The sequence below is a fragment of the Gavia stellata genome, chromosome 14 (assembly GCF_030936135.1).
Source record: "Gavia stellata isolate bGavSte3 chromosome 14, bGavSte3.hap2, whole genome shotgun sequence".
In the NCBI taxonomy this organism is placed as follows: Eukaryota; Metazoa; Chordata; class Aves; order Gaviiformes; family Gaviidae; genus Gavia; species Gavia stellata.
In genome coordinates, this window is record NC_082607.1 from 8475284 (window position 1) to 8617296 (window position 142013).

At 45.7% G+C, this 142013-nt stretch overlaps 4 protein-coding genes and 1 non-coding gene across 9 annotated transcripts; 3 read left to right on the forward strand and 2 right to left on the reverse strand.

Moving 5' to 3' along the window:
- Nucleotides 1-8984: 8984 nt before the first annotated feature.
- On the reverse strand, nucleotides 8985-43801 carry LOC104253926 (transmembrane 9 superfamily member 2). Its single transcript, XM_059824307.1, has 17 exons — nucleotides 43616-43801; nucleotides 43034-43101; nucleotides 41616-41709; nucleotides 39747-39874; nucleotides 39367-39496; nucleotides 36984-37111; nucleotides 34416-34527; nucleotides 31830-31909; nucleotides 30773-30881; nucleotides 26126-26258; nucleotides 24099-24218; nucleotides 23865-23922; nucleotides 21159-21318; nucleotides 20440-20591; nucleotides 17885-17996; nucleotides 17290-17461; nucleotides 8985-9599 (listed from the first exon to the last, which is right to left on the reverse strand). The coding sequence occupies exons 1-17, from the start codon at nucleotides 43730-43732 to the stop codon at nucleotides 9532-9534; spliced, it is 1941 nt and encodes a 646-aa protein (XP_059680290.1). The 5' UTR covers nucleotides 43733-43801; the 3' UTR covers nucleotides 8985-9531.
- Nucleotides 43802-48826: 5025 nt separating this feature from the next.
- Nucleotides 48827-59602, forward strand: RBMX (RNA binding motif protein X-linked). 2 transcript variants are annotated; one of them, XM_059824320.1, is made up of 9 exons: nucleotides 48827-48847; nucleotides 50283-50409; nucleotides 50610-50716; nucleotides 56218-56389; nucleotides 57497-57613; nucleotides 57976-58090; nucleotides 58202-58327; nucleotides 58404-58507; nucleotides 58993-59602. In XM_059824320.1, the coding sequence occupies exons 2-9, from the start codon at nucleotides 50301-50303 to the stop codon at nucleotides 59298-59300; spliced, it is 1158 nt and encodes a 385-aa protein (XP_059680303.1). In that variant the 5' UTR covers nucleotides 48827-48847; nucleotides 50283-50300; the 3' UTR covers nucleotides 59301-59602. The 2 variants fall into 2 exon arrangements, with proteins under 2 accessions (XP_059680303.1, XP_059680304.1); XM_059824321.1 differs by having other exon boundaries at nucleotides 58419-58507.
- Nucleotides 50467-50539, forward strand: LOC132318203 (small nucleolar RNA SNORD61). Its single transcript, XR_009484304.1, has one exon. It is a non-coding gene; the product is annotated as a small nucleolar RNA SNORD61 (small nucleolar RNA).
- Nucleotides 59603-67738: 8136 nt separating the features above from the next.
- On the forward strand, nucleotides 67739-110045 carry ARHGEF6 (Rac/Cdc42 guanine nucleotide exchange factor 6). Of its 4 annotated transcripts, none has more exons than XM_059824308.1 (22): nucleotides 67739-67903; nucleotides 68950-69033; nucleotides 78290-78374; nucleotides 83608-83735; nucleotides 84152-84353; nucleotides 87006-87076; nucleotides 88484-88578; nucleotides 90142-90237; nucleotides 91106-91228; nucleotides 92548-92686; nucleotides 94603-94662; nucleotides 96851-96997; nucleotides 97894-97980; nucleotides 98962-99040; nucleotides 99768-99901; nucleotides 100198-100323; nucleotides 103181-103201; nucleotides 104005-104098; nucleotides 105086-105175; nucleotides 105978-106077; nucleotides 106981-107035; nucleotides 107695-110045. In XM_059824308.1, exons 1-22 carry the CDS (start codon nucleotides 67739-67741, stop codon nucleotides 107833-107835), a joined length of 2322 nt encoding a protein of 773 aa, XP_059680291.1. In that variant the 3' UTR covers nucleotides 107836-110045. The 4 variants fall into 4 exon arrangements, with proteins under 4 accessions (XP_059680291.1, XP_059680292.1, XP_059680293.1 ...); XM_059824309.1 differs by having other exon boundaries at nucleotides 83608-83708; XM_059824310.1 differs by lacking the exon at nucleotides 67739-67903 and having other exon boundaries at nucleotides 68990-69033; nucleotides 78287-78374.
- A 4850-nt stretch (nucleotides 110046-114895) lies between these two features.
- CD40LG (CD40 ligand) lies at nucleotides 114896-121413 on the reverse strand. Its single transcript, XM_059824530.1, has 6 exons — nucleotides 121258-121413; nucleotides 119302-119439; nucleotides 118003-118048; nucleotides 117641-117697; nucleotides 117279-117341; nucleotides 114896-115266 (listed from the first exon to the last, which is right to left on the reverse strand). Exons 1-6 carry the CDS (start codon nucleotides 121411-121413, stop codon nucleotides 114896-114898), a joined length of 831 nt encoding a protein of 276 aa, XP_059680513.1.
- Nucleotides 121414-142013: the final 20600 nt, after the last annotated feature.

Sequence of the window (142013 nt, forward strand, 5' to 3'; positions counted from 1 at the left end):
AGAAATCCAAATTTCCTCCCAGCCATCCTGGGCACGCACTGGGCTCTGCTCCCACAGCACTGCCCCACTCACAGCCCTTTCCAGGTCTTGTCCCAATCCATTCGCACCTTCCCACCTTTCTCCCGGGCACCCACCCCTCCACACGCCTGGAGCCCACCCCCTCCTCCGGGTTTAGGCAGGCAAGCCTGGGTGGTTTGAGAAGCGACTGCTCCCGTGGCAGAGGAGATCAAAGCTACCATGTGCCAGCTCCTCATTGCATCAGCTATTAACTCAAACTGCCATCAATTCTCATTTGCGCTAACACAAACTATGGCAGCTGGAAAATTACCCGGCCATAAATCACTGCCGCTTGGTTGTCAACCATCAGTCCTCCAGTCGGATGTGCAGATTTCTCCTCTTCTCCCCACCAGCTTTCCGCCTTTTCTAAACTAAAAATGAGCAAAGTAGAGAGCAGATATGTCCTGTATTGAGTTACAAGAAATCTTTTTGTAATGCTGTTAAGAGTCTGGCAGGTTAATTAGTTCTTTGATATTTCCTAGAGTGCAATGTTTGACTGGTAAGGCAGACGCTGTCCATTTTAAACCAACTAAAAACATTCAGGATGAGCAAGAAAACACAAGACTTTGCCAAAAAGAGAGGTGTGACACAGACACGGGGCTCAGCCCTCCCCATGTCCCCAGAAGACTGGCGCTACAAGCAGCAAGTAACCATCAGCCTTCAGGTCCCCGCAGCTGTAAAGAGGAGTTATTTAGCACTGGTAAGCCTGTTACATTGCAATTGTACCCTTCCACTTCTGAGCAGCGACAAGCAATAATTAATTAGTAGCAAACACTCTAATGGCTATTTCATCCTTACTCCAGCAATTAGACTCTTTCAGCCGAGAGGTCTGTCCCAGCGCGGCACAACTCATTAAGGGAAAGAGCAGGAGGAAACTTGGAAGTCATTCAGAGCTGGAAGAAGGGGGAAATAAAGAGGCCCGGTCCCGTGCGCCCTGTGGCAAGATCCCAAGGAGACGGCTAATTAGATCACCACCGGCGTGATTTCGTATGCAGGGAGCATGTTTCTGAAGCCTGGACGCCTCTAGTAAGTACGTAAAGAGAATGACGTATAGTATGCAGGAACGGTGGTTTAAAGTTGTTAATGATGCGGTGCATGGGAAGGCATCCTGCGCTTCCCGAGGGATACCTGCATTGGGCCAGGAAAGCCTGGCTGCTCCCACAGAGTGCATGGCACAGCGTCTGCCACACAAAGACGGAGCTGGAGATAACAGCCGCCCGCTGGATTTGATCTGTGGGCCATGGACCTCTTCAGGGGCCTCAAAGGGATCTTCCTTCGGGCTGGTTTGGGGTTGAGTCAGAAGTTTGAGAGGTAGAAGGCATCCTCCTCCCTATATCCCCCAACACAACATTGTCCTACTAGGTTTGCAGGGGTTCTGCACACCCACAGCCACTCCCGTCGGCCCTTCACAAAGCACAAGCCCTAGATGCGTTACAGACGTATCTCCGCCAGCCACACCGTAGACTGCAGCGTGACAGGACAGGAGCTAAGCATGACACGTGCCCTGAGGGCCTCTCCTGTGCAACCAAAAGCTGGTGCCACATGCAACATCTGGCCACCCATGGCAGGGACATCTCTGTCCTGCCATCTCTGAGGGCTAAGCACCTTCTCCCACTGCCACCGCGAGACAAGCACCATCCTGGTTTTATACCCAAGGCACAGAAACACCCCAGTTGACAGAGGAAGCCTGCAGGGTTTCGTTCCCTGCTTTAAAATCCCCTCTTTGGATGCTTTACCACAAAGCCATTTGGCCCCAGGTAAGCCCAGGACAATCCTTTCCCCCACCCTGAGGTCCTGCAGCACCAGGGCCCTGCGGTTTTCCGGAAAGCACATGTTTGCCAGCTCCTGGGGCGGTACCCACTCGGGGGGTCCCCAAGCTTGCTGTGACAGTGGCATTGCAGCCTGGGGACAGCCTGCCGGGACACACCACAGCACAACCACCCTCCTGCCCAGGGACACTCCCTGCTCCAAGGGAGCCTCAGGAACCAGCTCCCACCTCCCAGATGACCACGCAGACCACTTCTGCCCAGGAAACCCCCACCCTGAGGCAATGTCACCACAGTCACTGCCACAAACACCCCCCTTTCCCCCCAACTCCCTTCAGAGAGGGGAAGTTCAACAACCGTGGCGCGCTTAACTCACATCTTGTCCTGCCACTTGGGATAGAGGACCAGCAGACGCTCCAGCCAGCAGCCCAAAACACACACCCCCACCCCACCTGAAAGCCCTAACAACTTCAGAAAGTCACAGGGCCTTATGGGCTTTGCTGCTTAACCACCCTCAGCTGCACAATTAATACCAGTTCACCCAGTTCACTGCTTTCCCTTTCTGATGCTGGAGCTAGCTCAGCTCCCCCAGCCTGCCCTGCACGAAGCTGTTCACGCAGCCCCCCGAGACACGCTCTAGAGCATTTTACCTGCTTTTCCTCTACCTCCGCTTTGGGTTCCCTAATTCCCATGGGACTGCTTCCTGCAGCACAAGCTGAAGGATGATGGGCAGTTGTTTCAGCTAAAGTATCTGCCTTTTTTTTTTCCCCTCCCTCTTAACCAAAGCTTCCCTGCTGATGCAACCTCCGAAGGAGGTGTTTGGAGAGGAGAGGCAGGAGAAAGCTGGAAGCCAGCTGAGACTGTGTGGAGCCCGAGGACTTGCAGCCACCTGCATGACCCCACTTCCCCCAGCCTGGCTGGGAGCTCCCCACCACCGCCCCCCATCCGCACCCCTCCCAGAGGGATGGATGCCCGGCCACGTGCAGCCATTTCACCCTGCTTCAATGCCACAGGGCCCCCCTGACACGAACGACGCTTCTCTTTCTGAGAGACCCAAAGGGTCTCTCCTGCTGCTGCCTGGGAGCATCAGAGAACATCTACTTGATGCACCCCACATGTCCACGGCAAACGGAAGACCGGCCAAGAAAGACCAAGGGCTGAGTAGCTATAGCAGGCAGGATGGGGATCATCCTGAGATGTCCAGTGCCGGCATCAGTAGGAAATTTGTTGGAAAAAGTACCCTATGCTAACCTGCAGGGCAAACTACACATTGGCCCCTGCCAATCTGATGGATTGTCTCTTAATCTGGATTAAGTTTAACCCCGAGCGCGTAACCAGGCAAACATAAAGGCATGAGCAGCATCTGCCAGATGAGCTGAGCCAAATGCAGCCACAGCTTCTGCAGAGTTTGGGGAAACCGGTTTCTCTCTGCTGGTCACAGCACCTCCAAGGTGACAGTGCTTCCCTGCAAACCCTCCCAAAACACCCAGATGTTACTCACATTGGTACTGCAGAAAACCCGTACGGAAGAGGCAGGGCTGTTGCAGCCACGGTGGTCTCAGCATAGCGGTGGGAAAAGCTCTCCAGTGCTTTTTAAGTGAGGGAGTGTCTTATTAAGCCAACTAAGACAGCCAGGACACCCGGCTGCAGGGTGCCCTCCCCAGCCCTGCTCCGCGGGACGCTGCATGGCCGCAGCCCTGCCTGTCGGCACCGGGCAGCGCAGCGTCTGGCCACGGTGCCCAAAACAAATCTCATTTAGTTTATCTCATCCTTTGGGATGAGCGTTTTTGAGGTGCTGACATCACACCGGTAGCTCCGGTGCAGTCCGGGAGCATTGGCTCTCGAACCACCCACCAACCGTGCTACTGGGATTTCCTATATTGCCCTTCTCCGGGAGAAGTTACAGCCTCATTGAGAGCTCAGTTGCACATGTCTCTTGTCTATTAATGGTAGCTCAAGAGAGATAGAAACGTCCTCCGGATGTACAAATATAATCCTCACCCTGTAGAGTCCAAAGGACTTTTGCCAGTGCTCCCACGCCTTTTCATCCACTGCAGAGCCTGTCAAGGAGCAGCACAGGAGGGAAACGAAACCAGAAAATATGGGAGGCACATGTGCACATCTGATTAACCCGACTTTTTATGACAAACAAAGCAGCTCAAGGGCCCTGTTCTCTCTGCCCCTGTAATAAATCTCCCGGTTTTACTGGTTTATGATGCCGAACATCTAAGAGTTTTCCCTGAGTTGCAAATAGAACATAAATTACCTTGCGTAAACTCCGCAGACGCTAATGTTATCTATAAAAATCCTAGTGCTAATAACTTCGCAGAAAGTCTAAAGGCTTCCCGGTTTGTATGAGCAAAGCTAATTAGCATGTGTAGCCTGTAACTAAGAGGCATCTAGATTAGGAAGATAAAGTACCATACCGTGAACTCCCTACTGTAGTTACTTGGGATAGCAAAATAGATGATGACCCTGACCTGAAGTTTTGGGTACAAGCTTGCAGCATCTCAACAGAACATGAAAGGCATACATCCTGCTTTTATCCCAGCAAAGTCAAAGACATCCCATCCAGGTGTAAAGAAACAGTACTAAGAAGGATCCACCATGTCTCCAGGAGAGTTGCATCACTGGTTATTATCCTAGAGGAAAGCCTAGGCTGTTGTTAAGCCCTTTCCCACCTGCTCTTTGCCATAGAAAGCCCATTCTCCACAAGCGAATCACACTGCGGTCAAGTCATGACTTTGGCCTTAATGAAGAGGCTACAACAGTTCGATCTCTTCTCATGTGCATGGGCCCTCAGGTGCTTGCTGCAGGGGCTGCGAACTCCACGACACCCTCCTGGGCTCAGTCGCTGCAGGAGTGCACTGGAAAGCTCTGGGAAATGGGGTCAGTCCCTCTTTTTCACACTGCTCTGGCAGGAGGAGCTGCACTCAGGGCAGAACAGCGTCCCTGGACATGAAAGAGAAAGAGAGAACGAAGGCCACGTAACCCAAAGCCACCCGCACTGCCCTAAGTATGTTTGTGCCTTTTCTAATGTGCCTTTTCTAAAAAATAATGGTTAGTGCATGCAGTTCATATTTAATAAAAATAGGAATACTGAAGTAACTCAGCTCCATGACAGAAGTTTAGCAGACACTTTTTTTAAGACTTAGATTTAAGTTTAGTTGAATTAAACAAGTCATAGGGGAAGAGCACAGCAACTTCATCTTTCTATCCTTAAGCCTGGAAGCACCAGCAGCTGTTCTGTAGAAATGCAGTGATTTCATTCCTGCTTGCAAGTGAAAATGCAAAGTAATGTAAGAGTGGTCAGAGAAACAGTGACACCTGTGCTGAATTTTTACTACTTTATTTCCATTAGCTTCAGTGATACAGCTCATGGGAATGGAACTAGACATCTGGTATAAGACTATGGAGGACTGTTCTCCGTCAGGAAATCACAGGTCTAAGAACCATCCTTTCCTTACAGTTTGTGACCAGCATGACCTAACTTTTCTCCATCCACTTCAGCAGCCATTTGCCTTGTCCCCAATTCTTACTATGCGAAACGCCTAATATTCCTTTTCTTATGTATGATTTTCACAGCTGGATCTTCATGTGGTGATTGCTGTTAAAGATCTCACCCACAGGTTCCAGAAGAGATCCCATGTCTACACTAGCATTTAACTGCAGGCAAAGTTTGGCTTAAATTTCCTCTGCCCCAGTCCTTTTCAACAGATCTCTCTGAACATTGAAGCCACTGGCATAGCAGACTTAATTCTGAGACAAGTTTTAAATATGAACTTGGAATGTATTATCAAATACAAAAGCACAACTGATAAAAGGAACATTAAGCAAGCCACTGAAGAGAAGTTTATTGCTGTTCACCAAACATCCGTCACAGAATCACAGAATCACTGAGGTTGGAAAAGACCTGTAAGATCATCAAGTCCAACCATCAACCCAACACCACCATGCCCACTAAACCATATGCCGCAATGCCTCGTCCACACGTTCCTTGAACACCTCCATCACAACTAATCATGAATGTGCCACGTGTTCCCAGCTCCCCCACAGCAGCACCGTTTCTAGTCCTCAAGGAGGTTTACATAGATACAGGCATGAATCCCATATGCATACTGCACTTGACTCCCACCCTCGCTGTACACCAGCATGGCCTTGTTCTGGCATTTACATTCAGGAATGAAGATGAGGCTGCGTCTGCTCAACACTGTTCAAGCAAGCAGAATGAAATGTAAGACATCAGCACTGAAATCCCTCTTTCCTTTGAGGTTCTGTTGTAACTTGTCAAGTGTTAGTCAAAAAATGACATTCTACAAAGTCTGCTGGATTTGGGTGGTTATTACAAGAAGAATCTTACAGGGGAGATGCTTTACTTCGTCTGCTGTGAGTCCATTACTGGGAGCACTGCAAAAATGCAACGTAGATGCCTATACAGGCACTTCAGAAAAGCTAAACAGCCTTTTTTTTTTTTTTTTTCCTTTTTTTAAAGAGGGCAGGAAGGCTCGAGTATCTGCAACAGAATAGGGAATGTTCTACTAAGCCCATTGTTCTAATGAGAGGAGGTGAATAACTGTTATTTCCACATGACAGCTACTATTCATAAGTTAAATATAAAATGTGTTAGAGAACAGACACCAGTTACTGGTAGTCTAGGTACTTAAAACATCCATGTCCCCATATTGACCACTTCTTCAAAACCCATGGCTGATTCAACAGAGAGTGGACAAGATCTTCACCTGGTTTAAAAAATACCAAAGAGCGCTGAGAGTCACTGGAAAACCACATTACTACAGCCCATTCTGTGTGCAATAAAACTAAAACCAAGAAATTTGGCTACTACTTTCTAGCTAGGGCTTACATCACCTTTAAATTGACACATGCTCATAACAATTTGTATTTAACTTACAGCCTGGTGGTTTTCTCTAGAAGTACGAAGCCAAAAGACACCTTACAGCTTTTCCTTGATCAAAAAAATATGGCAGAAAATTCTGAGGGCTTACGTCCAGATTCTCTGCAAACAGCACAGATCTTGGATCTGGGGCCAGCAAAAATACTTAGATGTAGAGGACTTCAAGAGATGAGATGGGTAGCTGTCTCTCAGGCAGGGGGACTGCAGCAGCAGCAGCAAAGCTCACAGGTGTCCACAGATGGGAAAACAACAACAGACAAGCTATTTTAAAACCCACCACCACTCAGATATTAGTCAGTCAGGATGCTGCCTGCCCCAGCTCATCCCTGGAACATGTAAGTAAAGACCATCCTTAAAATTCACTTTAATTATACTCAAAACGTACAGCCCATGACAGACCATTACAGCAGAATAATTGCCTTTGCCATGACAGCATCCCTCTTTTTTGAATAAATGAGACCAAAACTCAAGCCTTTTTCTGATTTAGATACACTCTATTGCTCCACAACATTTTTTTTCCACAGACTGTTGAATTATGAATTATGCCAGATTTGTGTGATTAGGACCTATTACAAAAAACAAACTAAGTTCTCTTGGTGATAACTGCATGAGAGTGACTGATTTTACTTTTATGGCTTTGGCTCTAGACTACAGGCAAGCTTCAGAAACTTACTTAACCCAGTTTCTACTTTTTAGCTCACCAGTAGTCACAGTAAAAGCAGAGAAAGCGCCGTAAATACAATTTTACAACTCATTTTACTTTGCCTCTTGTGAAATGCATATTTATTGATCTGGCAAATTTTCCTGCTGGGATTTTTATGCCAATTGTAGCTCCAAATTCTCTCATGAATTAATTTCTCTTTGAACATGTAAAATTCAAAAGCAGCTTCAGCCAACAATTTTTTTTTTTTTTTTTTTTTTTTAAGGTGGCCAATAAACACCCCCCCCTTTAAATACAAGATTTAATAGGAAGGACCTTTTTAAACAGAGCAGCACCAATTTCAATATGAGCATGAAATCTTTAATAGAGTGAATGGTGCTCTTGAACCAGCAGATAACTGCAAGCTGATTTCTCTAATGGCAACTCTGTAGTTTCCCACCTCTGGAAGGGAACAGAAAGGAAATGGAGATTGTGGTGGTAGGAGGGGAAAACATTTGGGAGGCCGAGTTGCCAGCGAGAGCATACCTGAACCTCACTTGAAACAATCTTTATTGTAGCCAGCTCCTCCTGGTACACTAATGCTTGGCTCTTTTTACTAAGTTGTCTGAAAACTCATTTTTATGCCACAGGCACTGTTCAAAAGACATAGCCTGGTACTCATCCCAGCTTAGCCAGGTGATCTGCCCCACGCTTAAGTACCCTGGAAAGAACAACTACATGCAGAGGTGAGACTTGAAATCCTCATACCAAAGATTACATTTTGGAAAAGGTATTAAACATTAACTACAATTAACTGGTATTTGTATGACTACGAAAAGATACGGAGTCATTTTGGGTCTTGTTAAATTGCGGGCTTAGACATTGAAAAGCAGCTTCCAGCAATGAATGTTTCCATATGGCAGTTAATAAGCTTTGAGTATTTCACCCATTAATCTGAGTGAACATCCCCTTATTCATCTCCAACGGTGTCAGTAACGTGGCCATTTGAATTATGTGTCTGCAGTGACTCTCTGCTCAACTTCAAGTGCAATTCAAGATTTTGGGAAGCCTCTTTAAAACTTTGACATTCCTGAGAGCAGAACGCTTGCAATCTCATAACAGAAGAGGCTATTAAGATACTCATCTCACGTAATCCAGCATTTAAGCACAAACTCTGCAGAGCAGGAAAACAGACTTCACGTTTAAGAATCACCCATTCCCAAGCCCACTAGATTCACAGCTAACTTCCCAACAAGCTGCACACAGTCTTCACAGGGTGAAGAACAATGAGATTTGTGTTTTGGAGGGCTAAAAGAAGGAAAAGGTTTTTGCTCTTTGATAGAAAGCAATGGTTTGCCCAGCAAAAAATATTTTGGGGAAAGTTAAGAGTAAGCACACAGATGAGGCACAGGTAATGGGAGCAGCAGCTTCAGAGCCATGGACTCAAGTGACCTACCAGTCCTTCTGCTTGCATAGACAATTTGCAGCCAAAGTCACAGCCAACCTGCTTATAAACAATATAAAACTCGAGAGCTATCAACTGGTAAAACTCATGTGATCTGTGTCCAAGTAGTGAAGGCCTAATTAACAAGAAAGGAAACAAGTCAGCTAGAGTTGCGCAGTTTTATTTGAACAAAAACCAGTGTCGATATTTTTAATAAAGTCTACATTACACTAAAATGCATGTACATTTGTAAGAAGATACCTAGTTGCAAAGAAGGTGCAGGATAATATGTACAATCAGAGTTAAGTTAAAAAAATTCACATTTTACATAGATTTACTTGACAGTCCTATGCTTTCATGGTATATAAATGGTAATCAAAAGAGGTAACAAAAAAAAAACACAAGGAATTTCAGCTGGAGGACTGTATAATGCACTCGTTTTCCAAATAAACTAGTTCACAGAATTTTTATTTATCCTAAATCAAATTTTGGACATAATTTTTAGAATTATTAGAATGAACATATTCAATGAGTATGCTGATGTAAACATTTTTCCAATGGTGCCATTTCCTTCCATAAAAATCTGTATTTTATGCTGTAGTCTGCTCTTCAGCTTTTACAAATTAGAAAAATTACACAGGATGTTTTTCAATATGTGGTAAAAATTATCAAACAGCAAGGGAGATATGTTCAAAAGACACTTTGAAGCTTTTCAGTCCACTTTCACAACACTGTAAATCTTACTTACAAACCAGAAGCAGGCAAAAAATCCAATAGTCCCTAAAATGAGAAAAGTGAAAATGGTTAGTTTCTCTTCCAGTTTGCTCCCAGAGAAAAATGTAACAAGTGCTTCCCAGCAGGACAGAATATAACATTGTAATCCAGCTAACTATCCAGAATAACAGCACTTGTTAAATTTAACAACACACATTCATCCCTAGGCTAAGTTATTGATTTAGATCAAAGATGACTTTTAGGACCAGGCTGCTTGACGTACATTTAAACCACTGAAGGTGATGCTACTATCACTAGCAAGCACACGGTGCCATTTAAGAAACTGAATTTTATACGCATACGAAGTCAACACCTACCTGGGTTTTTCAGGTCTACGATCGTTCACAGCCACCTATGAATTACGACACAAAACACAGCCTTGGGAAAAATCACCTGGCCTGGTTTTCTGTTCATCATGCTCTATTTATACCCAAGAACAGGGAACTTCTTAGCCTGTATATCCTGGTACTTCCTTTTGCTAAAGCAATGGTCCGAGTGCTATAGCAGTTGGGAGCAAGCATCAAATTAAACTAGCAGTGACACAAACCAAAACACATAATTTTGTGTAATGTGTACTCAGGCTGCGGATTTTCTTGTCACAGGTTACTATCGATAATAAAAACATACACTAGTTTGGGCAACTGAACAAATTAATGAACAAAGAAATCCAAAGGCTATTAATTACAGAGACACCATTTCAAGAGCTAAAAAGCCCTTGAGCCACAGCTGATGGGAGGCTGGGAAAAAGTAGCAGTACATGCTTGCCCTGTTCTCATACCCCTTCCTGGGAGAACTGCTCTTAGGGTGCTTGGGTAGCAGACCTATGGTCTGGTTTGGTACAGCTTTCCTTGATTTCCTACCAACCCAGTTCTTTAGTCAACCAACCCAACAGTAGGAGGAGAAAACCCCACAACTACCTTCTGGAGGGACTCTGGGCCACATGTCAAGTCCTGTGCCTCGAGTCAGCACAGCGCAGAGTAAGATGATGGAGAGAGGTGATGACACTGAATGAGATTAGTCTATACCAATTTTCTATTTTTAAGCTGAAGAACAAGTCTGTAATTTGCACCCCACAGTCACTATTATGGGGAAACTGCAAAGACATTGGCTATCACATTTATTTTTAAATTACTTTAAGAACTTAGTATGCAAGGAGACATTGAGCATCATACAATTCATTAAGCCTTAAGCCTCTAAGGGAAGCAATGCATTGTTCCTCATGCCTTTACCTAGGGGTAAATTGTCAAAGATGTTAAGCCTTACCAGCTATAAAAAAGGGAAGGTCTCAGTTTCAGCCGAATTCACTCTCAAAGACCCAGCTAGATGCCAGCCTTGTGACAGCCCTTACCACCTACGCTATAGGCACTTGCAAGATCACGCACTCAGCTCCTCCAGTTTTACATCCATCCTTTTCTGTTTGTACAGCCCATGTTAAACATCAGCTCCAACTTTTTTCATTATTTCATTGTGACTGGTTTACTAACTAGGAGGTTCTTTATTAAGTGCTTGTCTTTCCTACATTCATTACATTACTGTCTTTCAGACGACATCTACGCATTTGATAAGTGAGGAACCTGTCTTTGGATGCTTATTATCTATATGCCAATTCTTGTATTCTTTGTGCTACCATGTATATTTGCAGTTAAAGGCTTTTTGACAGCCTACTATTATATGCCACAGATTACCCTTTTCCTCCAAGTTTGCAGTTATCATCCTCTGAAACAGTAGGAGACGGCAGATTTACTGCTGTTGATAGGAGATCATACACCAACCACAGAAGGAATTTAATTCCTTTGTAGGCTTGACATCACTAAGTCTTTGCAGTTTATGGTCAATTCTCACTCCTTCCTACTGTGTCCAATACTCCAATATCAGCATTGTTACTCTAAGCCTTACTCCTGTGTTTTTTCCTAATAATGGTTCTCAGCATCTGCTTTCTAGTTGTTTTTATAATACAGTCCACTTTGAGCCTTTTGTGGCTTTGAAAGCAATGTTTCTTCCAAATGCTTAACAGATGAGATATCTTAAAAATCTATCCGCTGTTCTAGAACAAAATTGTAATATCGTAGCAAAAATGTTTAAAGTTAACACAAGAATGAGATTTCCCACACAGTTTTCTGAGCATGCCATAACTTAATATGGAAACACACTCTTAAATGCACAGTATTTTCCTCCAATCCTTGTCACTCTGAATCTTTCTGATACACCAGCTTTCTATAAAAGATGGCCTCATTCATAGCAGAAACTGAAGACTTCATACTGTGAACAAGCATTTAATCTATAAACAGATTTTCACAGGCTTCAGTAACATTGATTTTCAACTCCCCTCCTAAAAAAAGTCTGTTTAGCAAATCAAAGACCAAGTACCCCTGCTCCTTCTTTATCAGAAATTTTGCCAGTGGAGTGGAACTAGAGTAAGACTATGTTTCCTACCACAAGCAGTAAGTGGTCACATTTATCAGACAACAGATTTGAACCATGAACTTAGAAACTCAGGAGAGAAAGGCTAGACTCACCCCCAAGATACAGACTTATGTAGTCAGTACCTTCCCTGGTCAGAAGAGCTTCCTTCTGTTGTTACCTGCACATCAATAACTAGAGCTTACCAGTATTGTGATTTCTTATTCCCTCCCATGAACAAGTGTATCCTACAAATTCCAGACGCGGATAGCATCTAAAAATAGCATCAAACTAAGGACCCCAAAAGTACCTCTCCTAAACAGTATACTTGACGCTCAAAGATCAGAAGGGTTTAAAGACAGTAGTAGAATCACAACTAGGTTGAAAATCTACCTCAAGAATCCAACTGCAGATTTAGAAGTGAGAATTAATCAAAGCAAATCAACGAGGCCTTTTCAGTGTGCTGCCTTTTTTTTTTTTATTTAAGTAACATGGGCCAAACACTCAGACTACAAACTTCCAAAAGCTCAGGTCAGGACAGAGTTGTGTTGATATTACAAAATCAGTATTAACAGACAAGAATGAATGTAAGTTAAAGCAGCTTATAAATAATGTTTCCTTAAGTTGTACAGCTGCTTTACCTACAGGATTGCTTATGGTACTGCAGCAAAAAGCTTTTTTTTAGAACGTAAGCAGTACAGTGCCTGGTTCCACTGAAATTCAGTGTTTTTTCCACCTCAGACCTGAGGTGCTTGTGATTCCATGAACTGCTAAGAGGCCCACAAAAGCTTCCAATTTTCTGTACCGGAGTAAATATCCCAATCAGAAAGGGGGCTGCAAATGAGTAATGATGATTGGTGAAGAAGAATAACTCTGAACTAGTTTGGCTTGTTTGAAAATTCTAGCCAGACTATGTTTTCTACATTTTAGCCCATTTCACAAATTTGCCACTTGTTCCAAATTTTAGCAGTTTATATAGAAAAGCATCAACACACTGGATCTTTAGGCCAGTGCTGACTAGTGTAACAAGTTCTCAGATTCCCCTTCTAACTACTTTGACTAAGGCCAATCTTAAAATGCAGGTAAGTGCATGATCAGTTTCCTGCAACTGCAGCTCTACCCAGTAAAACTGCCATTATTAGTTGCACTAGTTAAAATACCACCTTGCCATCTCAAGTAGCATGGCTTGAAACGTATTTTCTTGAAAAGCATACTCAGCTCTTCAATCTTGAGAATTTTTCTAAGCCCATCTTGCACCCAAATTAGAATCATCCCTTACTTGAAATGTGCCTCATTAGAATAGTAGGACTATTTAGGTAAGCTTTAGATAAGACCACCCTAGGATCTTGCTTGTATTTGTTTCTTTCAAAACACACTGAAACTGAAACCAAAGTTTTAAAGCAGTATCAACAAGGAGCATACCTTTTCAGCTTACTGCTTCACTGACAGATAGCAATGAACACACCACGACAGAAAACAGATACCCAAAGGTGGGGGTTTTTAAAAGCTGTTAAAAAATTCTAACAGTAAGTACTTAAAAAACCCACAACCAAACAAAAAAACAACCCCAAACCTCCAAATAAATAAACAAAAAAAACCCACTAGTTGAAAGAGTTGAGACCTCTAAAATCACTCTGATTGGTCTAAACTCCTTTCCATTTCAAGGTTTTTACAGCTTTCACATGCACACCTCTATCAACCAACACAGCACAAAGATACCAAGCGTGACACCAATTCCTCTAATGAGCCTGTAAAATCTGTTTGTCTGTTTTAATCTAATATTACAAATTAGTTTCGAGGCTTATGTTTACTTTAACCAATCCTAACCACTCAGCAGCTTAAATTAAATGAAAAAGCATCTGAACAACATACATTTAAGAACTTACTTTTGCAGGGTAGACCTTTATTTTTCCCCAAGTGGGTGACCTTCGTATTTTAAGATTAAAATACCCTACTAGTCTAGGAAATACCTAAATACCCTACTAGTCTAGGAAACTGATGCCATCCTAGTGCACAGCGGTCCACTGTACATCATTGATCATCCTCGGGAGGTACGGCTAAAAGATCATTTTGTGGGAGCTATTTAAAATTCAAGACCCTGGTTGCGAAGATGGCTAGAGGAGTGACTTGAGACAAGAGGCAAAATACGTCCAATACAACCGTTTATATTTACTAGGGAGACACTGACACCTCTGTTTTTTTATCTTTTTGTCCTCCAATTTCTATATTGTTGAAGAGTCTCATCTGCAATATATACTACCACTCAGCAACAGTTTTCTTATGCACAGAAAGATGATCACAAGTTAACATCTAACTGGGTAAGGGGAAGTTTTTAGTAAACTAGTTTAAATTCAAAATTAAAAACAAGGATTATTGCACAGAATAATGCCAAAATACATTAGGCAGACTGTTCTGCTCTAGTCGTTTCTTCTAGCTTTATTGTTTAATGAAGAAAAAAGAATTCAAAGCACGAACAGATTGTAAGAAAGCAAATAGAAAAGCACTCTGCACTTGGCTGATACTTCTTATGTACCTTAAAAGCTCTCTGTATCATACTGGTTTCAATCACCGCACAGTGGTGGGTGCTTCAGAATCTCAGATTCTAAACACAATCTACCCAGAAGATCAAAACTCAATTTTGAAAATGGCATTAACTCACAAGTGAAAATGATGTTCAAAAATAGAGGTCACTGTAAAGCAACATGCTTTGACTATGTTCAGCATTTTTTCGTCTCCTAGCATAAAATGCATGTAATCATGTAGCTATCCCCATTCAACCACACTTGCTATTTCTTGAAAAATTAGCTGCACTTTGTACATTAAAATAAAATTGTCTTCTTTGGGTGTGCACATTAATTGTTAGATTTCACCAGTCAAATTATATTATTGTCGTTGTTGCTATACAACCATTCAGCTCCTCTCTACTTATTCATTATGATCTCTTTTGTAACGTCCACTGTGCCACAACACACCACCACACAGGAGGTATTAACACTGCCCTTTATATTTCTGTCACAGCTGCTGAGACCTAATATGCAATAATAGAGAAAACCAAAATACCTAGTGCTAACTTAAGTGGAACAGATCAAGGTCCCATTTTGGGAACATACATACAGGGAGAACACTATTATTGTGCACAACGTGTAAAGGTACATTAGTAAACTCCCTCACCTCCATAAATTTGTGAGGGGCTGAACCCTTATTTTCCGAAGCAAATGCCATTAAGGAATATTTTACACCTAGCTTTGCTTGAGTCATCTATAGTATATAATAGCTAACATTTCAGCCCCCCAAAAAAAAATCAATTATCAAACTAAATATGGGAAAGAAATTTATCACAGCATTTTATATCAGCAAGGATTTATTACACACTCCATATACCTTCTAGTGACTAGCTATTCTATTCAGCTTTAAAAAAAAGTGACCATGTAGCTAGCAGCTTTCTTCATGAACTACAAATACAGCATAGCCACCGCTATAGTGTTTCTATTAAAAAAAAAAAAGAAACAGACACTGCAAAAGTAACAGCAGCACAGTTTATTATTGTACTTTTGGGGCCTCACTGGCCTCCACATCAAGAACTCCAGGATCAGCAGATCTGAAGCTTTTAATACCATTTCAGCAGCTGCCATGACAATTTCAATTATCATTTTATTAAAGGGATATTTTTAATTCCACCAATTTGCATCTTGTAAGTGAAATTGAAATTGGCAGAATAGTAACTAACCTATGCTAAAACCCAGACACACATTAACATATTGCTTTACTTTAAAAGTAATTAAAACATTTTACACTATAGTTTGTTTGTTTGTTTTTTAATATATGTATATATTATAGAGGACATCTGGAGCTTGTCTGTTTTGCCAGGATTTAAGCAGGGGTTTAACTGGCAATATGCCAACTTCTATGTTTGCCTTCTAATAACTAAAAATTAAAAGAATTAAATCCTCCCTTTTTTCCCCCACTTCTTTTTAAAACTTATTTTTTTATACTTTCTTTTGAAGAGTCACAGGTCTAAATAACAAACAACAAAAAATCTAGCAATAAGTGCCAGTTAACATTATTAAATATAATTTCTGCAGAGTTCTTGCTTTGTTCAAACCCATAGAGTAATTTTCTTCAGTGTTTTATTATGAACAGTGCTTTTTTTGCCTCATACTCAACCAGTATTAAAGACAAAGATGAAAGAGGTCCTTCTCACTGCTGAACTGACAAACTTGAAGTCCAATGCTAAGACTTACTTTCATTACTTATTTTAGACACTCTTTTTTAACTGCGTCAAAGGAGTTAAATGATGCATTTCATGAAGCCAACACAAACTAATTACAGCAGGTTTCAATAAATAGGTAAAAGATGTTAAAAAGTAACACTCCAAACCATCATGCCATCCACCAAGAGATCCTCTTACAAATCTTAGGAATGAATGTAAAGGTTGGTTTACGGAACAACCCATTATATATGAACTAGCATTTTCTCTAGTTCTGCCACTGCAGTACTTCATGATGCTAAGTACAGTGATACATAAAAGATTTGACTTTATGTGTTAAAATCATATATACAGCAGCAGCAGCATGATGAACACCAATACAAAATGCTCCTGGCTATTTTTTAGGGCCAGTACCCTTCAAAGAGTTTCTAATTTCATCTAACACATGGTAAATCTGGCACAGATTTCACATCAAATCAACCTCGAAATTATAGTTCGAGCCAAGTGATTATCAACATTAGAGTAATTCTGTAGAAGACACTTAGTCTGCATGAGTAACATCAGAAAAAGTTGGACTACTCAAAATGGAGAGCCGTATTTCAAATAGGTTCCTCCAGTTAAGGTACATTCCTGCCATCAAGAAGTGGAGCTGAATGAGCACGTAAGACCATCTCTAACAGTACTAGAACACTATTGTCAACATTCAGGTTTTTTCCCCCAGCACCAACCTGCTTCGCTTGCTAACAGCGAAAGCTCAAAACATCTTTTATTCTTCATATGCAGAGCGCAGTATCTCTAAATATAGAGCTTCTAGAACCAATTATGAAATCCAGAATCAAGTCAAACACCCCGGATATCAAAGTGAACAAGAACAGCACTTTGAAAATATAATGGTTTGAACTCACTGCTAATATAACATGCAATATTAAATAATATCTTACTGTGATGTGTGGTGTCACAAACCATAAAAGTAACACCACCTAAAGAGTCGTAAGTTGTATTTAATGTTTCAGTCTAAATTTCACCTGATGTTTCTCACTTCAAAAATGGAAATGGCTGCATTCATTTTCATTTGAACACTGTACTTACCTGTGAAAAGGAAAAAAATCAAGACCATGATCATTGTGTAACCGAAGTATAAAATGGTGCTAGCGGTTCCTGTTATCTGGAGTTTAGAGAAGAAGTAATGAACTGCATAGATAAAGAGATAAACTGCTGTAAAGCTGCTCGTCAAAAATGATCGCCACCACCAATGATAATCCTGAAAGAAACAATAAACCACTCAGTAAGACACATTGCGTAGAAATCAGAATATAAGCAAGCCGGTTAAAAAATAACATTGTCTTATGAGATACATTTAATTCTTCAAAATTTATCTCAAAAAGAGAAAAAATCCAACATAGCACGTAGCTACTATTTTCTTTCTCAAAGTTAGCTGTATTGCTTCCACTATGAACATGAAATTATTCTAAGATCAAGGCTGTTTATTTTTGCTTATCTGCTGTAAATGGTGGATTTTGAAGCAAAAGGCACATTTCAGAAGAGTGGCTAAGATCAGCACGTCAAGGGCTGGCAATTCAATCCATTCAGTGTCCAGCATATCACAGTACACGTGAATACCTCAACTGTATTTCTAACATCTTCCAGTTATAAGTGGTACCTACATCAAAACTGCACTTTTTACCTCTGCGCACAGATGGAAGTAGCACAGCAAAACTGTAGCCTCAGAACACGTAATTAGAAGAATTATAAAAACTAGGAACAGGAAACCAAACATGTAGTACATCTGATGAGACCTAAAATAAAAAATAAATAAAAACAAGAGTCTAATTTTGGTTGAAGTTCTCTGAATTAATTTACAGTGTTACCTGGCCAGATGCTAAGCTAATTAAAAAAAAAGAAAAAAAAAATCCACACCACTGGGGGTAACTTTGTCTATACCACTATGGGCCAATTCATAAAAAGGTTTTTTCCTCTATCTGAATGTACCCTGTAAATAAAACCAGTGCTTTACAGAGCAATGCTTAAAGACCTCAATTATACTTCCCTTGAAATGAGCTTCAATCAGCTTTCACAGAGAAGTTACAGGCAGTTTCCAGAAATGTTTATCACTTCATGTCTCCTTTAGCTTCCCTAACACTTGCATCACCTGTACTCTTCCCCAGTTACAATACCGACTCCCTTCCCACTAGTGCAGCTAAGTTTTCGAAGTGCCTCTGATCTCCTCACTGCCTCCATCCAGATGCTCCTCCATTTCCAGTCTATCCCCAGATCAAGTCTGACTCCAATACAAGGGCTAACCAAACACCAAAACACTAAAAAAAAACCCAAGGGAAATATGCTTGTTTACTTTTAATCTGGTGTCTTTCAGATAAGGGAAGTAACCAAATCAACTCTATTGAGTGATGGTGACAATTAGCCCAGCATAAGATTTGACAGAGGGAGTGGAAGTTGCACGTTCCCTTCATGCTTCCCTTCTGTAGGATAAATCACAGAATCATAGAATGGTTTGGGTTGGAAGGGACCTTAAAGATCATCTAGTTGCAAACTCTGCCATGGGCAGGGACACCTTCTGCTAGACCAGGCTGCTCAAAGCCCTGTCCAGTCTGGCCTTGAACACTTCAGGGTTGGGGCATCCACAACTTCTCTGGGCAACCTGTTCCTGTGCCTCACTACCCTCATGGTGAAGAATTTCTCTCTTGTACCTAATCTAAATCTACCCTCTTTCAGCTTAAAGCCATTACCCCTTGTCCTATCAGTACATGGTCTTGTAAGAAGTCCCTCTCCAGCTTTCTTGTAGGCCTCCTTCAGGTACTGGAAGGCTGCTCTAAGGTCTCCCCGGAGCCTTCTCTTCTCCAGGCTGAACAACCCCAACTCTCTCAGCCTGTCTTCATAGGAGAGGTGCTCCAGCCCTCTGATCGTCTTCCTGGCCCTCCCCTGGACTCCCTCCAACAGGTCCATGGCCTTCTTATGTTGGGGGCCCCAGAGCTGGATGCAGTACTCCAGGTGGGGTCTCACGACAGCAGAGTAGAGGGGGAGAATTACCTCCCTTGACCTGCTGGCCACGCTTCTTTTGATGCGGCCCAGGATACTGTTGGCTTTCTGGGCTGCAAGCAAGCACTGCCAGCTCATGTTGAGCTTCTTGTGAATCAACACCTCCAAGTCCTTCTCCTCAGGGCTGCTTCTCAGTCCATTCTCTGCCCAGCCTGTATTTGTGCTTGGGATTGCCCCGACCCACGTGCAGGACCTTGCACTTGGCCTTGTTGAACTTCACGAGGTTTGCATAGGCCCACCTCTCGAGCCTGTCAGGGTCCCTCTGGATGGCATCACTTCCCACCAGTGTGTTGACCACACCACACAGCTTGGTGTCGTCAGCAAACTTGCTGAGGGTGCATTCAATCCCACTGTCCATGTTGCCAAATAATGAGAAACAATTTGGGAATTCAGTAATTTCAACTACAAAAGCCCAGAGCATACCTGTTTGTCAGCTGATTACATTTTCCAGCATAGCTATATTACACGGTTTCTACTTTTGTTGAGGACTAATGTGAAAGGCTAACATATCTAATATATTTGCATTTAAGAATTCATTTAGAAAACTGTTCCGTAAGAAATCTCAACATAAACAGGAGGACACTTTAAAAACTTGGCACCTTCAGGTTAATATTTTCCATTAAACAACAATATGTTGAACATTTCATATTTACATTGTGAAAGTTATGAAAGATTGCACTGGTTTAATTTTCCATGCACCTGCTTGACTAGGTTTTGACAAGATTCAGGAGTGATGTGGCTGTTTCACAGGGGTGGAGTCTTTGTTTTGCAGAACATGGAATCCCAAATTCTTGACCCGATTCTGATTTAACGGCTGAAACTGCTAGATCATATTAGTTTCATAAATCATAATATATTTACACAACAGATTAGGCTCCACCCTAACCACAACAGCATGAAACCATGTTTGTGCTATTCAGAGCCAGAAAAATAAAACAAGGAAACAGGACTCAAATTTCATACTTTGCAGTTGTCAATAAGAACAACTAGTTATAAAATTTATAAGCATGGGAATAAATATGCACAAATAAATAACTCCACAAAAGTCTGCAAGAAGATAAAAAAATTGAAGAATTGGTTTATTCCTCATATTCATTGGTTTGGGATGTTCAAACTCAACTGTGTGTTTATTATCAAACCAGCATAACTAGAACAAAAACAAACAAACAAAAAAGTGATACTCACCAAATGCTATTCAGAATGAAAAAAAGTTGAATAAAAATACAGCCAAAGGGCAAGATACCACCCATTATGATACCAGGCAACGGCTTTGTGAAGAAGGATTGTTCTGGAATTTGGCGAGGAATCTGGTTTGTACGAACTGGATGTTCAATAGGCTTCGAAAGAAATTAAGATAAATTGTAACAGCATAAATAAGATTGCCTTTCCCTAATATTAACATGTTAAGACTTGATAAACATAACTATTTTCATCCATAAACCATCATAAGTTACCAAACCAAGAAAACTACAAACTTGATATCCATCATTAGGAAAACACACATATGCTTTAGATATTTCAACTATTGGTCAGCAAGCAAGTCAGAACAAAAGGAAAGAAATCTGTTCAGTCCTTAATAAAAATCCATTTTCTTACTTGTCTGGCATTATCTCAAACTAGTCAAGTATGAACTGAAGTACTGCTTCAGAAGTGAAACTGCTGAGGTATTACTGAAGTACAAAGGCAAGCAAGACCTCCAAGAGCACTATTAAAATCTGATTCTCATGAATGGACAGAAGAAAAAGTTTAGTGTGACATTACAAGCATATACTCAGTGTGAAACATCATTTTACAATCATAGGGCCACAGATGTTCCAATCCAACCAGTTCTTGTATGCTTAGGGATTCAATGGCTCAACTGCAGAAGACAAGTATATTTCAAAACTGTATTCAAAGAGTCCTACCTTCTCTTTGAAGCCAAAATATGCACCAACAAAGGTTAGTGGGACTGAAATTCCAAACCACATAGCTAGGATAGCAACCAAAGTGCCAAAAGGGATGGCAGCTGAGGATCCTTTCACCCACAGAATGAGATTCATAATGAAGAAATCAGCAAAGACAATCCTGAAAAAAGACGGAAAATATATTAAAATATTCAATAAAGAATAAGTATCAGTTAATATTAAAAAACAGAAACCAGTTAAGTCTGCATCAGAAAAATGTAGCTTCCTGCAATATTTCATTCCCTAACAGTCCTAGTTACTTTCATCAATAGTGCAGTTAATCTAAAAGTACTTGCAACACCCAATGCCTATAATGCAAGTATCTATGGTAAAGTCACTATTTAAATAAAGACTGTGCACATAAAACCAAAAAGTAACAGAAAGATTCCAGTGTAAAAAAAAAAAAATCTATACAAAGAAAGCAAAAAGATAAAACAAATAAAAACCCCTCCTATCTGAATCACCTTTCCTATTATTGTGAGTCATTTAATTCCTTTATTTAGGTCCTAACCAGTAAATTCTCTCTGAAAACTCACAGTGATAGCAAAACCTCATATTTAGGAAGCCACACATCACTCTCTCAACAAACATATAACCTGCAGCAGCACGTGTCACAGCAACATGCTAGCAGAAGGGTGGATTAAAGGGGGTTCTTCCCTACAACAAAAATTTTTGCATTAACACCTCATGCAGTTACACAGTCAAGTAGCCCACACCCTTTGAGAATTCAAATAAAGACTGCATCAGTCATGACATCTCTCCAGACCTGTTCTTCCCTCCCCAGTTAAGTGCACATCTGCCTCATTTTCTAAACATCCTGGGAAAACACTAGAAAACCACTCCAAGACATATGATGAAGATTTCAAAACCCATTCCATTCTGAAAGCAAAGCAAAACATACTGCAAGGGAACCCCTTGCTGAATTTCCATTATTAATGGATTCAGAGATGTATCACAGAAAATTCAGCCTCAGGAAGGGCCGTTGCTAAGTGCGCCATTGTCTGGGGTTTGTTAAAAAAGTGTTCCTGAGGCAGAATTTAAACTGCCCTGAAGTGAACATGCATCCTCCACTGTATTTAATTTAAAAAGGAAGGAGGGAGGATTAGAGCAATAGGCAGGCTCCTCTCTTCCTAGGAGAGACCTTACAATTGCCAGAACTGTTTGGGGGAATTGACTTGTTAAATAAGCACACCCAAGCAACACCTGGTGTACGCATTTGTTGAACAGGAAATAAAAATAAAATCCATTTTAGAAGCCCTGCTAATCTTTATCATCTGCCCAAGCTCGTAACACTTACCCCCTCCAAAGTTAGAAGAAAAAATACTGCAAATATGAACTCCCATCAGTCTACTGAGACTATAATGGCCTTAGGCTGTTTATGATATTATGCAAATTCACTGAACTAGCATAGCATAATCAAGACATCTGTTCCTATTCTACCATCCCCAATCATTTTACTTCCTCTGTGAAACTTAATTTATTTGGGAGTTAAATGATGAGCACAATATTTCTTCAACTGATAAGTATTTTGTTCTCCCTCAAGATAGTACCTAAATGACAGCAGGGAAACTGAAGCACATTTTGTTTAGAAATAAGATTTCCTCTTAGAAATACTACACTCAGTTGTTATCAAATGCATTACATTTCATTTGACGAAATTCTACCTATACTCAAAACCAAGTCATGTTTTATTCTTTCTGGGCTTTTTTGGGGGGAGAGATACCTTAAGAAATTATTTATAACCTTTTCCTCAACTTTTGCCAAGAATGTTTGTTGAAGGGTAGCTTCACGTACCCAAAGTTGCCACCAAGAAAAACAGGTGACTTGCAGAAGAAATTAATTTCTGTTCCCTTTCTTCACTGACCTAATTCTCACAGAAGGTCTTGACAGGTATGAGAAACGAAAGGTAGGAGAGCTATTGCCCTTCCCAAGCATGACAGTACTGGCCATAGTACGATATAGGCTACGGCCATACCCGAAACTGGACACCACCTACATCTGTAGAAAAGATGATAACCCATTTAAGAAAATCTCTGCATCATTCTTACCCAGAAGCATGGTAAATACCTACTGTTTAGTATAGCAGTATATAGCTATTTACTTAAAAAAAAAAAAATCTAAATTATATTTCCTGTGTCCTTTTCAACAATATGGTTACAAGAAAACACTGATACTATAACTAAAGTAATAGATGTTCTGCCTAAAAGGCTGTCTTTCCCTATTTACAGAAAGGCAGTACAGACACTCCAAAATTACAACAAAACCACGTACTTCCTAACAAAGTGACCATAGGTATTAACTGTTAAGACAGGATTACCTGGAATACAGCAAGTGCTGCGGTGCCAAACTGGAATTACCCCATCACTACGTCTAACGTCCTGCTGCAGTAATTCTCAAAGCTGTGATGCTACCTTGCAAAAGAGTCCTCATACCCCCACAGCTGATTACAAAACAAGATGCTAAGAGGCTGTGTTCTAGAGTACCAGGTTCCTCATTCACTTTTCTTTATATTCACAGGTAGGCAATATAGAAAAGGAACAGCAACTTGGAGAACAATAAAGAAAATAATCACACAAACAAGCATCACAATTTACTTTTTCCCTCCTGCTCCCTCCCACCTCAGATTCATTTATACTTAAGGAAAGAATGAGGGGAAACAATACTAACCCAGGGCAAAGCAGAGCTGTAAGCAAAACATTTGTCTTCCACTTCTCGCCTCTGAACGCTGAGGGAAAAAGTAAAAACCATTTCAAGTTCAGAAATTTTTCCAACTGTTTTGCAGTACGGCAGCAAGAAGCAGATTTGTTGTCTGAGACACCAGCTTCAGTCTGAGATTTATATTAAGCAAAGAGATTCTGAATTTAACCTGACGTGTCACATTAAACAAACGCGTGTACTTACTCTTGTACATTCTAGCAGACACGTAACCAGCTGGAGTTCCCAGTAAGACCCACAATACAACTGCACAGGTCATCAAAGCACCACGGTTGGCAGGAGAAAGAAAACCAAGGCAAGCTAGGACTAAAGAGACAAAAAGATTTAGTCATTTGTGGACACATGTCAAAATTCCCCTGTAACACATATCACTGTACAGGTTTACCCCTTTCACTACCACATATTTAAATGAAGACTCTCATATATCCCCACCATATCACCATACCCCTAATGACTGTTTCATTCATAATAAAGCATTATTTTCACCTCATCTTTTAAATAGAAAGTTTCCTGTAACCAAAAGACTGAAAAATAAAATGCCACATAGATGAACAACAAACCTGAACCAAATTTCAGCTTGAAAACTTCTTCTTCCAAAATCCTACAGTCCTCCTGTAAACATACATGGTCAATACTTACGCATGCTAAGTAACAAGAGAAGTTTAATATGTGGCATAAAGGACATTTGAGAACACTATGTCTGGAAAAGCCAAAAACTTTGACAGAGCTAAGGGGTTCCCCCCCCCCTTTTTTTTTTTTTGGGGGGGGGGGGGGAGTTGTTGGGGGGTTTTTAGGTTTTTGGGTTTTTTTAAGGTAGAAATAAGTGTGAAGAAAGAAGTTCTTAGGGGTATGGAGTCACTTGCTTGAAATTCCACAAAAGGCTCTCAGCTGCCATGATGGACAACACTTTACTCAAGAATGTGCTCTCTTGAAAATAAGCCTCTTTATTAAAAGAAGCCTGCCTGTGTCTCAGCTAATTGTAGAGGCCAACCCAGAGATATTCTCAGAAAAGGAGTTTGTCAGGGATCTCTAGTGGGAATTCTGGTTTTTAATCTGAAAAAGTATTCTGCCCCCCCCCCCCCCCGCCATTTCTTCCTATACTACACTAGTTGCACAGGAAACTATTGCAGTTAAGTAAGTTACAAAGAGCTGTGATCAACACTAAAAAACAAGTCCATCAGGAAAATTCTATTAATCTTACAGCATTACATGATGAATAGAAAAAACCAACTTCTCTATGAAAGACCAAAAAAATCAGAATAAAACCTAGAGGGCAGAATTTGAAAAATTCTTTTTTTGTAATAAATATCAGTATACTTCCCAATGCTACTGTACAGTAAGAAAAGGAATGGTCATGTATTTTTTAGGTAAGATATGATAAAACATCAACTTGCGACAGGTTACATCATCACATATATATATAGCTATTTATGGTAGACTCTCATATTATCTCAGTGTTGTGTCAGTATTATTACATTGGCAGGCATTCTTGCTCTTATTTCTGCATGGCTGCAGGCTGTTGTGTCAAACATATTAGATAGAAAGTGTTCTGAGAACATTAAAGCTTTGATTACACGTCTTTGAACTAGCATTACTGGATCCTTGGATAATTTACACCCTAACAAACTGGTTTTGTTTTTTAAAAAGAAACTTGTAAGAAGGAAGCTTCATTGCTGCAATCATGAAGAATCTGTAGTAGCCCAGATACCACAACATTTTGAATGACAGCATTACTGAAACTATCTAGATTGTTATGAAACAATTTAGTGAAACATTTAGTGAAACATTGGAATAGGCTGCCCAGGGAGGTGGTAGAGTCACCCTCCCTGGAGGTATTCAAGGAGCGTGTGGATGTGGCGTTGTGGGATGTAGCTTGATGGACATGGTGCTGTGTGGTGTTGGGTGGGTTGGTTTTTGGTGTGTTGTGCCTTGTTGTTGTTGTGTGGTGGTTGGCTTGCGTGGGTTGTTTGTGGGTTTGGTGGTGGGTTTTTTTTGGTTTTTTTTTTTTTTTTCCTCTCTCCCCAGGTTGGACTTGATGATCTTACAGGTCTTTTCCAACCGTAGTGATTCTGTGATTCTGTGAAACAGTATATTTTATTTTACTGAATGACAGACATCATTTCCAAAAGCAGGCTTCTATCATTTGTTTAATAATATTGCATCTTTCTTACACTATTACACTACAAACACATCACCTTAATAAAATTACTTACATAAAGTAATAAAAGTCATAATGAAAATTTGCGTTCCTTGGCCCAAGAAGACAGACAGTAACATCCCCTTCCTTGGAGGTCTAAACACATCTCCATGAACCAGCTTCCAGCCAAATTCCTCTTGGGCATCTTCCTGTATAAAAGCAACAACATCTTTAGCAAAGATACATAATGCAGTAGTGAATTAGCACAAACAAGATGCAAAATACATATTTAAAGTTTCATTAACTTCCAGTTTAGATCCAAAGACAGACTAATTGCATGTGATTCATCACTCATTGATTTTATAACCCCCTAATGGTTCAGTGAAAGAAAAAGACAGGATTTATCAAGAAAATCCTCATCTCAAAGCAAGAAAAAACAAAATGTAATTAGCCAAACCATATAACATCATTCTAAATTTAAAACTAAAACAAAGCATTCCATTTAATTTAACTTGGATTATAGCATTTCAGTGTAGTTCAAGCATTTATCTTTTTTTGCTTTCATTACAAAGCACACAGGTCTCAATGACAATATTGGGAAAAAAACGAAATGGTCCCTGTACTCCAGGAAAAAAGTCTGCTCCCTAGAATCACTAAGAGCAAGTACCAACACTCTTTGTCCCACTGCCAGAGATAAACGGATGGATGGCATGGGGGGTGGATCCTCAGTCCAGCAGCTCTAAGGAACCACTACTGAAGAATAAAACTTCTCAATAAAGCCACTCAAAACAAAGACCTCCCGTCACAAAAAAGCCCAAACACACATGACCACAAATAACCAGCCCCTCAACAAGACCACTTTCTTCCTCAAAGTTAAAAGCTACAGGTTTCGTTCAACCTGGGACCATTGAGTTTAGTTCAATGGACTGCTTGCCACTAGAATTACAACACGCACAAAAATAGGGTGAGAAAGAATACAGACCAAACTAGTGAACGACATAGAGCATCTTAACTTGTGACAGATTATGTAATTATTTTTTTTTTTTGCTGGAAGGTTATCTTTGCCTTTCCCATACTGATACCTCTGCTTGCATTTCTTGGCTAGAAATTACTCTCAGAAGTCTGATATACTAACACAAAAATTGAAAACTATTAAACACAAGATAACACTTCGATAAAAACAACACCAAAAACTATGCCTGCAAAGAAAATGATAGCAGGTATCTAGGTATAATTCCAACACATCAGTGCTCTTCCAGTAAAGAAAGGTCTGTTTGGTTAAAGAAACATAAAGACCACACTTCCCTGTAAGTCTGAACCTGAACTTGTGAGCGTGATGAGAAAGTTGTTGAGGTAAGACAGAAGAAAGACTTTTCCCAGGTAGTTTTAAGTAAGGAATGAAAGAATTTAAAAGGCTACCATCTGAAGCAAATCTTTTATCTGTTTTCAAAATGGTGAACACTAAGCAGAAATAAATGCTTAGTACTTTAGCTCCTGACAGAACAAGAAAAATGTTGTACAAATTTGGAATGGCTGGTATTAGATTTCTTATCAACACCTAATCTCGCAAATGCACTCAAAGACACCCTCTCGTTTTAATACAAACTTTAAAACATATAGCTACATGGTAAATACCTTGGTTAAGAAAAATAAAGAGAAACCAAGCTTGGCAGATTGAGACCACTGATTTATCTTGTATAGGACTATGGGCCAGAGTGTTCATCTCAAAGCTAGATTTGTTAATAGAACTCTTCCATTACAGGCCAATTAGCTATGAGCCAGTATTTTCCAGGCTTTTGTTTAAAGAATTCAGCAGTATTTTATATTGCTAACCTTTACCATTCAACGATGAGGATAAGAATTGCGCAACTAATCCAAGCAGGAAGCTACACTTTACAGTTACAAAAAAAATTTTTGAGGAAAATCTAAAAAGAGACTTTTGAATCTTGGCCAGTATGCTAAAAATTACTGTAGATTTTAAGAAGTGCAGTGATCCTCACCTTGTCCATTAATTTAGCCTAGTTCTAAAAAATATTAAAACAAAGATTTAAGTCGCCTGCACTCAAGTGGTCACGATCAAAGAGATTTAGAAAAACAGGACAAGAGTTTTACCTTTCACTGTTGAAAAGATATTGACCTGAACCCTCTCAAGTTCAGTTCAGGAATCTTTTCTTATTCATAAGACCCTACAAGTAATCTAATGATTTCTAAACACTTAATTAATGTCCATCTCAATAAATCTACATCACACTAAAAGCCAGTTGGTATTAGCTGAAACCTCAATGCGTGTACTAAGACCACAATATCACTGGCTTGTGCATCTATCTCTTTTCAAGTAGAATCACCAGCATTCCCTAAGTGTGAGATACTGATTTGCTTCATTGCAGCTTCCTCAGCCCAGGTTCTCTTTTGCACAATTATTTCACACCTTTTTAATCAGCTCCTTGAACTGCAACAGATCTTTAAGTCTCTTACAACTGGCAAGAAAATAAAAAAAGTGTGGTTTTTTGAAAGTCACACCTATCCCTGCTGTCATCCATAAAAACTAATCAAGCTTCTACAAGTCTTGCTCTTTATCACATTAAGAATGACCAACTAATAAAGACAACACAGTATAAGATATTGAACATAATTTAATTGAGAGATCAAACAGGAGCTTCACAAAAACCATCAGTTAAAGGATGTGGAAAAATTCTTCCACTTTAATTACTGTCTGGATTTGCATTAACAAAAAGATATTTAATATCAAAACCACAAAGAAGAATGAAAGTACTTTCAGATGTTTTAGTTTCAATATGAAACATTTTTGTGCATTTTTAAGTATTTCTTTATTCAGATAGACAGCAACAGTGAAAATTCAAACCTTTGTAGTATCTGACATTATTTCTCATCTTTGGCTTGCAGATACCACTTTTACAAATGAGAATGAGTGAAAGCCTGAGTAAAAATTACTCTGAGTAATTTACTTGACCAGTTGGTCAAGTCTCTCTAACTCACAATCAGTTATATTCTCTTCCACCAAGGCAGCAAACCACTATAGGGACGTGCCCCTTTCCCGTTTTAAGGAGTACATATTTCAAAAGAACTCACAACAGGTTGAGTCGGATGGCAACAAGCTTCAGTCACTACATTAAGTCAGACAAACCAGGCTCGGTTTGACACAGTGATCACCAGAATTGTATTTTTAAGAAAATAAATAAAAATAATTTACACACACACCAAGTAGTTCTAACACAGCTAGAAACCAGAAGTTGTGTTGTACATGAACTGCAGTATTACAATCTCCTAACTGAAGACAAAAGTGCATGATTCCACCGCACTTTAGCCACAGACAAATGGCAACACCAATTTGTATTAGCCTATGTTAATCAGAATCTCTCCCATACCATTTAGCAAGACAACTACTGATCCTCACACTACTTTCACTTTAGCATTAGCTGTTGGTTTAATTTTTGATCCTTTTTGCAATGATCACCTGATACAGTTTTTTTTCTTAAATACTTTGCTTTATGAAATTGCATAGCATCATACTTCTCATGAAATTTAGACCAAACTTTCCAAACTTCACAAGTCACATGCTAGCACACTTGCTTTCTAGACAAGCTATACTACAAACTACTATAAAGAAGTACTACCTTGGAGTTGGAAAAATTACAGCAACTGAGCTTCCTAATGCAGCTTCATTACAATGGGGACAATACCTGGCTGCAGTAGTTTTAAGCCTGATCTCTTGAAGAGGGGAGAAGACAGTTATCAACAAAAGTTTACAGGTTTGGTTGTTCAGACTATAAAATACATTTTTGGATAGAAAACATGCCAAAGTGGGTAGCAAAATCTTTGCTTCTGTGCTACAGATGTCTCTGCAACAGATACAGTGCAGGTCCTGTGCTAAGACCAGATAACATGACTTAAAAGACTTAAAACAGGGCTGAATTGACAATGTATCTTATGTATAATCTCAGGTTGGCAGTCACAGAATCACTCAGTGGTTGATGCTGGAAGGGACCTCTGGAGGTCCTCTTGTCCAACCCCCCTACTCAAGCACAGCCACCTAAAGCAGGTTACCCAGAACCATACCCAGATGGCTTTTGAATATCTCCCAAAGATGGAGATTCCATAAATAACACACTGGCTGCTTAGGTCAGCGTCATACGACCAGCTACATATCCAGACTGACTCCATAATGCAACCACAGGACTCAGAGTGCCTTACCACCAGCTACATATCCATACTGACTCCATAATGCAACCATAGGACTCAGGAGCAACAGCCACAGCTTGATGGTGACCCAATGCCAGAACACTTTTCAATGTCTGCACGGTATCTTGTGGCTGTTGGTATACTGAGAATGTATTTATTAAAAAAAAAAAAAAAAAAGAGGCTTTCCTTAGTTGAGACATTGGAACAAAAGGGACTTACATTTCAAATGCGAGTTTGTTCACTACCAAAAAGTTTCTGTGAATCACTCCACATACTTCTAAAACCTGAAGTCTGTCCCTGCATATTACAAGTTCATGAAAAGTAAGACTGTCACATCTACCCATGTATTCCTGCTGTTAGAAAAGATGAAATAGCAATAAAGCTATTTTTAAACCCCAGATAAATTAGCATGTATCAAATTCTTGGTAGTTATACATCTCTTTAGATTGTATTCAAAACCAATTGATAGACATCACTATTGCCAGAAAAACATGCTCATGTAAAAGCTGTAAATCTTACTCACAGAAGAGTCAATCTGGTTGTATCTTGCAATATCTTTATGAAGAGTCCTCAGGATGATCATAGCCACCATGCCAGATAAGAAGAGAACAATTACGAGGGAATTCATTATACTGTAGGTAAAGAAAAAGTTAAAATTTCAATCCACTTATTAAGGTTTCAGGACATGCACTTCAATTCATACCACATGTACAGCTCAAGTCTGAGGAATAGGTTTAGATATTCAGACTAAGTCATTCAGACCTTTTAGTATTTTCCCATCCAGAGAAGATAAACTGTTCTAAGTTGTGTACCTTTACGGTTTCTTAGGAGACAGAAGTCAGGAGAATAGTATTTCATGATATATTGTTAATTCTCAAGACAGTTACATATTGCTTCTCTTTATTTTCCTCCTTATATAGTTCAGAAGTAATTTCCCTAGTGAAAACAGCTACAGCTCTTAAAGCAGTCTTTTCTCAAGTAGATTTTGTATCTATCAACCAATGAAATCTACATCATGCTATTTAATATTGTAGAGACATATTTAATCTCTTCAAACACTTTATACTGCAAAACATTAACATTTCAACATAAATTACATACTTACTTGATATCATCTGCATGGTACAGAGGGAAAGAAGTAAGAGCTTTTCATATACATCTTTTACTCATAAAAAGCCCTTCTTTTTACTGTAAGCAGCTGCTAAGTACAAAACACGCAGTACACATATGTACCTCTCACTTGGCAGTTAGAGAAAGCCAGACAGTAACAATAAGAACACCGCAAAGCAGCAACGTCTCAAAATTTCTACAGAATGGAGATGATAAAGTAAAACGATGGAAGCTGCTTTCCTTTTGGACACTAATGGTGCATTCCTTTGGCGAAATGCAATACTACAGTTGCTTCCAAGAGGTGGAAGACTGGTAGAAGTTACTTCACATATGAAAACAAGAAAGTTTCCTTGCCTGAAAACTAACAGATTTTGTTCTACCACAGCAGAAGTTATATATCCCTAGAAGCACAAATAAGAAAACTTTGTGCTCTCCTGCAAGGTTATTCACTGAATAAATGCAGATCTTACCTAAACCACTGGATGTTTGTATGTGGCATGGACTCCAAAATGTAGTCCCATCTGGAAGCCCACTTAATATTATTCTTTTCCTATAAAGAAATGAAATAGCAATTAATAGAAACAAGTATAAGTTTGTTGCAGCCTCTGAGAAGGAATAAGCACATCAAGTATCTTCCACAAACCTTCCATTCAGCATTAAAATCTAAGCTTGGTATCAACCCTGGATGTTAGACCTCCCTCTTGCATTAATTCATCTCTTGAGCCTCTCAGAGTATCTTGTTTATTGAAATCTCCCATCCATGTCTTCTACCTTCAACCGAGGCTTCACTAAGCCTCATCTTTCCATGATTCAATACGTAGCTGCCTGCAGCTCCCAAATGTATGCTGAAAAACAATCATGCCATCACAAGATACTCCCAGCACAGCACACTGATCTTGAAGTTTCAACTTTGTTAAACATACTCTATGAATATGTTTCTAGTTTCCCCTGGAATTTTTCTCTCTCATCATCTTTAATGTATTTAGCACAGGCTTCCTTGCTCCCTGCCATAACGCTGTCTGATACAGACTATTTTCCACTCTGATTCCTGGCAGACAACTTTCATTTCCAGATATCCCTGTGAAGGATTTAAGAAGAAGAAATCATTCAGCAACTTTCACCTTCGAAAGACGCTTCCATTCTCTCCTATCTCCTCCTCTAAACATTTCATGTGAGAGCTGTACAAGTGATGATTCTTTCTGACCCCCAAGCCTTGCCCTCTACAGCTTGTCTCATGGGATGTGTGTCTGCTATCCTGCTACCAAATTCCATCTCCTGACTGGCAAGAAGTTCAGGAGAACTTCCTCATTTATTCACCAGGCAGTAAGTTTGTACAGCTAGTTCTCAAAATTTAGACGATGTCTCCAGCGCCTACAAGTTCCGACTCATGTTCTGGATCAAGAACATTTAACAATGAAGAACTGCACCAATACAACAAGGTGGCTGAAATTGCCATAAGTTGCTCTTTATCAGCCCAATCAGTAGTTGATCAGTAGTTCACAGCTGGTTGGGATGGTTTCAGAACTGTGGTTCTAAAGTTTGTTACTCAAATACCAAACTGCTCACATGCTTACATTTCTGTGCGCTTGTGCATTAAACGTTAGCGGCACGATCACATATATGTTTCATATACACAAAGCTAAATACCTTGCCCATTTCAATGAATTAAAGCAGACACCATAGCTTTCTCATCAGAAGTCAGCTGTCATATTAGAAAGGACCATGAAACAGTTACGCATTTTACTGGTTTATGTATTCAGGCTTACTGAAACTAATGTTCTCCCATTTAAAAATACTTTTCACTGATAAATACTCCCCTTTTAAGATATTTTGAGACTACTACTACTAAAAAGTAAAACATATCAGCTTTTATTTCAAATCAACGCTGACGGATAACAGAAAATAACCAGTTTTGGGATGCCTGACGATTGAGACGTGCCGAGCACCACCTGCCGGAAGCGCCTGAACCCACAGCAGCCGAGCCTCGCCCGCTCCGCGCCAGGGAGAAAGGCAGCGGGCGGCCTGGGGAGAAAGGCAGCAGGCGGCCAGGCTGCCTGGGGCATTGCGTGAACAACCGGACAAAGTTCACGCGGCAATTCTAAACTGCAATGTATTATCAAATCTAAACACAAATGTTAATAGACAGGAGGCTCATTCATGTAGTAATAGTAGAGACTCTAAGGAGGTCTGGGTGTCTCAAGGGAAAAGGAACAGGATATAGAGCCTTGCGCCTCAAGGTCACTGGTTCAAATCAAACTCAATTTGGCAGAGTGAAAGCTGTTACCGTATGACGGCTGCTTGACGGCCTATACGAAATAAGCTGGTGGTCCAAGCCAAATCCCACAAGATTGGCATCTTACATCAGAAAAAACAACCGTGCTTCCAGGACAGACTGGAACCAAGGTAGCAAGGTTTGAAGTAGCTTGAATCAAATTATTCTCACCCCCGCAGGAGGCTCACTTTCCACGCTGGGGTAAAGACCCAGTTGCAAGAAAGCCTAATTTCCTCCTGTCTAAGTCGTAACAGGCTGAATAAAGCATTGGAGTATTTGTAAACGTTGGAGTATTAACTCTAGAAGATGAATGGCCACCTACTCAAAAAAAAGCTAGTGAATAAAATAAAAGCAATACAAGATGAGACAAAATCTGCAACCTCACTAGACAAAACAGCTTTACAATATGCTACAATCAACATTTAACACAAAAGCGTCTCCAAATATAATATAAACATTTCTTCAGCATGAGACTCTCAGTACCCTGACTGAACTCTGAAAACATAGAGCACACCTCAAGGAAGACAACTCTTGCAGTTATTCAATCTACTACCTTTCCATTAGGAATAAAACAGGGCAAAAAAAGTCTTTATTTATACATCTTAAGTGTCACTTAAACTACAGTAATGCAAAAGTAACAGGTTTTGGGAAAACTGCTTCACAAGACCATCCTTACTGAATTAACACTGCTTTAATCCAATTATGGCTATTAGCAAATTATCCAGTTGTTTTGATTTCATTCTTTTGGGGAATTACATATTCATGTAACAGATTCGATACTTACTTCAAACGTCACAGAGTAAGTGTAGATCAAATTCAGTTTATTGGTGAATTCTCCAGGAATCTCCATAGGTGGACCTTCACAACTTAAGTTGTTCTCATCTGTATGTTTGTAGCTGAGGGGCGGGGGGGAAAAGTGAAATAAAATTGTATATGCTCTACAGGGTGAATTTTCACAAATTTTTTTCTAAGGTAATTAAAACAAGTTTTTATTAAAAAAACAAACAAGGAGAGCTGTGTATACCATTTCGTAGCAGCTATTCAACTTCTTTGAGAACCTGCTTTTCTGTTCTTCTACCAACAAAGGTCAAAGATCTTAAAAGGTATTTTTATTAATACTTATGTTTGTAGCTAGAGATAACATGAGAAAAATAGAATAATGTATATAATTAGGTATCATTATTCAGAATTTCTGTAACAGCCTTAAAGCCACACCAGAACTGAACACTAGTTCTCACAAGCACTCGTGGCGAGAGCTAAAAACTCCACAGAAAGCATCCTAGGGATTTAGATCCTGGATTCATTATCCTACATTCAGACAGTATCTGTTCACACTTCTAGACATTTGAGAACATTATAGGTAAAGTTGTTCGCTAAGCATCGGGGAGACAAGAACCGCAGACCTCTCAAGGTCATGAAACATGGTTTCACCCTACCCACTTTTCTGCCATGATCAGAACGAAGTCCTAATCCTAAGCTAAAATGCTGCTTGATTAACTGGGCTGGAAATTCTGGAGAACTCTACCTGGTAAGACGGTAAGTTTTAACACAAAATACCCTTTCTCTGCCATTATACCGCCTTTCCACAATTTAACAAGACTGCATTATTGGTGAGGGACTTAACCTTAATGTGTGCTCATCAGCAAGGAAGACAGAGAATTTCTTAGCAATCTCCCAGAAGTTCTCACCTTCCCTCAAGTTTCATAGGGAGAAGGGTGTTTATTTTATTTTGGTGCATTCGGGAGTGTCTTTTTTTTTTTTATTACTATTGTCATTTTACACTGGGGCAAAAGAAATGACTGTGGCAACCTTTCCATTTTCCATTCCTATACAAGTGGTCTAATTTCACCTCTCGTCAGTCTTGTGTACTCTGAAAAATGCAGAACAACTCAGAACAGCATTTTACATTCTGAAGTTCAAATACGAAAACCCTTCTCTGCAGTACCTTAGAAATACTGCAGCTATAGAAGCACAAAGTCAAAGAAACCTTAAGTTTGCTTCAATTCATTCCTGTGAACCGCCTCTAACACAGGAAAATAGCTTCCCTCTCATACCCTCTTGGGCAAGCTGTATTTTCCCAGTGTAGATAATGTATGTAAGGTAGAATTGTTTATTATATGTCAACAACTAAGTCAAGCCACAAGACAATAACAACTTTCATGAAAGGCCTAGGGTACTCCAACCACAAATCAGGAGAGCTTCAAGGTTGAAGTAAAGTGCCAAGCAGAACACCAGGTCAGAAAACAACAAAATTCAGGTTATGTGCAACCTAACTGTGCCCCCTTCTGGTCTGCATTACTAGAGAAAAGAAATTCTCATTCTTCAACCATTCAGGATGCAACTGATAAAGTGTTAATCAAAAATGGAGAAGGATGGTAGAATCTTCTTGCCACCATCTCAGAGCAGATGTAAATGGAAGGAGTAAACTTGCATAGCAAGTATAATTCACTAAACACACACTATACCATTGCAACAGAAAAAACAAGTATACCCAAGTAATGTTGTACCATACATGTCTGTATGACTTGAGAAACTCTGGTAGTGTAATTAAGAATGTACTTAATCTCTGTAGAAAAGAGAAGAGTTTAGCTAAAAAAAAAAGCAACCTACTTTGAAATTTTATAAACAGACTGCAGTTTTCAAGTATAGGTAAGTATGAACTGTGCATGAACAGACTGACAAGAGGTCAAAGTAATTGCTTCAGTCTGTTTCTGACCTCTGAATTGTTGCATCTCCTCTCTGGTTCACACAGAAACTAAGAAGGTACTGTTTAAGAAAATAAGTTAGACTTCTTAGGAAATTAGTCATTGTCTTCTGCTGTTCTGAATCCCAGTATTAACTTGGTATTCCACCTATACCTCAGTATCCAAACTAACACAGAAAAAAGTACACCGGTACAAATACTGTACACTCACACAAAGTAAATTTGGGAGGCAATGCAGCAACAATAAGAGAGATGACATGGGAAACTGTCACTCAGTTAAAGGATGTTTCTCAGTGTATCTGAAAACAGGTCTTTTTAAAAAGAAAGTAATGAACACCCAGATGCAAATCAATAAAAACACGAGAAAGCTTCTAATGTTTGTGTCAGGTTCTAAGAGTCTGTGTAAGCAGTTATTCCATCAGGAGGGACTTTAGGGAACATTTTAAAAGCACAGTTAAATGACATTTACAGTCGTGGAACTACTCTTTGTAAATACAGTTCCAGCCATGAACCAGTATACTGAAAGCTTTATCAGAATTCAGAATAACGAGTTCCTCAGAACTTACTGACACCGAGTATCGTTTCTAAGTTTACAACTACTGTTAGGACTCCCCAGTAGTAGAACTTGCTACTTTAATGCACAATTACCTTTGCGGTCTCAGTCTCGCCATCACCAGTCTTGCACCAGGCCAGTTTTCATCCTTCCCACTATGGTACATGATTGTTATGTCAACGTGGTTGAAGAGGTAGAAAGTGTTCTTCTTGTTAAACTCCGACTACAAAGTATCATCAAGAGATTGAGAAACTTCTCCAACAGGAGAGGGCGCAAGCAGTCAAGAACTTTAAAATGAGACTACTGTCCAATGAAGGAGCAAGAAAGAAGGGGAAATACTTCAACACTCACTTTTTTTAATATACCTGTAAAAAATATTTATATTTTTCTATACATTATATTGTATTATATAAATACAAACCCACATAATGAAGTATCACATCTGTGTTACTAGTAAAATTTAAGTGTATTTGACACCATTTTTGTATTTACCACAAAAAGCTGCCAAAACAAGTTCAAAGATGTATTTATTCAAGGTACAAGTAATTCAGATTCACCATTTCTCCCCCTCCCCACACAGTCTTCCTGGTAGACACTCCAGCTACCGAAGCTTAGAAAACAGGTTCTGCTTCAAAAAACTACCTTTCCCTTTCAGTAGCTATTCTGCTTTGTCATTCCTACGCTTTCAGAATTTGGAATTACAAAGAAGCTCAGATGATACCACAGTCAATTAAATTGACTTGGATTTTCTTTTCTCCTCAACACTGGCATTGTTCAAAAAAAACTTTAATTTGAATTAGGGGACCAGGATGACAGACTGCTAGTTGAGTTTCCAAGTAAAAAAATTCCTTTATTTATTGTATATATTAGCCATTTTCCAACTGCCATACAAATTCCGTCCCTTGTGCCCTCCCAGCAAAATATGAAGGTGTCTTGCACTGAATGTATCTGGATTCCTCTTCTTTCACTATGATCAAGATTCCCGTCAGGAGAAGACTAGAATCATACCTGTGTCGTACTATAACCCCATCTTTTGATACCTGCTTCCTCCATTTCCAAAGTAGAAGTTAAAGCGATAATATAGCTCACCAGTTGCATAAATGCGAGGATGAAATGTAGCTGTGCCACAGCATGATAACAACCCTGTTCCTGCCCCCATTTTTAAAGATATAATTATGTCTGCTGGAATAGGTATTTGGGTATACTTCTAAAAGAGAACGACATTCCCCAACTCAGCCCAGAGATTACAGACATACCCATGGTGCCACATTCTTATTTGCCCATGTAACAATCATCCCTCTAGCACTATGCCATGCAGCATGCTCATCTCAATTAGAATTCACAGACTAAAATTGACACTGGGTATGACAGCTACACTGACAGAGCATCCACACCGCAGCTGGCACACGATTTGCACAACACTTCATGGATACACAGTACAAGCTCCCTAAGCACTCAACAAGAAATAGAACCATTGATGCCTACGTATGAAGGCCCCCTCCTAAATAAAACCAAAAAACCAAAACCAACAACTTTTCATCCAAGTTGCTGGCTTCGCTACAACTGTTTTCTGTGTACCAGACAGCTTCCAATACAACATACACCAGTATCAATTTAACTTAAGAACAACCTCACATACAAAGTAATAAAGTTGAACACTTAACTGGAACAGGTTATTCAATTCACAGACCATTTTCAATAGTCTAGGGAGCCTGAAGAGTAACCTATTGGAAGGCGACTGTAAACAGAGTAAACTGAACATGCATGATAAATGCATCACTTCCAAGAAGCATCAGACCTGCTGAATACAAATGAAGTGACTGCACTGCACACAAGCAGTAAGTCATGTGGTAAAGCAGAGTGCTCTCTCCTCACTGAGAGGAGTGTGGTCCCTCACCCCTGGAGACAGAAAACCGTATCACTGTAATCTGTAACTGTACTAGTTCACCATGGAACTCCCAGGATGACTGACACATTTCAAATTGTTGTCAATATAATTCTTTCCCTGTCACAGCTGTGTTTGTTATCTTCCAGCCATCTGGGAAAACCCTGACGTATTTAACTTGTAAACTGTGCTAGACATAACTTTTGCAATTAGAACACAGTGCTCATTTCTAGGTCTTCACTAGAAAGCTTCTATCTGAAATCGATAAAAGAAGGTCTTGCACATGAATATGACATGGACAAAGAATGAATAGGTACAAGGACGGACTCAGAACAAAACCTCATTTTTCAAGGCTTTTAGACACCAATACAGTTGTTTTATAGCTTTATCTATATTGGTCAAAAGATCTAAATGAACTTTTTTTTTTTGGACCACTGTATCAGAAGCAGCATTCAGCTTTGTCAATGCCCACATTCTGAACATTAACTGTGTTTACAAGGGTATCTGTTCTTTCTCAGGAAAAGAAAGCTTAAAAATAAAACTGTAAATGAAATTACATCTGCTATACTAACAAAAAAAGTTCCACCACTTACATTTATAACACAAGCATCTTTAACTCTACCATCTGGAGTAACAAAACATCCTATTGGAAATCCTGGATTACAGTATTTTTGTCCATCTTCCACATCATAGCACCATGTTACAGGCATGTTATCGATAATCCTAGACAGAAATCATCAAAGAACACGTCCTCAGAAAGGCATGCACCTTATTTCACATTGACATTTAACATTCACATAATGCACACAGTTTTCAGTAGTACCTACAAGATGCACAACAGAGGACAACCATCACACAGAAGGAAAAAAGCAACCACTTAGAACATAAATAACAATTTCAAAAAGCAGCAAAAACACCCCCCAACCTCAAGCACACATCTCAGCTTACCAGTGAAACACACATCTCAGCTTACCAGTGATGCTGATAATTCAACTGCATTCCTTTCTTCAAAAAAGCCAGCTTGCTTTTATCAGCGCTGTTTGCTGGGTCATATGATCTTGTACAAACCTTCTTGCATGTTTCTTGCTTTTTAAAAGTGAACTGTTAAAAAAGCACACAAAAAGACTAATTTCAGTTTTGCTTCAAAAATCTTTTAGAGTCTTTTTTTCAAGTAAAGTTAACTTTTTTAGAAGCTTTTATAGCAAGGAAGTAAAGTATCTCAAGCCAGAATTTCCCATATAACAGCTTTAACCTAAATGTCAAGATTTATATATATCCAGCACCAGCAATCCCCTTTCGCATTGCTAAAAATCTCTTCAACAGCCCAGATAATCTCTTCAACAGCCCAGATAAAGTACCTCCAGATACACCTTGAGGACTGATATTTGAAAATGAGTAGAAAAGGTATTGTTTTTTTCTTTTACCAGTTTGTTTCATTTTGGTAATTTCATCATCTGCTAAATCAGACTTTTAACTACACCTTTTTTGAACGTTTCATGTCAATTTTAGCTGCGTTTCCCCACGACGACTCAGTTACTAGACAAGGCTGCCAAAAACGCAACACGTTGCACAGCATCTATGCTTCAAGTGCAGACACCACCTAACACAAACAGGCTCACATTTGTGATCAAACTTCTGTTCCAACCCAGTTAGGGTTTACCTGTTAGTGAGCTAACATACTTAAAACATGACTGAAAATTCTAACGTTATCAAGGCCCAAGTGCTAACTAATAACAGCATTTTCTAATTACTGTAGTGTGCAGCCATTTCAAACACCTAATTATTACAATACTTAATCTAGTCCATGGGTACCCAGCCCAATTGACCCATCATGCTACATATTTAAAAGCTTCTTTGGCCATCAGTCGTAAGACTTAAAATTACATTAGCTCAGAGGGTCAAGGAAAAAAAGACTTCTAGGAGCAGTCTACACAAGGAAGGAGGCATCACCTCATTAACAGTCCTATGAAAAGATGTGACTAGGTCCCTAATGACTGAGCAGCAGTAGACTCAAACTCTGCCGACTCTTTTTCCCACAGGGATTTGGATTATCTAGCAATCCTCACACACAAACGTAGCCCAGTTTCCAGTTTCACCAGCAAATCCCAGCCTGGAAGCTGCACTTGAACAGTATGCAGCTTTCAAGCATTAGAAGCCAGTGTTTAACCATACTTCCTTTACCGCTAATAATTTTCCCAAGTTGATTGTACAGCTTTTTAGAGACGCTACATCTGGTCATCGCTAATGCAGGGCATGAGGCAGAAAAATATTACATACCTAGTCTACAAAATACTTCCATACATTTATTTTACAGAAGATTTCAAGTGACATGAATCAACAATGAAAAATTTGGTTTTGGACAACAGATGTTAAGTGTGTACAAGCAGGGAAAAGCTGGAAGCAAGCCCCAACTTGGCTTCCCCTTCCCACTCTGGAAGTTGCCCAATAGTACAACCAAGTATATGAAATGGTTCCTGAAACACCAGCTTACAGCCTCCAATAGTACATTTAAAAACCTATGGCTTCAGATCACCTAACACACTACCCACCCATCTGTTAGAGAACTGCTTAAGATACAGTTTCTGGATTTCTCTACCACAGAGGAACAGAAAAGAAGAGTGATTACTGGCTCAGCTGCCTAACTTTAATTAGCCACCCTAAGATGCCTTTGGGGTGGCGGGTGGGAGGGGTTTTGGTTTTATTACATAAACAGTATAAAGCTTATATTAAAAAAAAAAAAAAATCACACAATCATCAAATCTTCAGCTATGTCTACGGATTACAGTCATCAGAATGACAGCTATCAAATTTAAACAGGATCAACCTCAAGGGATAAAATAACCTTATACGGAGATGATGCTATTCTCTCCCCAAACAGCACTTGTCCAAGATTTTCTGATGGTCTTTTCTCTTCCTTATCTTGACAGAAGTCAAAACTGGAAAAAAGTGGAAAAGTTTACATTTAATTGTTAGTTGACATACAACCGTAAATATCAGCCTAAAACAAATTCTTAAGTTATGTCCTTAACATGGCAGTTTTTACGCTTCTTTTGGCAGGTCAGACACTGTCAGTAAAAATTTGAGAGCCTTTGCAAAGAAATTTGGCATATATAGAAATATTTCTATTTTGATATCAATTTCAACCAAGACATATCACAGCTGAAGTATCTTTTAACAAAATGCATGATGCTTCGTCCATGCACCCTTTTCAAATGGCAATTTAAATGAATAATAGAATGTTTCATATTAAGAAAAAAAGACTATGCTACTGACTGTCCATTTCTCTTGCAAAAAAGTTTCAGAAAAATAACTACACCCCTTTCTCAAAGGAGTCTTTACAAATAATATTTAATGCGAAACATGTTCCAAAGAAGGGAAGTGCTTTAATATCAATGTGCCACATTGCCAAATGCCATACACCAATTCTTTTCAACTACATACAGTCTGAAACAGCTGAATATAGGAGACGGAATGTAAGCATTCTGGATCTTTGTTATTTAAACATGGGTAGCAGTAGCTTATGGGAAAAAAAAAAATCACTTATCTTTGATGAATAAGTACTTTTCCTCAATAAGTGGTCCAAAATTCATTGGCTTCCATAAAGTTTAATACAAATAAAGACGCCGTGGGCTTTTCGAGCTAGTCTCTGGTCTTGCTGCTACCATTGCATTGCACAGGATAAGACCTACAACACTGGCAAGTTTCTCTTTTCTGTATACCCAACAGCAAGACTGCAAATCATATTGTGTATCATTGCTTAGTAGGCCTATAAATATCTGAACAAGCAGGTAATAGTTTTCACAGACAAGAATCAAAATAAAAAAAAACAAGCATTAGATACAGAGTTTTGGTAGAAAAAGGAAAAACAACAACGATTCTTCTTCCAATTTCTTTTAGTTGCCAGAAACAAGGAACACATAGCTCCTGTCTTCCTAGATTTGACTAGCAGGAAGAACTTTCAAACCTATCAGTCAACACTACATCTAGTACTCAGCTCAAAAAAATGCACCCATTAGAAACCCAGCAGCCTTGTCTTTAACAATAACAGAGGATGGTCAGGAGGCACAGGTGTGGCCTTCATCCTTTCCACTCACTTGTATCTCACTCCTGCGGCTGAGCACTGGATTTACTCTTCCATCCCTACATCCAAAGTACTGCTTACAAGAAACACACATACTGTATCAGGAGTTCCAATTACTGCAATGAGAACAGAAAACAGGCTTTCTAAACGCTTCTGGAAGCCTGTTGCAATGTACTTACGCATCATACTCGTATGGCAGAACCGATTCAACTGAGTCCAGCCTGTTCACGAAGAGCTCGATTAGTGACTGAAACAGGAAAGGGCAGGAGGAGAAAAAGTATGAAGATACAGACTTGCAAAAACAGCTGCGCGGCCGACATGAAACGCATCGCTAGCTGGCAGGAGCTGCTACAAGTTTCGCTGCTCACTATCCCACAGCGGAGTTACCACAGACTTCTGACAGGCCCCGACCGCCGCCGCGGCGCTGGGCCACGCCAGAGCCGGCCGCCCTCGGCAGCGCCGCCGCCGCGGGAGGCTGCAGCAAGGAAGGAAGCACCGGAGAAGGGCCCTCCCGGCGCTGACTGAAAAGTTCAGCGGGAAAAGGGGAGGTTCGCACCGCAAAAAAACCACCGGGTGCACCAAAGGGAGCTGGGGGTAGTTGGCTTCCCGGAGCAAAGGTTGCCGCCTGAGGGACATCGCCCGGGGCCCGCACGCAGCGGGTCGGGGTATACCCGGCCGTCCCCTCCCTCGCTCGGGGTTTCCGCGGCGAGGGCGGGGGGACACGGACCGGCCGTGTCGGGCCCTCCCGTGAGGGCTCTCACCTTGCAGCCGTCGCTCTCCTCGCCCTCCTCACAGAAGCTGACGGGCGCCAAACCGGGCAGGTAGAAGGCGGCACAGAGAGGTGCCACCAGCAAGAGACCCGCCGCCAGCAGCCTCATCTTCCAGCCTGAAGGCGCGAAAGCAGCATGAGCCGAGGCGGCAGCCCCGACTACCCCGGCCAGCGCCTTGCGGAGGCGGCCTCAGCCGAGGCGAAGGCCGGTAGCGGCGGCGTCACAGCTGCGTTGGGGCCGTGGCGCCTGCGCGGTGAGGAGGTGAGGCGCTGGGCGCCATCTTGAGGCAGGGCACCCTGGAGCACGGTGGCTCTCCTCAGGGAGGCCGCCGTTGGCTCCGGGACGCTTGGGCGGGCTGTCGCCTCCCTCTCGCTGGAGAGGTGCTTTCCCTTCCTCTTGCCTTCCACGCTCACCTCAGTCCTTTTTCCCAAAGTCCCCTGTGGTGACTTGTGCCAGAACCTCTTTTCAGGTTTTAGCCCCCAGCATAGCAGAGAAAGACTTAAATCGGATGTTACCAGCTCAGGAATTAGCGGTGGAAATCCAAGTTTTTGTATTGCAACCTTTACCTGCAACACCATGACTTTTAAGAATTATATTTTATGATTTTTTTGATGCCTGGTTCAGCAGCTTGTGCTGTTCGTGGCCAACAACAGGGTGATGCGCTCCAGCTCGTGGTGTCCCATGGCTCCTTGCTACCACAACGCGGCCACAGCAGTGCCACGGCCGTGATGCCAAGCTCCGGGCTCGCTTGTTCAGGGAGCAAGGGCAGGAGCAGCACTCGGGGACTGCAGAAACCTGTCTGGGAAACAGGGTAAGTACAAGCGATGCCTGCAAGCCGAGCTCTGTGCTACCGTGACAAGACAGGTACTCACTGTTGTCTAAGACATTACGCTAAAGGCATCGCTGTCAATGCTGTGAAGACGACACCACCATTGCCCTCTCTGTATTTCCTGTTTAGGCAAGCTGTCCCCACTCTGTTTTCCAACCTGTGACATTACATTTGCATTACCCCTGCAAAACCTCCACGTTCAACAATTTTACCCAACTCATCAATCAATAGTGAGTTGCCCTTACTGTAGGACAGCACCAGGCAAAAGGAGAAAGAATAAAGGGTGCATAACAATTGCTTATCTTGTGTCTTTTCAGCTGAGCCTGGAAAATTTGAGTTGTCATTTCAGGCAGTTCCAGCTACGTCTTAGGGACCTGTGATCCACCTTGTATAGCTAAACTGAAAGGGGCCACAGTTAGATCCCAAACAGGTGATTTGCGAGAAGCACATTAGAGAGTTCCGGTTTAGAAATGGTTGACAAAGTCAGTGCCAGAAACAATTACTTTGTGCTGCTCTCATCCACTCTAGTCTAAGTTTTACAGAGGAAAAATGCTGAATTTCTATGAATACCTATCAACTGACAGCTGCCTAGAAAATTGTTGTCATGAAAGTATTAAACTGATCTTTTCAGTTACTAGTTTTTTACTATATATCTAGAGGGAATTACATTCCTTTTTTATTCATTTTGAATGAGTCTTACATGATCAGATTATTTATGTATTCATTAGTCCTCATCCCCCAGCTCTCCTGAACCCTTTATCCAATTTAAACCCAAAGTATGATGAACTTGGTAAAAGGCCAATATGTTTGATGAAAATATGCAGCGTGGTACAAGGAAGATTCAAAGTACCACCCTCTGTATGAACAGGTTTGTAGTGTAAATTCAACTACGTTGTTAAACATCATAGGATCCACTTAAGAGAGTGACATTTTAGGTGAAAGCTACCAAAAAAAAAAAAATCATAAAATGTTACCCTAACGGAATGTTGTCCACCTCTCCCATCTAGTGGGCTCATTTTTATGGTTATCAGTGAAAAGGCATGAAGGGATCAGTAAGTAACATACCTAATTGCATTTCTTCTACTTTTAAAAATGTAAGGAAAATTTTCTAAGCTGTGATAATGCAAGGGCAAGTATATCTATGCTAGTTAGATAGCAACTGTCTTCTGTATAAGAGTTGCTGGAGTTTTCCTGGTCTCTGTTTCCCCAGTTATCCCATCTAAGTCTGTTTCCTATTCTGTAGGGGCCAATATTAGGACCTCTTATTACTGTCCTAATTTCCTATCAGAAAATTAAAAGTTGAGAGATCATTTTCAAAAGAAACTGTCATGGCTCTTCAGCCTTGAACTTCTTACTGAATGAAGCATAAGAGGGATTACTTTCCATTCAGTCTGCAGTTTGTTCCCTGAAGGTTTCTGTAATTTTTCTACAAAAATTCAAACTTACAAAAAAGAAAAGGAGGAGAGGAGGGGGAAGAATTAGAAGAATCATATATCCTCTAATCCTCTAGGAAAAAGATCTGTCTCAATGAACTTGGAGCAAGACCATACATAAACCATGTAGTGGAATATAGAAAAGTATTGTTCCAGTTTGCAAAGTACATGGAACTAAGGTTTTGATGAGAAGCCTGATGAAGATATCTTTTAGGACAAAGGATAGAAGAATTACAGCAGTTACGTTCAAATGCTGTTTCAAATGTAATTATGTTCAGGTTAATCCAATCTAGCTACATGTACAGTATGTGTTAACAGAATGTTAATAAAATGAAGCCTGGAGTTACCAATGAAATATTTTACTCTTTTAATCAGAGGAGGAAAAAGAGACTTTAGTTTGCATTTCCTTATCTTTCCAATTGCCTGGTAGGCGGTCAGCAAATACACTACTGTAGGTCATAGAAGCACACAGAGACTTCACACATAGACGGAGACTATTTTTAGCATGTTTCTTACAGGACTAACAATTCACTTTAGTTTTCACTATCCATTCCAGGGAGACTCTGAGGTTTAACTTGTTCTGTACTGAAACTAGAATTTGAACCTTTTTTTCATATGATAATTGGATGAGTACCTAGCGATGCCATTCTTCAGCAACTGCATTGTTATCGTGTGCAGTGCCCTCCCACTTCTTTACCGAAGGTCATCCTTCCCTTTTCCCATGCACAGTAACAGCATCCAGAAACTCTCAGCGTCTATGCTGGAAAGGTGATCGTCTTTTAAGTACATACTACAGTCTAGAGAAGTGTTTGAGAGCTACCTTCTTTTGTATTCTCAACAGATCTATGAGGTAGTGTGAAGCAATGTTGCTTTCTGCTTTCCCTAACACAAAGAGCAGTTGAATATCAGTATCTGAGCAGAGGAGACTGAAAAACTGAAGAGTCAGATGTTCTCTTATCAGGATGCAACAGTTATGCAGCTCTGTGACTGTAACAGCACCGGCCAGAAACGGTAGTCTATAGACTCTGTGGCACCTCTCACAAATAATGGCCTGTAGAATACCACAAGGAAGAATAGAAGTCACAGAGGAGTTGAGCAATGTCCACCCCACGCGTTAGAAGTGGGTAAGGTAATATGTTGGTGGACCATATTGTCCCCTGTGACTCTGAGGAGGCAACACGGCCTAGGAAAGTACACCACCATTTCTGATTGCTTCAACCCCCCCCATCCTCTCCTCCCCCCCATGCAGCTGCCACAAATAACTGTGGGAGGGAGTCAGAAGGGCAGTAGATACAGATGGGAAAGGTGGCTTTTTTTTTTTTCCTTCTAGCTCCCAGCAGGCTTATTGTGGAGCCCTGTCAGCCCTAGGGACTTCTCAATGAAGGCATGCTATGGTATCTGTAAGGAAAGGGATCTTGGTATGTACACGCAAGAGCCTGAATAGGTACCAGGCACCACTGCCTCCCATACAGCATGGATATCCTTTGAAAAGCCCGAGGAAAAACCACCTGGTGACCTGCCACAGCTAATGCAGGTGCAGTACAGGAACATGGAGTGGCTCTGGAGACCAGCTCCTCAGACCTGACAGGCATCCCTCAGCACCACAGATCCCCAGAAATGCACAGGGACTGGCCTCTGGCGTCCTGTTGTTCAAACCTGGGACTGGGGGCTTCACTTGAGGTTCTGTTTTAAATCCTCCGGTAAATCCTAGTGGGATTTCAACATGGGAACCAGGTGCATTAAATAATTTACCTGTGGTACATCTTGACACTCTTCCCTCCCTGCACAAGAATAAGTCAGGAGCTATACGAAATACTAAAACATTCAAGGAACCTGCGATTTCTTAGCTTTTACATCTTGTAGAAACCAACTCTAAAGGTCCTTCAAGGAGTAGGAATGGGTGTTATTTATAGGTCCCGGCTGCCAGTTTTCAGTGACCGAGTTCACTGTGCTTCTGGAATTTTTATAAAAGGTAACAGATAGAGACAGATGGACTTGCAAAATACCTACCCTGTTTTAAAACCACACAAAATACATAATCAAGCAACTTCCCTTTTGTTTTTAACACTTAAGAAGGTAACAAAAAAATCCATTTTTGCTTTTGAATTAAAAGACCGAGTGGTCATTAGACTAGGTGACTCTAAGAAAATAGGCCTTGTTGACTCATTAATACCACTTTAGAATCATGATTAAACTTGGCCAGTTCTGTACACACAGACTTCCTCCTAACTTTTCAGCTGTGAGGTATAGTCAGCAAAAGAAAATACCTGCAATTGAACCTCAGATATAATTAAAAAATTGAGTTGGCTGAACCAACGCAAAACTCTGTCATCAACAACGTATTTGATTTTAAACGACACTTATTTCAGTTTAAGCCCTCGAGGAAGGGGTATTGACATGCACATGTATTAATTAACTAAAACCGCCTGGAGACTGTTTTAGCTGAACAGGGTTAACCTCCCGCACGGACACTTCCCCAAAGTTAAAGTGACCCCATTGCGAGGGATTTTGCTTCTAAAGCAGTGAAGCCACCGCTCCTTTGGGGACCCCGCTCAGAAGCGGGACGAGGAGCCGCCGCGCCTGCGGCAGACAAAGAGAGCCGCGCTGCCCGCCGCGGCCCGCCTTTCCGAGCCGGAGGATCAAGTCGCGCTCATCGACCGCGGCTCACGCCCCCACCCACCCCCGGCCGGTGCACGCCCCGTCTCCAGCCAGGATGGGGTGCTCCAGGCTCCGCAGCCCTCCGACGGGCCGCCCCCCCAAGCTGCGGGAAGCCGCCCCGCGGCGGGGGCTCCGCGCCGGCCCCAGGGAGACCCCGGCGCCGCGGCGGGCTGCGGCCTCCCCCTGCCGGGCTCGCCGCCGCCTGCATCCGGGGCCCCGGCCGGCTGGTGACGTCAGCGGTATAAAGGCCTGCAGCGCCTTTGTTCGCTCTCATTGCGCAGTTGCAGTTCGGTCGGAGCGGAGGTGAGTGCCGCCAGGCGAGCTGAGCAGGCCCGGGGGCTCTGGGGAGGGGGAAAGCGGGGCCCTGCGGGGCGGGAGTGGGCCGCGGAAGGCGGTGGCGCGGCGGAGGGCCCGGCCGTGGGCGAAGGAGCTGTGTTCCGCACGCCCGCCGCTGCGGGCCCGAGGCGCGGCGGAGCCAGGCCTGCGCCTCTGTCCGCGTGGCCCTGTGTAGGGTGGAGGGAGCAGTGCGGCTGTGGTGGGGCGAGGGGGGGGTCCCAACCGCGTGAGGCGCGGTGGCCGCCATTTTAGGTGCGGGGGGTTCTGCTCGTGGTCGCGCCGTGTGGGCCTCCGCATCCCCGAGGAGGACGAAGGGAAGGCGGCGGCCGCGCTTGGAGGGCCGGGCGGACAGTTCAAAGCGGAGTTGAGGTGCGCGGTCGGGTTAGCGCCGAGGCCGTTCTTTGGCGCCGGGAGGGAGAAGAGCCCCTGCCAAAGGTAGCCGCCATTTTGTGGAGGTGCCTGGAGACGCGGAGGGTCTGACGCACCCCCACACCCCTCGTTTCCCCCCCGACTCTCCCCGTTCTCCGGCCCAGCGCGCGCCTTCGCGGGGTAGAGAGGGGGGGCGCCCGCGCGCGCGCCGCGGCCTCCTGTGCGGCCCGGCCCCCCGCTTCCCGGGGGGTGCTTTGTCCGCGCTCTCCTTGTGTGGTGGGGGAGCTGCGCAGGCCCTGCTTGCAGGCTGCTGCGGGCTTTCCCGCCATTGGGTTGGAGGCATGCGGGTAACGTTTGTGCAGAGGCGCCAGGCGTTTTGCCAGGCACCCCGAGGTTTTGCTTTGTCTTCGGCTTTTTTTTTTTTTGTGCTCCCGCCGCGCCTTACCCATGGCCTTGCTGTATAGAACTGTAGAGGTGGTCTGGGATCCCTTCAGGCTGACACGTTGTGTAGGCCAGGACTTTGGCATAGTGTCGATGTACTTTAAATAATTTAAAGATTCAGCTTGATTTGGAATATTGGCCTAAGATGACCTTAAAGTTAATATTTTGGTATTACTTTGACATATTAAGTAAATTTCTTGGAACATATATGGCAGGATTTAGAGGGAGGGAGTGCTGTCATCCAGGGCAAAAAGACAGTAACCCTGAAAGACTTCTCACATTAACCAATACTGCTTGATCTTAAGAGAGTTCTCATCAGTGCTTTGTTCCACTTCTTAAAGTTAACTTGATCTATTTGAAATAGACTATATAATGTGAAGAAGTAACTGGAGGCAGTACTACTTCTAGTTGCTTCAGTCTGAAAATTACAATTTTTTTATGTTCTTATACCTCATAGCTCTTAAGTGACATCTTGCTCAAGAATATTTGCTTGTACTTTTGAGGAAAGAAATAATTAATATTCCATAAGGTGGTATGAAAGTCTCTGTTGCAGTCTGATGTTTTGTTAATAACAGCCTTATGTTTCTAATAGGTCATTTGCAGAATCAAAATGGTTGAAGCAGATCGTCCTGGGAAACTGTTCATTGGGGGCCTGAACACAGAGACTAATGAAAAAGCCCTTGAGGCTGTATTCGGCAAATATGGACGCATTGTGGAAGGTAAAAAGAAAAGCCTTTCTGTTTTTAAGATACCAAAAAATAAAAAGCAACAACATAGCTGTGATGACTTTTTTGGCATTGATCATCTGAAATGATGGTGCTTTCATGTCCTCTAAGAAGTTCTGAGCTTGAAAGGTTAAATAAAGGTTAAGTGTTGTTGCCTAATTACAGGAAAGGGTAACATGGCTTTGTTTCTGCAGTCCTTTTGATGAAAGATCGTGAAACCAACAAGTCCAGAGGATTTGCATTTGTCACGTTTGAGAGTCCAGCAGATGCAAAAGATGCTGCCAGAGATATGAATGGAAAGGTAGGAATTCAGACCAATTATATGTTGCCGTTGCTACTGACCAGCAGTATTGATCTTTGAGGTAAATTAACTAGTAATAAAAGTTGGAAAGACAGTACATTAAAAGATCCTGGAGGCAAGTCATAACTTAAATTTGGCAAAATGTCTCCATGAAGCTAGAATCGCTTTCTCCTGATTATGGGTTTGACAGTAGAAAGTGAAGTCTGGCTGTGAATCAGTTATACTCTCCTTTTTTAGTTTTTTTAATTGGTGATGGAGGTCTCTTTAGTAGTCAGCTCTTCATTCTCGCATGTCTCCTATAATGTTTTTGTTCTGCCATATTTGAATGCAGTACTGTGTAAATGACACTTTAGGGAAGTGACCTGGCTTACCTGAAAACTACTAATGGTTCCCTTAATATGGGTTTAATGTGACTTCCTTACTGTGCTGGAGTGTTGATGCACTATCTGGTAATCTGTAGATAACCTCCTACATTTGAGTTGCATCATCAGTCTACTTGGCATGGATGAGGAGCGTCTTGCCAGTTAATATGAAATAGCTTTACAGTTAGCCAGCAGTTGAATTTACCTGTTTATACCCTACAGTGCAACAATATGACTTTAAGAGGAAATGACATTACGTATGCATTAAATTTTTTTCAGAAAGAAAAACCTAGGAATTTGGAGCAAAAGTTCTGAGACAAATACCAGGATAGTTTGTCAAAGGATTGTAGGCTGTTGGGATCTGTGTCTGTTGTGGCATGTGCTTGAAAAGCTAGATGCAAGTTCGCAACTTAATGGTCAACAGCTGCTTATCTTCATAGAGGTGCTGTATCTTAAGGCAGTGAAAGCCATCTTCTCAGTTAACTTGAATTTCAGACTCTATTTCATGCATAATCTGAACAGTCATGTTAAGGTTGCACTGCATTGGCCTTTTTCTAAGCAGTGTCTCTAAGATGCCATTCATGTAAGGTGAAGAAGCTTCTGCTGATTCTGGTTAACTAACACTTGGGATTTTGATAGCTGTTTGGCTTGTTAGCGTAAGACATTGCAGTGAAAGAAAAATGTCAGTCATTGCAGTCAGTAAAGCATAATGAATATTTGCACATTGGGAATAAGAAAATGAGCTTGCTGTAGTGTTCACAGTGAACACAAATAGTAAAACTTACTTGTTTTGTGTTGTAGTGGGCTTTCTGTTGTGTGTACTTAATTTCTGGGTGCTTCAGGACAACCTCATGACAATTAGTGTTACTTTCTTTGGAGACTTGTTTCCTTTTTAGACAAGTCAGTAGTTTTTGTCGAGGCAGAGTGTGACAACTCAGATAACATCTGTTCTGTACCAGCCTAAATGTCCTTAAAGGTACTCCTTTTACTGAATTTATTTCTCCGTTGCGTAGTTTGCTCCAGTTCTGAAGACTTGTTTACTGCAGTTCTTAAACACTGATTTCCTCTGAAGTAGTCATTACACTGAACCCTCACCTAAGGTAACTTCAAGCACCAATAACTAATTACCGGACTGAAAGGAGTTCAGTCACTAATCCTAAGCATTTGTGGAGTGCAGTTTTCAGATGAAAATACTTCTGAAAATAATCACCAACTGTTATAAATCTTGAATGCTGTGGCATGCATTTGGTCACATTGGAAACATGCAGGAAAGTAATGCTTAGTAAAGTAGCTAAATGAGATTGAATGTTTGTGGCTGAGGTAATGTCTACATGTTCTGGAATGCACCATCAGCATCACTGTCAAGAAATGCTGGAAAGTATTTCCTTGTGGATCATCATTCTCACGGTTTCTGTCTTCAACACTACAAACCTAAAAATACCTTCATCTGCTTTGAAATTTGAACAGCAAATAGTGTGTGAAAAGGACATCCTTGCTCACCATTTGGCCTAGAACAACCTTTTTAACATAAACCTTTAGGTGCTGCTTTGTATAGTTCCAGTTCTGTACTGGTCTAGCTTGGTTCGACCATGGATATGAAAGATGTGGAGGATGTTCATGAGGTAGTGTCTTGTCTTCATCTTCAGAAAGCATTCTGCACAATAAGGACTGCTTATACCTCAAAAAGACTGCATTCTGGACCTGAGGAGCGATGTTTGGGGCATGCTGTGGGAAGAGATCATTGTAATACATCAGAACTTGGAGTTTTTCTGTCCATTTAGAAATGATGGATTGGAGTGCTCATGAGAATTACAGGCACTTAAAAAGAAGCAGCAGAAGCACTGTTCAGACAATAGTTCAAGCAGTCTGTGAGGAGTTAGTTGACCTACCTAGCCAGGGGGAAGAGTTCTGCATCGCCAGCACGTTGCTCATTCTGTCATTCCAAAGGAATTCAAAGTTGGAGCCAGTACAAGAGGCTGACTTAGATTCTGCAAGAGTAAATGTGGATTTGATTTTCTGCTTCGCAAATGTTCATGAAAAACGTATATTCAATGTTTTGCTCCTTTCTGGGTGGGGGGAAGAAAGGGGGTTAATGATATTTCATTCTAAAATAGGACAAGCATAGACTAGTCTAAGCTTGCTTGTTGAAGATTAATTTCAGTCCTGCAGAAAGAGGTCAGGAGATAATGGTTTTGGAGCGGGGGTGGAGATTTTTCCACTTAAATTACTTTCTCTGCAGAATTGGATCGATGTTAGCATGTCTGAGCAGCACTGAGGAAATGTTAGAAGTACTTACCGTAGCAAGTTATTAGCCTTCTTAAAGAAGCACCTTAGTTGCGTGGTAGTGAAGTCTACATCCTGATGTCATGAAATGCACATGCTTATTTGGACACAAGTGTGAATACTCCCAAGTCTGTAGTGGTCATTCTGTGCAGTAGGCTGTTCTCATGATTTCTGCTTTAAGTCCTGAGGACAAAATGGATAATTAAAGAGAGAATATGACCTCAGAGGAAACATCTGGGACAAACCAAAGATTTAATTCCAGTGTAGACCTGCCGAGCCAGCTGGACTGTGTTAAAAGGTTGGCAGCAAATACTACAACCCAAACAACAGTTGAAACTGTACTCAGCGCTACAGAAGGTTGTCTTCCTCTAGACAACAGAAAGTGTTTCCAGTTCTTTTGGTGAAGAAGCGATATAATACGTAGAAGCTCAGCCTGATATGAAATGATCTTCAGTTGTTGAATATATTTGGTGAAAGGAAGCCCTCTTGATGTGCCATCAAGGAACACACAGAAATGGTGGAGTCACTGCAGCATCAACAGTAAAATGATCCATTGGAGAGGAAAGCCCTGTGTGGTGTTACGTTGCGGTTTCACGCAAGTTTCCGTAACAGTTTCTTTGGAATATTTGATTTCTCTCCCACTCCCAAAACTTTCCAAATTTCATTAATCTTTTCTGTTGGAACGTGGAACAGTTTGCAGGACAGATCTCTAATACTGTTTGGTTAAGGTTCCCTGGCTCACCTTACAAAGCTGCACAGCTTGTTCATTCCACGTATAGGGGTTTTTATGATTGCCAATCTACTATTATCCTTAAATGACTCTTACCTTAAATGACTTTACTGCTTTTTAGCACTAAGGTGACTCCACTTTATGCTGCCCATATCATACTGAAAATGTTACTGTAACACTCTGAATCAAGGTTATAAACATCAACTAATGAGTGTTCGTGTTGACAGCTGATGGTTTGGGCTCATTGAAAAAAATTGCTTATTCTGAGAGGGCTTGTGTGAATTCTATCTGCTCAGTGAGATGAGACCTTTCTTCTTTCACCTAAGAACCTATAAAATGAAGTTGTCCCCTCTGCTTTAAAACAGGACAAACTTTGACAAATATCTTTTGGTTAACAAAAAAGAAGTCGTCTTGTACCTAATGAAAGGTCTTTTGGACCTTAGGCATAGTTTTTTAAGACTGCTTGTGTAAAGCAGTTCCAAAAGAAACCTATCTTTTGCCTAGGTAAGATGTGTAAGTGCAAGGCAGAGGGAAATAGGAGGAGAAATGATAAGGAAAACTGTACCTCCTACATAAAACAGGAAATAACTTGGACCTAGCATACGGGTTTTCAGAACCCATGCTAGCAGAAGGGGATGGTGTTTGGTTTTCAAACTTCAAATAAGCTGTCAGGAATCTGCCATGAAATTGAGGACAGCAGTGGTCATGATGGGAAAGCTTAAGGCTTCAAGCCCATTGTTGCTGTTTTGAGAAGGATGACTGGGACAGATGAATGATGATGGCAAAATAATATGATACAAACTGTTCCAGTGATTAGAGGTACTAATTCTCACACCTGGAATGTTTCAGCATGTCATGCCAAAAGGCTCTTTGAGGAACCTTCCATAAGTAAAATATTTTTATTGTCAAAGCCAAGATCAATATGATTTTGCTAGTATTTCTTAACTTTTTTCCTCACAATGGATCAAGTTGGACCTGTGGATATACACATAGGTTTTTTCAAACAGTAGCTGCAACTACATATGGTGGCAGAATACATGAGCTACTAAAGTGGATGATTTCAGAGAGGGCTACATTTCAGTGGAAAACAAATAGATTAAATACCTCAGTAAACAACCATCACCAGTTTAGAATAGGACATGACTAGCAGTCATGTTCATTTATTGCAGCAAAGAAGTGCAATAAACACTTCCTGCCTGTATAATTGTCATTGCAGAGTTAAATATTTAACTGCTAAAAAAGGCAAATAAACTATATTTGCCAGGATAGATGTGCAGTAGCCTAACTTCAGTAGAGCTTGTGATCTTGGCTCTGCTGTAATTACCAAATGTGTGGTGTCTGAAAGATTATACAGAAATTTGATTAATTAGGTTGAGTTACTCAATATGTCTTACTACCTGCTCATGTTTGAGGTATAATAGTTGGCTGCAGAGTTCCTGTTACTGCAGGTCTATATTCCAGAAAAAGCTTCCACTTTTTTCCACAACAAAAAAAAACCACACCACAAAGCACCTCTGCTCTGGAAAAGCAAGTAATAGAGTAAATTGTGACAGTCACCTTTTTTGAAAACCCAGCTTGAAACAGTAGAAAAGAGGGGTGAATTACCATACTCAGTCTGCTTTGTAGATGCTGAAATTACTTCTAAATACTTCAGTGATCACCGTTTTATCAGGACATCAAGAAAATGTACTAAACGGCCTCCCCATTGCCAGAAACCCCAACTGAAGCTAAGATATCTTCAGCTTAATCCTGTAACTACTGGTGCAGTCCTAGTTTGGTACAAAAGTCCGTGGCAATTGAAAGTAAATTGGAGATCATAAATCGTGTTTCATTTACAGAATAAATGACATGGGGCTGCCGTAATCATTGGACACTTGTGTTTTCACTGAGAGTCTTTTCTGATGCTGCTCTGTATTTTTTTTTCATCAATTCCACAAGAATGAAGTACTGTAGAAATTAGGCCCAACATGCTGCTGAGTACATGGGGACTAATACTGAAGACTGAAATCAGTTCTAGAATTGCTCTAACTTTATAAAATGGAAGCCCTATAATAGTGAACCAAGAGGGGCTTAATTTAAGAAATACAAACATGACTGAGCAGTAAGTAAAGCAGCTTCTTCTTTAGTCATTAGATGGGAAAGCAATTAAAGTGGAACAAGCAACCAAGCCATCCTTTGAAAGTGGTGGTAGGCGTGGGCCGCCACCCCCTCCACGAAGCAGAGGTCCTCCCAGGGGCCTTAGAGGTGGAAGAGGCGGAAGTGGCGCGAGAGGACCACCTTCAAGAGGGAGTCACTTGGGTATGTATTTACCTCTCTCATTATATACTTGGACAACATACAAGACAATCCCATTGGAAGATGACAATAATCCTACTGGAAAAAAAGTCAAACAGCCGAATAGTGCACTCCTTGTTCTTTATTAAAATGATGAAATATGATCTCGGCAGTTTAGTCAAATTTTTGATTAGGCAAGTACACCTTAAGAAAAGGCTTTCAAATATGAAGATGCCCTTCTACAACTAACACTCCACTTGACTTTTGGCTATGAAAGAAAAGCAAAACTCCTGCCCTGCACGTGAGAAAGGAAGCTTTCTGGTATTCAAGTTGAAAAAGCGATTCTCTTCCACCAGGGAAAGGGAACTGCCTTTCATTCTTACTAGTAAGAGGTCTAAACTTAATAAATTCTAGGACTGATCCTTCCAGATCATAGTGGGAGTTAGGGAAGCTAAGCCTTGTTTATTGTTATAAAATAGTAGTATGTTGAGTTGAAGCTTTCTGAAGTGGAAGGATAGTACATTACTTGATACTGGATATTCTTTAATTTAAGAGGCAGCTATTTATTCAGAGACTTTTCAGTATCAAAATGAAACTGTCGCTTAGAAGAAAAAGCAAGCAGCACCTGAGGTAAAACAGTAAAAGCTGTAATGCAGAAAAAAAACCCTGGAAATAGTGAAAACTCTTGTCTTGAAGAGTCTGAGTAGTAGGTTCTACAGACTCTGTAGTGCCTCTGTTCTCTCTCTGTAGGATCTTCTCTAGTACATCTTCCCAGGTGGCTCTTGTCTTCTGAGAACAGTAACTTGTTGAGCATTTAAGCTGTGACTGATTACAGATACCAGCTGTCTTTCTCCCTTGTGTCACACCCCGTGGCTTTTGGATAAGTTCTAAAAGACGGTTCTTGACAGGAATTTAGGCTATGGAAAAGTTAACTTGCTGGGCTCTCAATTCTGCCAGTAGGGTCTAGTAGCAGCCAAAATACAAGAGGAAGGCTTTGAGGTCTAATTTTAGAGGTTTACTGTTGATCGCATAGTGGTAATAACAGCACCTAGGTTATTGTAGTTCAGGCTTTAGGGGCATACAGGTGAATATCACAGAAGTAACAAATTGGTTCATGGCTTATCCTTCTAGGGTCTTCTCGAGGGCCACTTCCCATGAAGAGAGGTCCTCCTCCACGAAGTGGAGGCCCTCCACCTAAAAGATCTGCACCTTCAGGACCAGTGCGTAGCAGTAGTATGGGAGGAAGAGGTAAGGACTTCCTGAATTATTTTGTTACTTAGTCAGTTGTAGCATGTTAGTCTTTCTTCAGGAACTGTTGCAAATCATTGATTCTAACTTAAATCTGCTGTGGAATAGTGTATTGTTTTTCTAATCTGTCAGTTCTTTTCATAACAGTATAGTTTTGTAGCCGTTTGGAACAACTTGCTGTGATTTGAGTATGTTCCTTCTTGTGCTGCTTTAAAACTGTACAAGCAGAAATGTAAAGTATTATAAATGTAGGCTAGAGAGGTATGTTTAAATTGCTATAAACAGTCTGCTAATACTTGCCTTGAGGAGCCTTCTGTGTGGCTAAATGATAATTAAGTTAAATTTGGACTGTTTCTCTTAAGCTCCTGTGTCACGTGGAAGAGACAGTTACGGTGGTCCTCCACGCAGAGAACCAATGCCATCACGAAGAGATGTCTACATGTCTCCAAGAGATGATGGCTATAGCACTAAAGATGGGTAAATACTAATTTAGTTTGGCCTTTTTTTTTTTTGTTCAGAGAATGATTTTGGTCCCTGATCTTTTGAGGTGTGACCTATAGCTGACATCTCAATTCTTGTTCTTTGTAGTTATTCAAGCAGAGATTATCCCAGTTCCAGGGATACACGGGACTACGCACCGCCTCCACGAGACTACGCATATCGTGATTATGGTCATTCCAGTTCACGTGATGAATACCCCTCTAGGGGATATAGGTACCTACTGTTGGATTTTTCTCCCTGTCCTTTTATTCTTGTTGTGATCCCACTGATTTGTACTAAGTCTTAGTAGTCTTTCCTCCTATAGTGATCGTGACGGATACGGTGGTGGACGTGACAGAGACTACTCGGATCATCCAAGTGGAGGCTCCTACAGAGATTCATATGAGAGTTATGGTAAGAATCCATTTTGAGAATCATGTAGTAATTTGTACAGGTGTCATAAAACCTGACTTGTACTAGGTTGCTCGTGTTTTAGGGGGAAGTGGTGCACTTTTTTTTCCCCCCCTTACAGTGAAAGTGCAGTTGTTGGTTATCATTTGATCATCTTGTTAAATAAGCTATAAGCTAAAGAAGCAAAGTCTACAGTTCAGAATTGCAACTATCTCTGGAAAATATGGCTGAGTTTCTTCTCTAAAATAACAAGCTGTTTGGAATACCCAGTAAAGAGCCTGCCTGAATAAACACCGTCTTCATTCCTTCAGAGTCTTTAAGTCCACTCACTGCCTGATATGCAATCCCCACTTTAAATACCATTAACATGGCAGATTATAATAAGAACATCTCAGTAAACTTTTAATACAGCAATTCTGTAAATTCAGATTGAAATTGTTATATATAACTTATGGTGTTGCCATATTACCTGACCATTGACCCTGCAGGTAACTCACGTAGTGCTCCACCTGCACGAGGGCCCCCGCCATCTTATGGTGGAAGCAGTCGATATGATGATTACGGCAGCACACGAGATGGATATGGAAGCCGAGAAAGTTACTCAAGCAGCAGAAGTGATGTCTACTCAAGTGGCCGTGATCGTGTTGGAAGACAAGACAGGGGTCTTCCCCCATCCATGGAAAGGGGCTATCCACCTCCTCGTGATTCTTACAGTAGTTCAAGCCGCGGAGCACCCAGAGGTGGTGGCCGTGGTGGAAGCAGATCCGATAGAGGTGGAGGCAGAAGCAGATACTAAAAACACTCTTAAACTTTTGGACCAAGACAGATTACTTCTCAAAAAAAAATGAAAAGTGGAAGTTGTTCTATCTTTACTACCAGAGGACTACTAAAGGAAAAGTTGTTTTTACCTTTTTTTATTGTTGCCTGTTAAGTTTTCCCCTCCATGACTTTTATGCTTTTGTGAGGAAAAGTTAAACCAATGTTTAATTTCATTTCAAAATTGTTAACATTTCTTTCAAAAAGCAGATGTTAAATGTATAAAACTTGAGCTGTGTACTAGTGTTGTAATTTTCAAAGTAAAGTTTCCCTGAAATGCCACACTTCCCATCTGATTTTCCTCATGAATGGAACAAGCAGTTCTTAAGATCTTCCACACAACATCCAGCCATCTAACATGGAGATGGATTGTTCTACATGTTCAGCATCTCATTCAAACAAAGTATTGCTTGTGATTTGGAGGGTGGTGGGGATATTCCACACAAAGTTCTGTTTTGCCTAGAATTTGAAGTCACAGTGTTTCCAGTACAAAAATGCCTTCAGATCCTTGTATAAAGAAAAATAGAGGATATCATTCACTTAACCTGAAAAAGCAAGTGGATAATACTATTTTCTGCCTTCCTACTGTTTCATGGGGAGTTTGAAAAGATCTCCCTTCCAAATAAATCATGTACATGTAAGTCAGCTACAGAATACTGTAAAAATAAAAAAAAAATTGACCAATTCCATCAAAGAAGCTGCAAAACGATGCTTACTCATACTGTTTCAAATTTTTGCAACTCTGTAGTGTTTCACTTTTAAAGGAACATCTTTGATTCCAAAGGAGAAAATAAGATAAGCAAAGAAGTCTTTCTCTCCAACTTCTCAAAGGCTTATGGCTTCATAAAAACAAGTGAATCTTTCAGCATTCCACAGCTGATTTAAAGCATCAAATGCCTGTGAAACAGCAAAGATGGTAAGCAAAGCAAACTAGTTTTTCAGTCTAAGTCAAAATTGAACCAAGTTGTCCTCCTCTAGCACAGTAAGACAAGCTGCACGTTATGGCAATGGAAGTGCTGTCTAGATTAAAAAAAAAAGGAAAAGAAATACTTCAATACATTAGAAGTTCTCCAAATTCAACATTTCTTCTTGGATAAAAGCATTTATGGCACCAATTTTGAAACTAAAGACATAATGCAGCTCACTGTAGACAGAATATTACCAAGTAGGGTTGGGAGGGGGTATTTTGTGCCCAGTATCTTTCAGTGAAGATGCTTACAGAGGCTGCATATACTATATTAAACAAATTTAAAGCCTTGTGAAATCAGGAATTGGTTTAGATTGACAAATATCAGCTCGGCTATTGGGAGTTTGAAGCAAGCCATTGCAAACTTGACGTTTAGTTGGATGCCTGACTCTGTTTAGTTTGACACTGCGTTACAGGGATATCTAGTGCATGTGGCAGAACCTGTGGCAAGTTATTATGACTCAGGTAAAGCCATGAAGTTCAAAAGATGCTCTTGAATGTAGTAGACATGAAGACCTCCAACTAAAAAAAAAAAAAGGCACAAACTGAAAAGCTTTGTACTACTGTTTAGTCCTCAGTAAATTTTGTCATTCAACTTATGGATTTAACATGGCAGTGCACCATTGAAAAGGAATGAGAATCCATAAGCCATGCAACCTATCACTAAGCCATTCCAGTCCATTCCAAGCCAGTGAATTTTCCACCACTTAGAAGAGAAGTAGTAAAACTTGCAACAGAATAATCTGCAAACCCAAGCTTGTGACTTTTTTGAAATGGGGGGAAGCACTATAGGTTGACTTATGTGGTAGAATGCACTTTTCTTAATTTGTTTATCTTCTCTTGATTGCAGGGTGATACCTTCTAGAAGATGCCGCTGAAGTAACGCTGGTTCATCTGTGTTGATGGCAGAGATGGAGTGGTGCCTGTACCAATACATAAGGTAAATGTTATACTAGTGCAGTAGCTGGAAGGAAGATTTCTGGTGGTTCTGTGTTTATAGGTTTGGATGAGCATTCTTGGTGACTAAGTATTTTCAACTTCCAGTTTGAATCTTGGAGGAGGAGGTTTAAGTAGGCTTTTTAAGCCTACCAAGTTAGGAATGACAGTGAGAGACTTCTCATCTGCAGAAATTGGTCCAGTTTGGGTATGGCTGAACACAAAATATGATTACAAATGCACTTTAAGTCATGCTGCATAGAGTACTTAGTCTAGGAATCTTTTTAAGACCAGACCATAAAAATCTGAATTAGAATAGTAAATGTCAGTACAGACATTTAATCAGTCTTATTAAATGTGTGGAACATGCAATTTAATGATTATACCAAGCATAATCTTTGATTAGGAATTAGTCTCTGCAGAGGTCCTTGGATTAAACTGCAGACTTCAGATATCTCTCGAATGGGTTAAAACTTTGTAGGTCAGCTGTGTTTCATGGCTTGGAAGCCTACCCTATTAAAATTACTTTTCAAGTAGATGTTGGAGCAACTGTCTTCAGACTTTACATGGAAGAGTGACTGTCTTTCTGTTTCTCTGATAACTCGCCAGGAAAAAAAGAAAGCAGTAGTGGCTGTCATGCTAACACAGCTTTTTGCAAAACTTTTCTACTAAATAATTGTTACTTAAAAAGAAAAAAGGGGAATAACTTTTAATGTGTGCAAAATCTGTTAAAATCTAGTATAGAGTGAAGGATAAGGACAAAACCACTTTTGAAGGGAAGTAGTTCTGTAAGAAGCGTGTGTACTTCTATGTAATTTTTTAATGAGTTTTCAAAGTACTCTGTAAGCGTCAGGACGTATTTTGCTGTTAGTTTCAAATACTGCTTTTGAGAACCAGCTTTGAAACGGTGAAAAGAAAAAGCTGTAGTTGGTACAGTGTCGTTCATCTGACACATGGTCACTGATTTCAGGGAATTTTCATCTTGTGTGAAGGATAGGTTCTGTTGCATACTGTGTGATGTTTGTAGTCGCAGTTGGCTTACACTTTATTCTTTTTAGCATCTCAGCAACAGCAACTAAATAGCTGTGCAGTGCCTTTGTCAGAACATGCCAGTAATGTTTTGTAAATACTCCTCATAAATTGCTTCTTATACCTTGATAAGGAAGAAAAAATACACTTTTTTTCAGGGTACTGGATTGTATTTCGGATCAAATACAGAAGCATCATGAGTATTTTCTGTTCTGAGTCAAAGGAAGCATATAGTTTAAAATAAAACCTGCTACCTGACCAACTTTTCATTTTTCTGTCACTTGATAAAATTTCAACCAACAAAAAGTGTTACTTTCCTTACCTTTGTGTTCCTCTTAAGCATGACTGTTGAAATACATAAATCACAAATCCTACTGGAAAGGACACCATTTGAACTATAGGTGTCTGTTTAAAGATTAAAAAACCTAACCTTTTTTCATTCAAAAATCGCTTCTTACTCAAAAATCAGTGATGTCAATAATATGGCACCGAAGTGGATTAGGGAGATATGTTGAAAAGTAAGCTCTTCTCCCTTATTCCCCCACCAACCTGCAAAAATTAGCAGGAGTCAGTTTTGAAATTTATAGTTTGATGCTGATCCAGATCATGAATCCTCTAATGAAGATACAGAATACTGTCTTTAATATGCAGTATCCTAGGCGACTTTAAAAGGTTTTGCCAAATAATCCTGTAGGTTGTGTCAACTTTTTTGTATGTGTGTGCCTCACTTCTGTGTATTAGCTGGGAAGCTGAAGGTTAATAACTCTTGGCAAGTGAAAAAGCTTCTCTCTTTTGGAAAAATTAAGTGCTTTTTTGCTCACTTCACTAGATCTGTTTTGTCACTTACTGGTGGTAGTGGGCCATGTTGTAATTAGTAAAGATATTAAAGATAAACGCACACTTTCTCGGCCTCCTCTGCACCTTACAAACATTTCCGAATTCTTAACAGGCATGGTGCCAATGTTAGTTTAGGGAGCAGTAAATAGAACTTAACTCATGGCAGGAAAGGTAATACGAATTTTATAAAAAATAAGGATGTAATTGTACTAATTCAGCGAGCTGTTCACCTTCTCTTGATCACCAGTTTTATTTAATTTATAGCAATCATTATTTACAGATTAGTACCAGCGTGTATACCTGTTCATTACAGGACTCCTGAGTATGCTGAGATGGTCAAGAGCTAGTGGGATTTTGTGGTAGGCGGAGTTTGGAGGGGGAATACGCACAGGAGTTACAGAGGCTTTACTTAGTACTTGCTTTGGAGACAGTGTTGTACAAGGAGTGTGCATTAATACAAGTAGTCCTCAGATCATTTTGATTATTGCAGTTAGCTACTGATGTCTTTTCATACTGTTGGGACAAATTGAAAATAATCCAAACGTATGCATTGTGTATACAAAACAGATAATCTCGAAGGTGATTTAGTTCTTTTTTTTGTCTCTTGGTTTCTGAGAGTGAACTAACTTGCGTTTCCTTTTTTCAGTTATGGTGACTAGAAGGCGGCAGTGCAGCAGTGGATATGCGTTGGAAAATCGAAGGATAACAAACCGCAACTGATAAAGCTTGTCTTTTGAGTGTGGTGTTACCCAGTATTTGCTTTTGAGTGTGGTGTTACCCAGTATTTGCTTTAGAGGGTTATGTTATCATTCAGGAGTTGCCTTTGAAAGTAGCACTACTAATCTCTTGGATATAAAAAAAATTCTCAGGTGGAAGTCAATTTCTGTCTGCTGTAGCTAACATCTTCCAAGAGTCAAGAGTGAGCCATTTTTAGTCAGTATACATGCATCAGTAGATTCTGCAGCAGAAAAATACTTCGGGGTTGCCCTTTACCTAGGGTGCTTTCCATTTATGCCGAAAAAAAGAGCAACTTAAATAAAAGTGAGTTTTAGTCCTTTAAAATACAGAGGACTAAATTGTTACAAATTCTTTTTACCAAGAAACCATGAAAAGTTTTTCTATATTCTTACATTAACAGTTTTATAATTGTCAGGGCCTTCTGGATGAGAGGAAGGAAGCGTTGATGTATTGAGATGGTATTAGTGATAAATCCCAGAAATAGTTAGTGTTCTTTTGTGTACTAGCTCCTTGGAAAACTTCAGACAGCACTGCATCTCTTGCAACAAGATGGTTTCTTCAAAACTTTGCCTTGGTTTTGATGCATTTTTATCTTACATATACGTTGATGTGCCAGTGTATGTGAGAGGACTCCTCAGGCACCAGTATTTCATGTAGAAAACTAACTTCAGATTGACTGAAGTACTTAAACAGTCATGGCTAATAAAGTTTATACTGACTTCTGTGGTAGACATAAACTGACCTCATTTAAACAACTAATACTGAGTTTATAATGAGTAGCTAAAGAAGAAAAAGCATGCATACCTTGTCTAGGGATTTAAAACTACCTTTGGGTTTTGGGATAAGAGTATCAATTTAAACTTCAGTTACGGACTGCAGATTGTACGAGTAAGTCTGCCTGTATGTAGCAGATGGGTAGAAGGACAGTATTTCCCAGGGCTAATAAATTTACTGTTTAAACAAAAGCATTATGGGTTTTGGGTTTCTTTTAATTACAAACAGATACTTGTTACTCAGTGACACTTGGATGGTGGAAAAGATCACTGGTGTTACATATTAATGGCGGTTTATTGTTACAAAGTGGTTTCAGTGTATCTTCTGCAAGAAAGAATAATATGCTGTAATACTAAGAGACTCCTTTTTCAGCAGGATCTTATAGTCTGGGTACTGCTGTTTAGGCTGAACCAGATCATCCTAACTAAAATGTAATGCCAACATACAAGCTAGCATACGAAAAAAGATTGATACCTGCCTAAAATGCTAAGTAATGAGAATGTACCACCAATGTGAATTAGCTCATGTGCTGACTCAGACTTCATCATTGAAAGTCACTAGTTTAAGTGTAAGGCATCAGTAGATTCTGCAGCAGAAAAATACTCCAGCATTGTTCTTTGTATTGGGTGTTTTCCCTCTATGCTGAAAAAAGAGCAAGTTACATAAAAATGAGTGACTTTGAGGAGAATCACTCTAGAATGTTTTCTGAACATCTGGGTGCTATTCTTAACTTGCTCCTGTTACCATGCTGTTACTGATGTATATGCCCAACAGTCCTTTGATAATTGGGTATAGACCACCACCCCACCTCCCTTTTATTTTTTAAATAATGCTGTGCTATATATAAGTGTATTTGTAACTTGGGGATGGAGGTTGACTCTGCAAGAGATTGACAATTCATTTGATCTGTCCCTGTCAGCAAATAACCAAAGTTGGAAGTCTTTTCCAAGGACGAGACCAGGAACTGCTCCTTGCTTGGTGGCTATACCTTTATACCCTGGGTTTGCCACAGAATTAATTTTAGCGTAGGGGTCGGTGAACAAGCTGGAACATTGTTAGATGGGTCCTTTCTGAAAGATGTAAAGTTGGCCTTGAGGTGGCTAATCAGAAATGCCTTTAATTTTTGGGCTTTCTGAATATGCCTGTGTCTCCATGCCTTTCAAGCAGTTGGTAAGTGTTCAAGATGTGGGAAGTATTTTCATTTAATCGTAGTTGCAACCATTTACATCTGCTTGGCTGCAACAGCTTCATGTGAAATAGTCATGAAACTAAACCTTCCTATTTACACAAAAGGTTTGCTTTAGGAGGAGGGTGTGGGTGAAGTACTCTTCGGTGTTCAGGTTTGTCACACCGAGTTTAATGAAGCAAGTGTGTAATTTTCCCCTGTGTTGAAATATCTCTCTTGCTCTTTACATCAGAAACTGGTATGTTCTGATGAGATGACTGAAGTGGATGTCTTCCATATACAAATCATTGTCCCCAGTAGATGAATGAGCATGAGCTACTTGCCTACTACAGATACGGAAGAAGAGAAAGCAAGCTACCAAAGTGGAGACTGCAAGTACTCACTTCTACAAAATAGTGCTCATGAGAACTGGAAAAAGAAAAAAACCACACCCTAAAGTTCTTGTAATTGGTCACAAATTTGAAATGTTTTGCACAAATACAAATAGTTGTACTTCACTGGATGGCAATGAGCTTTGTGATTGAGCTTCAGCCAGCTCTGTTGTTCACACTGGCTGCAGCTATGTGTTACTAGTATTTCCACACAACAGAGAACTGGGAACTCATCCCCACGTCCTCATAAAGGTCAAAAGTCTGTCTAACCCTAAAAGCGCAATTCTGATTTCTTACTGGTGACTGTTAAAAATGATCCTTAGGTGCCAGTACCAGTCATAAGACCTGGAAAGTGGACATGCAAAACCGTACGCGTTTATTGTGTATGATCTATCCTTTTGCTGTTGCGTTTCTCCCTACCCTTTAAATTACTACCCTGAGCAGTTTGAGAGCACTGATGTCTTGAAAACAGTTGCTTCAAGTAACAGGGGTAGGAATTGGCTCAGAGTATTGTCACCGATAAATTCTGGTCTCTAGGATAATTTGTTCCTGTTGTATTGCTTCAATCCATGATGCTCCAACTTCTTTGGCATCATAAATGGAGAATTGCTTCATTTTCCATCTGTTCTGGTGGAAGGACAGTTAAAAAGGAGAAGAAAATGACAAGATTCTAAATTGATACAATCAATAGTGATGGTTAATACTGTCCCAGAGCAGGGTGAAAAACTGATACTACTCCATACGATGGATCCTGAAGAGCTGGCGGAAAAGGACATTTCAATAGGACAAGTAGAATAGTTGGGAAGTTTCATTCTCAGCTTTGGATGACTTAGGTTTATGAACTTTTCCAAGTTATCCAGATGTTTGTTTTGAGAGAGTATCATCTTCCAAAAAAATATTTTGCATTGTATGTGCACTTCTTGTATAAAGTAGTTGAAAAAAGAAATTTTTTCTACATGAAGTGCATGATCAGAATTTATTTTCAAAAATCAGATCTTAAAAATAACTACTCTAAAAGGCAATTCTAATAACTAGGTTTGCCACATAAAGTTAAAAAGTGTTTATTTAAAGTTAGTGTGACATTTCCCCCCAATCATTGTCAGTGTGAAGTTCAGTTCTAATGCTGCAAATAACCTTGTTATTTACAGTACTAAAGACGAATTTACATTTACTTCTTTGGGCAATAGCCACAAGTTAAGACCAAGTTTACGAGATGGTAGGATGCCAGCTGCCACAAGGAGGAGGTCACTAGGTAAGATCTTTTTGGTGGAAAAAGTAGCCACATAAAATACTTCTATTTTCAGTAATGTTGAAAATCTGTAGTAAAAGATCTTTCATTGTCTCTCTTTAAAGTGAGAGAGCGCTAGAAACTATTTTATTAAAAAAAAAGTTTCTTATCTTAGAGTAACAGTACTGGTTCTTAAGATTTGTTGAGTTTCTGTGCTGAGCAAAAAAAAAAAAAAGGCAGTTTCGCACTTGAGCTCTGCAAGCAGCAGCAGAGGCAGGAAGATGTAATCACGGATGTGGGTTCCAGCAAGCTGCTGCACAGGAGAACCGCGCTGGCGGCAGAAGTCTCCGCGATGAATCCAGAAGAACAAATTGTAACGTGGCTTATTTCATTAGGAGTTTTAAATTCCCCTAAGAAAATAGTCGATGATCCGGAGGAGTTCCTGAAAACTTCTCTGAAAGATGGAACTGTGCTTTGTAAACTCATTAATCGACTTCTTCCGGGATCTGCAGAAAAGGTAACTCTTTAAGATGTATTTTGCTAGCCTGCAACAGAGCGCTGCTCAGTAAAATACTGCCCTGGTCATTTCGAGGTACATTTTCCTTTGGTAAATAAGATGAGCAAGGAGTATGGGAGAGATGAATGTTTTACATTTCGGTTACTAGTTGTATCTATCTGATTGAGGGTAAAATACAACTGTAGCTTTAGTTCTTTGATTTTGTCTCTACATCCAGAAAAAAACCCTGAAAGGCTGCAGTTGGCTGAGTTATGCATGTTCATTCAGTGGCAGGAAATACCGGGCCTACCAGAGATCAAAATACCTTGGTTTTGAATAGAAGGATATGCAGTTTACGTAAATATCATTAATTACAACTGCAAATATATTCACTCTTTTCAGAACTCTGGCTGTAAAATATTTGTTAGTCAGGAGATACACTAGAGAAGTAGATTAGGTTAGGAATAAATAGTAAACCTTGCATCCCTGCCATTTTGAACTGTCCCAAGGCCGGCAAATACATCGGTACTGAAGCCATTTAAGCCATGTGAGTACCTCCTATTACAGTTTTACGAGGCATATTTTCAGACAGTCCAAAAGTGTGATAAGTAACGGCAGGAGAAAAAAAGGGAAGGAGTCCAGTGAAAGATAGGAAATGGCAGCACAGAAGAGAAGCTGTTTAATAAAAAAAAAAACAGGTTTTCCACCCTGCAAAACAAGAGCCTTTATTTATTATGCAAAAATCAGTTTTGCTAGCTCCTTATCTTTTGCTTATATGTGATGGTTGGGGGCAGTGTGTTCTTAAAGGTCATCAATTTCCCACTGTCACTTAGAGCACTGTCATATGTTGACATTCAAGACAAGATGCCGACCATGTCGATGTATGCATCACTTCCTCCAGTGGCTCGCTCTTCCTGCTTCGACAGCTTGCCTGCCACCCCCATCCGCCCCCTTAAGAAGCTTCCCTAATTCAGTATAAAACGCACATGTCAATATTCATGCAGGCCTTCTGAATAGAGGCTATACGGAAGGTAATACAATGATCTCAGTGGATTTTCCTTCTTTAGTTCTGCCTGGAGCCTAAAAATGAAGCTGATGTCATCAGTAATATTCAAGAGTTCTTGAAAGGCTGTGCACTCCTTAAAGTGGAGGTAAGTCAACTTGGATCCTTTCTTTTATTGTTGTAACATGCTCGTTTAATCAGCCTTCTGAAAGGAAGCCAGATACCAGAGGGATGAAATCGGTAGTCATTCCTCATCTTTTGTATTAATAACATAAATTAGAGCATGGCTAATTTAATATTCTGTCAGGAGAATTTGGAAACGGAGTGTATTGACTGTGAGCTTAACAGATTCCTTCTTATCTTTTGAGACAAACCTCAATGGTCAGGTAGAAATAGATGCAGCAATAACAGGAGGTCTGTCCAAACAGAGTGAAGCAGTGTGGACCTGTTTACATTTTTTTTTTCATTATTAGAAAGAAGGGGTTGCAGTTTTAGCCTTGCTTTAATATGAAGGTGAAATATTCTTAATACTGCAGTATTTTTCATCCCCTTGCAATTGTTGCGTGAGATTCTGCCAAACACGTAATATTAAATTGATCCTTACACATAAAAATAATCCTAATGAAGGCTTTTTCAGTGGCTATTCCTGATCCTATCTATATGCTGATTTTTATGCTTAAGCATAGCTCATATTTGCAAGATCAGCGTCTAAATGAATCACTTAAGAAAGAGTTCAGCTAATTTTGCCATCAAATTTTTTACGAAGTGCATATGGATTTAAAATATAAATACTTTTTTTGTATCACACTTAAATTCCTACAGTAGAAAAGAAACCTGTAACTAAGAGCCGTCACTGTCTCATTTGAAATATGCTCAACATAGTGAAAAAAAAATATATTCTGAAGACAAATTCTGCCAGAAGCAGGGACAGCATCCTTGGGCATTACACAGAATAGTCATACATCACAGGGAGAAAAGTCCAACCCATGGTAGCTCTCTTCCTGTGCTTTTCCTTTGAAGGTCTAAATAAGCAAAGAGCCTTTCTTCTCTTCAGAGCTTTTTAGCTAACCAGCATGAAAATTTGCTCATTCCAGAACCGTTTCACTAGCCTGTTGTTTCCCAGTAATGCATTTCTCAGAGCTTGCTGCAGCAGCCCAGTTTTAAGAGCAGATAGATATGGAATCACTGAAGGCCTATCACATCAGAAATCAGTTGTTGCCAGTCTTCTGGTACTGACCATGTGATCTCCTCTCTTTTTCAGAGAGTTTATTTTTCTGTTTGGAAACTAATCATAATGGTTGTGGTGGAAAATATTAAAAAATAGTAGTCTTAAACAGCTAAAAGATAGGACAAGGGAACAGTCCTCAACTGTTGTACTTTAACATCTCATAGTTTTGAAAGCCAGTTCTGCAATATTGCAGTCACACTCCACAATTTTCAGTTACGAGGAACTAGGAACATTGTGTGTCCAGCTCTGGGGGTTGCTCTGATCTTCCCTGTGCCTTTTCTTTCTTGGTTTTAATTTAAGAAAAGGTTTCTGACTTCTTTTTTCTTCTGATTTATAACCCTCTTAGACTTTGAAATATTCTGACCCTTCAGTAACTTCCCTAGTGCTCATGTGGTTGCCCCTGTCTTGGTTGCTGTGAAAGGACACCTCAAAAGCTGAATAAAAGCTCAAATCTCTCAAGCGTGAGTTTAAATTTTGCAGTGAGATGAAAGTGATTTCTTCTTATTTTTTTCCAAAATATTGTCATATTAGAAGGCCAAGTGAAGACAGGAATTTTGCTTCTTCCTGGCTCCTCTCTCTAGCTTCAGACAGAGGAACACTCAAGGTAGGACAGCTGAGATGGTGGGCAAGACATGGCACAAGTCAGAGTGCTTATGCTTCCCTCTGGCTCTTCTCCTCCCGTATTGCCAGCTCTGAGTGCTCTGAAGGCAAAGCCAGAGGAGACATGAAAACCCGCTGCCATCTGTTCCTTCTAAATGCTGCCCTGTTTGGACCCCCTTGCAAAGAGACTCTAAGCAGCATACCTACAGGTGGTCCTCCCTCGTGTCTGATGCTTCGTTTGCCTTGGGAAGGGGCACTGCCCTTCAGAGGGGGTTTCTCTGCAGCACATCTACTCTTGAAAGCATGTTTGGAGCATCAGAACAGGCAGGGGACCTTTCGGTTTCAAGATCTGTCGGCAAGGAAGTTACAGTGATCTGGTGTTATGTCTAAGGAAGATGAACATAGGATAGAAAATCTGTTTTGCTCCAGTAACCAAGCCTGAGAAAGGATTAACATCAGGAAAGCTCTTGGCTTAATAGGTTTGAATTCCCTGGCTGCCATCCTGCTGTTTCCCCAGACTTTGGGTTTGACAATAAAACCCTGGTGGTTCTGTCAAGTTCTGCTCTTCTCCAAGTGCCACAGAGAACTCTTGCTCCTTAGATATGAAGAAGTAGCCTGAGACTGGATCTGAGCCACTTCTCCTGTCTTGAGACTGACAAGTACATGTTAAGGTCAGAGATTCTGTTCCTGTTGCAGATGTGAGCAAAAGAGGATGTTCTGAGGAAATTCAGAGCTCAGAACTTCTACTCTGGATACTGACTCGTACAAAAGGCCTCATCCTGGGAAATTTCAAGCACGAGAAACTTCATATGCGACATTAGCATCCCATCCTAGCATCCCATGGCTTCATCGTACTTTGCCAAAGCAGCGGCTACCCTCATACTGTGCCTTAAATTTGTTTTTGTTTCTGTCGTAGACATTTGTATAGCTGCCATTTGGAGCTGAATACATCACTGAGCATTGCTAGCGTGCAGGGAAGGTGATCAGTGTGGAAGGTAGGGCTCCCAACAGCATTTGCTTGAAACCCGAGTCCCACCTTCCACTGAACGGGTACTGCTTGCCAATCTGTTCCAGTGGGAGGGCATGCAAAGAGGTTACTCCTGCAGAGCTACACATATGCACTTCCCTCCTACCCTTCTTCTTTGTTGTCCTGGTAACTCAATCTTGGGAAGTGGAGGAAAGACACAGCAAGGCAAACAGCACCTTCTCCTGTTTTACAGGAAGAGTGAAACTTTTGGACGTAGTGGAAGGGAGGGAGAAGGACACTCTGTGACATTCCTGCTTTGAGGTGGCTCTGTGAAGTTGCAGCAGCTCTACAGGCTGGTGGTGTGAGCTGGAAGAGCCAGTCCAACTCATTGCAGGGTATAAATAATCAAACTCTTGCTTAGCGTCAGCTCAGGACTGAAGCCTGCAAAGATTTGCTGCTTCAAATGTGTTAGCCCTAAAAAAGAAGGCAAGCAGGGGAATCAACACCTTCTTCTAACTAGACAAGTGCTGTAATTAGGTGAAACAATGAGACTGTATCTAAAATTTTCTGACTCCTTTTCAGTGCTAGAATTTGATCCAAGTCATAAGAATGTCTTATCAGCCCAGCTCTGCTGAGACAGAGGACCGGGCAGATGACATGGGCACCTCTTTGGAGCTTAACTGTCCTTGGGGGATTCTTTCATGGTTTGGACTGAGGAACAGTGCAGATAACCTAATTGTGCTTCATTTATGCTGTGGCTTCAGCCTCTGGGCTGTGGATATGACCCAAGATCTGGTCCAGTGAGTGAGTACTGCTAAGTCAGTGACAGATGGATGCAAGCAGGTTGAGGTGGAAGGTGGAAGAAGGCAAGAGGTTCTGTCCTGATGGCCCGGTGGAGTCTAGTTTAGAAGATACAGGGAAAATATAATGAGGAAAGAGAAAAATGGGAAGTCTCCTGGCCTAGCTTGTTCTTGAGGACACAAATAGGAACTGTTAAGTCTTTGCTTTTGCTGTTGACACCACTGTGCCTATAACAGCAGCTCAATAGCTGAGTATCATTTACTGCTGAAGAAGCACAAGACCTTCATTCAGCAGCAGCATTTTATTGCTAATACGACCACAAAATTTCTGGCAAGGGGCTGAATTTTGTGAACTAAGAACGGTATCTGCAAGATAAATCAATAGCTGCATTAAACCTGACTGTCCAGAACGATAAGAGCATGCAGCGTGTCATTGCCATCATGGGCAGAACTGAAGCTATTTCTGCAGTTGGACGTGCTTGCAACCTTCACCAATCTGTTTGTACTCGGACTGAGGGCTTGGGAAGGCAGATGAAAGATCGTCATCCCCTTGGCTCCCCATCCGTGTGCTCCCAAAGCCTGCTCTGCTTTGGCTTCCCTCCTGGTTTCCTAGCCGGGTAATGTCAAAAGCAAAAGCTCCAGCCCAGCACCGCACTGAGCAGTGCAAGCACTAGGGAGTGGGTATGTGTGAATTCAGAGTGACCCAGTGTCCCAGAGACCTCCGGCTCGCAGGTGTGTGGGGTGTCTCTGATACCCCCCTGTCCCTGCATGAGGTTGGGACCTACAGCCGGGCTTCTCCCTGGATATCAGTACAGTGCTTCGTTCCCTTTCCGCACTGCAGCCTGCTGTTGTGCTGAAGTGTCTGGGGATTTTCACACTCCCCGCAGGAGAGTGTTCCCCGAACAGATGGGCACACGCAGCAGAAGTGCTGTGCTCACTGCAGCGAGGACACACTGTCTCTGAGAATTCACCGCCTCAACTGAACTGTGCCTCATCTGCAGGCCCTTCTGCAGCTTTTCTCTTCTCAGTGGTGCAGAACCACTGTAATCAGCGTTTCAATAGCCTGAAATTTTCCTTTCTTTTCCTAGCCTTTCCCCCTCATTTTTCCTCTTCTTTTTCCCTTTCCTTCTTTCCTTTTTCCCTTTCCTTCTTTCCTTTTCCCCTTTCCTTCTTTCCTTTTCCCCTTTCCTTCTTTCCTTTTCCCTTCTTTCCTTTTCCTTTTCCCTTCTTTCCTTTTTCCCTTTCCTTCTTTCCTTTTCCCTTCTTTCCTTTTCCTTTTCCCTTCTTTCCTTTTCCTTTTCCCTTCTTTCCTTTTCCTTTTCCCTTCTTTCCTTTTCCTTTTCCCTTCTTTCCTTTTCCTTTTCCCTTCTTTCCTTTTCCTTTTCCCTTCTTTCCTTTTCCCTTTCCCTTCTTTCCTTTTTCCCTTTCCTTCTTTCCTTTTTCCCTTCTTTGCTTTTCCCTTCTTTGCTTTTTCCCTTCTTTCCTTTTTCCTTCTTTCCTTTTCCCTTTCCTTCTTTCCTTTTTCCTTCTTTCCTTTTTCCCTTTCCTTCTTTCCTTTTTCCCTTTCCTTCTTTCCTTTTTCCCTTTCCTTCTTTCCTTTTCCCTTCTTTCCTTTTCCTTTTTCCCTTCTTTCCTTTCCCCTTTCCTTTTCTTTCCCCTTTCCTTCTTTTCTTTTCCCTTTCCTTCTCTCCTTTTCCCTTTCCTTCTTTCCTTTTTCCCTTTCCTTCTTTCCTTTTCCCTTCTTTCCTTTTCCTTTTCCCTTCTTTCCTTTTCCTTTTCCCTTCTTTCCTTTTCCTTTTCCCTTCTTTCCTTTTCCTTTTCCCTTCTTTCCTTTTTCCCTTTCCTTCTTTCCTTTTTCCCTTCTTTCCTTTTTCCCTTCTTTGCTTTTTCCCTTCTTTCCTTTTTCCTTCTTTCCTTTTCCCTTTCCTTCTTTCCTTTTTCCTTCTTTCCTTTTTCCCTTTCCTTCTTTCCTTTTTCCCTTTCCTTCTTTCCTTTTTCCCTTTCCTTCTTTCCTTTTCCCTTCTTTCCTTTTCCTTTTTCCCTTCTTTCCTTTCCCCTTTCCTTCTTTTCTTTCCCCTTTCCTTCTTTTCTTTTCCCTTTCCTTCTCTCCTTTTCCCTTTCCTTCTTTCCTTTTTCCCTTTCCTTCTTTCCTTTTCCCTTCTTTCCTTTTCCTTTTTCCCTTCTTTCCTTTTTCCCTTCTTTTCTTTTCCCTTTCCTTCTTTTCTTTTCCCTTTCCTTCTTTCCTTTTTCCCTTTCCTTCTTTCCTTCCCTCTTGCCCCCCTTTCCTGATTTACTTTTTCCCTTCACCCTTCCCTTTCCCCTTTCCCATCTCCCTTTCCCCTTTGCTGTCCCTCTCTCCCTCCCTCCCGCGCCTCCCGCCCGCGGCCGGCGGAGGGAGCTGCGGCCGCACCGCCCGCCCGCGTCCCGCAGCGAGCGGCGGGGCGGAGCGGGGCGGCGGCGCCGCCTGTCACTTCCCCTTCCCTTCTCTTCCCTTCCCTTCCCTTCCCCGCGCCGCGATCCGGCTCCGGGTCAGAGCCGCAGCGGCCGCCCCGCGGTCCGCACCACCGCCCGCCGCCGCCATGCCCCGGGGCTGCGCGCCCGCCCGCCCGCCGCCGTGAGTACCGACCGCGCCGCGGGCAGCGGCACCGGGCGGGCTCCGCCGTGTCCCCGCCGCGGTGCCTGGCCCGGCCTCCCCGGCGTCCCCATCCTCCCGCAGCCCCGCCGGTGTCTCCGGGTGGTCCCCGCGGGTGTCCCCAGCCGGTCCTCGGGGGTGTCGCCAGGCAGCGCCCGCGGGCGTTACCCCCCGCCCCGGGCAGCTCCCCCGCGCGTCCCCGCGGAGCTTGCCAGAGGTGGAGCGCGGCTCGGTGCCGCCCGGAGAGCAGACCTGCTCTGGGGGCTGTGAAGGCGGCGCGGCGCGGAAGCTGCCGGGCCCGAGAGCCGGCGCGGCGGCGGGCTGGCTCTGCGGCTGGGCAGGGCGCTCGCCCGCCGCCGGCCTGCCTCCGCCTCGCCGCTTTTCGCAGGGCCGGCCGAGCTCCGCTCCCGCGGAGGGCAGGGGCACGGCTGGTGGGCAGCAGCCGGGGCTCGCAGGCGGCCGAAACGCGGGCATCGCTGGCGGTCGGGGCGCGCGTGGGACCGTCTGGCTCCCGCCCTCACCCGCCGGTTCGGCCGAAGGGTGGCGGCGGCGCCGAGCCGTGGGCTCTGCACCCCGCTTGAGGTTTGCCGGGTTTTGTCTGGCTGGGGGAACAGTTTGTGCAGATGAAACAGCTCGGGCTCGAGCCACAGTCCGGCTTCCCCTAACTTTTCTGCAGCGCCCATCCCGGTACTGGGATTTTGGGTGCTGATAACCTGCTAGATGCACCTGGGTTTGATTTTTCACCCTTCCCACAAAGCTGGGTGCGCTTCTGGGCACTGCCCTGCGAGCACCGGCGGCTCCTCACCTCCTGGGCTGTCTTTCGGAGGAGGGCTGGCGGTGCAGCAGTGCGGGTTTTCTCGCTCCCGGCGTGATGCCGCCGGAATGTTTCACGGCGGGGAGCTGCAGTCTGTGATTCTGAAAGTCGGAAAAGCATTTTAATGGAGATCCCCAGATGACAGCCATAGATTTAAGTGGGGTTTTACTTATGTGCACCAGATCTTCCATGAGCTAAGAGCAAAAAAGCCTCCTCCTCCCCTTTTTCTTCTAGCCTTCAGCTTATCTTTTAGTTAGGAATAGAATTATGGATGGGTCGTGCTAGAAAAAGTAATTTTTAGCTCATAAATGAGGACTTTTCGATATAATGAATTTATTCTGGAACAAGCTGCAGAGTATATTTACATTACAGAGGAGTTTTCCACATAGTCATTGTTCCATGGTAGCTATTCCAGACAATTTCTCCCTGAAGAAAAATCCTAAAAGTTATTGCTTGCTTTTGCGCTAGAATTTTTTGCATATCCCTCCTGCTACCATTTTCCTCTGGACTTTGTCAGTCTGATGACTCTGACCTTACTATTCTGTGCATTGAAGGATCAGGGATGTATTTTACTACTTTGGTCCTTTAAAAAAAAAAAAAAAAGATGCCGTTCATTCAAGGCAGGACTTGTTTTTCTGGACTTACTGAAGTGGAAGAAAAAGGGTATGACTGAGAAAATGACACACCAGAGAGATGCACGCAAACATCCCAGCCTTGCTGTTTACTTTCCTCTCTGCTTGGCAGGAGGATGAAGGCGCATTACTGTAACGTTGCATCTTCCAGCAGCTGCCAACAGGGTCAGCACACACCCGGGCTCTTCGTTACCGTCTCCCTTTCCACAGAGACGCTAACGTCGCTGCTTAGGGCTGGAGGCGATGCTCAGATAGCACTGGCTGCAGCTGCAAGGCAGGAAAACTAGTTCATGCACCAGTTGGCAGAGGGGATGGGGTCTGCGTGGTCCAAAGGAGGAAACCCAAGTGAGAGCAGGCGATAGATCAGCTCAGAAACAGCCCAAGGTAGGTGGGGATGTCCCCGAAATGTGCAGAGCTGCTGTGGAGCTACTGATTTTAGTATTTGTAGTGACAGCAGGCTGTTCCCCCTCTGGGTGTGGATTAAATTTCTTTAGGGTAAAGCCTTTCTCCCAGTATTGAGTGGCTGAGTCAGTTTTTAAATATATTCTCAACAAAGAGCAGCCTTTGTACTGCCCGTGTTGGACTTTGTCGCTGCACTGATGTGTCCGTCGAGAGGAAGAGATGCCGCGAGCATCCAGGGCTGCGGAAGAGACCAGTCCCTTTCCTATTTGAAATATGCCAAGCGCAGCCAAGGAGCTATATGTGGAAAGCAAGAAAGGGCCATTTTAAAGGGCAGTACTGCCCTAAAGGTAATTAAGGCTCGTGTACTTACTTAGCAGGATACACTCTTTCGTGCCTTGGAAGTGTTTGTAAGAAGATAGTGTCTGCCAGGAGAGCTTTAAAATCATCTTTCCTGTCCATTGGATTTGCGGATCTGTGGTCTCCATCTGCAAGACAACGTGTATTTGGGGATTAGCAGATGGTGCCTTGGTGGTACCAATAACGGGGGCTTTTTGTATTGCTTATCTTTGTTTCATTAATGGTAGGATTTGTACAGTCTGTAGGAACTTGAGGGCATTTCCCAGGTGTCAGAGGGGATGGCAGCGCTTTGGAAACTCAAAGCCCCTCATTGTGCTGGGGGTGATTTCCGAAGGGCTGGGTGTACAAGGTCCAGGTTACCGGTCATAGAAAATAATCCCTTGCTAATTATCTAGATCTGGTTTGCCATTGAGGCTTAGCAACGCAAAATTCTTCAGAGTGGAATTTTTGCACATAAAATAACTGGTTTTGGCTTCCTGTAAAAAAAAATGTAAATGTCTTATATATGCCATATTGCAATAGCAGGAAATTCAGTGTGTTTGTTTCTTCTGCTGTGGAAAATATGTGTGTGTGTACATATACATATATGCGTACAGCCTCAATCTCTTCAGCTTTCGATAGCAAAAATAGCAGCAAAATCTTTCCTTCCCTCAAGACAAGCAATAACCTTCTCCGTTATTTTCTGAGGAGTCCCTTCCCTGCAGGCAGCACCGGTTTCTTCCTTCCCTGGCCCCAGTGTTACACCCCAAATGCTGGTGGGTCCCCCTGCCCTTCCCACGCCGCCTGCCACTGGCGCCCTGGGGATTCACTCGCTATAAAGGCTATGGGACTCGTCAGCCCTGAATAAACACCCTACCCCTGCAGAGACATACCGGCTACTTAATCCTCACTGTCACCCTCCAGCAACGTGGGCTGCTCAGGTGGCCGGAGTGAGACGTTTCGGGCTCAACTGACCAAGTTCCTCTTTAGCAGGTGTTCGATCCACATGATTTGTACACCGGAGAACAGTTCTCCAAGGTCCTGAGTACATTAACAGCTGTAAATAAAGCTACCGAAGGTAAGAAAAACATTTTTTTTTTTTTTCTGTCGTCTTTTCAAATCCTGTCTCCTATGTATGCTGGGGTGGGGTAGGTTTTTTTGGTAATTCCTAGTTTATGATGATTTCTGGAGCCTTGGCAAATTGTGCTGCCAGCACCAATGCCTGATGCTGGACGGTGGAATTGACATTTCATGCTTCTACCAACTCCGGGTTTAGCCATGGCATTTCAGAGTTGCTGTATGCACTTTGCAGAGCTTGATTATCGCTTTACACTAAGGGACCTCTGCTCAGTTTTGACAGTACTAAGGGACCTCAAATTAGGTCATCATAAAGGAGCCTCAATGTAAATGAGCGTGCACCTCCCAAAATGCAAATGTCAGATTTTAAAGAGTGTGTTTTAAAGATGAAGAGAAAACCAGATCCATCTGCATAATATCATTATTGAATGTCAAAAAACCCACTGTTGCCAGATAGATACTCAGTCAATTGTATTGATGTTTCTCTCTTTCCTCTCCCTGGGTCCATGGAGTAGGCTCCCAGATCTGGGAATTGAGCTGATGGCTTGTCCTGCCTCCCTGGGTGCAGGAGCTGGCTGCTGAAGCTGAGCAAATCAGCTCCTCTTGTTTCCATCCCAAATATGTAGCTGTTCCCTACGGGCTGCTTTAAACTGATACTCAGTCACATAGGCTGTGAAAGGAGAAGTTCAAGAGGGAGGATGATGACGGCGTGGTGCTCTGGGGAGGGGTGAGGGGACCAGGGTCTCTCTGCTGAGGGGCTGAGGAGCAGGTCTGTGCTGAGCTGGAAAGAGTTTGCAGGGCAGAAAGTGTTTATGGCCCCCTGTCATGCAAGCGGATTTGCACAGAGAGTCCTGCACACCCACCAAAGTCCAGCACCAGGAGGAGAGTCTGATTTCCCTGTTGCAGATTACATTTTAGGCGATTAAAAGGAGAAAAATTCAAAACCCAAACCCACGATTTTCCTTTCATGGGAAGGTTTTTCTGTTGACTTACTGTGTTTTGCCTACATTTGGTTTGCAGTGGTTTTCTCAGTTGTTTTCATTTCTCTTTCAACTGAATTTTTGCTTTTGGGTTCTCTTTTGCTGGTACAGAAGCTGCTCGGGTGTTCAATGAAGCAACCTCATTGCTGGGACTGGACCCTCTCCTCCCTGTTTCCTCTTCTCTGTTCTGTTCTGATGCAAGCCTTTATGAAATCATATATATAAAGATATATACTATATTTATACATTATATAAAATATTGTATATTGTATTATGATGCATTATATAAACAGCAACATATATAATAATATATAATGCATAATATATACCATATAATATACAATATACAATATATAATAATAATATATGTGTGTGTATGTGTGTGTAATGCTGCTCTGAAGAAATTCAGGTTCTCAGACTGCCTTTCTGCAGCCGGCACTCAGCTCTGCCGCCAGCTCGCTCCCTAGAAGTCAGTGATGGTAATTCAGGATCAGCACATCTCCTTACAGCCTCTTACAGCTCCATTAAATCACAGCACCCGGTGACCCCAGGTAGAAAGCACTTGCAGTTCAGTACGATGGGGGATATAAAATGCAGGTTACCTAGACCAGGAGTAGCCTTTGGAAACGCTGTCGTTATGATTGACATTAGCTTCATTACTTTGAAAACAAAAAGAGTGAGAAACTTTCCTGCCTCTGTGCTTGCCCGTTGCTAGACCGGAGGCATGTGAGGGGGTGTGTGCCAATGGGGAGGTGAGGCTGCAGTGCTGTTGTCACAGCAGTCCCCTTATTTACAGCCCCAACTCAGTTCTTGCAGCCGCCCGTGTCCCAGCTCAGTCCCTGCAGTCACTGGGTGAGGCTCGGGACAGGGCTTTGCTGTGGAATAGTTTCTATCGCACGTTACCGACGGGGCTATAGGGAAGCTGGGATCCGCTTGGTTTCATGGCAAACATCTGTTTGAACATATGCTTTCTCTGTTTAAATGTTAAAAAGCGCAATGCCTGCGATATAATTAGCTGCTCAGGCAGAGAGCACCCTTGGGAAAAGTACAGGGTAAAATAAATACATGTCTAAAATGTTTGCTTTTTGGTGGCTTGGCCAAGTTCCTGAGAAGCAAGAGCCCGTGTCCTACAAACCACCACTGCAGATGGCCCCGTTTGTCCGTCTCGCCAGAGGCCAAGGGCTGAATGGAGCATCGGGGCAAGCCTGGTACCTGCTACTGCAGTTCTGCTATGGCCAGGGCTCCAGCGTGCCTGCGCATCCCGACGCCCGCAGAGCTGCTGCATCCTGACACCCTTGTCAGAGGCAGAGGGAAATAGGTGACAGCTAAGGAAAGGCTGTGGGAATGTGTTTCTGAGCATCCATTTGAAGTCCAAATCCTTATGTCTTTGTGGATCTTGTTATGCAAATAACTGGAGGCATCGTATGTAGCGGGTAAACTCAGAGTTCAGCAGCTGTCCATCAAATAACAGCAATACAGAGCTTGATGCTTTTAGCTGAAAGAGAGGGCAGGGGAGGAAAACCAGCTGTGCTGGATCAGACGATGCTCATCTGCCAAAAATAGTGTAGGAATGTGAGCAGAAAACCCGGCTATTTTAACCATAGTTTAAGCAACATATGGCAGCAGTGTTCCATGCTGGACCAGGCATAAAATAGGACGCTGTCATGATGCAATATAAATGATACACTTCCCTGCCAAACTGTCAAAGTCAGTTTTACATTTGTTTCTAGGTTGCTGCAGATATTTATAAAAGCTTTGGAAGATTGGGAGGGGCAGGGAGAAGCATAAAATCTAAAGTAACCAAGCAATTTCCGTGGGACTGTTGCTGATGGCTTGAATAAGCGGAGAAGTCTGGACTCGCGGTTTACGCCCTCCCTTTTTAGAAGGAATCAGGGGAAGAACAGCTCATTCTGGCAGCCGGCCACCCCTCCTGGCCCATGAGTTGCCGGGAGCAGCCGAAACCGCTCCTGCTCAAATATCAGGATGCTTCAGAGAAAAAAAAAAAAATAACATTCTGTGTTTGCAAAGTGGGTTTTCCATGTGGAGGGGTTTTGCTGTTGCTGCAGCCCAGGGAGTTGGGAATTCACTGTGCGGTCATCAGGCAGTTGTGTAACGAGCAGGGCAAGAGAGAAGGGAGGTTGCAGAGGTGGGTGCTGGTCTCTTCTGCCAAGCAAAAAGTGATAGGACAAGAGGGAATGGCCTTAAGTTGCACCAGGGGAGGTTTAGGCTGGATATTAGGGAAAACTTCTTCACTGAAAGGGTTGTCAGACGCTGGAACAGGCTGCCCAGGGGGGTGGTGGAGTCACCATCCCTGGAGGTACTTAAAAGACGTGTGGATGAAGCTTTTAGGGACATGGTTTAGTGGTGGACTTGGCAGGGTTAGGTGTCTGGTTGGACTTGATGATCTTAAAGGTCTTTTCCAACCTCAACAATTCTATGATTCTATTCTATGAAAACTGACTCGCTGACAGCACACGAGATTTAACGTGAATGTTGTCCATCGTTGGAGCATGGACTGGGCGGACTGGTGCGTGTCTATGGTAAGGTTGGGGGTTTGTAAGGCAGTGGCGCCTGGAAGTCGTAGTCCCAAAGCTGGTCCCCATTGTGCAAGGCGTTGGAGAAAGACAAAGCAAGTCCATTCTCCAAGAGCTCACAGTTAGTGTTGCTCCGGGTCCAATCTGAGGATGAGGTGTTTTCCTACTGAAACAAAAATCCTCTGGGGAGAATAAAAGCCCAGCTGAGTTCCTGTAACTCCCACCAAACTTCCCCTTTGGAATGATTTTACCATGTTAACATTCAGACTGGAGGAGAATGGGGGCACAACAGTCTTAGAGTTTGTGTTTTCCGATTCCTGCGCACGCTTGGCGGCTTGATCACCCTCTCCTCTTGCAGCATTTTCAAAGAATAATTCCAAACATTATCCAGGGGACTTGCACACCCAGCAGCACAGTGATGCCTGCAGACTGCTCTTCTCTGTCCTCTTGAGGTCCATGGGCGTGCTAGGTCCACACCGCAGGTGGAAAACAACAGCTCTGGGATACGGAACTGTTTTTAAATCTTAAAAGAAGCTGCAAGGCAAATCTCAAAAGTACTTCTTAGTTTACTGAAATGATAATACCTGCCGTTGCTTCATTTGAGCACCATGGCACATAGAAAGGTGGTGATCTGATTGTTGTCCCATGGTGTGGTATGAGATACAGTAGCAGAGAAGTACTGGGAATTACTGGGTGGCTTGAATCCCATGTTTTTACTGCTCTGCAGCATCCAAGCAGGATTCTGGGGCTAAGCGCTGCCAGGTCCTGCGAGAGCCAGGACTGCTTTTGGTGATGACGCCACTGACTCAGTTTCAGCACAGGGCAGTTGTGACCAGGAAACTTTTTACCCTCTGGCAAGTTTTTTGGTATCAATATAGAAACAAATCGCTAATTGTGAGAAACAGATATGTGTCAGAGCAGCAGCATTATTTCCAGCATCAGGCAGGTGGTGGCAGGAAGAAGCCCAGAGACTCGTTTGCAAAATGATGAGCTTCGAGCATGTGAAGGAGACAACTCCAAGAGCTGCTGGGACGGTCTGAGCCTTTCCGTGGGCTGCCACTCTCCTGGGGATGACACTCCTGTCCTTCCTCAGCGTGGTCTGAATCCCCCTCTCACATGGTGATGGCAACGGTCCACGAACAGTAATCAAAATTGTGCCTAGCCTCTTTCAGCTGTATAATGAACCCAAAAGGACTTATCTAAATAGAGAAGCGATTGTGTTGACCAGCTGTTCAGCATTCTTCCCCACTCGGCGGGGAAGCCCACGCTGCAGCTGCAGAGGTGACCTAAGAGCGCTCACTTGCGAGCTAAACTTTGAAACACCTTCAACAGTGCTTACTCAGATCCCAGAAACATTCCCAGTTGGGTAGCATCGGGCTGAGCGTTATTCTATTTTTCTACAGTTCTAAGGGGGATTTCAAAAACCTACTGCAATCAGATGTGTGGCTGCAGAGCTGGCATAACCTAGGATTGCCTTGGGATGCAGTTCAACTTCTTCCATCATGGAAGGGTTAACCCAGCCCAGCAAAACCATCCTGACTGTTGACTAGGAGTACCCACACTGGAAATGCAGTGCACTTGCTATTTCACTCTGATAGATGCTCCTCGAACTGTTGTGCCCTGTTCTTGTTTCTTTACGGGCTTTCCTCTTTGCTTTGCTGTGATGCAGAGGGATGCTGGACAGTTGGGTAAAACTCAGGTGTTGTTTTTGCCTCACCAGATCAGCCGTCCAAAGGGCCATGTTCACATCTATCGTCTCTTAGCTCTGCAGCTGGAGGTCCCCACACTGACTCCAACGGCACAGCTTCACAGTCAGCGAGGGTGTTAAGGAGGCAGTCCAAGCCTGTGGTATCCTTTACTTAACGTCTCATCAAGGGTTTAATGGCTGTGGGGGTAGAGATTTATGAGTGGTACCTCTGGGTTGAGCACGCCAGAGGGGCTTGTTCTGCCCCCATCTCCATCGCGGCTTTGCTGCCCTGACTGGAGAGAGTCTCATGGCTTCTCCAAACCGCGGTGCTCCTCTCTGTGACATGAGAAGAGCGATTCTTATCTGCCTTCCATTGCACTGTGAAACTAAATTAATGCTTGGGAGGGACCTTGTGGTCCTCTGGCAGGAGTGCTTACACAAAAGCAAGACATTATTGCTGTTACAAAGAGCAATGCTGAAAAAACAGCTGTCACAACAAAGAAGAACAATAGCTTGTCCTAGTGGCTTTTGCTTTTTTGGACTATTTACTGATGTTTTTCCATGTTTCTTTCCTTAGGAGATGACCGAGAATGGCAGTCATCAGCTGGTGGTAAAGGCCAGGTTCAATTTTAAGCAGACCAATGAGGATGAACTCTCCGTTAACAAAGGAGACATTATTTATGTCACCCGGGTTGAAGAAGGGGGCTGGTGGGAAGGGACCTTGAATGGAAAAACAGGCTGGTTCCCAAGCAACTACGTCAGAGAAATCAAATCCACCGGTAAGCAAATTGCTTTCAAGGGGTGATTGAATGACAGTGGTATAATGCAGTGTAGATCCTTGTGCCTTTGGGAAATTGCTGCTATTTATTAAGGACCGTTTGTGTCCTTAAAGCAGCAGGGCTAATGGAAGGATGAACAAGGCCAGAAGGGTAAAGCCTAGTCTTTCGCATGAGTTGTTTGAGAGCTGCTTCACTCTTTTCCCCAGCGCATCGTGCCTTTCTGTTGCTGCCCCGAGCCCCAGCAGCGCGGGAGCGGGGACATCGCCGGAGGACGAGGCCAGAGATGGCTGCGTGGGTCCCCTTTGTCCTGGGGAGCGCCCAGGTCGTTCCAGTGTCTGAGCACAGCATTAGCTTTTTGTTAGAGACCTCGGTCAGGCAATGTTTGCGTTTGATCCTGCCATTTCTGGCAGCGGTGGAATGGATGCTCACAGTCGCAGTGAGGAAACCAACAAAACCTATATGGCCACAGGGAACGGTCCCCCGGTTTTGTCCGTAGTGGTGGCTGATTTCACATAGTATGCTTTCCCCCAGATGCATCTTCTGCTGCGATATTGAGAAAGGAAGGAGGAGGGGACGATCCATCTGATGACATCTGCCTTTATTGAGCTTTGTCTTGAGCGTCCTTAACATTTTCTGCGATGTGATTTTAATCAGATGTGGGGTGGTGATGATGACATGAAGCATGCCCGTGGCTAACTGCCCTGTAGCGTTACATAACCATTCAAGTAGCTCACCCCATTGTGCTTCCGAGGCCATTGTGTGACAGTAAACTTGTTTTTTAACAAAATCCAACTTTAATTCTTCAAAGTGCCTTGAGGGCTTACCCTAGACAGAGACCTGTTGCGTGCTCGCAGCTGGTTTTATGGCTCAGGGTCAGCCCTGGCCTCAAATGCTGTGAGACCTCAGCAGTGGTCTGCAAAGGGGTTCCACAATGTACAACCCCTCTTAGACATTCTTGCTGCCACACTTGCAAGCAAAAAAGCAAAGGAGGGAAGAATAAAATTAATGAGTGAATGCTCAGAATTAGGCCAGTTTTTATTTAATTCTAAATGAAAAAATCATTGTTAGGATATCTCATCTCCCACTGTTTCCCTCTGGGAAATGATGTCTGAGCTGGAGCAGGACGTTGCAGCAGAGATTGAAGGCTTGTCTGGCACAACCCAGGAATCGCTAATTAAGTCAGTGAGTGGAGAAGAGAAACGTTTTAAAAAAATGAGGGCAAACTTCAGTCCTATGGGGAAAATCAGGTGGGAGCTGCATGAAACAACAGCACCTCATTGAAGCAAAGGACAAGTCTCCCATTGATCCTGATGTAGGAGCCCATCAGATTTTCATCTGCAGAGCTTTTCCCTCCAGATCCTCCCTCCAGCACCCATTTCAAATGGGAGAAGGGTTCATTCTCCTGGTCTCTGCTTCCTCCAGACATGTGGTCGTATTGCAAATGATGGATGCAGAGACCATCCCCTAACGCTCTCCTGCCCCAGGACCGCTGCCGGGGGGCTGCAGCCCGGGGGGACCCCTCGCTGCAAGCCAGCGGGAGCTGCTTTCCTCGCCTCCAAAGTGTGAGACTTGTCACTCTAAATGGAGTTACTTGTTTTTCAGCAGTGTCTGTACCTCCACTGTGTCCTAAGCGTGCCCTTTGGGTGGAAATAACTAGCTGCATGGAGCAAAGCTCCTCCGAGTCTTTAAATGAGGCACAGAGCTCCTGGCTGGAAGTGACAGGAAACTCTACAAGGGCAATAATTAGACAATACATCAAGCTGCACTTTCCAGGGGCTAAATTTATCAATTTCAAGCTTCTCCCTTGTTATGGGTGCAAAAGTAATTGTCTTCCCTGAGCGATTGCAGGGAGGAAAGAGAGAGTGGCTGCTCTGCACAGCACAGAGGTGTTTCCGTACGAGGTGTGCAGCATGGCCAGGGCCGGCGGTGCAGCCTTGCGCTGCCGACCTGTCCCAGTCCGGAGGGGCAACAGTGCTGCTGCGGTGCCGGGAGAGCTGGCAAAGCCGTGTTGCTGGCAGGGAATGGGCTTCTCTAGGGAAGGAAAAATGGAGCAGGGACTTGCATGTGTGTGTGTGTGTGTGCACATGTGTACTACGCTGGAGGCATCTGCAGGGATTTAGCAAATGCAGAAGATGATGAGAATTGACTTCAGGTTTGCGTGAGCTTTTTGTTCAAATCTACCTTAGTTCAGAGAAGGATTTTGCATCGCAAATGACTGCGGGGTCAGGGTTCAGCATATTGGTTGGTGTTGGCTTCAAGTGCCTCGTGAATCACCTGGAACAAATAGCTGTATCCAGCGTTTCTGATAGACACCCACTTTTAAAACCCAAATTTTGTGGGCCGGGTGAAGCCACACTGTAGCTCCAAACAGTGCCAGACACTGGGCTGCTGCCAGGGATTTCAGAGCAAACCTGTAAGTTAGTTGGCAGAGGCTGCACAGTGCTTCTGGTGCAACTCGCTCGGCTGCCTTTGGCGTCACGCACGCCTTCGGTTTGCTCCTGGTTTTTCTGAAGCAGGCAAACAAACCCTGCAGTTGAAGTTTTGTGTTCACAGGGGTGAAGTTATGTTTGCTGGACATGATGCAGCAGTGACTTTTCCTGCTGGAATAATGAGAGCTGTGCATTGTTATTTATTGATGTATTTTTTTTACAGATAAACCACTCTCTCCCAAAGCATTAAAAGGACTTGAAAGCACTCAGCTGACAAAGAATTACTACCCTGTGGTAAGTTTTAAAGTGCTGATCATACATTTTAATAAGTAGCATATTATTAATCTTCTGAACTGGCTGCTTCCCTTAGAAATCATTGAAGCAATTTGTAACAATTGGGGATGTGTTTAAATGAAGCTGTTGCCATTTCCTTGATTCAGGGCTGTCGAGACAATAAACCACAGATGAAAGTTGCTGCAAGATGTCAAAAGGAGAGACTCAAAGTAGGCGACTGAGGCAATATAGCAGAGGTGGCAGCTTTGAGATCAGTTCTGGGGAATAAGGCACGACGCCTCTGGTCCAGCCCTTGCCATTGACTGCCAGCTATCTCCTGTTGATAAAGATGGAGAGATAATGTCATGGCCTGAAGCAAGCCAAATTAGGGCTCTGATCCACAATCCCTTTCTTCCGTTTGGCTGGAGATGTTACACCCCAAGCCTGCCCTGTGCCTCTGCCAGCAACTGCAGCCCTCGGGGAAGGGGCAGCCGCCACAGCTCACAGCCTGGCTTGTTGGCTCGGCTTTGGAGCAGGTCAGCCTGCCAGGCTATGAACTGCGGCTGCAGAAGGGGTGGAGAAACATCACCTCTTCTCCCATCTTGCTACTGGAGCAGTGATGTCTGGCAAAGGGGGGGGCCGGTACCTTCCTGCTGTGTCCAGGGTAGAGCGAGCCCTGCGGTGTAAGAGAGTTAAAGCGCCTGCACGTGAGCATCCCTGGCTCTCGGTGCGGAGGTGAAACATGCTCATCAGCATGTCTAAATATATTTCAAGCAAAGCAAAGCAGAAACAATATGTCCAAAGAGCTGGGAACCACCTCCACTGTCTCCAAAGCTCTTCTACACCGAGAAACTTGAGTGCTAAGTGGGAGTGTGCAGGCAGTGGGTTTGCCTACCCTGCTGCTGGAGACAAATTGCTGCTGCGATGGATTAGCAGGAGCAAACCCAACTTGGCACATCCTTGAAGTGGCAAGTGAGCTGGCTTGAGCTGCCACGGGAGCCGTCCTTGGTCCAGCCGCTGTTGCATTTAAATTGTTGCCTGCCTTCGTGCAAACGGTGCTCCCAGGATGCATGCACAAGTCATTTTTTTGCATACCTTGGCAGCCAGTTATGCATGCAGGGTTAGGCATGAGCCTCTCAGGGGTCAAATACTGAACTCGGGTCTGAACTGATGTTGTCTTCGTGCTTTGCCAGAGAAGAAGGAGCAGCCCTGAACACTTGCTTTCCAGGCCTCCCCCAGTTTGCAAAGTAAAATCCCAAAATTGGACCCCCCAGGGCTTTCCTGAGCATTCTGGGTTCTGCATTAACAAATGTAATTTATGGACTTAAAATACAGTTCCATGCTTTTCCACACTTGGAAGCTGATGTCATGTTCCTTTGACTAGTTGCTAGTACTAAGATCTACTCAGTGCTCTGTCTCTCACCCTAGGTGTTGCAAAATATTCTGGAAACAGAACGAGATTATGCGAAGGAACTACAGTCACTTCTGGGAACTTACTTAAGACCCCTCCAGTCTTATGATAAGTAAGATATAAGGGCATCTGAGGTGGAGAGAGCCCTGTAAAATCGACCATAGTTCATTACTTTCCTGCTTTTGAACGTTTAGGGATTATTGCTGCTGCTCTTGTAAAGCCTCACAGCTTCTCTGAACTAGAAAAAACCCCCACGTTGTACAGGTTTCTGCTCTTTCCTATTCTTCAGTGGTGATGCAGGCATCGGGCTGTGTTAGAGAGAGGCATTTCCATCTGGTAGAGGGCTGGCCGTTACAACCCATCTGCAAGCTCGTGTGTGGCTGTCCCGGCATGCATGTTCCCCGGCGGTATGCCTTGCATGGCTTCTCTCCTTGTAATTTGCCTTGTTGTGACTTCTCAGCCCCAAGTGGCATCTCGTCGTCACCTCTTCATTTCGTGCGCGACGACACGTATTCTCTGCGGTTAGATTGCCTCTCGCTAAATCCAAACTGCCGCTGAGCAAGAAGTGACTCCCCTGTCTCCTTGTCCGTGCGGCCATCGGCATTAAATACCTCTGTGCTCGAGAAGAGCATGCTGCCGTCCTTTATGGCCTGAGCAATGCCGGGGCGACTGGGGGACTTTGTCAGGGCTTACCTGCAGAAATAAGCCGATGTGTTTTCCATCCGTGCTGGCGAGTGTGGTGCCAGAGGCAGCACATCCCATCCTGTCCTTACCCAGGCAGTGACCGGCAGCACGCTGGTGCCTCACAGCAGATTCCTATCGATAGTTTCACCCTGCATAAAAGACCCAGTGCAGTTAACTTCACCTTCTGCTTATTGCTTCAGCTTTACAGTTGTCTCTTCTGAATGGGGCTGGCTCGGCGAGTCCGTCCATGCAGCTGTGTTTGGGGACAGGGTCCCTCCGGCCGAGCACGCTGCAGGAGGACCAGGCAGCCACGGGGCATCACGGGTGGAGGGCAGATGTTTAGACATTGTCCAGTCCAGAGAGATGGGAGAGCGGTGTCTTAAGGCCTTTGCATTTGAATCTCTCCTCCTTTCCCCAAATCTTCGTGTGGGGATATATTCAGCTGTGAAAATTTCTCATGCTCTCAGCCTTGTAGGCAGCAAATGGCTTAAATGAGCGTGGTATGAGAGTGACTCTGGGGATGGCTCTGAGGATGACGGAAGCAGACACGTTAGCTTTGACTAGGAAAAATCCAACCTCGCTCAAGGAACAAAGCAACCCCTACCTGAGGAGCCGCTCTGTAGGACCCTCCTCCCGTAGAGAAACCCACAGCATGAATCCCTGAAGACAAAGCTGTCTCTGTGTCTGTGCACACACCTCCCTCCCCACCCCTGGCTGAAATCCCATCTGTCTGTGTCTATTAGACAGCTAAACATCTGAGAAGATTAGTGTGATTAAGTGATTAAAATCCAATTAAGATAATCCTTGACAGCAGACATCTCCAGGAGGCTGTAGCTCACAGATCATGGATTTTGTGTTCTCCTGTGTCTGGTGGTGTGTTGGGGGAAAGAGAAATTCTTGGGTCTTTTCGGAAGACCCACTTACAGATACCACGGGGATGCTCCTGAGAGCAGCATCTCTTTGATGCTAATTGGTGATATGACTCTTCTAGGCTCAGCGCCGTGGACATCGCATCATTGCTGGGAAATGTGGAAGAAATCTCTGTATTTCAGCAAACACTGAACCAAGCCTTGGAAGAAGTTGCAAAGTAAGCTTGTGCCATAGTGCTGAGGGTGTTAAGCTATTAAACTGCAGCTAAAAATAATAGAAAGACACGTTCATTAATGTTCCTCCTGGCTGCTGTCTTAGACGTATTAAATATAGACAAAAATAACAGGATTGAAGAAAGGCAGCAGGTATTGCTTTGGCAGGAGGGAAGGTAGAAGAAACTCTGACGTTTCTACTGTTAAAGCATCTGCTGAATGAGAGTGTCACTAGACCTGACATGAAAGTGTCACTAGACCAAAGATGCAGACACGTGCAAGGTGGGAGTTCTGGCAGGCATGAAGATGGGGATTGCCAGGGAGCAAAAAGCAAATTATTAGAGGTAATAATTTCCCGTGGGGAGACTGGCAGATGTGTTCAGCCTTAGCCCGGCCTCTCCTTTGGAAGGGCTGAAAAGAGATGGAGAGAAGACTGAATATTGGAAATATATTCAGGCTCTGTTTTCCCTTTCTCTCTCCATCTCCTCCTTCGTGTTCATGGGCAGCCCAGACAGTGGGATCACCCCTGCATTGCACCCAGTGCTTTCCAGCACACCCTCACCAGCCGCCGTGGGCTACAGCATCCCAGCTGCGGCTCTGCTGGTGGGACAGGACATGCTGGGTCACACCTTGTCCCAGCCTGATAACAGCTTGTGATACTCACTGTCTGCGCTACAGAAACCCAGTCCCATCTGCAGCCCTCCTTCTTCCTCCTCCCCAAGTGGCAGTCGTGGGTGTTTTGCTTGGTGCCGCAGTTATGCGGTGACCTGGGAATGTCCCCGTGCAGCGGGTGGTTCCTGGGCAGATACCTGAGAGTGCTGTAGCTGCAGATCAAGAGGCTTAATGCTGTGGCTGGTGTGTTGGCGTCCGTAGGCTCCCCGAGAACCAGCAGCGTGTGGGAGGCTGTTTCATGAACCTGATGCCCCAGTTCAGGTCCCTGTACCTGACGTACTGTGCTAACCACCCGTCTGCAGTCAACGTCCTCACGCAACACAGGTGAGTGATGGAGGAGGAGATTCAGACTGAAATCCCTCCTTTAAAAAGTTACTTTTCTTACTAACATTGGCCTGATGTGGCTTTTGACTCGTATTTTGACTTTAGGGCAAGGGCATAACATGGGATCCTGCTGCTGGGAAAACTGCTGGGGCTTTGGGCTCTTCAACATAGCCTCTCAGCTCCAGCACGGAGACAACGCGTCCTGCTTGTCTTCAGAGCTGGTCTCACGGGTCCCTCTCTCACAGGACTCTCTTACCTTGGGTAAAACAGAGGCAACCTCAGCCCTTGCAGTCGCATCTCCTGTGATTGTTACTTGCTAAAGGACCCAGATGCTGTTTCAGACCTGCTGCTGTAGTGCTCACACACCGGCAGATGGGAGTAGGTTCCCCTGTGGCACTACGGTGTGGGGCACATAGTTGCAAAAGGAGGGTGGTCTTCAAGTCACCCGGAGTTACCCAATTTAATAATTGAGCTGCTGTTCAACAGAATGGTTGATTTGCAGGGTCGTTGGTAGATTGCAGGAATAACATCTTCCTTCTGCGTGTCCCACTTGAGTAGCCACTTGAATGTGCGTGAAGTTGTGCTAAAGAGCATGCCAAGCCAAAAGGCTACAGCTGTGCCATCCCTAATGCAGTTTAGCGGTCCTCCCTGCGGTGATGGGAAAGCCAGAACCCTGGCCATACTGTTTAAGCCTTCCCATTCTGTAATGGCAACTCACAATATATTTCCTTACCTGCTGAAATCCAGCTTTAATTCAGCCTAACGAAAAGCCTGGCTCCTGTAAATGACTCATTCATGTGGTTCCTCAGTCTGACCCCTTTTCTTAAATCAATCAAAGAATCGGCGTCGGCAAATGTGCTGACACGCACAAGCCACGTTTTCCAGAGCGATATATGAGCTCACACCACCGTCACAGCTCCCAGCAGTGTCCCGGTGCGTTGCTGCGGGGTCTTCCAGCACAGCACCAGCCTCTGCAGCCCCCGCTGTCCACCAGACGCCTGGCCCTGTGCCACCTCGCTGTGCCGGGGGACCAGCTGCTGGCACCGACGTACCCCAGAGGCTGTGCACGCCACTGCCCGCCACCACGCAGCATCCTCCCCTGCGTCCCCGGGGAGCGGGGTCTTGCTCGGCTGGAAGCTGGCAGCTCCTTGCCTGCCCTGCAAGGTTTGCGGCAGGGGTTGCTTGGAGGAGAGGCTGAGCTGCCTTTAAAAAGGCGCAGCTCAGAGCAAAGCCCCAGCCATCGGGAGACCATGGGAGGCAGCAAAACACAGCCCTCAGCTGTGGTGAGCCCTCCTTCTTCTTTTTGTTTCTATTTATAGTGATGAGCTGGAGAAGTTCATGGAGAGCCAGGGTGCGGCCAACCCAGGCATTCTCATCTTAACCACGAGCCTCAGCAAACCCTTCCTGAGGCTGGATAAATATGTGACACTGCTGCAGGAGCTGGAGCGGCACATGGAGGTACGTGGGATGTGGGACTGCTGGGCAGGCTGTGCCCCTTGATGCTGCAAGAGGTACTTCTGCCCATTGGTATTTGAGCACCACATTGCTAAAAGTACTTACCACCCCTCCAAGGAGGTGTTCCACCTTCGTGGGACGTTATCTACCTTTCAGATGAAAAGTGGGAAAGCGGTGGAGTCTGGGGGATGTTGTGGGAAGGCATTGCCTGCTCTTCTCCCCAGCCCTTCCTCAAAGATCGGCTGTTTCCAGCACAAGTAAAAGCAGAGTTCAAGGTCAGGCTACAGCTGGTATTTATTTGCACAGTGGGTAATAAATCAGTGTTTTTATTATCATTTTATGAGATTCCTATCCCCAGCTGCTCACTCCTGCAGCTCTCAGGCACATCCCCACCCCTCGCCCGAGGCTTGTGCTCCTGGGTGGAGGCAGAGTCGCACAGGCAGACATGGATTTGGCAGCCGGTGCAGACACGGGGGCGGAGGAGCAAGTGCCTGGGAGCAGGGAGAGCAGCGAGGGGGGACGAAGACTTCCTCGGCGGGTGGCAGATCTGCTTTAGGACATTTCTCCCCCCGGGGACCGTAAAGATCTCTGCTGTTGGAGCTCTGCTACTTGCCTGCTGGTGCACTCCAGCTGTGGGGATGCAAACATCAGGGATGGTGCAAGGAGGTGAAGAAAACAACAGTAACAGTCTATTTTTAACCAGGTTTGCTTTTTCCCTCTTCCACTATTAATTACCAGTTAATTACTCAGCACGCTTAGCCACGATCATTCAAATCCACGTCCCAGCCAGAGGATTAAAACCTCTGTGCTTGAGCCACATGTTTTTCTGCATAGGAGAGGGCGTAAGAGCCTGCACTGTAGGCACACTACAGACCTGACCTGTCCCGCTCTCACCTGGCTTAGCTGAGCTGCAGGGACTGAGCTGAGCTTGGCTGCAGCCACCATGCCCGTACAGAGACAGCGTGCTCTTTGCAGGATGCTGTATGGGGTCGGCAGTGGATTCGGGGACACACACGTCAGCTATTTCTTTTAGTTTCTAAGCTGAGTGTGGGGGTTTTGTTGCATGAATCAGTAGGGTTGAGGTTTAAGCTGTGATGCCGTGGGAAGAGTATGGATGTATGCGATATAGATGTGTGCAGTGTGGATGTATACCGTAGCATTCCCTGCACTGCTGCGCAGCTGGAGACGGGGCGGGTATGTTCAGGGCAGCCCTCGTCCCCAATTCAGAGGTGAGCGATCCCAGGCAGCCTCTGACAGCCACAGGGACAGCTCCATCACAATCTAGACACCTTAGGATTTGCTTGGCATGAGGTCTGGATGGTGAAGAGCTTATGATGGAGGGTCCTAGATGCCCAGGAGGAGGTGCTGGGAGAGTACCAGAAGGCAGCTGCAGTCAGAGATAAGGGGCAGCATCCCGTTTTCTCCTGCCTGGCCCAAGAGCTCTCCGCTCAGACGTGCCCTCCCTTAAACCCAGAGGTGAAGTCCCCATTGATGCTCATGGAACCTGCACCCTTGATGGGGCAATGGCTGGAATACCTTGCATGCCAGTGGAAGCTTCCTTCCCAAGGGTGAAACCAGAAATGCACCCTGCACCTCTGCCTGTTTTGATTGATTTTCTTTGCAGGCGGAATTTGTTTGAAGTAAAATCATATCTGCTCTTGCTCTGGCCACTTTACACTCATTAAATCAGTATCAATGAATTGCATAGCTGCTTTAAACCGTGTCACATTGAGCAGGGTGGTGGGGAAGATACCTGGGGGATTTTGGCCCCCTCCTGCAGCCCATGATGCCTGCATCCTCGGCCCCCCATCCTCCAGCACCCTGCGAGCTCTGCAGCCGTGGGTGCGCCGGGGCAGTGGGTGCTGCGCAGGGTGGCTGCTGCTGTTGGTGGCTGAGAGATTTTTGTCTCCCTTCACTAGGAGGCGCATGCAGATCACGAAGAGGTCTTGAAAGCCATCACATCCTTCAAGTCCCTTGTGGTAGGTGGCAATTCTTAAAATAGAGTGCTCCATTTCAGGGCTGCATTTCACAAAGAATGAGTCAAGCCTGACATTTGTCTCCTCATTAGAAAAAAAGGTCTTTTGGAATGGAAAAGACGGGTTATAGAGAATCTTAATTTCAAGTTTCAAGCCTAGAGCTGCCCCTTTGGCTGCGTGTTTCAGCAGTTACATGTCGGCTCTGTGATGCCGGCAGCAGAAACAGAGGATGTCTGACTTTCTCCTCCGCTGCAGAAAGCTGTGTGTGGGTAGTGGTGGCAGTGGGGTCCCTTTCATCTCCTTTTGCCTCCATACCCTAATGATTTGCCACCTGAAACTAGACCGCCCCTTACTCATTGAGATGAGCTGTGAAAGGTTAATACGGGTGTCTGACTCAACTGCTGATGCCAGCAGGAAGGTTTCCTCTGAGCCCATTGAGCAACTCTTGGTTTTGTTGAGGTTTGCTCCCCGGGCATCAGGAGGCTTTGACCCTATTGCAGGTAATTTGTGGCTCTGGGTGCCACGGCCGTCGGCGGGGAACAGAGCAAGCGGCAGTGAAGGGATGAGTCAGAGATAATAAACCTATTTCTGTGAGCTGTGTTACCTACACCTCTCCAAAGTCGTATTGCACTGAGATGAAAAAGGAGGAAAAGCCATCCACATGTGCAAAGGTTTTACCCGGCAAAGCTTGTTTCAGTTATTAAAAAAGCTATAATCTCTCTCGCTTTGTAGCCACTGAATACCTTTCACTATAACCACTCCAGATGTGGTCCAACTTCCTTCCTTAGCACAGCAGATGCAAGTTTTCGGTGCTTAGCAATGCAGATAAAAGATGGGGAGGAGAAAGTTCATAGAAAACAGGAAAGGGCGATTATGTTACATTTACTTAGAAACTCAGCTCCTTTTCCATTTATTCTAGTAGATAATAGGGGAATAATTCAGTTAAATTACAAGGCGTCATTCATCTTTTGGAATGCTCATAAGTGATGGACCGTTTTACTTGATATGTGTACTTGGGCGCTGAGCAATTTAATGTAATTGTGTTATGGCTAAAGAGGTTCAGTGCAGATTTGAGGTTAGATGGGCAGAGACGCCCCTTGCGACAGACGCGTGGTCCTGTGGTGGGACCGGGGAGGCTCCCAAGCGATGGCAGGGCAGAGAACGCGGAGCCACTGTGATTTGCAATGGCATGTCTGCACAGACTGCGATGGATTGCTGTGGATTTTATATGGATTTGCATCCTGGGAATGTTGGATTTGGACACCCATCGAAGCACACGACAGTTGCAAAACCAAAGGAAGCCACCACAGTCTGGTTCAAAATTGTGTGTTTTCAGACTAGAGCCAATGCAGCCTCTCTCTTTGAAGATCTGAATAGTCAAAGAGTTTGTATGAAACCAAGCTGGAAAGGAGGAAAATCTCTGTCAGAAAAAGGGGTTTGGAAAAAACCAAGCAGCTGGTGAAAACTGAGCCCAGGTTTGGCCTGGCAGCAATTTTCCCCGTTGGCAGAGGGGTCAGTTAAAGCAAGTTTTGCTTGGATTCGCAAGGCTGTCACTGCTCAGTCAGCTGAAAGCTGCTGAAGGGCTGGCCGCTCCGCGGAGCATTACCAGCCCCCAGCTGCTGAGCAGGGGTGCAGTCTTTGCAATTACAGCACAGTCGTAATTGCAGGTGTAGTCTTTTCAGTTGTCCTACTCTACTGCACCGCTGAAATATTGCACCAAGTCCCGCTTTTGGGTTTGCAAATTTGGGTTAGAAGATACCTGTCCATGTGATTTGTGGGGGCTTTGCATTGCTGCAGCTATAACTTTCTCTGCTCTTTGGGCAAAATGGGCAGAATCTCTCTGAGCAGCAGCAAAATTAGAGACATTTAACTCTGCGCTGTCTTGGTTTGGAAAATGTGACCCTGTACTGTCTCAGAGGTACAACTGGTTTGGAAAGAAAAGTTTGCTCAGTGCAGTTCGCAATTTCTTTGACATTTTAACATATTCTTTACTTCATAAATCACTAGGGCTTGATTATTTTTTTAACAAACTTTGTGTAATAGAGCCAAAGTAGGCTTTCCTGATCCCTTCATGTGACCAGCCCTGAGCCCATGTGGCTGTGGGAGCGTTGCTGGTGAAACCATCTTCATTGGGATGGTTCGGGTTTGCGCCTGCCCTTCTGCTAACGAATCGCCCCGCTGTGATTCCCAGTCACAATGCCAGGAGCTGAGGAAGAGGAAACAACTCGAACTCCAGATCCTCTCCGAATCCATCCAGCGCTGGGAAGGAGAGGACATAAAAACGATGGGAAACATCATCTACATGTCCCAGGTTATGGTACAGTGTGGGGGAAGCGAGGTGAGTGCGGTGGTCCTTCTTCTGGCTAACGACATTGTGTCCCAATACCCCCTGGCTCACGGGACCAGCGGTGCGAGGCGGCAGCTACTCTCGCCCCGGGTCAGCAAAGTGCTGACAAATAATGCTGATAAATAATTTTACCTGGTCAAGAGCTGTGCAATGGGACTGTGCATGTCTTTGGAGTCAGGCACCCTGGGGGCTTAGCTTCAGGCCTTTGGTGACACACTTTTCACAGCAAAAGAAGTATCTCGGTGTCGTATAGCACATTAATTTCCGTTTTTCCTCCCTGTGACTTACTCTGAGAAATGAGAGTGACTTGAAAGTCTGCATTAGCATAACCATTTTGCCACGTCCTGTGCGCAGCACGGTGGTTGCTGTGACGTCCCATTCCAGAGCTGACTGCGCTTTGGAAATAAATAACTGGAGGGATTCCTCTGCTACTGGTCCTAAAGCATCACACCAGTGCTTGCCGCAGACCTTCACCAGTGGTGTTAAAGCCATGCATACTGCACGTTTGGTGTGGGAAAGTGCCTGTTATCACTGAATGACTTGCTTGCTGTAGCAACTTTTCCCTGGGAAAGGAAGACCTGTAAAACAAAGCCCTGTAGAGTCTAGTCCCAGAGTCTTGTTTGGGATGTGAGATGCTGGGGGACATAAGGTCTCGGTCATCTGAGGCACTCTGAAGTGGTTAGAAGTGGATTAGCAGGACGCGGACAAAACGTATGCCGGAAAAACTAGCACAGAAATGAGATGCTGTAAAGAAAAAAAGCCAAAATAATTGGTTTGGGGGTGATCTCTCGCAGGCTGTAATTCCAGCTGCAACAGGTTCAGTTTGCTGGAGGAAAGTGCTTGTGATGCATTGCGAACTGGACTAACCTAAATTCTTATCCCCGCAGGAGAAAGAAGAGCGATATTTCTTGTTGTTTTCAAACGTTTTGCTGATGCTGTCTGCAAGCCCACGGATGAGTGGGTTCATCTATCAGGTAGGCATGCTTAATTTGAAGTTGCAAGGCGGTAGGTGTGAAAAAGGAAATCAGATGGCTCTTACCGAATTCAAATCCTCTGCTTCCCTAAACCTCTCTGTTGTGGTGCAAATGCCCCAGGCTGGGAACCCAGGCTTGGTTTTACCGTGCCTGCCAGGACGCTTAGTGCCTTTGTCCTGCCAACTGGTTAAACAGCATTCGGTAAGTGTGAATGCTGTGAAATTAGAAAAAAAACCTAAACCCTCGCAGCATGTTGTCCTGCGTGCTGTTTTCAAGCATTTTCTGTGTGTGTAAGGTGTCCTGACCCAGGTGTAGGATTTTGCCCCGCATGACCAGCTAGCTGGCTCTCTCTGGAAAACACTTCACTACTCTAAAGCCCACTGTAAAGAGCCCAAAATTTCCATTCCATGAGGCACCCCAAACCACTGCATTTCTTGTGTTTTGCTATTTGAATGGCTGCAATCAGGCTGTTGGGAGCTTGGCTTTTCTCCAGTTGCCTGAAACTATCAATACCCTCCAGGAAAAGGATGCTCTCCTGTTGATGTGTCATTTGTCCTACGCAAGGGTGGCGAGGGAGAGGGGAAAGATTTGGGAAGGATTTGGCTGGGTGTTTAGATTTTACCCACCAGCGGGAGGAGGGTGAGCAGGCGGTTCAGCATGCAAAACAGAAGGACAGGGAAGGCTTTCAGAAAAAACAGGGCAAGTTCATCCTCCTGTCTTGGTTGTAAAAAGGGTTTGCACCTAGTGAAGGGAAAGGGCGGCAAAAGAGCCAGGGATGACTCAGTCGTCATGGGAGCCTCTTCTCGGGGGTTTGACCTAGTTGTGCAGGGAAATCTAGATCCATACATTAAAGGAGACTTTCTGCAGCCTTCACAAATTAGTTTTTAATGGCGTTTCCCAAAGAGAAAGGAATCGGCAGAAACAAACAGAACAACGCCTGCTGGGGAGCAGCTGCAGACACTGACTCCTCAATTTTCCTAGGGAAAGCTGCCTTTGATGGGAATGACGCTGACAAAGCTGGAAGATGCCGAAGGGAACGAGCACATGTTTGAAATCGCAGGTCAGTGTGGCCCCTGCCTGGGGACATCCTCCCAGTCCAAAAGCAGCTGCCACTGGAGGTACTGGTTCTCCTCCTCTCCCCACCCACTGCGCCATGCTCTTCTTTTTGCACTTTTACCGTGCGTGGTCGGAGTTCCTGAGGATCTCCCTCCTGGTTGAGACAACCTCCTCCCAGTGCCCCTGCGCTCTGTCTCTGGCGCTGGGCTGCTTTCAGAGACCGTAGTGTTTCACAGGGGACAAATCTCCTGCCAGGGCTGGTTGTGGCCCCAGTAGCACTGCTCTGTGCCATGCGTCCCCCTTGTTTATTGACAGATTAATGGCTCTGGTCATCAGGTAGCTTCCCTAATGTTTCTCCCAATTTTCGCCTTCAATTTATCTCATTACTTGTAGCTGTACGTGGTTGTCATGCTCAGTGACTTGGCTGCAGTGCAGCTATTTGTGCTGGTGGTATTTGGTGTCAGGGTCCTGTTAATCATGGAAATGTTGCATTTGCTTGCTTTTAACATTAAATCATTCCTCACATATTCGTCTCACCAGTTCCCTCAGCTTTTCTGTGCTGCTCCCACACTGGCAGGATGGGCAGTCACATCTTTGCACTGGCCTTTTTGCAGCCACTGGGCTTTTCAAATTGAGGAGCCACTTGCGGCTGTGCCGAGTTGAGCTCACCCTGTGTTTCCTTCTGGGTCTCTACCACTTGCTAAAGACAGTTATTTAACCTTCTGCCGCAGGGAACATGATGGAGCGGATCACTGTGTTCTGCAGCACCAGCCAGGACTTGCACGAATGGCTTGACCACTTGCAAAGGCTGACCAAAGGGACGTGCAACACCGTACCCAAAACGCAGTCCTGGAGCGCTCATTCGGTAAGCGTCTCACCCCCCCAGCATCTCTGCTGCCTGGGGTTCCTCAGCGCTGCCTGATCTCTCTTTTTTAGCAATGCACCTTGATATTGAGGTAATGTGTACAGCTGTAAGACACATCCTGCAGTTTTGCTTGTAACGCTGTCGTGCTTGTACCGTTTTACATATATCTTGCCCTATTTTTGTTGCAACCTAGATGTCTCAAAGGAGTTCACAGTGAATTCTTGTTCGTCCCCCTCTGCTTCTCTACATTGTTCGGTGGCTAACAGTCTTCATTTGCTTCTCATCTATTTTCTCAGACATTTAGTTCAGCCGGACAGATCCGTGGGCCTCTGGAACCCCCCAAAATCCTCAAGCCCTGGAGCTTGAGCTGCCTCCGTCCTGCTCCTCCGCTCAGACCGTCGGCAGCGCTGAGTTACAAAGAGGTAATCACCCCGCGTGCCTGCAGAGGACCGTGGTTTCATGGCAATCCCTAGTGCTTGTCTCCAGGGTTCTTATCCCATAGCGAGGGCACGGAAGCTTAGCTTAATGGGGATGTTGAGAGAAATGACTCTGCCCCAGTCCTATGATGGATGCTTGTCGCTGCAGCTGGCTTTGTGCTACAAGCGCGTTCGCAGTCTCAGCCCCATTCCTGATGTTTGCTGTCGGCTGCTGTAGCCAGCGCCCTCGGCTGCTGGGTGTCGCTGGTCCTGCAGCGGGCTGGCCGGCAGCCTTTGTGTCCCACCGGTGCCGTGGTGGAGCTGCCTGCCCTCCCGCTCCTCCTGCCTTGGTCTGAGCCGTGGCTGGGAGCTGGGCTCCCTGCCCGGACGTGCTGCGTCAAGAGGAGCCGTAGCAGCGGCTCAGCATTGCCCAGACCGGCGCTGCAGGATCGAGCGGCAATGCTGCACCACGAGGAAGAGGAAAAAGACTTGTTGGTATTTCTCGTGTCTTCCACCCTGTGTTTTGGTGGCTGGAGCAGGGCTCCCTGCAGCAGCCGTGGGGCTCGACCCTCCTTCGCTGCCCACCCGAGTCTTTTACACACCCGTCCCGGGAGGCAGCAGCCGGAGGGATCGCTGCCCCCACAGAAACCCCAAGCCTGGGAGGCAGGAGGCGGCGTGGGGAAACCCAAATACAACCCAGCTCCGATTCTCACCCCACCCTGTAACTGCAGTGCTCTCCTTCCCTACCTCACGTTAAACTTTTGGGATTACTCACCAGTATCTTGGGTAACGTTCCTCTTACTGAATGAGCACTCCGGTTCTGAGTCAGCCGCCTTTCTTGGTACAGCAGCCCTGGGAGCATCACTGCCCGGGCTCCCAGCGGGGTCGGGGACGAGGAGGGGGCTTGCACCCCCCCAGCCCCTCAGCACTCAGGGATGGAGAGCCCAGCAGCTGGGGGGGCTGTGGGTCCGCTACTCCAGGTAGAGATTTTAGGTAGCATCACGGCATTTTGTTACATTTATTTCTTAAAATTTGTAAAACAACTCATTTCAGTTCAGGAATTAAACTGTTCAAAAACCAACCCAGCAGACTGGAAACGACCCTTAATCTTTGCATGGTCCAAATCCCTAACATAGATTAAACCGTTTCTTGCTCACGTGATGAATTATAATATAGGAAGAGGCTTGAATTAGAGGAGAAATTTTCCTGCGTGAAAGTGCAAGGCTGATATTTGTTTATAAGTTGGCCAAAACCACAGATTGTGTGATATCATTAATACCACGGTCCTTTGCACCACGCACCACAGGAGTTAAACCCTCCACGTGGAAACAGGCGGGGAGCCCTGAGGGGCGGGATGCTGCTGCAGGCGGGATGGCAGCATGCAAGGTGTCAAAGGACCAAAGACGTGGTTTGCGCAGGAATGGGCTGTGCTGGCCACGTTGGTGGAAACCCAAAGGCCCGTGGGTCTGCCGGAGTGGTACCCAGCCAGTCCAGCCTGAGCCGGGGGGCAGCTCCCCTCCCAGGTGAGGGACTCGTGGACGTGAGCCTGCGATGACAAATGTGAAATAATTTCGGTTGTTGGCCCAAGCCGATCTGCATCTGCCTCGTCCCTCCCTCCGGGGTGCTCAATCACTAAGCAGAACTCCTATTTAATTGTATTTTTATTATTATTTTTTTAATTTAAAGTAGGGCATAAAATAAACTATGCTAACATCTCGGTGCAAGTCACCTTTCTATAATGAAGATATAATGAAGGAATACAAATTTCAAATGTTATTTACAGGGAAGAGAGTGGGGGAGTTTGATTAAAAGATTAGAGATTTTCAGACATCCAGTGTTACTTTAATTGGCTTCTAGCAGTGTAGGACGGGATGGCACGGTCTTGTGCATTTCCTTGTACCTAGCTGTGCTCAGGAAACCCCAGAACCTGCTTGCGTACCGCACAGCACTCTCGTTATTTCCATTGAAATTGGGTCATTTTTCCCGTTCTGTTTCCAGTAATCATTTGAAATGACAGCGCAGGTGCTGTGGGTAAAGCGGTGTGTCCGGATTCAGGTTAGCAAAGTGAAAAAGATTTACAGATGATTTCTTCTACTTTTTTTTTTTTTTTTTTTAAGTGGCCTGCTTTGCATTAGTTGAAGGGTTTATAACATCGGGATTCAGGGCTTTGCTGGCCAGACCTGCAGGAGAGCCACGTGGCTCCCTGTGCCGAGCATCCCAGGGATGGGACGCTGCATGGGGTGTGCCGGGAGCTCCCGGTCCTGCCAGCGGAACGGGAAGGTGCTGCTGCGCTGACGCCTGACACTGTTAGGTCTCCAGTGAGGATGGCAGGTCCCCTCCCAGGAGGTCCCCTTTGAGAAGATGCGGTCCTGGGAGATTGTCACCAGGGTGGGCAGAGCATCCCATCATCAGGCCTGCACTGGGTTGAAGACCGCAGGACTGGTGTTGAGCACGGGGCCAGACCCTCAGCTGCTCCCTGGGGCTCGGACGGAGCCGGGCCCGCGGGGCGGCCGCAGGGTTGGCTAGCACCAAGGGGTGCTGCATTTTTGAGAGCCGTTCTCTTAGACAACCAGCATTTACAGAAACCTACTACTAACCGAGGAGGCATGTTCTCTATTTTGATGTGTTTAGAGTGTATTAATGCCCACTTACCATGCGTTTCACATATAATTTTTTTCAGTTTTGCATGAGACCATGCTCCTTTGCATGTTGATAGTGCTCTAAAACCAGTATGGAGGGTGTGCCACATTAATCACAAGACTAACATTTAAATGTGTTTTAGAATTGTGGATTTAATGGACTTGGTCAATAAAATCATCAGTCTCTCACACTCATCTTCTCTTTCTTTGCATATTCATTGTAGAGGATGTCTTATATCTTAAAGGTAAGGGTAGATACATCTCTTTGGCTTATCGTGGCAAAGAATGCTTGTTCCTGTTCCCGCTTCTCGTGCTTGCATGACCCTAATTTTGCCTGTCTGTATCAGTGAGTTATCGTGAAAGTCAGTGGCGACTGGCAAATATATTTTGAGATAACTCTCAAGAAGGATTTAGTATTATGGTACTTAAACTTTCTGGCATGCCTCTCCTGCTTAAAATCCATATTGCATGTAACCTACTAATACACTAATTCTCTCCAAATCAGCGAGACTTGTAACTCTGTGAAGGAGGTAAAAGCTTGTGTTTCTGACTTGTGGAGTCATAGCAAACACTAACTTTGTGTGTATTTGTTTGTTCTCTGTGTATGTGTGTGGGGGATTTATACTCTCAAACAAATCGTTTGGAAACAATGTCATTTGCCAGCTGTTTTATATTAGAAATCGAATCGAGTCAAGGAAAAACAACATTATAGGGTTTTCTAACAAAGACCACAGAGTGGGTAAGCAGACTAAAAGTGCTGTGAACGTGTTTGAATTCTTTGGGATCTTAGCTGAGGGTTGAATTCGCTAAAGGAGCTTGTCCTGCCCCAGACCTGCAGGTGCAATTCCCACTGCTGTTCCAGGGAGCAGTGAGCCACAACTAGCACATGGGAAAGGAAAAAAGCATCATTTTCCCCAACTTTGTCATTGTCTGCTTTGTAGTTCTCTAATGTGTTGTGCGTAACATGGATAGCTGCATTCAGCTGCGCTGCTCCGCTGTTGGAACTGCCTTTGGTTCTGCTTAAACACAAGAGTCTGTTTCTCTGTAGGATTCCAGCAAAAGTCCAAAAACAATGAAGAAGTTTCTTCCAAAAAGGAAAACAGAAAGAAAACCATCTGATGAAGAGTTTGTTATTCGGAAAAGTAAGTGTTGTGTTTTTCTCTTCTTTTTGGAGGTTTCTCTGTACTCGGTCATCTCCACGGGTCTTCGAGAACAGCCTTTCTTACAGTGCAGGATGCGACAAGATGCTCACATTGTCAGCAAGCCTATGTGCTGCTGAGCATGGGAAGCTTCTGGAAGCACACCAGTCCTCAGCCTCTGACAGATCGCCTCCCAGTTATGACTGCCAGCCATGCTACCACCCTCCTTGTGATTGCTAGCACAAGGTCACGGGTTGTGGTGGTCTTGTCCTGGGTATGAAGCCAAGGAACTACTTCCAAGTAGTTAAAAGCTGCAGTAAAACTGCAGATCAACAGGCATCAAAGTGTGTCTGAGAGCTGGGACAAACCCTTCCCTGGCCATGCCAGCAGGGCCTGGAACAGTTTCCATGGGGGATCAGGGAACAAAAAAAAAGCCCTATCCCTGCAGGGGTGTTCACCTGCAAAGAGGGATGTCCTGACAGCTCCCTGAAACCCGCTTGGGACAATTCTTGGGTGTTTTACATGAAAGGCCGTGGTCACCCTACGGTGAGCTGCTGCGGCGTACAGCTTGAAGGTCAGTTGTCTCCCTCGAGACGACAGCACTGAGCTAAGGCTGCAAATGAAGACTTCACGTTTCCAAGTCCTGCGCTGATGTGGCTGTGCCAGACCCCTCCTAGCAGGGCTGCTCTGCCTACCCATCTCCCGGTGCTGCCTGCACCCAAAGTCAGGCATCACCCCCCGAGTTTTGCCGAGATGAGCAGCTGGGAGTGCGTTTTCGTACCATTTAATCGTAGTGCTCAATGCCACAGGATCTTGCAAAGGCCAGAAAACATAAAGGACCTCAAAAAGGAATTACGCAAAGTCCCAGAGACAGCATTAGTCAAGGAAAAAACACGCTCTTCTTTTAAGGGGCTTGGGAGCAAAGGCTGGGAGAGATGAAGCCAGAGCTCTTCGCTTTTTCTGATAGCTGTTGTCTGCGATATTTTACAGGTACAGCTGCGCTGGAAGAAGATGCTCAGATCCTGAAGGTGATCGAGGCATACTGTACTGGGGCAGGCTTCCAGCAAGCGCTCGGCTCAGGTGGGCACACAGCCGGATTATTTAGTTCTTACTCTGCCTGCAACACTGATAACCCCTCTGGGAAAAAACAGATGGTTGCATCATGCAGCAACGAGTCTCATGCTAGGAAACTGTGTGGTGTTCAATCTTCAAGATAAGGGACCTTCATCTACATAGTGGTTTAGTTGCCATTGTTTTTCTTCTAAACACAGAGAATGAAGCAGGTAGGAGGGCAGATGAGACACAGCTATTTCACCAGCACTTGTTAGGAATTAAGCAAACCTAGTCAGTGCCTGTGGCTGTCAGCACTGAAAACCTGATGGTAATCTCAGGTTGCATATAGCTTTAGAAAGGAAGCAAGAATATTATCTCTCAATCAGCTGCGTGTTTAAGAACAAGCTGCTTCATAAGAACCTATCTAACATCTTCAACTCTGGAAATATAACTATTTATCATTGCTGGTGAGATGTCAAATTAAATCACTGAACTATCAAATAATGGTACATTTAAAAAAGGGAGGCGATGTTTCTTCTGAGAGCTCTTGACCCTAATCGAAGTATTTCATTTATAAGTCATGATGTAGCTTTAGATGCAATGAGCACTCTTGAAAACTTTCCACTGCTGCTTTAGCTCCAGGGTAGCGGTACCTATAAGCCCATATTTAACCGTGGCAGATTAGCCGGCGGCTGCTCAAGCCCCCGCGTCCCCAGCCTGCCCCAGGCTTGCAGAGGAGCAGGGAGAACGAGGGCTGCTGTCTCCAGAGCGGTGTGGGCATCAGGGAAAGTCTCCCTTCTTCTTCCTGATGAGTAATTCTTGTACCCAGGCTCCCGTAAAGACTCCATCCCCCAAGTCCTTCTTCCTGAGGAAGAGAAAATCATCATAGAGGAAACACGAAGCAACGGCCAGACTGTCACGGAGGAAAAGTAAGCGCAGCTGCTCTCCACTTGCAGATGCTCTTGTTGCTTTTTGGAAAGACGATAAAAAGTAATGCCCTCTCCTTCTGCATCTCTGCAGAGGAGCAGGGCTGGTGTCACTGACTGCTGCCTTAGTCCTGGCGAGAACCACTGGGCTGTTTCAATTGCTATTTTGCCCCTTTTTAAGAACAGAGCCGCCTCTCCAGCTGCTCTGACGTGGCTGTAGCCCTCTGGGAGTCTGTGTGCCGGGTCCCGAGAGCCAGTTTATCGAGGCCCAGAGCTTATCCGGATGTAGCTAATGGGGTCAGGGAGGACAGAACCAAATAAGTGGCTTTTGGGTGTTTTAACTACTGATACACTGGGCTGCTGCTATCCCTCAAGAAGCTGCCTGACAGCCAGGTGATGCTGTCTGTGAGTGCTCCCAGCCTGTGACGTAGCTTCAGCATCTGGGTGACTGCGCTGATCCGCTGCTTTTCTAACCCGGACAGTGCATTCCTTTCACACTTGTTTTTTTTGCAGCATAACCTCAAGGAATCAAGGCCATTTTACAAAAGATGCTCAGGCATTTCCAGTTTTAAAATCATTGTTATTTATTGCAGTAGCGTAAACAAGGAAGCCAAAGCCACAGAGCTTTGTTGATAACTTAGATAGCAGAACAAGGTATTTTTCTTGAGTTTTGAGAAAAGAGCCCTGAATTTTTGGACCGGTGGCCCATAAATGCTCCTGGGCTGTGTTTCCAGAGTCCCCTCACAGGCAGCAGCAATAGCTGCAACCTGATGCTTGCAAAGCAGAAGCTGGAAGCATCTTGTCCATCAGCACCTCGCTCACGAAAGCTCCCTTGCTGTTGCTGTTTTGCTGCACTCCATCTCTTTTTATTTCTTTTTTTTTTTTTTTTTGCATTTCTTTTTGCAGGAGCCTTGTTGACACGGTTTATGCACTGAAAGATGAAGTCAAAGAACTGAAGCAGGTAATCTGAGTGGTTTTGTTTGTGCTGGCTGCACCGGGTCATTGTCTTTGACTGGTCGGTGCCCAGGAGAGGTCTTGCCGATACTGGTGCAAATCCTGCAGCTCCCTGAATCAGCGTTAGTTTTCTTCTGGTTTAACTCCCTGACTCAGCTCACCACGCAGCCCGTTGAGCACCAGAGCCAGCAGGAGGGAAGGAGTAGTTAGCTGATCTTTGTTCTAACATGAAACTTTCCCCCGACTCTAAAAGCTCTTTCAACTTGACTGTTCATTTTGTCGGGGTCTGGTGGATACCATTTCTTGTAGACTCAGAGGAAATACGTCCTCTTCCCTCCAGCCCCAAGCCTGGAGGTGGGAGAGACCACCCCAGGAGAACAGGGTCCTCCAACCCAGGCTAAAATTAGGTTTCCAGGAGGATGCTCTGCCTGCTCAAAGTCACTGGGCCTTTCGTGAAGGTCTGTAAGGTAGTAAGGGTCTGCTTGAGCAGGTCGGACCACAGGTAACACGTGGTGTTCATCCTCACAAGCCAGCAGTGACCTGTCAAATGTCCATGGGATGTCATCACCTCTGAGCCACCAGGCAGCCGGGTGCGTGGAATCACCTCATTGCATAAAGTGCATGGGCATTAACCGCATCTTTATTCCTTTATTTTTCCCCTCGCAGGAGAACAAAAGGATGAAACAGTGTTTGGAGGAAGAGCTTAAATCCAGGAAGGATTTGGAGAAGCTGGTTAGAAGGCTGCTGAAGCAAACGGATGAGTGTGGCAGGGAGGACACGGGGCGCAAGTCGTCCCTGATTGCCTGAATTCGGGGAGAAGCTGCTGGCAGTGGTGTGTGACCTCAGGTGTTTTTTGGGAAGCGGAACTGGATCCTTTGCCTCTTCTTGCTCCTTACTTTGTTGGTTTGGGGAATTTTGTTACCAAAAAAAAGTCATAGAGAAAAAAAAATAGTTTTTCTTCCATCCAATAAGGAAATAAACCAGAAACAATCGATCACAACTAAACCAGTAAGCAAGCGGTCCATGATTCACAGTTCATCTGCAGCAACTAATACCTCATCGTACCTGCTACTGGGAGCAAACACAAACTCTGCTAATGATTGCCGCTCACAAAGGGTTCGGCAGCAGTTTCCTAGAGGAAGCTTAAGCACTTTCTAATGCTTTCATTCTTTTCAAAAGCACCGGTACCTATTTATTGAATGAAAACATTATTGAGGTGGCATTGAGCAGAAACCAAAAAGCACCATGCTCCTCTTTTCAGATAATCACAACTGGGGAAGCTTTTCCCATCCACCTTGTTTTTCCCCGTTAGTTGACTGTAGCGAACTAGAGCCCAGCAATACTGTGGTTCCCGTGTGGCCTTGATACTGATTAAAATGTGCAATTAACATGAAGACATTTGAACTCCTTGGGGAAGTCAGATCTGGAGCACCTGTGAGAGCGCATGGGAAGGTCTGTTGCACAGTACTGCCTCCTAACAGCTCGTGATCAGCACAACAGGTAACTGCTGTTCTGCCCCCCCGTCCCTTTTCTTATGCATGGCCTATAACTCCTACCCTCTGCTTTGTTTTCACATTGAGTGTCCAGGTATTGTATGAGTTTATAGTTTCGCTGTGCTTCCCCTTGCAGGACATGCTTTTCTCTGTATGAAGTGTACACACTGCTTGACAACAAAAACAACCCCCAAATGTGCTGGTTCCCTGCTCCCGTCAGCCCACGTTAGGCTCTCCATCACTCCTTCCCAAAGGCTGGGAACGTAGGCAACGGCCACTTCTCCCCCATGGCCCCAAAGGGGCTTTCTGATAGGAAGAAGGGACTTTCTCTTGGGATAGGAAAGCTATGTATGCTTTGACAAGAGCTGGAACTCTCCTAGGGCAAGGTCTTGCAACACCCTTGCAGATCCCTCCGTAGCGCCTCGAACACAGCACACAGGCAACATGCATATGTATTGGCTATCTTCATCTTATTTGGTGTTAGACCGTATTTTAGAACTGATGTTTTCCTTCCTTCCTTAGCAGCGTTATAAAAGTAACCTGTTAAAGTTAATGATAAGTCTTATGTATATCACAGGGCAGCATGGTCCCAGGGTGTGCAGACACACCGCAGCTCATTACAGTCATACTGTTACGTTGGTCATGAAGGGCATAATAGAGGCAATAATTACAACTCCCTCCTTGCAATTAAAATTTAGCCAGAACATAGCAAATGGTGTCTGGGGAGAGCTAGACTCAAAAACATCACAAGGAGTGTAAAAAGAAACCCTCTTTAAATCTAAGCTGTTTCTAGGACAAAACAGGGCTTTTTTGCTCTGGCTACATTTGCCATCTCCAGAGCGTCCCAGCTGGATGGCAGCTTTCTGCATCTCTGCCCAGGCACACAGTTGATCGCCTTGGTCAGCAGTCAAGCCCTACTGTGCTGGTTAATCGTTTTCCAGAATAAAGACCTTTGCTGCACACTGAGCAGCTCCCACTGCTGTTTTGGGATGCCGTGCCCAGGCACCCCGGCATTGACGGGTCCTGCTGCCCACCCAAAGGCGGGCTGGGGACCGGGCTCGCGACGCGCAGCAGTGCAAGGAAGCAAACCAAGGGTCACTTACACTCCGAGGAGAGGGTAGGAATGTTTCTCTCCCGCCCCCCGGTTTAGTTGAAACCCGTGCTGTGTACATATGCATGTTTGTAAGATGTGATGTGATGGAGGGCACACTGGGACATTTTGGATCAAGCATTTGTCAAGAGCTAGAAGCCAAAAAAAGACAAGAAAATAAAAAGGAAAAGAAGCCATGCCAGATGGACAGCAAGGTTTCCATATTTACTTTGTTTACAGTGCTTTGTAAATAGGTTCCAGTGAGTCTGTCTTTAGATGGATGTTGCGTCAGCTGCCTTCCAGTTTATCTTTGTCATGTAGGTTTATTTACTGTAACTACTTATGCAAGTTCAACTTTTCTAACATGTTTTTATTTTGAACAGTTTTTTAATTGACATTTTCAACAAATAAAGAAGGAGAAAAATCGCTTCTTAGCTCTCAGTGCTGCTTCCTTCGTTTCCACCACAAAAGCAAAGCCAGTGCTTGCTCTGGGCATCCCTGATGTGCTCAAAATGGCTGTGGCTGCATCATCCACCCTCCGATTTACTGGGTGCTGGTGGGGATACTGGTGTGGCTGGTGATGCTGGCACTTGGGCTGTTGCTCCCACCATCACCCAGCCCTGCAGCAGGGAGGGCACCTGATCCCAGGGGAAGGAGATGCATTTCCATCTGTCAACGCCCGCTTGCACTCTGCTAACAAGGATGCTTTATGGAGAACTAGCTGCTCTCCGCTGCACTGGCGGGTTGCTGTAGATAAGTGACTTCCTGCCTGTTTGAGATTTTATTTTTTTTTATTTTTTTTTTAGTTAGTGTGTGTTTTTTTTCCTGGAGATTAGGTGTGGTGACAGGATTTCCTTTGGTCTACCACTTGGACAAGACCTCTCCTGCGCGCTGGTATTTTTAACTCTTTGGTAGAGACATGCCGTGCTCTCAGCCCGCAGCTGAAGCGGGAGGATCAAGGGCAGGAGGACGGGATCCTGCTCTCCCTCCCCAAACACACTGGTCGGAGCAGGAAAAAGAGGAAGCAAAGGAGAAGCAGCAGCCTCGGGCACAAGTGGTGTTTTGGGGAATTATTGCAGAGCTGCATCCAGAGCCTGCACTGGGCAGAAGAGCAAGGAGGAGGCATCCCTCAGGCTCATTTTGGAGGGAGCATCTCCACTTCTGGGTCCCCATGAGGCCAGATCCAGGCCTTAACCAGAGACCCTCTATCCTGCTCTCCCACTGAATACGGGGTCCCTTGGACCCCTTCTCTTACACTAGCTCCCAAATGGCCCCTTTGCATGACCCATCTCTAACACAGGCAGCACCAGCATCCTCCAAGCAATGGGGTTTGGCTCCAAATGACCATCAGTGTGAAAAAACAGGAAAAAACCCCAACAGCTTAATCCCACAGCTGGGGATGCCCTGGAGGTACCCATGGGGATGCCATGGAGGTACAGCCACCGCCCCGTGCGGCATCACTCCACAGCACAAGTGCCCCGGAGCCCAAACTGAAAGGAGGAGGAGAATTCTCCCTTGCACCCAGGTATGGGTGCATGCAACGGATTTGGCTTCCTAGAGGTGATGGAGGCAGCTCCTAGAAAGGTCCTGCCGATGGGGACCTTGCCCTGAGCAGGGGAAAGGGCTGGGGGGAGCTGGCATCGAGCAAGGGGTGCCGAGGCCAGGCTGGCACCCAGTACCTAACTGGGGATGGGGATAAAATGAAGACCCCAAAGTAGTGCACGGAGATGCTAGGACAGCCTTGTCACCCGAGCAGCCACCGTGCACAGCCACACAGCACACGGAAAGCTGTCCTCCAGCTCATGCTCTCCGGCAGCCCTGAGCTCAGTGGTGCAAGCTGGCGAGACCCTGCTTGGAAACCAACATCACAAGCTTTTTTTTGAGGAAGAAACCAAAACAAAATCTCATTTGTTATGCAAAACTAAAAAAAAACAAACCTATTTCCCAGTGAGCTCAGTGTCTTGAGCTGTGCAAGCACCTCTCCCAGCAGATGACCATGCCGCTGCTTGCTCCCACCACTGCTCATCCATGACCCCTGTGCCAGTCCTGCTGTTGTGCCCCATGTACTCATCACCCTCACATGCCCTTCTCCCTTCTTTTCTCAGAAAGAAGAAAAAAAAAATCAGTTCACCATAAAATCCACAGCCCGAGGAGTGACAGAGAGGCCCCATGACAAGGGAAAAATCAATGTATTGACAACCTTCAAACTTTCCACGTGGAGAGGAAACCTGTGCCCGCCGCGGCACCGGGCAGGGGCCGGGGAGGAGAACAAAGCCGCTCGGGAGAAGGCCACAGCTGGATGGTAGCAATCGCATCTCCTCCCCTCCCACGCACTACCTCATGTCTGAATCCCACAGGCTATTTTTGGCGAGCGAAGAAACAGAGGCAAGAAACAAAAGCCCCGGGAAAGGCAGCGGCGCGGGCAGGGGCCAGGCAGGCAGCCCATGGGCAGGGGAGGCGGCAGTTGGCATCTGCTGCTCTTGCTGCAGAATTTATTGAGCTGGTTTATGCCTTTTTTTTGTCTGTTTTCTTCTCCCCTCTTTAATTGCTTCCCCCCAACCATGGATGAAAATCTATTTCTCCGTGCGTTTTCCAGCTCCTGGATCCTCTTTCAGTGATTTGGGCTGGGGATCACAGCCCAGCCCAAAGCCTCCAGCGGGTGCTCCCAGCCACCAAAGCTGGGGGGCTGCGGGGGGGTTTCAAGGCCATGCACTGATCACATTTTTCCCCTCGCCTGTGACTAACAGCATTTCTGCTCCCAAAGGTTTTGAGCACCCAAGAGTGGCCTGAGCTCTCCCCGCCTCTCCCCACTGACTCCCTCCCAGCCTGTCTTTTTCCCCTGTCTCAGACCATGCCAGCCTGCACAGGTTTTGGTTTCTCCTGTGGCTCCCACCCGCACTCCCACTTCCCCATGGAGGGTTGGGGCTCTCCAGCTGCGCCAGCACTGCCTCCACGAGCCCGGCCCGCAGGGGCTGGCCAGGTTTTGGCAGCAGCGGGGACATGGTCCAACCCATGCCACCACAGGAGGTGGTGGGACCCACGCCACCACAGAGGCAGCAGCCACCCAGCCGCTACTGCCCCATGCGCGGCAGCCACAGGATCCCACCTTGTGCAGCATCCATCCCTTCTGCTCCAAAGCAGAGACATCCCTGCAGGCTCCACGCCCTTAGGGTGGGCAGAAATAGTCCTCTTCCAGCCAGGTGTCCGAAATCCCCTTAGATTAACCCCCACCCCTCTGCTCCACAGCTGTGCTGGGGGCTCCAGCCCTGGTGCCTCGCTATCCTCCCAGGGTCAGGGGGGTCCTTGCTCCCTCTTCCAGCCAAAATGCCCCTGGCACTGCCTGGCCCTGGCACCCCAACATGCCCCAAGGAACAGGGTGGGATGGCTGCCCCAGGAGGCTTTTGGGACTGGCTCTGCTGGTGTCTCGGTCCCCAGACCCCAAGCAGGACCCCGGGAAATCCCAGTGTGTCCCAGTATGGGGCTGAGAAGGGTGAACAGCATTCAAAGCCTACAAAGCACCCAATCTCTTAATTCAGAAATTGTATGTGTTGCCACAGTGGATAAAACCTCACACTCAGGAAGGGGGAACCAGCTTGGAAACCAGCATCACAAGCTTTCTTTCAAAATATGCTGCAAAACACGGCCATGGCCATGCACTGTCCCTTGGCACGCAGTCCCTCTCTGTTGACGAGTATAAGGCGGTTTTAGTTAAATAAATAGTTTTTATACATGGCATCAGACAAGAATGGTCCATTCCCTGATGAAGTTACGCAATTTTGGAGAACAGCCAACAAATACGTATTAAATTGTAGTAAAAGCAGACTGGCTCTGCGCTCTCCTCTACTGATTTTGGGAGGGGGTCATACCAGCCACCCAGCACTGCAATGAGCTGCGCAAAGACTGCCCCGTCCATCCCAGCAGTGATGGCACACGGGCACTGTGTTAGGACCAGACATGCAGACTGCAGCCAAGCAGACCCTAAGAACTGCCCAAATCTGAAAGCTCTTCTGCTTGCAAACCTACTGGTTCCCAGGAGTATTTCCAAACTTTTGCACTCCAACAAATGTGACCTCTATAACCAAGTGCTCCCGGCTTGCCACCTTTGGCATCTGTAGATGTGTTTAAAAAACGCAGCATCAACATCCTTGTGCCCTGATGTGGCTCAGTTCACCCTCCCTGTGGGCCAAGCTGGGGAAGAGGGTTGGGGAGACTCCAGTGTGCAGTGTCACCCAGGTACCCCCTGCCCAAAAGAGGGTCCTGCCCATCTACACAGTCCTGCTCTCCTGGAGCTCCAGAAAAGGTGCTGCTGTGGACATGTCCTCACTGAGGACAGACAGAAGCAGCTCTACACATGCATCTTGAAGGCCTTGGGAAGAAGCAGTTGGTCCTGCCACCTCTGTACTTTTCCAGTCCTCCTCGCAGGGGAGGACGGGTCTCAGAAGAGGAGGCAGGTCCAAATTTGGGAGTGGTGACCAATGCCCCTTCCACAGGCAGAGGGTCCTTTACCTGCAGAGGTGGGGAGGACAGTCTTGCAAGCAGATTCTGTTCACCAAGAACAGAGCGCTGCCAGCATCTTATCCAGCGCTCTGGGTTGAAAACAGCAGGGCCCCCTTGGCCACCGATCACCTTGCCGATGTGGGGCGAATGTCACCAAGTGTGAACCTGGCCAAGTGTCACCCTAAGCAAGAAGGCTGGCTGAGTTTCATAGATAGGCATGGGTGGAAAAAAGGGGGTTCTCAAGATAAAGGAGGCAGTTAGGGTGGCAACGATGCATCATCAGCAGCTACCACATAAGGACAGCACTTGGCTGATTGATTCCTTTAGAGGAGACGTTCCTAAGCCTTTTAATGTTTTTCCGTTGATGTTTTGCAAGCAGATTGGTACGGGAGATAGGTATGAACCTCGTTTGGCTGGAGCGCCCTGAGCCATCCTACCTTGTTAGGAAAGAAACGTTGATGGTAGAGTTTGCTAAATAAAGCTTTTGTGACATAACGGGGACATCCACCCTGCCAGGCATGCAGGGCATGGTGGACCCAGACACACAACAACAGCACGTACTAAACTGCTGGCAATGAAAAAAAAAGCCAAGTGCAAACAACAGCTTCAAACTTTGTTCCATTCGTGTTCTCAGGGCCCCTTGACCCTCATTAATAAATAACAAAATATACAAATTAAGAAACGAGAAAACCAAAGAGGCAGAGGAACATAAATACGGGAAACAGGGAAAGCCACTTTGCTTAACAAAGTCGGGCTGGACCTCCAGCTTGGGGCAGCCCTCTCCTCACTACAGCTTAAAAATGCCGAAATACGTGCTGCCATGGCTGTAGTTCACTCGCGTTGAGTCTGTCACGTTGACAAAGACCATGTCTCCTTCCCGGAGCTTGAAGACGCCTCCTTCCCGGATGGACTGGAGGTCGCAGAGAGACGTGGAGGTGCTGTGTGTGTCTAGTCCCTTCAGCAAGAGCCGGTCCTCTTCCATGGGGAGATACAAATAAATATAGAGGGTGAATGGTGCTGAAGTCGCTGCCTTGGTGCAGAAGCTGACTTGGGAGTAGATGTAGTAGAGCCCTGCTTCCTTCACCTTCAGTTTCCCATCTTGGTAGGATATAGAGTTACTGTTCATGGGGCCATACATCGTTGTCTTCCACTCTAGTACTGTAGGGGAAAAGCGTGGCAGATGAGCTGGCAGAAGGAGACATCCAGTTTGGCAGGCTGATTTGGGGGGCACACCGCACAAACATTTGGCATCACAGCCTCTGTCTCCTGCAGGGTGCGGGGTTCGTTCCTGCCTGCCCCAGGACACCATCCCCAGCCCAGGGGAGCCAGGTCCCCTTCCCTGAGGCCAGAACATGTTTAACCCATGTTTCGGGTCACTGGCCTTGACACCCTTGAATCGACTATGCGAGTGGAGGAGTGTTTTGCTTTCTTCATCCCACCAAGTGGAAATGCTTAGGGTAGAGGATTGCACACAGTTGCCACCACAGGCCAAACACCCCAGTGTCCACCTCTGTAGGGTTGCTGTCTCCACAGCTTTTGGTGGCACAGCCTCCAAGCCCTCAGAGCACTGCCAAAACACACTGCAGCTCCTATCTTCAGAGGCACCCATCCCAGGGCACATCACAGTTCTTCCAAACTGCGTTCTGCCTTTCCTCCAAAGTCCCTCTTCCACTTGGCCTCTGGAGAAGGTGAGACTTCACCAGGGAAACACAGAAATAATTGTCCCAGAGGTTTGGTCCCTGGCAAGGGGCAGACCTGGAAGGGTTTTGCATGGCAAGCGCTGCCTCCCACCACCAAGACCACTGCCCATGCAGACCTGCTACTGGCATGACTGTTGGGGCACTATCAGTGTCATTGGAGTAGCTCATGAACACACATTCCCACTGGAGTCGGTACAGACAAGTCAATACAGAGACCAGGAAACAATGGCCATAGGGGTTGAGCTCAGCTACGACCTCTGGGAGGGACTTTGGACCTCCACCTTCCCCAGCCTACAGAGACACTTGTGAGAGCATCAGGGGTGAGCAACCCAGCTCCATGGGGAATAACAGGTTCGAATGTCCCAGCCCAGAGTCCCAGTCCCCGCAGCGGGGCGACATGGGCGGTCCTGGGGGAGCCATGCAGCCCATGGTCCATGCCCATGCATCCCGCAGGGATGTTCCCTCTGCTCTCGACTGCCAAGGCGCAGAGCCGAGCTCCAGGCAGCTGCTGGTCTCTGGGCAATTTCAACCTGCTTTATAGGCTCAACAAATGCTTAAGCAGGGAGTTTTAAAATGCAGCGAGTTTCTCGCTTCTTTGATCTTATCTAACACTAAGCTTTCTGCAGGTTGTCTGAGCTCTGGGTGAAATGCTGCGTCAGAGATGGAAAGAGCAGTTGCCGATTACTGGCAGTTACTCCAGAATCAAATCAAAAGTGCTCAGATTGTGAAGTCCTTGCCAGATTGAGAGACTGACCTTGCAAGGTCTTACTTGCTTCAGTAATCCTTGTTCTTGCAGGATGTCCCTTAGCTAAGGCTACGCTGGGGAACGGAGCTACGAGAGCAGCCACGGTCTGTGCAGAGGGATGCACAAATACAAATGGAGGCAGGACTCACACGCATTTCTCAAACCTAACGTGGCCATGGCTGTGAACAAGTGCGGCTTGTCATAATCTGTTTGGAGCTATCTATACTGTGACTGTAAAGTTGTCAGCCAGCCCATATTGCTACCAGGTCCAATGATTAGATCAGCAGATACAATATGCCAGCAGAACCCTCCTTGCAGCAGCCACCCTGGCAAGGCATGGCCAAGAGAGCAAAAGCACTGTGTTTTGAGTCCAAAAGAGAAGTCAGAGGTTGGTTTCCTTAAATACAAAAAGAAATAGTGTTCCCTCATAAAAACCCCTGTAAAGGTTAAGCCATTGTGGTGCATTTCTAGAAAGGCATACATAAGGCTACTGAGGACAGCTGGCATGGGACGCGCGAGCCCCGTGTGGCACAGGTGCACGTGGTGACGTGACCACTGGGAGGTTCACCATGCTTTGGGGACACACTCTCGTGCTGGAGTTGTGTTGTCCCAGTCCCTGCCCTTACAGAGCCGCGGGGCAGGATTACAGGGTCCGGCTGGGGGATGCACGTTGCCATGCCCCGCCGGCTGCCTGGCCAAGGCAGTGTCGAGCGGGTCTGTCTTACCTGAGACTGCCTTGTTGCTCTTCTGACCTGCCAGGTGGGCTGCGATCGGCTGCCTCTTCTCAGCTGCAATTCGGAAAGATGGGTGTTACCGATGCCTTGGCACCCCTTGTTCCCCTCCCAGGAAGCACAGCTCCTCTGCAGGGACTGCGGCACCTCCCACCCCTGGTATTTATGGGCCAAATCCAGTTGAGAGGCACTGTATCCAAAGTCCGTCCCCAGCTTTGAGTGAGGCAGGATCTGGCCTCTGCTCAGCAACGACACTTAGTCGCCTTTGAGGTGGAGCCTCTGAGGGACAAAGCCCGTGGAGGAGACTGCCACCTTGCCCACCGTGGGAACAGGATCCGAATGTGCCCACCCTTTACCTGCCACAGACGTCTCGTTCTTGTGCATCAAAGGGGGATGCTCATGGTGCTCATGGCCTGTAACGCAAAAAGGCCACAGATTTAATTTTGTATTCATTTTCATTGAATTCAGGTAACATAGCATCCAGAGCTACCTGTCCTGGTGAGACAGCCATGCCCAGTGCTTCCCTCTGCCAGCCCCATGCCATGCACAGTCCTACCCCCATGGGGATGCTCCAAACCCCAACCCTGTCCCCTGCCTCCGTGCTGTGCCCTGGAGCACCATCAGGCTGTTGCAGGGTGAAGGAAACCCCTTCCACAGCCAAGCGACTCCTCCTGTCCCCAACAAGTGATGGGTGTGCTGATGGCACCAGGAAACTCACCTCTCTGCTTTTCAAACTTGGGCTGCCCTTTACTGTCTCCCCCGTCCTGAAACAACAGCAAAAATATATGATTTTTTATTTAAGGTGTACAAATCAATGATTTTGAATGTCTCTGTGTAAAGGATGCTCTGGTCATCGTGCAAGCTGATGCTATTTGGCCCCAAAAGCCCTGCCCGCTCTCGGTGGAGGGTACCCAAAACAGCAGAGCCCCTCCAGCACCTTCCCCAGCATCACATACAGTCGTGGGCTGACTGGCTGTCTGCAGCAGGGGGTTTGTAGGGTTTATGATCTTAGGTTTTATGCAGTTAAAATGATGTGATAGGGAAAGTTTAGTTGAAAAAAAAAGAAACAAACAAAAAAAATGTCCTTTTCATTTAAAACCGTGTTGGAGAGCCATGCTGTAGATGCTGCCCAGCAAGCCAGGCACATCCCTGCCCCTACAAAGGGTATTCAGGACTGCTGAGCAGGGCCCATCTCAGACACAATTTTCTGTTGTCAGTTGGGCACTGATGCAAACCTGAAGGTTTAGCTGAGGCATTTGATGTCATTGGGTGCTGACAATGAGGAAGGAATGTCCCTCTCCTGCCTGCTCTGCCCAGCACAGCCCCTCATAAACAGCGAATTTGGGGGCCGAGCAGGCTGAGAGCACCCGGTCCCTGGCGGGGCAGCCCTCAGCCACTCTGGGAGGACATCATGGTGCAGGGTGGCTGTTTTGCACCCAAACTCCAGGTCCTGCTACAACGGCTGGAGACGCCGTCCCTGGGCTCGTGGGGTGGCATTTGCACAGCATCCTCTTCCTCCTGGCTGGCTCCCAGGAGCCATGCCGCTTGGCCCCAGCCTCGCACCGTCACCGACACCTGGGCAAAGTGGCTGTAAAAGTGCTCCCAGCGGCAGGCGGCCACGAGCATCTTCACAGGCACCTGGCACAGAATCTGAGCCAGGTGCCAGACTTGCAGAAAAATCAGCATTTTTCAGACCGGGATCAGAGGGCAGAGGCAGGGCAGCTGCAGATCCGTCCCTCCTGCTGCAAGTCCCAAGCATCCCTTGGCATGCCGCAGCTGGGCATGCTCTGACCAAGATCGTTTTGAGAAAAAACATGGATGAGACTTTTCACTGATGTCAATATAGTGGAAAAGTGTAGTGCAAAAAGAATATAGGGTAAAAAGCAGTGTGTGCTACACAGCCCCAAGGTAAAGGGCACCCATGGTCTTAAAAAAAAGCTTTGGGTGAAGCTGTGTGTGTGCCTGGGAGCCCCCCTCCACCTTCAGCAGGGTCTTTATCTGCCTAACAGCAGTGTACCTTGCACTGGAGGTCCTGGAAGCCCTTTAAAATCTTTTCACAGTCCAACAATGTTGACTTCTGACCTTCTGCTGTCTGACATTTCTGTACTTTCCTCAGGAAGATATAATCTTCATTTAAGCTCAACACCTCTTCCATCTGTCAGTGGGGGAGAGAAGAGAGGGTGAATGAGATGCTACTGAGAAAGCTGCAACGGCCAGCAGCAGAGCCATGCTGTATTCCTGCCAGTGATAAATCGCAGCCTGGAAAGCTCAGTGTTGGTTATTCAGCATCAGGATGAGCCCGACAGACACCTCACAGGTACCAACCACTCCCACACCAGCCACTCGGCACAGCACCTGCACTCGCATCTACCAGGAATTGCACCCGGGGGGCTGACCCCGGTAGGCAACGCTGGATGAGAGGAGGATTGCTCAGGGTCCCTTCTGGACCCAGACCACCTCCATAATTAATTTAAATTTCCCACTCTACCTTTTCCAAAAGGCAGGTGGCACATGTCCACTCGCCAGCGTTTACAGACAGCAGCACAGAAATCTCAGCGAGTAGCTCGGGGCTTGCTGCTGCTCAGTGGCCCGGGCAGGCAGCTGGGATGCTCACTCAGCCCCGTGCTGCTCTGCCCATGCAGGGTGGCTTTTCATTTTTTCAGCTAGCTCATTGACTAAAAGAACTGCCAAGAGACCAAAACGACTTGTGGGTTGGGGCTGAATTCTGCCAAGGGCTTTAGATTAAAAAAATCAGATAGCCAAAAAAAGAATAAATACATATATATATATATATATATATAAATGCTGATTTTTGAAATTACACCTGTTTTTTGTAAAAACCTAACTTTTGGCTAAACACTAAAGAGAAGTGCGGATGGACGTGAGGACACACAGCCTGGCAGAGCGCTCAGCACTGGCAGTGCTGGGGTGCGGAGGGTCAGGTTTAAAGCCCTTCTGCGAGCTCTGAAGGCAGCTGAAATCCTCCTGCTACCTGTGACTGCATTTCGTCTGCCTCTCATCCTCTGCCACGGCCCTGTGCAGTCACGTTTCACTCCGCCGGGGCCCCTCCACTCACCCCTTCACCCCAGGCTGCAACCCCAATGCAGCAAAGCTCCCTTCGACCCTCCCAGCTTTGAAGCCCCTCTAGCTGAGACTTGCCCTCCACCCTTGAAAATCAGCATTAACACACTTAAATTTCAATTTAAGTTGAGACAAAGCATTTAAAAATCAGTAATGACAATCTTATCGTTGTATCTAGCAAGGAGAACTCATTCTGGGTTTTAGACACATTTCATTTCTTTAGCTGGTAGTCTTTTCTGGTTGGGAGGAAAGTAGCTTTAGATCAGTGATTTTAAGCATCATGCGGTGCAGCTGCAGTCATGGAAACCTCAAAAACAACTTTTCAGTTTTGAATTTTTTTGGTAAATACTGTCCCAAGTACGGGACAGGATCACTGATACTGTGTCTCTTCAAAAAATGACAGAGTACTAAGATCCACTCTTTTCTTCCCTAAACAGAAAAAGAGCATCTGAAGTGAGATGTTGGTAAAATTCACACAAGCAAACGCTAAAAAAAAATTTCTTTTCTGGACCTCCCATCCTCGCGATTAGTGTCACAGTGCTGCCAAGTGCTACGGCACCAGAAAAAATACCAACGAGCCTAAAATAGCCACTTCTGTGTTTAAGCCACACTCTCCTCTCCCCAGACTGGCCGTCAGCTGCCAGGTTTGCTATTAATGGCTCTTCTTGATTGATCCATTCTCGTTTTGTTAATGAAGGGAACAGATCTCTTCCTCAGCATACATCTTAATGGCAGAAATGAGAACATGGGTGTAATAAATGCCACTCCCGCATCCATCCAGTGGCCATCATCATCTTCTACCACATTCATCCTTTTGGTGAGCACGTCTTGCCACGGCTGAAGGCAAATCGCCTTAGCAATCCAGCAGAGACAACCTTATTTCTCCACTTACCTTATCCATCTTCATGTGAAGATACAAACAGAAGAGTACGGTCCCAATCATCTGTGCTACAATAAATGCAGCGAGGAAGCCCATGAACATTTTCATGGTGCTGGGAGATGTGCTGCTGATGGGTCGGGGTGTCGCAGGGCTGTAGGGTTCGTTCATTCTCCGTGCACCTTGCTGGGGCTCCTTCAAATGCACTGCTTGCAAGTAGCATGAGAACTGTTGTGTGAGCACCCGCTGCTCAAGGGATACAGGTTGCAGCAACCTACACTTCCTGGAAAAAACTCTTCGTAGTGGGTAGGTTTGTTCACTACCGTCTCCCACAACAAAAGAAGGTTGCTTAGACTTTCTTCTCTGGTGCACTTCCATGCTTTTTCCTACCGTTCTACCAGAAGCAGAGGGAGGTTCTTATTCCATATATTCATATTTCCCCTCGAAACACTCTAGACTATGCCCTGGTGTTTTTTTCCTGCTGTGGATGAAAGCTTCATGGCAAGTTGTCTTCAAAGAAATGAAGACCATGAATACACGGACAGAGCTGCTGACCAGCACTGTGGGCTGCCAGGGTCTAGGAAGCACTCAGAAAGTTGGTTGTTTCTCAAAAGGGAAAGAAAGGCTTTTTGCCCTCTGTTTCCTTCATGAGAAGGATGATTTTGCAGTGAAGACACTTGGCTGAGGCAGGTGGGTTGGCTTTTCCTTGTGTTCCTCATGGGTAAAGTCTCTGCCTGGGTAGGCTGGATGATTCTGGAGAAAGGACCATCTCTATGGGCACTGCAGCCCTAGTGTGGGCACAGCTTTCATGGTCCTCGACAGACAGCGAGATTTTGGGTCTTGGTGCTTGGCCATCGCTTTGGAGACGCAAGTTTTAAGTAGCTTTCTTGGTGCCCTAGTGAGGTGCTCACCCTGCACCCAAGGGCACAAAGCATCTTAGACCCTGTCCCCACTTAGCCATGTTACCTATATCTATATATCTGGGCATGAAAAGCCTGATGAGGAGCGGCTGAGGGAGCTGGGGTTGTTCAGTCTGGAGAAGAGGAGGCTGAGGGGAGACCTCATCGCTCTCTACAACTACCTGAAAGGGGGTTGCAGAGAGGTGGGTGTTGGTCTCTTCTCCCAAGTGACTAGCGACAGTGCAAGAGGAAATGGCCTCAAGTAGCGCCAGGGGAGGTTCAGGCTGGATATTAGGAAAAATTTCTTCACTGAGAGAGTGGTGAGACACTGGAATAAGCTGCCCAGGGAGGTGGTGGAGTCACCATCACTGGAGGTGTTCAAGGAACGTGTGGACGTGGCATTGCGGCACATGGTTTAGTGGGCATGGTGGTGTTGGGTTGATGGTTGGACTTGATGATCTTGCAGGTCTTTTCCAACCTTAATGATTCTGTGATTCTGTGAAAAGGGCTGCTGAGGATGCTGGGCACTCCTGCCAGCTGCTGACCTCACAGCAACACCTCCATGCAACTTTGGGAAACCCATATCCCCTCTATGCCCCCACACCTCTTGAGCCGGCAGCAGGGAGGCAAGGTCCTGCCCCCAAGCTCTTCAGGCAACCGACATTTGTGTGGCCAGGCACCACCAATAAAATAATTTAGGGTAAATGCAGAGGGGTCCTGACTGCTTGCAACAGGGGACAGACCTCCTTTCTCCATGTAAAGAGGAGAAATCTGGGTTTCTGTTGGGGTGCAGAGGAGAAGGGCTGAGAAGCTGTACTGCACGGAGGGCTGGGGCACTGTTTTGAAGGCAGTCATCAAGCCATCATGTAAAGTTGTTTTGAAAGTAGCATGCTAAAGGCGATGCTCTTATCAGATACGCATGCAGCAAATAAAGGGTTGGATCCTGCTAGAAGCAGCAGGGTGCTGAGCAGGGCGCTGCTCGCCGGCAGCGCCAGGAGAGAAGGGTACACAGCACCTTGTCGGGACTGCTCAGAGCATTGCAGGATGGAGTCCAGCATTCGCTTTTGCTATCTGCCCACTCTCTCGCATCCTGTCCTGTGTGGTTAGGGCGCTGTGAGCTGCAAATGCAAAAGCTGGTAACAGAGCACAAACATCTCTGCAACCAAGTCAGAGTTTGACCTTGGCAGGTCACCGTGTTCCTAAATATAGCATCTAAATCACAAGTGTGGGATGGCACTAGGGTCTTCGTGGGCAGCAATTCAGCAGTTGGGCTGAAGACAGCCCGGGGCTGAGGCCCTGGCTGGTGCTTTGGAGCCATATAACCCCTCCCTGTGCCAGGACTGTCACCTCTCTGCAATGAGAGGAGCTTTGGGATGGGGCTGCCAGCTCTGGGACCAGCCACCCAGTGTCACTTTTGCCTTCTGGAGGAGAGAGTGGCCCCTGGGGTCCCTGCCCCTGGCTGCCCATGTCCCAAGGGCTGCCCACATGCCCTTGCCATCCAAGGGATGCCTTGCTGTCCAGCTCACCGGGGCTTCCCAGCCCCCCCAGGAGCATCCTCCTGGAAGCAGCGAGGTGACCCAAACAGTGCTGGGGGTACACCACGTTGGGTCGAAAAAGGGGGTCCCCTTGGCATGGCTGGGCTTTGGCCCTGGTCCCTTGGGCTTGCAGCCCTGCTGTGCATGGGACCAAGCCCACATACAGCCTGGGGGCACTGCCAAGCCACTCCTTTTATTCCTTTTTATCTTAAAATTGGCATTATCTTTGGAAAGGCCATCCCTGCCCTCCTCGCAGGGGTCTGGTCTGACACCAAGCTCCTACACTCCGTCCCTGCCATGGCAAGCTTGCCACAGGTAAAAAGCCATTTTGTGGTGGACATCCCCAAGGACACCCCACACAGCTGAGGACCGCGAGGCCACGGCGGGGAGCAGCGCTGTCTCCCCAAAGTCCTTGCCCCGTGCCTCAGAGCCATGGCACTCACCGGCATTTTCCAGGGCTCTTCGGAGTTTCCTCTGAATTTAACACTCACATTTGGGGGAAGTCTCTACATGAGAAACAAAATGACATGAGAAGTCATCACTTAATACTTTCCCCGAATCCCGTGTGTCAGGACTGAGAGGCAGCCGATAAAGTGTGAAACCACAGCAGTGAGCGTTGCAGAGAGCAGCAAGAGAGGTTTTGCACAGCTATTCCTGATCCCTGGCTGTCCCCTGCAGACGAAACCTTTTCAAAGCCGATTCGGATAGCCACCCATCACTGCTTTGCAAAAATGAGAAGAACCTGAGGTAACACTGGAAACACCGAGCGCATCGCCGGCCCCATTGCATGCACTTGCTGGAGAGGCTGCAGATAACGGCAGCCTCGGAGGGGCTACTGGGTTTGGTGAGGAGGATGGGGAAAGGCTCCGGTTTTGGGTACCCAGCACAAAACATCGCTGGAGGGTTGGCCAGCTTGTGCTGCAAACCAGGAAACTGAGAGTCGCTAGTCACCGGCACCCTGATGGGAGAAACTGGGTGGAAAATATGACAGCGGGGATCCTGGCAGAGGTTTGTCAGCAGGGAGGGCAGGCTGGCAGCTCCTCTTCAGGAAACCATTGCTCTGCGTCAGCAATCCAGCCCCTCGCTGCCCTGGCTGGTGGCAAGCAAGCCCTCAGGAGCTGCCTCCTCCACCCCACACCACCAGGTCTTGCGGCTTCTCTGGCTCGAGCTGGGAGTTGATGCCAGTAGTGCCAGATCTATCAGGAGGTGTCAACCGAGCTCTGGCGAAGACAGAGCCCTGTTGGGCTGTCCCATCGCCGTTGCTGTTCAGAGCCAGGCAGCCCAGGAGGACACTGCAGGGTGTGTGGTGGTGTTGGCCCCCGGGGACACACTCTGTTGCCACCTCACTGCTTCACATGGATGGTAGGGATGGGAGGAAAGACTCGAAATCCTCAAAACCCATGTTATCCCATGCCAGGACCAGGTAGCGTCATAGTTGCGCATCCTTGACCACTTAGCTGCTGTAGGAACATGGGGGAGGGTAGCAGAGGGGGGACACAGCCTTGGGGAAAGAGGGGCATGGTCCAGAGGGACAATGGGCAATGGAGAGAGGACGCAACACCAGAGGGAAGAGCCTGCCTGCATGGGATAACCCCAGAGAAGGTGAAGTCACACCTTCACCTGGTGCTGAGCCCACCACTGAGAAGCCAACAGGGCTTTCTTTCATGCCCCAAACCCTCTGAACATAACCACACTCATCCACTTGTGAACCCAAACTGGTGCAGTTCCTCCAGCCAGCTAACCCCTGGGTGAGACGATGGGAAAATGTGATCCATCGCTTGCATTCCTATTGACCTAGTTGTGGTATTTCCGCTGATCAGCAAATTGTCTCCACTTGTACTCGGCACTCAGAGTTTTGTTTACTGAGAAAATATCCGGTTGCCTGCCCCGGTGATCTGTCAAAGGCTGGGAGCATTTCTGAAGGCAGCAAGGTGAAAGCTGATGAGAAGAGAGTGATTTTTTTTTGGGGTGTCCGCTGCGGTTTCGTGACTAGCTCTTTAAAATGTACTACTCACCCCACATGCTCTTTACAATTAACAAAAGCTGGGTGCTGTGCAGTACGAAGAACAATACATTCAAAAAGAAGATTTTATTCTGAGTCACAAAAGGAGTTTGCCTGCGATGCCGTGGGAGGGATGCAGAAGCAAACCTATGAGAGAAACCTAAATTAAGTCCTTTCAGCACAGGGCCACGGGCAGAAGGGAAATTTGAGCTTTTCCACCATTTGCTTTGTCACTTTAGATTTTTCCCTCTTCTGCATCCTCTGAGCTCTCGTGTCTCCAGGACTACCCCGTCACCGGAGAGGAAGAGGCAACAGACATAGCCAGAACACCACAGAAAACATCACCAGCATCCGGAGAAGGAAAGGTTGCGTTGAAGTTTCCGTTCATTTTTCACCTTGGTATGAATGAGAGAAAGCTCTTGGAGTCCAGAGCAGCAAGAAGCGGCCTCAGGGATAGACGAAGGCGTCAATACTTGTGACGGTCATGTCTCTCTGTGGCAGAAGAGAGCAGAAGATGGTGGTTGTAACCACTCTGGTGGTAATGGAAGGCTGCAGCCCTATCGTTGGCCATGGCCCTCAGCCATGGAGACACCCATGCGGAGGTCAGCAAAAGTTCCAAGCTCCAGCAGATGTGAACATTAGTTGTCCCAGGCTCCCGCTGCCCAGCAGGTAGATCAGAGCAGGGTGTAGAGTGCCACCTGCACCGCATTTTCCCCAGAGATGTGAGGGGACATCTGCCCCTTCTCTGCCACCCTCCAGAGCAGCAAAGAGCAATGGGAAAGACCTGCAGGGGATGGCACTGAGGTGCTGCTATCCCTCTGAGCTGCACTGCTCCGAGGGCCATCATCCCCTGTGTCCCCTTCCCTCCATCCCTCTTCACCTCCCTGCCCTGCTGTACCACCCATGGACACACCCCATGTCGGCCTTTCCCAAGGGGCTCGAGGTGGTTGGAGAGCAGGGAAAGGCAGAGAAACAAGCCCCACTGCTGCCACAGAGGATGGAGAGCCCCGAAGGGCACGTGGCTCTTGCGCTACATCTGGGCTGCACATCTGGGTGGCGATGCCAGCCTTGCTGTGCTGAGCCAGGGAGAGCACCCGGCCTCTAAACTGCTGATGCTGAGCCTTACCGAAGCTGTGAAACCACAAATCGCACTAGAAACTTCTTGCTGTGACGGCTGCACCTACTTCTCCTGTCTTCCTAAAAATAGAGTGGGGCACGGGGAGCCACGCAGCTCCGGCCCTGCCAAACAAACCCCTGCTGCCTGAGTCACAGCGGAAGGGAGCAGGAGCATCCCATGCATTCCCCCGCACTCGGCCGAGTGCCGAAAGCAGTTCTCCCTGGCACAGGGTGCGGGGGCCTGCAACCATCAAAGCCACGGTGAAACGCCCCGCTGAGACTCTGCCCTTTCATGTTGCGAAAGGAGAGGGTAGGAGTGGGGAAAAGCAAAACTCGCGGGAGGCTGCGGGGCTGCCAACGCCAGCGGCTGCCTCTCACGGTGCAGCACGATGGGGTGGGTGGGGAGGGTCCCGGCATCGCCTTTGCATCACCCCTTCCTCCCCCGTCCGCCCCGTCAAAACGGGACCGAAAGGCAGCCGGAACCACATCTTCTGCATCCGTGTGGGACTCTGAAACAAAACAAAAGCCTCGGGAAGAGGGGGGGACGCTGCCATTCCTCCCCACCCTGTGGGGCTGAGCCCCCAGCAGCTGCTGCTGCAGATGGCTCCAAGCACTTGCTGGGCTCCATGGGGCCAAACCCAGCCTTGCTGCGGCAGGGCCACCCAGCCCTCGGCTCCCACAGCCCCTGCGAGGGTCCCCGGCCACACGGGTGGGGACACGTCCATAGGGCAGGGTTTGCATTGTGCCCTAAGGAGGGTTTCACAGCTCTTTGCCAGAACTTAGGAAATGGTGCCATGTGCAATGCTGGGATGGATGGGAGCCCAAAGATTTCGGGTGGATTCTGGCATGGGAGGTGGGTGAGATGCAACCCGGATCAGTTGCTGTCCTGCACAGCCTTTCCCTCTGTAACCAGATGTTTGCAGTGAGCCCTTGCACCGGCTGAGCCCTGGGCTGGCCGTGCCTGGTTATCCCACCGGGGCCGCATGGCACCGACACATCTTGCAGCAAGTCATCTGGATCCTGATTGGAAGTTATCAAGAGATGGGCAATCTCCCAGGGTTGATTTGGCAGCCACTAATTTAATCTTCTGCTTTTTTCTCCTGCATTAAATCACAATCCCCCTGCTAAGGCAATATTAATGCAAATTACTCATCTTTTTCAAAAACCTTACACACATCAACCTCCATAAGACTCTCATCACAGGGCTTTCTTCACTACTATGAGAATAACCTCCATGGCTCTTCACTGCATCCCCTTTCAGCCTTCACTGTCATTTCTCCCCTCTCCCTCTCTTGATCTTTGAATCCCCTGGGAGGCTGTGCTCATCCCTCAGGATCACTGGGATCCCCTTGGGGTCATGAACAGCCCCAAGGTGAGCAAGAGAGAGTGACACTGCTGGCGATGGCCGGAGATCAGCCAGCAAGGGTGAGCAGCCAAAGGGGTGAGGGGCAGAAAAGGAGCGCTGCTCTGACCTGAGGGCTTTGGGGAGAAAATCCTCAGCCTCTGCCTGGGACTAACCATCCCCATGGAGAAGGCAGCACGTAGGGGCAGGAGGGATCTGTGCTTGGGTGGAAATCCACGTGTAGCCATGCTCTCTAGTAACGCTCGGTCTGAGAGCCCAACCGAGACGATGCACACACAGTCGGAGGCAGCAAAACCAATCTTGAATCTCTTGCAAAGCGATGGAAAGACAGAGCAGCGTCGCCTTCAATGGCATGCAATAGATACTGCAATGGTAACCCACAGCCCTTTTGTCTCGGCGCGGTAAGCCGTGATGCTCTGAGCCAGGCATGTAGGCGTCGCGAGGAGCCCTCTCCCTGCACGGTGCCAGCCCTGTCACTGCTGCAGCATGATGGTGGGAATGCTTGCCCCAACCAGCTGGTTTGCAGCAGCCCCAGCCACAGCTTGCTCCTAGGCCAGGCTGCAATGGCCGGAGCTTTGGGGCATCATTTTGATAACAAATCCATCATAACATCCCTGTGAGCCTGCAGAAGACACGGCAGAGAGCAGACACTAAAACAACTCTGCCATCTACTGACCTCTCTGGCTCCCCCCCCGCCCCGTCCACCCCTCCATCCCTCCATCCCTGCCACACACAGCCACCTGGAAAGTTGTTGCTAAAAATGAAGGGCCTCCGTGCTGGGACGTGATGCCGCAGGCGATGCCGGAGAAGCCCTGCAGCCAAGCACACGTGCAGCCTCGCCCGCCCTGCGCCCCAGGGATGTGGGCACGGCTCAGGCTGGTCCTCAGGCGGCAGAGCAAAGGGATTTGTGGGGAGAAGAGCAAATTAAAGCTGCAAAAGCTGCTGCCGACATGATGATGTTCTTAGTGCTCAGGCCAGGGACAAGACCTGCTTAAAGAAGAGAGCAAGTCCAACTTCCATAAAGCACTGATGCTTCAGGAATTTCTCTGTCTGAACAGACCTCAGCTGCAGGTTTTCCTTTGGACGGCCAAGGAAGCAGCCCCCCATGGCTGGTGTGTGTCTCCTCAAGGTCCGTCCACCTCCGCTTTCCCCACAGTCCATGGGATCAGGGCCGGTGCAGACCCAGGTCTGGCTTAGCTTGTGTCAGCCGAAGTGCTGGCAGCCGCCACGGGGAAGAGAAGTGGCAGCCCAAAGCCAGCCTGGCAGCCCTGATGCCGTGACCAGAAGCGGTGCAAAGACCGGGTCTGGGCTGAGCTCTGACTTGGACGATTTCACCGACTGCCACAGTGCCACGGACAACCCCTGGGGAGGGATGGATGGCACCCCTTTTGTAGAAACAACACCCGCGGAAGTGAAAATGGAAGAAAGACATCCCTGGTGCTATGGAAACCAACCTGCCAGTGTGGGAAGATATGTCCTGGACTAAATCCTGGCCACTGGGACTGCTCCCTCCTTCCAGCGCTGCAAAGCAAAGGCACTTTGACTGCAGAGATCAGGGGAGACGCCCGGCCATAAGAACAAGGATATCACCGGCACTCCAGCCGCAGCTCATGCCTTACTAACTTCATGCCTAAGCAGTGCAGAGGCAGCTATGTGTGGCACGTGGGAGTGTTGAAACACACCAGTAATTCATTTTCTCTTTTGCTTTCCTCTGCAGCAGAGTCCTGGCGCGTGTTGTGTGTGCAGGACCTCTACAGCTGGAGGTGGCTGGTGGGCCAGTACATCGCACTGCTGTGAGCACCACGGCCTCAGCCCCAAACTCCTGCCTCCACACCAGCGGTCCCAGTGGCTTGGGGGCCTTCTTTCTGCAGAGGAAAATGGTGGCAGCACGATGACAAATGTCAAGCTTGCATCTCGGAGGCCAGGGACTGCCTCTCCCCGCAGTGCTCTGGGGATGCACCAGGTGGAGGATGGAGACTTCCCATGGCAGTGCTGCAGCAGGATGGTGCTACCAGAAGCATCGACACGAGGGTCTTTAAGATGTTTCTCTTTCTAAACAGTCAGAAAGCTTAAACCATGGGTGCTATGTAGATGAGCTGTTCCACCGATACTTTATTTTCCCAAGGGAGATATTTCCTTTTCAACACACGTACCAGCAGCAAAAGGCTGTGTTGCAGCTCGAGCTTTCCTCCCCGCCATTTCCATCACAGCCAGACACACTTGTCACCAGGAAGACCTGCTTTGAATTTTTTTTTGGTCACTGCCCAGAGAGATGCAGGTCTCCAAACATCCTGCTGAGCTGTCTCTGCTAAGCAACCTTTCTGCAAAGGGTGCTGCACACTTGAAAATGAGTAATGGGGTCAATAGATGTGGCCACGCATAGCACCTGGTGATGGTATGGCATTGGATATGCCAGCTTCAGCATTCCCCTCTGCCCTTTTCAGCCCGGAGGAGAGGCATTTCCAAGAAGTGGCTCCAGCCCAGGTGAATCACAGCCCCGATGAGCAAGCAGGGCATCTCTCGTCCTTCCAGGAACGCAACGGCAGAAGATGCTGCAGCCCCGGCCCCTGCGTCCCGCTGATGCTGGGAGCCAACCCGCTGCAGTTTCTAGGTACAAGTCACTCTTACCGGCAGATGCACGGTGCTTCTCAGAGCTTGCAGCCTGCAACCTGTTTGCAGAGGGCTGAGAGACCTCAGCTCATCTCACATTTACCACAGGGGCCAGGCGTGCACCCAGGCAGCTCCCGCAGAGCGGCTGCCCTGCTGGGAGCCCCACAGCCAGCTCCAACCCCTCTTGCAAGGCTGCTTCGTGATGTGGGAGCTCTGCTCCAGCTCCTGTCCCACCACGCTCGGGCTGTGATGGGCTGGTGGCTGGAAACCCCCCGGGAGGCGTGCTGAGCGTGTCGGCTGTCTTCACCCTTCCCAGAGGTTTCCCGTAAGGTGTGGACAAAGTTCCTGTAGAGCTACAGAAAAACATGGCTTGTTCAAACACTCTGATTTAGGAGGGGATGGGGCTAAAAAACTAAGATTAAGATGATTATCCACATGCAGGTTCCACAGGATCAGTCACATCAGAGCAACAAGCTTCATCTGGAAAAGACTCCTCCAAACATATCTCATGCATAGTAAATCGGACCCAGAGCTACATGCCTTACGGGTGGGTGCTCCTTATGAATTCAGGGGACAGATCCTGACATCAAATTGCAGAGCCATGGGATTTCAGCTCTCCTGCTGATGCCCAGGCTCAGCCAGAGTCCCAGGTAGCACATTCCCACCTTGCCACCATGTCAGCCGATGAAAGCTGGTCTGGGGACACCCATACTCTGCTCAGGGTACACCTTTTTCTTTCCAGAGCAGCTCCTCATAAGCCCAGGCTGGGGGACACACGTCTCCTCTGTTGCTTCAATGAGTCACCAAAACCCAGAAGTTGTAATTCCCTTTTAGCAGAAAAGCAACATTTATTTTGAAGTGGAAAGCCTTTGGCCTGAAAAACCCCACACACCTGGAGGGAGCTATCACACAGACACGATGAATCAGAGAGGCTTGCACACTGAAATGGCCACTTGCTGCCAATTACAGTGACAGAAAAACCCCAAACACCCTCTTCAAGGAAAACACCCAAATGGCATTAACCATAAGGACAGAAAAAAAGACCGTTTCCCCCAGTACTCAGGGAGGGAAAGAAGAGTGTGCAGCTGTCAAGAAATCATCACAATTTTGCTGAGCCACAACAAAATCTACCCACGTCAGCCCTGTGACAGTAAGTTGGGGAAACCACATTGGAAACAGGGCTAAGTGGTTTGAGAGAAAGGAAAGCAAACCCAGAGCACATCCCAGCCGGTTCCCTCAGCATCAGCCTCCCCATGCCCTGCCGCAGGCCAGGAGCTGGCCAGGATGTGGATCCTGTTGGCCTTCGCCACTTGGGCATATAGGTGGAGAGATCGGGAAGGCAGGACACTGGCCTTCTCTTGCTGCCGGTGTCCAGTTGCTTATGATACCTTAGATAATTCAACTGGTCTCAATTTCCTCACTGGTGAAATGAGGCATCTCTGATGTTGGGAAGAGTAAAGACCCAGAGATGGAAACAGCCAAATATATTCAGTGGATATAGAAAAAAATCACTATTCCAGCTCTAATCTTCAGAGCAATATTATTGCTGCCCAGGGAGGGGGTTGAGTCACCATCCCTGGAGGTATTTAAAAGACGTGTGGATGAGGCGCTTAGGGACATGGTTTAGTGATGGACTTAGCAGTGTCAGGTTTGCGGTTGGACTTGGTGATCTTAAAGGTCTTTTCCAACCTAAATGATTCTGTGATTCTGTGATTTCAGAGTGGCTTGTATCTCGAGGTGAGGCTGCAGGATTAGCAGATCCCTTTTTTCACCAGTTTGAGTCTGTTTTGCCTGTGGTGGCAACTGGTGAGTGATCTGCCCGTCCTTACCTCGACCCACGAGCTTTTTTCATCTTATCTTTTTCCCCTGTCCTGTTGAGGAGGAGGAGTGAGAGAGTGGCTGGATGGGCATCTGGCAGCCAACCAAGGTCACCCCACAACAAAGTCCCAGCCCTCCCACAGCCCCATTCACTTCCCACTCTTCAGTGCAGCTCCTGAGGAGCATCACTGCCCTTCCTGGCTTCCTGACCAGTGAATTCACCCTAATTCTCAAACAACTGAGCTCAATCACTACAGCTAATAATTACGTAGTGCAATATTGAGTCCCAGCGCTGCCAGCTCCGCCCCCCCTCCATCTCTACTAACCATCCCACCAGATCGTCAAGGTGTCTGGCAGTGCCATACGATGCAGAGACAGTTTCTAAGTGACAGCCTGGATTCGGTGCAGGAAGGTGAATTCCCCCCGATTCCCTCCCGTGGTGTGTGAAATAACAGCAGAGCGTGCAGTGTCTAGGGCGGTCGTCAGGATCTTTGAAAAGGGGACTCAGGTTTTTTTCTTTAGTTTTGCAAGGCAAGAACATCAATGGAACTGAAAGTAGGTTCACACCACAGTGCCCACCCATGCAAAACTATAACGAACCACAAAACCAGGCAATTACACAATCTTCTTCTAATGTTTACCAGGTTCATTTTCCGAGCACTGGCTGCTGCTGAAAACAGCCTCAGAATAGTTTAGGGTTAGAAATGACCTCTTGGTCGGCTGTTGTCAGAAAAACCACTAAGCTTGTCCTAGAGGTTAGAAGCACATGACTCAGGTCTTTAAGAATGAGCCCCGGTCTTCAAATAATCCTGCAAGTGCTCAAAACACTTTTGGTACAAACCCAGAGCTTTCATATCACCTTCCCTCACATAGCTGAGCTCAAAGGCTCAAATGTGAGGCAAGTTTTCCTCCCTGCATGGCAAGGATGGTTGAGCATCTCCCAGGAGGTTTGAGCTTGAGGTCCACAGTGCCTTGAGAACCACATGGAAAGGCTGTATCTGGATTAACATTGGACAACGGGCATCTCTCAGACCCAACTATGTCCTTTTAGTCCATTTCAGGAGCTGCCAGTGTCCCCGCCAAAATCTAGACTAGATTCTCCAGTTTCTCTTTGGTTGCAGCCAAAGGCACTATCACACATGGCATCCGGCAGAGGAGAGCACAGGTAACCACGGAGACCACCACAACGCCTATGTGACGTTCCTTCTTCAACAAACCTGCTAAAATAACTAGCTGCTTTTATTAAAAGCTCCACTGAAGTCAAGTCAAGGTGAGAAGCAAGTTGCAGTACTTTTCCTGAAGGACAGGCTGTGGGAGCCCACCTGGACGTGCCGGCATGCAAGCCATCTCAGCTGTGCCATGGGATCTGGAGCTGAAACCATCTCTACCCTTAAGGGATGGTCAAGGGCAGAGCTGTGTGTACATTGAGGTGTGCAAGCCGAAAGCCCGCTGGGCGCACACATTGTGGAGCTGGGCCAGCTCCAGACACAGCGCCCACCTTGATGCAGGGACACTTTTCCAGGTCAGAAGAGGGATAAGACCAAAGAGCTCTGCAGCGACCAATTCCTTCCTCTGAGCAGATTTCCAAAAACCCTGAGAAATCCCTCTCCAGCTGCGTATAAAGACTCCGGAGGAAGAACAATTTACAACCCCTTCGCGCAGGTGAGGACACGTCCACCCCACCTCGCATGGCACAGGAGCAGCAACATGGCCTGGAGGATCGTGGGGCATCTGCAGCCTCTGCTCCCGTGTCCTCCTCACAGCCTGCAGATAACCGGTGTTCATGAGATGGGACCACTTTCTCCTCCTTCCCAGAAGGAGGAGGAAATGTCTTCCCTAACAGCCGCCACTACAGTCTTTTGCAACGTGGTGGCTCCTGCTGGGCAGCAAGGCGCCAGTGAGTCATTCGTAAAATTATGCCTCAGGTAGCAAAAAGGCCAGAGTTCTGCATGGGCAATGAAACTCTCCTGAAATTACATAGCTGTCCTGGGGATATTAACATACAAAATTAATGTAGAGCCCTCGAGCGTTTCATACATCAGCCCAGCATACAGCCTCAGTGAACACCAAGCCCCAAAAGTCAGCAGCTCTGGGACGTGATTAAGGCCAAGGAAGCACTCAGCAGACGTGACTCCTGAATTGCTGTGTCCCTACAGGGTTCGGTGGTGGCAGGGCAGAAAGTCTCACCTGGGTTGGCAGCACACTGACCGGCAGTTTTGGTTCCCACCCATGGCGTTAGAGGATGCGGGATGGGGTTGCGTGATGCTCAGCACACACCATTACACGGGTTGAGGGCTGGATTACAATGGCAGCCCAGCCCAGCTGGAGCTCAGGAGACATTGGGCATAAAAGCCATCCTACATTAAAATCAAAGATCCGGTGCCCACCTCCAAGAGCAGCTGATAACCATGGAAATTAAGGACCCACCTTGTGCCCTTCAAAGTTTGTAACTTCCTACGCTGGGGTTTGCACCCAGAGAGCTGCATTTAGGAGATGCCTGTGTGTCCTGCTGTCCCCCACAGCATCCCTGAGCAGGGAGAACCGCAGTTCGGTTACACACTGTGACAGAAACACTCCTCTCCCTTGTTTCACCCGTCTGTCTGGTCCTTGCCGAGCTGCTCTACAGTTTTCATTTCCTTAGCAGTGGGAATTCTCTAGTTTTACCGATGCAATACAGTAATGTAGCACTTCTTCAAGCTAAACCTGGTGGGAGGTTTGCTTCCCACGCTGCACCGTTTGACGGCAGCTCTGGGACACAGCACGGCTTCCCGGGAAGCAGCAGTAGGTGTGGGAGCCAGGACCTTTGGAAGAAAAGCTGCCTCCTTTTGAGGACTAAGGCTGTGGTGGGTTGACCCTGGCTGGACCCCAGGCACCCACCAAAGCTGCTCTATCACTCCTCTCCTCAGCTGGACAGGGAAGAGAAAATACAATTAAAGGCTCATGGGTTGAGATAAGGACAAGGACATCACTCAGCAATTACTGTCATGGGCAAAACAGACTCGACTTGGGGAAATTAGTTTAATTTATTGCCAATCAAATCAGAGTAGGATAATGAGAAATAAAACCAAATCTTAGAAACACCTTCCCCCCACCTCTTCCTTCTTCCCAGGCTCAACTTCACTCCCTGTTTTCTCTACCTGCTCCCCCCAAACGGCACAGAGGGACGGGGAATGGGGGTTGTGGTCAGCTCATCATATGTTGTTTCTGCTGCTCCTTCCTCCTCACACTCTTCCTCTGCTCCAGCGTGGGGTCCCTCACACGGGAGACAGTTCTCCACGAACTTCTCCAACGTGGGTCCTTCCCACGGGCTGCAGTTCTTCATGAACTGTTCCAGCGTGGGTCCTTTCCACGGGGTGCAGTCCTTCAGGAACAGACTGCTCCAGGGTGGGTCCCCCACGGGGTCACAAGTCCTGCCAGCAAACTGCTCCAGCGTGGGCTCCTCTCTCCACGGGGCACAGGTCCTGCCAGGAGCCTGCTCCAGCGTGGGCTTCCCACGGGGTCACAGCCTCCTTCGGGCATCCCCCTGCTCCGGCGTGGGGTCCTCCATGGGCTGCAGGTGGGTATCTGCTCCACCGTGGACCTCCGTGGTTGCGGGGGGGACAGCCTGCCTTGCAGGGGAATCTCTGCTCCGGCGCCTGGAGCACCTCCTCCCCTCCTTCTTCACTGACTTTGGTGGCTGCAGAGTTGTTTCTCTCACGTATTCTCCCTCCACTCTTCTCCAGCTGCCCTTGCGCAGTTGCTTTTCCCCCTTCTCAAATCTGTTATCCCAGAGGCGCTTCCACTGTCACTGATGGGCTCAGCCTTGGCCAGCGGTGGGTCTGTCTTGGAGCCGGGTGGCATTAGCTCCATCAGACATAGGGGAAGCTTCTAGCAGCTTCTCACAGAAACCACCCCTGTAGCCCCCCCTGCTACCAAAACCTTGCCACACAAACCCCATACAAAGGCATATGCAAAGCACTGTGCCTGGAGCTTGCATGAGCTTTGCATTATCCCTCTTCCACTGGGCATTGCAGGGGGCTTTTCCAAATATCTTCTTGTTTTCTCATCAGGCAAAAAGGTAGTATTCGTATTCCTTGCCTCAATCCATTTCTTATTCTTGTGTCTTTTGCTGTCTATACAGCAAATGTAATGTTCAAAGACTGCCGCAGCAGCAGAGCATGACAAATGTTAAAGTCTTTGGGATCGGTGAGCATCTTTTCATTCTGGGCATCTACACAGCAGATGAGCCTCATCCTGATGGAACCTCCTGGAATTACCATACTATCATCATGACATGGCATTTGTCACCCAGGAGCTGCACTATGTATCTATCACAAGCACTGGCAGCACGATGAATTCATCCACAAACCAGGGGCAAAATTACTTGTATATGTGCAAACACATTGCATATGCTCAGGCATGCGAAGTACTGCTGAGTAGCACGAATAATCTCCAAGTGCTATAATATGCAAAAGCAGTGAGAGGTGACCCTTGCTGTTTGGACTGCTCCCACTCTCCTTCCGTCACAGCAGTGGAAGCAACATAAGGCAGGAGATGAAGAGAAACATCCTGCGGAAGGGATGAGAGATGCAGCATTTGCTTGATCCAGTGACACAGGGGACTAGGCACACATGGTGAAAACCTGCTGCAGCCAAAATACATATCTAACAAGGCGAGACCAAGCGTCCTTCCTGACTGAGCCATACTGACACATCTGGATTTCCCAGTTTAGGAAGAAACAAGTATACACCCCAGGAAGAAGAGATGCTCATCCTCTGACCCTGCCACCCACACACCAGCAGCACCCAAGTCCAACGCACAAGCCCTGCATACCATGGAGTGTCACTGCAGAATGAGTGATCGCAGACAGCAAAATCGCCAATATGATTTTTTTTTTCAAAGAGATCAGCTAGGAATATATTTAGTTTTTTGAAGTGAGATTTAGGGAGGTCCAAGCTCTGAACCAGGCCCTGAAAAGAAACAAAGAATAAAGGATCATGTTTATCCACAGAGTAAATGGCAGCACTGAGCATTCAGGAAATGCAAGACCAGACTCATTTCCTACATGGGAAATAACAATTATCTTCTTTCATGCCATAAAGACTTCAGGCTTTCAGTATTTTTACTGTATTCCAGATGACTGAAATAGAGCTACTTGAGCTTAGAGCCACCAAAGAATTAGAATGAATTTATTGAAGCCATTGCTTCAGAAGGGCTCTTAAGAGAAGTACAGAAACAAACCTAATCCAACGCAGTCATGCGAGAAGGGCTCTTAGTTTCACATCCAACCACATTTGGTCAGTGAAAACCCGAATGCTGACAGTTTATTACGTGAATGATTTACCCAAACCTACTTCTGAATAATCATAAATCATAAAAGTAACTGTCAGCCGAGAGGCAGTCTCAAGAACACACATCAAAAGCCAACATAACAGCTTAAAAAATCCTGCAAATGCATAGAATGATTTGACTCATTTAATTGCTTAAATCAAGCCAAAATCCAATTTAATAACACCCTTATATACAAAGAATATGTCACAAATAATGCGTCAACAGAAATACACGTTTAACACAAAGAAGTTAAACTGGTTCTGTGGCAGATGCTCGTTTACATATGTATTGATTTAATTACAGATTTCTCTCCCTCCCTTCAAGATTGCCAAAAAAGATTCAGAACACAATCCCAGAACCGCTCAAACTGAGCCAGATTGACTAGATGCACTAATTTTTTCCTTTGGTCGTGCCTGCAGAGATGTGCAACATTCCTGCTCTTATTGACATAAACAAAGTCAGAGGCATGGGCAGGACTGGCACGGACACGGCTTAATCTCCTGATGCACTGCTGCACGCGAGGAAGTTTGTACGTCTTCATAAGCATAAAAGCTGGAATCAGGCCAGAAGATCCTTGGGTTTTCAGTCTGTGTTAAAGCAAATTTCTGTGCATGCTGCAGCTGTGTATATGAGAGACGAGGTGGATGGATATGCACAGGGGAATAAACCTGGCTCTAGGTTCCCGTGCTCCACGGTTTGCAAAGCCACAGAAAGCATTTTTCCCAGGCAAGGAGGAGCGATAGAGAAGGCTCTTATTTCCCTGAAACCCCTCCCTTCCCAAGTGTTTCTGCATGGAGACAGGCAGCAATTCTCATTAGTCACTGTTATATGCTTGTTTTGTGCCCTACAGCATGTCAGCGTGGGAAATCTGCCTAAAATAAGACCCGCCTGGCAGCCTGCTGCAGCCCTGGCAGCGCCAGTGCCCTGCGGGATGATAGCAGAGCTGCTTTCCAAACGGTTATTTCTCACCAGAACTTCCAGGCTGTTTTCCTGTGTAAGGAAGGAAAAATTAAAAAAAAAAAAAACAACTAGTTTTTGAGAGATGACTACACAGCCTGTGGGCAGACAGCAGGTTTCTATGCAGGGAAGGGGGGTCACCGCTTGCGCCTGTGGTGGGAAGATGCTGCACAGGGATGCCTTGTATGGCGCATGGCAAGTGCATAGACTTACTGCCTGCCCGCATCTGAGAGCTCCAGTGTGGCTTTGCCTCCTGATCTTCCCCATCGTCGCACCATCCCATGGGCATGCCTGCAAGACAAGGGGTCCGTAACAGCGTGTTTTGAATGACAGACCTAGAAGCCTCATCAGACCCAGGTCATCCTCCAGCCCTGCTCAGGTGTGGGCAGGCGTTAGTCACGTGCCGACCAGCTTTGTTCAATATACCATCTTACAGATAATGCACATGGATTTTATGTCTTAAATCTATCTAATAAACTGAATCCCCCGTAATTTTTTTTTTTGTGTGAGAAATGGGACAAACAGTGCAACCGTGATCCTGGTCCTACATATTTGGACAAACCCAGAAAAACAGCCCAAATCACCCAGGGCAGGCATTGGGCAATTGTTTCATGCTCTGTCGGCAAATGTAGAGGTCAACGAGACGGTGCTTAGATCCTGCATGGAGCATAGTGGAAACACCCCCTGCCCCTCCTGCCCCAGCCCTGAGTGATCAGGGTAGATCACTCACCTTCGTGCTATGCAGCGGCCTCGGGAGCTGTGAACCTGCAACGCGGCGCGGTCCTTGATGCTGTTGTTCTAGCAAAGCATCTTTATGATTCACGAGCGAAATAATGCCTGGCTGCCCTTTGCATGCTTACAGTCAGCAGTCATTGGTGCAACCTTAGGCAGGGGAAAGAGTATTTCGATGCTAATCTTTTCTTAAAACATGGCACAAATCCAGCACCAACGTGTGGTAGATGGAACTGTGATAGTATCACGTCTCAAAAGTCTTAGTTATGTGACAGCTTGACTAAAGCCAGGAGATTTTCCTTAAAAACTACTTATTCTACCTTAAATAACCCCTCCTTTATGCATCAAAAAGTCCAGCTGGAGGACTTTTCTAATTGCCCATTATTTTTAATTAGCCCTTGTGTTTTTCTCTGGTGTGATTTGAGTACAGTACCCAGATCGCACACAACGTTCCTCATGCTGGTGAGCTGCACACGGTGACTTTTGTTAAATATCATTTATCCGGCACACACTGGAGACTTGACAGTTTTGGGGTAGTTCACAAGAAGCAGTATCATTCCTCTGTGCCCTCCTGAGAAACTGGCTTTTCTGCATTAGCCCATACTGCTCTACAACCTACACAAATCCAGAGGTCCTGGTTTCCAGAGCCACAACCAGACCCAGCCAGACATGGGGGCTGCTCTGTGGGGGTCCACAAAGCTTTGAGACAAACAGACTTTCAATGCTTTCATGGGAACTAATCTTTAAAGACCAAGAAAGGGTTGATCCTCTGCAAGGCCAAATCAAAGCCTTGTCCCTCGACCACATCATTCAGTAGTATCTGCAAGACTTGGGTCATCTCTGAGCCTACAAACGGGGGTAACCGATAAAGCCCATGCGTGCAGGGGTGCTTCTCTGCTGCTGATGGAGTCACTCGCAGCCGTCCAGGCATGGGGAGACAGCATACAACAGGCAGCCAGTACAGGATTATTTTAGGCTGTGCTCAGTTACCAGAGATGCCCTTTGGGTGTTCGGTACATTCAGTTTCCTTCCATCCGCTCACTTTGTTTTTCCGTTTGGCAGAGGGATTTACCTAAAGTGACACTTCTCTTTGGTAAATGTACAGTATTGGGAGTTAACTGAGTGATTTATAATGCTGAGTGTAGAAAGTTTTTATTTTAATTGTGCTGCGTGGGAGAGAGCTGTTACTTTATCCCTATCTCAGGTGGAAAGGTAGCAAGCAGGAGACAAAATACTGTTGTATTTCACAGAATCACAGATTCACTAAGGTTGGAAAAGACCTGTAAGATCATCAAGTCCAACCATCAACAAACAAACACCCCTATGCCCATTAAACCATGTCCCGCAGTGCCATGTCCACACATTCCTTGAACACCTCCAGGGATGGTGACTCCACCACCTCCCTGGGCAGCCTGTTCCAGTGCTTCACCACTCTCTCAGGAAAGAAACTTTTCCCAATATCCAGTCTGAATCTCCCCTGGTGCAACTTGAGGCCATTTCCTCTTGTCCTGTCGCACGTCGCTTGGGAGAAGAGACCAACACCCACCTCACCACAACCCCCTTTCAGGCAGTTGTAGAGAGCGATGAGGTCTCCCCTCAGCCTCCTCTTCTCCAGACTGAACAACCCCAGTTCTCTCAGCCGCTCCTTATCAGACTTGTGCTCCAGACCCCTCACCAGCTCCGTCGCCCTTCTCTGGACACGCTCCAGCACCTCAATGTCCTTCTTGTAGTGAGGGGCCCAAAACTGAACACAGCATTCGAGGTGCGGCCTCACCAGAGCCGAGTACAGGGGCACGATCCCCTCCCTGCTCCTGCTGCCCACACCATTTCTGATACAGGCCAGGATGCTGTTGGCCTTCTTGGCCACCTGGGCACACTGCTGGCTCATATTCAGCCGGCTGTCGACCAACACCCCCAGGTCCTTTTCCGCCAGGCAGCTTTCCAGCTGCAGAAAAACTGTATGAAATACTGCTTTATAATACTTATACAGCCCTGTGGTGTACCTAGCATTTGCCAGGTGGAAAAAGAGAGACGGGGAAAACACAAATTGCTCTGCTCAGGCTCAAACCCAGAGCCTGCAAAGCCCAGGCTGGGGCAATGGGGAGAGATGGGGATACAGAGGTGAGGATGGAGGTCAGGGAAGCAGCCAGCTTTCCAGGGTGCGAGGGCTTTGCAGGGCCAGCCTTGCTTTGCGGGAAGTGCTGCACCCAGCTTAACCCCTGCCGACAAACCAGGCTGCGGGGGCAGCCTGAACCAGCAGCGTGGGTGCTGATGAGCTCACGATCTCAGCCGGGTTCATGGTGGCTCAGAGGGGACCTGGGGGACTCTTTCTGGACCGTTTTTTGAAGAACACCACATCTGAGTTGGCTCACAGCCAGTTTGGGTCAGCCAGCTCCGTTACGGCTCCAGCCACAGCATCCTCCGAGCTG

Bases quoted from the DNA above. Each gene is read 5' to 3' on its own strand.
- ARHGEF6 (XM_059824308.1), top strand. From the start codon at position 67,739: ATGAATCCAGAAGAACAAATTGTAACGTGGCTTATTTCATTAGGAGTT. The intron at 69,034-78,289 runs GTAAGTCAACTT...CCTCTTTAGCAG, and splicing joins GTGCACTCCTTAAAGTGGAG to GTGTTCGATCCACATGATTT. The intron at 87,077-88,483 runs GTAAGTTTTAAA...CTCTCACCCTAG, and splicing joins CAAAGAATTACTACCCTGTG to GTGTTGCAAAATATTCTGGA.
- LOC104253926 (XM_059824307.1), bottom strand. From the start codon at position 43,732: ATGAGGCTGCTGGCGGCGGGTCTCTTGCTGGTGGCACCTCTCTGTGCC. The intron at 24,219-26,125 runs GTAAGTAATTTT...TTGTCTCTTTAG, and splicing joins TATGACTTTTATTACTTTAT to TCCTAGCTTGCCTTGGTTTT. The intron at 17,997-20,439 runs GTGAGTATCACT...TTTTTATTTTAG, and splicing joins TTCATTCTGAATAGCATTTG to GTCTCATCAGATGTACTACA.
- CD40LG (XM_059824530.1), bottom strand. From the start codon at position 121,413: ATGAACGAACCCTACAGCCCTGCGACACCCCGACCCATCAGCAGCACA. The intron at 118,049-119,301 runs GTACACTGCTGT...CTGTTGTTTCAG, and splicing joins TCCAGGACCTCCAGTGCAAG to GACGGGGGAGACAGTAAAGG. The intron at 117,698-118,002 runs GTGAGTTTCCTG...TTTGCGTTACAG, and splicing joins CAAGTTTGAAAAGCAGAGAG to GCCATGAGCACCATGAGCAT.
- RBMX (XM_059824320.1), top strand. From the start codon at position 50,301: ATGGTTGAAGCAGATCGTCCTGGGAAACTGTTCATTGGGGGCCTGAAC. The intron at 56,390-57,496 runs GTATGTATTTAC...TTATCCTTCTAG, and splicing joins TTCAAGAGGGAGTCACTTGG to GGTCTTCTCGAGGGCCACTT. The intron at 58,328-58,403 runs GTACCTACTGTT...AAGTCTTAGTAG, and splicing joins TACCCCTCTAGGGGATATAG to TCTTTCCTCCTATAGTGATC.